Source organism: Mustelus asterias, chromosome 12, assembly GCF_964213995.1.
Source record: "Mustelus asterias chromosome 12, sMusAst1.hap1.1, whole genome shotgun sequence".
NCBI lineage: Eukaryota > Metazoa > Chordata > Chondrichthyes > Carcharhiniformes > Triakidae > Mustelus > Mustelus asterias.
Genome location: NC_135812.1, coordinates 56,126,737 through 56,270,915, shown reverse-complemented (window position 1 = coordinate 56,270,915; position 144,179 = coordinate 56,126,737). Strand labels below are relative to the sequence as shown.

The following is a 144,179-nucleotide window of genomic DNA, read 5'->3' as shown; positions in this document are numbered from 1 at the left end:
CTCAATCATGTTCCCCCTCTCAGCCTTCACTGCTCTAAAGAAAACAATCCAAGCCTATCCACTCTCTCCTTATAGCTCAAATGGTCCATCCTGGCAACATCCTGGTGAACCTCCTCTGTACCCCATCTAGTGCTATCACATCCTTCCTACAGTGAGGTGACCAGAACTGCACACAGTACTCCAGCTGTGGCCTAACCAATGCCCAGTACAACTTCAACATTACCTCCATGCTCTTATGCCATAACTGATAGAAGCAAGTGTCCCACATGCCTTCTTAACTAACCTATTCACCTGCTCTGCCGCCTTCAGGGATCTGTGAATAAGTATCCCAAGATTCATCTATTTTTTCAGTCGGGAAAAAGATGCAAAAGTCTGAGGTCACGTACCAACCGACTCAAGAACAGCTTCTTCCCTGCTGCTGTCAGACTTTTGAATGGACCTACCTCGCATTAAGTTGATCTTTCTCTACACCCTTGCTATGATTGTAACACTACATTCTGCATTTTCTCCTTTCCTTCTCTAGGTACGGTATGCTTTCTCTGTATACTGAAAAAGAAACAATACTTTTCACTGTATACTAATACATGTGACAATAATAAACTAAATCAAAACAAATTATCTTCCTGTAACCTACGACCTTCTTCTTCACTAGTAGCCACGCTACCAATCTTGGTATCATCTGCAAACTTGCTCATCATTCCCCCTACAATCTCATCTGTATCATTTATGTATATGTATATGCATACAGTTATGTATATATTATGTATATAACAAATAGTAAGGGTCCTTGTGGTATGCCACTAGATACCAGCCTTCTACCACCATCCTTTTTGTCCTATTACAAAGCAAGATTCAGATCCATCTTGCCAAGATTCCCTGAATTCCATGGGCTTCTTGATCAGTCTCCCATGTGGGACCTTGTCAAAGGCTGTGCTAAAATCCATATAAACTACATCAACTGCACTTCCCTCATCCACACACTCAATCTTTATGATTGATACAATTCTCCACTCAGAGAGGTCTGAATCTTTGGAGTTCTCTGCTGCAGGGGATTGTGGATCTTACTCAATGACTGAATACGAGACTGAGATCAATAGAATCTTGGGCATTAAGGGGATTAAATAGTTTGGCGATAGGGGGAAGATTGTGTCTCTGTATGTCAACATTTACTGGTCTCTCATCTATTTAAAAGATATTCTGTGCTTTTATTCTTTTCAAGAAAGACCTCGAGGTGATTGTCACTGGCCTTGTGTGAGCCACCTCAAGTAAGGGTCCATGCTTTGCCGAAGAACTGGAATCTTGAGGAACAACAGCTGCTTCCAGGAAAACGATCCTTCAGGAAGGGGACTTGTATTTGCTTTAAGCAAGTATGAAGAATGCATCATTTTAATTTCCACACAGTACATTCCGCCTGCCACCTTCTTACCCAGCACTTAGCTCGTCCATATCCTTTTGCAACCTTGTTGCATCCTCCTCTTAGCTCACCTAATTCATTAATATGGATTGTCAGTAACTGAGGCCCAAGTATATGTCAGGAACACAAACAGAAAATGCTGGAAAATCTCAGCAGGTCTGACAGCATCTGTGGAGGAAGAATAGACATATGCGCGATCTTCTTGGAGATCCTTGTTTACCCCAGTCCAACACCAGCATCTCCACATCAACAGCCGACAGAGAGATCTGCGGTGCAGCAACCAAAGAGGATCGACACAGACATAAAGAGTCGAATTGGACTCCTCCGGAAGGCCGCTGCCCTACCAAATAAACCTGTTGGACTTTAACCTGGTGTTGTGAGACTTCTTGCAGGGAGAATAGAGCCAATGTTTCGAGCCTGGATGACCCTTTGTCAGGGCTGTTTTATTTTAGATGGTGGCCATGGCACTGAGCATGGATCTTTATAATTTATGTCAGGCGTGACTCATTTGGTGCTGCTCAGTCTCTGAGTCACAATGCTCTCAATTCAGAACACTAGCTCCAGGATGTGAGCACCAAAATCCAGACTGACACTCCTTGGGAGTACTGAAGGAGTGCTGCTCTGCTGGAGATGCTACCTTTAGGATCAGAAGTTATCTGCCTCCTCTGGTAGATGTTTAGATCCCAAGACACCACTTAGAAAAAGAGCAGGGGAGTTCTGCCCAGTGTTGTGATGAAAATCTAACTCGCAATCAATATCACAAAAAGAGATTACCTTGTTATTATCATATTGCTGTTTGTGGGAGTTTGCTATGTTACTGTGTTCCCTATACTCCAAAAGTGATGGCACATCAGAATGTATTGCATTGGTAATGAATGGCACTATATAACTGTCCTTATGCTGGGAGTGTTTGATGGGGACAGTGTAGAAGGAGCTTTACTCTGTCTCTAACCCCGTGCTGTACCTGTCCTGGGAGTGTTTGATGGGGACAGTGTAGAGGGAGCTTTACTCTGTCTCTAACCCCGTGCTGTACCTGTCCTGATATGATGACATTAACAAGTTCCATCCCACCATCAGACTCACCATGGACTATCTCCGGAATCGGTTGCATTCTTGGACACACGCATCTCCATTAAGGACAGTCACCTCAGCACCTCACTGTACCGCAAGCCCACGGATAACCTCACGATGCTCCACTTCTCCAGCTTCCATCCTAAACATGTTAAAGAAGCCATCCCCTACGGACAAGCCCTCCGTATACACAGGATCTGCTCGGATGAGGAGGATTGCAACAAGACACCTCCAGACGCTGAAAGATGCCCTCATAAGAACAAGGGCGGCACGGTAGCACAGTGGTTAGCACTGCTGCTTCACAGCTCCAGGGACCTGGGTTCGAATCCCGGCTCGGGTCACTGTCTGTGTGGAGTTTGCACATTCTCCCTCCGGGTTCTCCGGTTTCCTCCCACAGTCCAAAGATGTGCGGGCTAGGTTGATTGGCCATTCTAAATTGCCCCTTAGTGTCCCGGGATGCATAGGTTAGAGGGGTTAGTGGGTAACTATGTAGGGATATGTGGATAGGGCCTGGGTGGGATTGTGGTTGGTGCAGACTCGATGGGCTGAATGGCCTCTTTCTGCACTGTAGGATTCTATGATATGGCGCTCGACTCATCGATCGACAGTTCCGACGCGCCACAGAAGACAAACACGGGACACGGTGGACAGAGTACCCTTCATCGTCCAGTACTTCCCCGGAGCGGAGAAGCTACGGCATCTCCTCCGGAGCCTTCAACATGTCATTGATGAAGGCAAACATCTCGCCAAGGCCATCCCCACTTCTTGCCTTCAAACAAGGGGCGGCACGGTAGCACAGTGGTTAGCACTGCTGCTTCACAGCTCCAGGGTCCCGGTTTGGAATCCCGGCTCGGGTCACTGTCTGTGTGGAGTTTGCACATTCTCCTCGTGTCTGCGTGGGTTTCCTCCGGGTGCTCCGGTTTCCTCCCACAGTCCAACGATGTGCGGGTTAGGTTGATTGGCCATGCTAAAATTGCCCTTGAGATGTGTAGTTAGAGGGCTTAGCGGGTAAATATGTGGGGGTAGGGCCTGGGTGGGATTGTGGTCGGTGCAGACTCGATGGGCCGAATGGCCTCCTTCTGCATTGTAGGGTTTCTATGATGGTTTCTATGATGATTTCTATGATGAACCGCACAACCTCAAACAGACCATTGTCCGCAGCAAACTACCCAGCCTTCAGGAGAACAGTGACCACGACACCACACAACCCTGTCACAGCAACCTCTGCAAGAAGTGCCGGATCATCGACACGGATGCCATCATCTCACGTGAAAACACCAGCCACCAGGTACACGGTACATACTCTTGCAACTCGGCCAACGTTGTCTACCTGATACGCTGCAGGAAAGGATGTCCCGAGGCATGGTACATTGGGGAAACCATGCAGACGCTGCGACAACGGATGAATGAACACCGCTCGACAATCACCAGGCAAGAGTGTTCTCTTCCTGTTGGGGAGCACTTCAGCGGTCACGGGCATTCGGCCTCTGATATTCGGGTAAGCGTTCTCCAAGGCGGCCTTCGCGACACACGACAGCGCAGAGTCGCTGAACAGAAACTGATAGCCAAGTTCCGCACACATGAGGACGGCCTCAACCGGGATATTGGGTTCATGTCACACTATCTGTAATCCCCACAGTTTGCCTGGACTTGCAGAATTTCACTGGCTGTCCTGTCTGGAGACAATACACATCTCTTTGACCTGTCTTAATGCTCTCTCAACTCACATTGTTTGTACCTTTAAGAGTTGATTAGCTGTAAGTATTCGCATTCCAACCATTATTCTGTAAATTGAGTTTGTGTCTTTTTATGCCCTATTTGTGAACAGAATTCCCACTCGCCTGAAGAAGGAGCTTAAGGCTCCGAAAGCTTGTGGCTTTTGCTACCAAATAAACCTGTTGGACTTTAACCTGGTGTTGTTAAACTTCTTACTGTGTTTGGTGGGGACAGTGTAGAGGGAGCTTTACTCTGTATCTAACCCCGTGCTGTACCTGTCCTGGAAGTGTTTGATGGGGACAGTGTAGAGGGAGCTTTACTCTGTATCTAACCCCGTGCTGTACCTGTCCTGGAAGTGTTTGATGGGGACAGTGTAGAGGGAGCTTTACTCTGTATCTAACCCCGTGCAGTACCTGTCCTGGGAGTGTTTGATGGGGACAGTGTAGAGGGAGCTTTACTCTGTCTAACCCTGTGTAGTTGGTGAAAGAATTTGTGAAGCGGGTATTTGTGTTGTTAATATAACTTTTCTCTGAATTATGTGAATTAGTTCTCTTCCCTGGCTTGTGCTGTGATACAGGGAAATATCAACTCAGAGATTGAGCACAATCCCCTTCCCCCAGTTAACATTCTGTCCCTTGACAGTACGTGACAGTGTAGCTCCTCATCCTTACTCTCCCCCTACTCCCATTGCCTGACTCTCTCCATCTCCTTCCGTCTCTCCTATTCTCATTCCTGTTACATCGGGAACGTTTAGCACAGGTTTCTCTGTGACCCGCCCACTCCCTTACTCACTCCTGTCTTATCCCTTACTTGAGACAATGATCTAAATTCCTTCTTAGAGGCTTTGCTGTCAATGTAGGTCAGTTGGCTGGACGGCTGGTTGGTGATGCAGAGCGACGCCAACAGTATGGATTCAATTCCCGTAACGACTGAGGTTGTTCATGAAGGTCCCACCTACTCAACCTTGCCCCTTGCCTCAGGTGTGGTGACCCTAAGATTAAATCATCACCAGTCAGCTCTCCCCCTCAAAGGAGAGAACAGTTTATGGTCATCTGGGATTGTGGTGACTCATTTGTAGCGGGAGTTCCACACTCTAACTGCTGTATTCCTGAAGATCGCATCGTCTCACTGCCCACCCAGCCATTTCTGATGTTTTAGTAACTAGGAAACAAACGTCTGCATAGAAAATGAGAAACATTATTGTCAACATTCTCCAGAAGATTAATTTCTCATTTCTGGAGACTCTGGGACAATCCTGGAGTCAATTAGAAACACTAACTCTGTTAGAAATGAATGTTAATCTATTCCAAAACATGTGACTGTACAGTCTCCTGAACCTGACCACCCGCCCTCCCCCAAAAAACATACAGCACAGGACAAGGCCAGTTGGCCCTTCGTGCATATGCTAGCCCTGTGAAAGCCATCTGATGAGTCAGTTTCTCCATAACCCTATTTATCTAATTTTTTTTGAAAATCACTCTTAAATCTGCTTCTTTTGAGACAGCACATTGCAGATCCCAACAATTCACACTGTAAAAACCTTCCCCTCATTCCCCCTCCTTGCTTCTTTAGTCAATGATCTTGAATCTGTTTCTGTTACTGACCCTTCTCCCAGCAGACACAGCTTCTCCTTATCTCCTTGATCAAAATGCTTCATCATTTTGAACCACTCTGTTAATTCCTCCTTCCACACTCCCTGCTCGAAGGAGAGACACATTCCTTCATATATATCAATGATCTGGATCTCGGTGTGCAGGGGACAGTTTGAAAGTTTGTGGATGACACAAAACTTGGCAGTATTGTAAACTGTGAAGAGGACAGAACTCCAAAAAGACAGACACATTGGTGGAATGGGCAGATTGGTGGCAGATGTAGTTCAATGCGGAGATGTGTGAGGTGATGCATTTTGGTAGGAAGAACACGGAGAGACAACATAAACTCAGGGGTAAAATTCTTAAGGGGTGCAGGAGCAGAGGGAACTGGGTGTATATGTGCACAGATCATTGAAGGTGGCAGAACAGGTGGATAGGCAGTTCACCATCGCCTTCTCAAGGGCAGTTAGGGATGGGCAATAGATGCCGGCCTAGCCTGCGGCATCCACATTCTGTAAATGAATTTTTTAACAATCCAAACTTCTCCAGTCTCTCCACATAACTGGAGACCCTCGTCACACTATAGGAAGGATGTAATTGCACTGGAGAGAGTGCAGGGGAGATTCACTAGGATGTTGCCTGGGCTGGAGTTCTGGCCCTTAAAACAGAGTGAGCTTATTTTCCTTCGAGCAGAGAATGCTGGGGTTGGGGGAACCTGATTGGGGTGTATAACATTATGAGGGGTATAGATAGGGTAGATAGGAAGGAACGTTTCCCCTTAGCAGAGGGCTCAATAACCAGGGGCATAGAATTAAGGTTAGGGGCAGGAGATTTATCAGAGATGTGAGGGAAAACGTTTTCATTCAGAGGGTGGTGGGAATCTGGAATTCACTGTCTGAAAGGGCGGTAGAGGCAGGAACCCTCACAACATTTAGGAAGTATTTAGATGAGCATGTGAAATGCCATAGCATACAAGGCTGTGGGCCAAGTACTGGGAATGGGATTAGAACAGATAGGTGTTTGATGGTGGGCGCGGACACTCTGTGGTCTGTCCGACCATTCGAGTAAATCTCTTCTGTACCCTCTTCAAAAGTGTAATGGATGACACAGTGGTTAACACTGCTGCCTCACAGTTCCAGGAACCCAGGTTCAATTCCGGCCTCGGGTCACTGTCTGTGTGGTGTCTGCATGTTCTCCCTTATCTGCATGGGTTTCCTCCGGGTGCTCAGGTCTCCTCTCACACTCCAAAGACGTGAGGGTTAGGTTGACTGGCCATATTAAATTGACCCCTAGTGTCAGGGGGTTAGCAGGGTAAATATGTGGGATTACAGGAATAGGGCCTGGATGGGATTGTTGTTGGTGCAGGCTCGATGGGCTGAATGGCCTCCTTCTGCACTGTAGAGACTCTATGATTCTACGAGAGGTTATTGGGATGTGGGATTATAAACAGTTACTAGGATGAACTCCACTGTATAGAAAAATATCAGGAACATGGTGAGAAACAATCATGAATAAAAGATCCTCTTGGATTTGCAGTTGGCTGATAGGGTTGCTGCTGGTTTACAGTCTCAGATTTTCCAGCATGTTCCGATTTTGTTTCAGATTCCAGCATCTGCAAATGAATGTTTAGCTTCAGATGAGCCTCCTCGTATTAACAAATGCTTCAATTCCTTTCTGTCTCATCAGCTTCCGTGTAAATTTCATTCACTTCAAGCACTCCTCTGGCCTGGGTAGTGAATTACTGATTTTCAGCACCTTCTGAAGCCCCTGTTTGGATTCATTTTCTTCCAGTTTTGTTTTGCATTCCCCTGCAATGTTATGTTTATCCTATCATGGATAAGGTTTCAACGTCGCAGGAGTGTACTGGCAGGCAGGAAGGTGGTTTGAAGTGTGTCTACTTCAACGCCAGGAGCATCTTGAATAAGGTGGGTGAACTTGCAGCATGGGTTGGTACCTGGGACTTCGATGTTGTGGCCATCTCGGAGACATGGATAGAGCAGGGACAGGAATGGTTGTTGCAGGTTCCGTGGTTTAGATGTTTCAGTAAGATCAAGGAAGGTGGTAAAAGAGGGGGAGGTGTGGCATTGTTAGTCAAGGACAGTATTACGGTGGCAGAAAGGACGTTTGATGAGGACTCATCTACTGAGGTTGTATGGGCTGAGGTTAGAAACAGGAAAGGAGAGGTCACCCTGTTGGGAGTTTTCTATAGGCCTCCGAAAAGTTCCAGAGATGTAGAGGAAAGGATTGCAAAGATGATTCTGGATAGGAGCGAAAGCAACAGGGTAGTTGTTATGGGGGACTTTAACTTTACAAATATTGACTGGAAAAGCTATAATTCGAGTACTTTAGAGGGGTCAGTTTTTGTCCAGTGCGTGCAGGAGGGTTTCCTGACACAGTATGTAGATAGGCCAACAAGAGGCGAGGGCACATTGGATTTGGTACTGGGTAATGAACCAGGCCAGGGGTTAGATTTGGAGGTAGGTGAGCACTTTGGTGATAGTGACCACAATTCGGTTACGTTTACTTTAGTGATGGAAAGGGATAGGTATATACCGAAGGGCAATAGTTATAGCTGGGGGAAAGGAAATTATGATGCGATTCGGTGAGATTTAGGATGCAAAGGTTGGGGAAGGAAACTGCAGGGGATGGGCACAATTGAAATGTGGAGCTTGTTCAAGGAACAGCTACTGCATGTCCTTGATAAGTATGTACCTGTCAGGCAGGGAGGAAGTGGTTGAGCGAGGGAACCGTGGTTTACTAGAAGTTGAATCTCTTGTGAAGAGGAAGAAGGAGATATATATAAAGGTGAGATGTGAAGGCTCAGTTAGGGCGCTTGAGAGTTACAAGTTAGCCAGGAAGGACCTGAAGAGAGAGCTAAGAAGAGCCAGGAGGGGACTTGAGAAGTCTTTGGCAGGTAGGATCAAGGAAAACCCTAAAGCTTTCTATAGGTATGTCAGGAATAAAAGAATGACTAGGGTAAGATTAGGGCCAGTCAAGGACAGTAGTGGGAAGCTGTGCGTGGAGTCTGAAGAGATAGGAGAAGCGCTAAATGAATATTTTTCGTCAGTATTCACGCAAGAAAAAGACAATGTTGTCGAGGAGAATACTGAGATACAGGCTATTAGACTAGACGGGATTGAGGTTCATAAGGAGGAAGTGTTAGCAATTCTGGAAAGTGTGAAAATAGATAAGTCCCCTGGGCCGGATGGGATTTATCCTAGGATTCTCTGGGAGGCTAGAGAGGAGATTGCAGAGCCTTTGGCTTTGATCTTTATGCCGTCATTGTCTACAGGAATAGTGCCAGAAGACTGGAGGATAGCAAATGTTGTCCCCTTGTTTAAGAAGGGGAATAGAGACAACCTTGGTAATTATAGACCGGTGAGCCTTACTTCTGTTGTGGGCAAAACTTTGGAAAGGATTATAAGAGATTGGATTTATAATCATCTAGAAAGGAACAATGTGATTAGGGATAGTCAGCACGGTTTTGTGAAGGGTAGGTTGTGCCTCACAAACCTTATTGAGTTCTTTGAGAAGGTGACCAAAGAGGTGGATGAGGGTAAAGCAGTTGATGTAGTGTATATGGATTTCAGTAAAACGTTTGATAAGGTTCCCCACGGTAAGCTATTGCAGAAAATACGGAGGCATGGGATTGAGGGTGATTTTGCGGTTTGGATCAGGAATTGGCTAGCTGTAAGAAGACAGAGGGTAGTGGTCGATGGGAAATGTTCATCCTGGAGTTCAGTTACTAGTGGTGTACCGCAAGGATCTGTTTTGGGGCCATTGCTGTTTGTCATTTTTATAAATGACCTGGATGAGGGCGTAGAAGGATGGGTTAGTAAATTTGCGGATGACACTAAAGTCGGTGGAGTTGTGGACAGTGCGGAAGGTTGTTGCAGGTTATAGAGGGACATAGATAAGCTGCAGAGCTGGGCTGAGAGGTGGCAAATGCAGTTCAATGCGGAAAAGTGTGAGGTGATTCACTTTGGAAGGAGTAACAGGATTAGAGTACTGGGCTAATGGTAAGATACTTGGTAGTGTGGATGAGCAGAGAGATCTCGGTGTCCATGTGCATAGATCCCTGAAAGTTGGTACCCAAGTTGATAGGGTTGTTCAGAAGGCGTACAGTGTGTTAGCTTTTATTGGTAGAGGGATTGAGTTTCGGAGCCAGGAAGTCATGTTGCAGTTGTACAAAACTCTGGTGCGGCCGCACTTGGAGTATTGCGTACAGTTCTGGTCGCCGCATTATAGGAAGGATGTGGAAGCATTGGAAAGGGTGCAGAGGAGATTTACCAGGATGTTGCCTGGTATGGTGGGAAGGTCTTATGAGGAAAGGCTGAGGGACTTGAGGTTGTTTTCGTTAGAGAGAAGAAGGTTAAGAGGTGACTTAATAAAGGCATACAAGATGATCAGAGGATTAGATAGGGTGGATAGTGAGAGTCTTTTTCCTCAGATGGTGATAGCTAGCATGACGGGACATAGCTTTAAATTGAGGGGTGAGAGACATAGGACAGATGTCAGAGGTAGGTTCTTTACTCAGAGAGTAGTAAGGGCGTGGAATGCCCTGCCTGCAGCAGTAGTGGACTAGTCAACATTAAGGACATTTAAATGGTCATTGGATAAACATATGGATGATATTGGAATAGTGTAGGTTAGATGGGCTTTAGATTGGTTTCACTGGTCGGCGCAACATCGAGGGCCGAAGGGCCTGTACTGCGCTGTAATGTTCTATCCCACACTTCCAGAATTGTGAAGCCTTGTATCACTCAGCACTCTATCTCTCTGATCTAAACACTGGATTTGGGAGCTGGGCTTGATACAGCTCCAGAAAGAACTGGGCTGCTGGAAGGCGAGAGACTGAAGGGGTTTGCTCAGGGGGTTGATTCTGGGGGTGGGGGTGGGGGGGGTGATCCGGGAGGGGGGGGGGGGTATGATCCTGGGGGGGTGGGGGGTGATCCTGGTGAGGGGGAAGGTGATCCTGGGGGATGGTCTGTGTGCATTGCTGGGGAAGGGGATGCAGTTGCTGAGAGGGCTGGATCCTGGGGGGGGGGTGTTGATTCATGGAGAGGGGTGTTGATTCATGGAGAGGGGTGATCCTGGGGGGAGGGGGGGTGATCCTGGAGGGGTATGTGTGCATTGCTGGGGGAGGGGGATCCTGGGTGGGGGGTGTGTGTGTATTGCTGGGGGCGGGGGTGATCCTGGGGGATGATCCTGGGGGGGGGGGGGGGGGAGAGGGGTGATCCTGGGGGGGGGGGGAGAGGGGGTCATCCTGGGTGGGGGGGCCTCTGTGCATTACTGGGGGAGTTGATCCTGGGGGATGATCCTGGAGTGGGGGGCGGGGGGGGGGCAGTGGGGAGAAGTGATCCTGTGGGGGGAGGGGGGGGGCGGCGATTGTGCATTGCTGCGGGAGGGGGTTGCTGGGAGGGCTGGATCCTTGGGGGGGTGGGAGGGTGTGTGTGTGTGCATTGCTGGGGGGAGAGGGGGGTGATCCGGGGGGGGGGGGGGGGGAGGTGGAGAGGGGTGATCCTGGGAGGGGGGGGGGGTGGGTGTATTGCTGGGAGGGGGGGTTGGGTGTATTGCTGGGCGGGGGTTGGGTGTATTGCTGGGGGGGGGGGGGGGTGGGTGTATTGCTGGGAGGGGGGGTGGGTGTATTGCTGGGGGGGGGTATTGCTGGGAGGGGGGAGGGGGTGTATTGCTGGGAGGGGGTGGTGGGTGTATTGCTGGAAGGGGGGGTGGGTGTATTGCTGGGAGGGGGGGTGGGTGTATTGCTGGGAGGGGGGAGGGGATGTATTGCTGGGAGGGGGTGGTGGGTGTATTGCTGGAAGGGGGGGTGGGTGTATTGCTGGGAGGGGGGGTGGGTGTATTGCTGGGAGGGGGGGTGGGTGTATTGCTGGGAGGGGGTGTATTGTTGGGAGGGGGTGGTGGGTGTATTGCTGGAAGGGGGGGTGGGTGTATTGCTGGGGGGGGTGGGTGTATTGCTGGGAGGGGGGGTGGGTGTATTGCTGGGAGGGAGGGGTGGGTGTATTGCTGGGGGGGGATGTATTGCTGGGGGGGTGGGTGTATTGCTGGGAGGGAGGGGTGGGTGTATTGCTGGGGGGGTGGGTGTATTGCTGGGAGGGAGGGTGGGTGTATTGCTGGGAGGAGGGGTGGGTGTATTGCTGGGAGGGGGGGTGGGTGTATTGCTGGAGGGGGGGTGGGTGTATTGCTGGGGGGGGTGGGTGTATTGCTGGGGGGGTGGGTGTATTGCTGGGGGGGGGTGGGTGTATTGCTGGGGGGGGTGGGTGTATTGCTGGGAGGGGGGGGGTATTGCTGGGGGGGTGGGTGTATTGCTGGGAGGGAGGGGTGGGTGTATTGCTGGGAGGGAGGGGTGGGTGCATTGGGTGCATTGCTGGGGGGGTGGGTGTATTGCTGGGAGGGAGGGGTGGGTGTATTGCTGGGAGGAGGGGTGGGTGTATTGCTGGGAGGGGGGGTGGGTGTATTGCTGGAGGGGGGGTGGGTGTATTGCTGGAGGGGGGGTGGGTGTATTTCTGGGGGGGGTGGGTGTATTGCTGGTGGGGGTGGGTGTATTGCTGGGGGGGGGTGGGTGTTTTGCTGGGGGGGTGGGTGTATTGCTGGGAGGGGGGGGGTATTGCTGGGGGGGGGTGTATTGCTGGGAGGGGGGGTGTATTGCTGGGGGGGTGGGTGTATTGCTGGGAGGGTGGGTGGGTGTATTGCTGGGAGGGTGGGTGGGTGTATTGCTGGGAGGGTGGGTGGGTGTATTGCTGGGAGGGGGGGTGTATTGCTGGGAGGGTGTGTATTGCTGGGGGGAGGGGTGGATTGCTGGGAAGGTGGGTGGATGTATTGCAGGGGGGGAGTGGGTGTATTGCTGGGGGGGGTGGGTGTATTGCTGGGAGGGGGGGTGAGTGTATTGCTGGGGGGTGTGGGCGTATTGCTGGGGGGGTGGGTGTATTGCTGGGGGGGGGGTGGGTGTATTGCTGGGAGGGGGGGTGTATTGCTGGGGGGGATGTATGGCTGGGGGGGGTGGGTGTACTGCTGCGAGGGGGTGGGTGTATTGCTGGGAGGGGGGAGGGGTGGGTGGGTGTATTGCTGGGGGGGTGGGTGTACTGCTGCGAGGGGGTGGGTGTATTGCTGGGAGGGGGGAGGGGTGGGTGGGTGTATTGCTGGGAGGGGGAGGGGTGGGTGGGTGTATTGCTGGGAGGGGGGGGGGTATTGTTGGGAGGGGAGTGGGGGTGGGTGTATTGCTGGGGGAGGGGGTCTGGGTGTATTGCTGGGGGGGGGGTGTGGGTGTATTGCTGGGAGGGGAGGGGGGTGGGTGTATTGCTGGGAGGGGAGGGGGGTGGGTGTATTGTTGGGAGTGGGGAGGAGGGGGGGTGGGTGTATTGCTGGGAGGGGGGAGAAGGGGGGTGGGTGTATTGATGGGAGGGGGGGTGGGTGTATTGCTGGGAGGGGGGGTGGGTGTATTGCTGGGAGGGGGGGTGGGTGTATTGCTGGGAGGGGGGTGGGTGTATTGCTGGGAGGGGGGGTGGGTGTATTGCTGGGAGGGGGGTGGGGGGGTGGGTGTATTGCTGGGAGGGGGGGTGGGTGTATTGCTGGGGGGGGTGGGTGTATTGCTGGGGGGGTGGGGTGGGTGTATTGCTGGGGGGGGGTGGGGTGGGTGTATTGCTGGGGGGGGGTGGGGTGGGTGTATTGCTGGGGGGGTGGGGTGGGTGTATTGCTGGGGGGGTGGGGTGGGTGTATTGCTGGGAGGGGGGGGTGGTGTTTGTATTGCGGGGAGGGGGGGTGTTTGTATTGCGGGGAGGGGGGGGTGTTTGTATTGCGGGGAGGGGGGGGTGTTTGTATTGCGGGGGGGGGGTGTTTGTATTGCGGGGAGGGGGGGGGGTGTTTGTATTGCGGGGAGGGGGCGGGTGTTGTATTGCGGGGAGGGGGAGGGGGGGGTGTTTGTATTGCGGGGGGGGGGTGTTTGTATTGCGGGGAGGGGGGGGGTGTTTGTATTGCGGGGAGGGGGGGGGGGGTGTTTGTATTGCGGGGAGGGGGGGTGTGTTTGTATTGCGGGGAGGGGGGGGGTGTTTGTATTGCGGGGAGGGGGGGGGTGTTTGTATTGCGGGGCGGGGGGGGGGTGTTTGTATTGCGGGGAGGGGGGGGGTGTTTGTATTGCCGGGAGGGGGGGGAAGGGTGTATTGCCGGGAGGGGGGGGGGGTTGGTGTATTGCCGGGAGGGGGGGGGGGGTGGGTGTATTGCCGGGAGGGGGGGGTGTGGGTGTATTGCCGGGAGGAGGGGGGGTGGGTGTATTGCCGGGAGGGGGGGGGGGGGGGTGGGTGTATTGCCGGGGGGGGGGGGGGGGGTGTTTGTATTGCCGGGAGGGGGGGGAAGGGTGTATTGCCGGGAGGGGGGGGGTGGGTGTATTGCCGGGAGGGGGGGGGGGGGGGGTGGGTGTATTGCCGGGAGGGGGGGGGTGGGTGTATTGCCGGGAGGGGGGGGTGGGTGTATTGCCGGGGGGGCGGGGGTTGTTTGTATTGCCGGGAGGGGGGGGTGGGTGTATTGCCGGGAGGGGGGGGAAGGGTGTATTGCCGGGAGGGGGGGGGGGGTGGGTGTATTGCCGGGAGGGGGGGGTGTTTGTATTGCCGGGAGGGGGGGGAAGGGTGTATTGCCGGGAGGGGGGGGGGGTGGGTGTATTGCCGGGAGGGGGTGGGGTGGGTGTATTGCCGGGGGGGGGGGGGGTGGGTGTATTGCCGGGAGGGGGGGGGGTGGGTGTATTGCCGGGGGGGGGGGTGTATTGCTGTGAGGGGGGGGGGTGGGTGTATTGCCGGGAGGGGGGGGTGGGTGTATTGCCGGGAGGGGGGGGGGTATTGCCGGGAGGGGGGGGGGTGGGTGTATTGCCGGGAGGGGGGGGGTGGGTGTATTGCCGGGAGGGGGGGGGGTGTATTGCCGGGAGGGGGGGGGGTGGGTGTATTGCCGGGAGGGGGGGGGGTGGGTGTATTTCCGGGAGGGGGGGGGGTGGGTGTATTGCCGGGAGGGGGGGGGGTGGGTGTATTGCCGGGAGGGGGGGGGGGTGGGTGTATTGCCGGGAGGGGGGGGGGGGGGGGGGTGGGTGTATTGCCGGGAGGGGGGGGGTGGATGTATTGCCGGGGGGGGGGGGGTGTATTGCCGGGAGGGGGGGAGGGTGGGTGTATTGCCGGGAGGGGGGGGGGGTATTGCCGGGAGGGGGGGGGGTGGGTGTATTGCCGGGAGGGGGGGGGGTGGGTGTATTGCCGGGAGGGGGGGGGGTGGGTGTATTGCCGGGAGGGGGGGGGGGGGTGGGTGTATTGCCGGGGGGGGGGGTATTGACGGGAGGGGGGGGGGTGGGTGTATTGCCGGGAGGGGGGGGGGGTGTATTGCCGGGAGGGGGGGGGGGGGGTGGGTGTATTGCCGGGAGGGGGGGGGTGGGTGTATTGCCGGGGGGGGGGGGTGGGTGTATTGCCGGGAGGGGGGGGGGGTGGGTGTATTGCCGGGAGGGGGGGGGTGGGTGTATTGCCGGGAGGGGGGGGGGTGGGTGTATTGCCGGGGGGGGGGGTGTATTGCTGTGAGGGGGGGGGTGGGTGTATTGCCGGGAGGGGGGGGGTGGGTGTATTGCCGGGAGGGGGGGGGGTATTGCCGGGAGGGGGGGGGTGGGTGTATTGCCGGGAGGGGGGGGGGTGGGTGTATTGCCGGGAGGGGGGGGGGCGTATTGCCGGGGGGGGGGGTGGGTGTATTGCCGGGAGGGGGGGGAGGTGGGTGTATTGCCGGGAGGGGGGGGGGTGGGTGTATTGCCGGGAGGGGGGGGGGGTGGGTGTATTGCCGGGAGGGGGGGGGGTGGGTGTATTGCTGGGAGGGGGGGGGGGTGGGTGTATTGCCGGGAGGGGGGGGGGGTGGGTGTATTGCCGGGAGGGGGGGGGTGGGTGTATTGCCGGGGGGGGGGGTGTATTGCCGGGAGGGGGGGGGGGTGGGTGTATTGCCGGGAGGGGGGGGGTGGGTGTATTGCCGGGAGGGGGGGGGGGTATTGCCGGGAGGGGGGGGGTGGGTGTATTGCCGGGAGGGGGGGGGGGGTGGGTGTATTGCCGGGAGGGGGGGGGGGTGGGTGTATTGCCGGGAGGGGGGGGAGGGTGGGTGTATTGCCGGGAGGGGGGGGGGGGTGGGTGTATTGCCGGGAGGGGGGGTTATTGACGGAAGGGGGGGGGGGGGTGGGTGTATTGCCGGGAGGGGGGGGGTGTATTGCCGGGAGGGGGGGGGGGTGGGTGTATTGCCGGGAGGGGGGGGGGGGTGGGTGTATTGCCGGGAGGGGGGGGGGGGCGTGGGTGTATTGCCGGGAGGGGGGGGGTGGGTGTATTGCCGGGAGGGGGGGGGGTGTATTGCCGGGAGGGGGGGGGGGTGGGTGTATTGCCGGGAGGGGGGGTGGTGGGTGTATTGCCGGGAGGGGGGGGCGGTGGGTGTATTGCCGGGAGGGGGGGGGGTGGGTGTATTGCCGGGAGGGGGGGGGGTGGGTGTATTGCCGGGAGGGGGGGTGTTTGTATTGCCGGGAGGGGGGGAAGGGTGTATTGCCGGGAGGGGCGGGGGTGGGTGTATTGCCGGGAGGGGGGGGTGTTTGTATTGCCGGGAGGGGGGGGGGTGGGTGTATTGCCGGGAGGGGGGGGAAGGGTGTGTTGCCGGGAGGGGGGGGGGTGGGTATATTGCCGGGAGGGGGGGGGGTGGGTGTATTGCCGGGAGGTGGGGGGGTGGGTGTATTGCCGGGGGGGGGGGGGGGTGTATTGCTGTGAGGGGGAGGGGTGGGTGTATTGCCGGGAGGGGGGGGTGTGGGTGTATTGCCGGGAGGGGGGGGGGGTGGGTGTATTGCCGGGAGGGGGGGGGGTGGGTGTATTGCCGGGAGGGGGGGTGGTGTATTGCCAGGGGGGGGTGGGTGTACTGCCGGGAGGGGGGGGGGGTGGGTGTATTGCCGGGAGGGGGGGGGGTATTGCCGGGAGGGGGGGGGGGTGGGTGTATTGCCGCGAGGGGGGGGGGTGGGTGTATTGCCGGGAGGGGGGGGGTGGGTGTATTGCCGGGAGGGGGGGGGGGGGTGGGTGTATTGCCGGGAGGGGGTGGGTGGGTGTATTGCCGGGGGGGGGGGGGGGTGTATTGCCGGGAGGGGGGGAGGGTGGGTGTATTGCCGGGAGGGGGTGTATTGCCGGGAGGGGGGGGGGTGTGTGTATTGCCGGGAGGGGGGGGGTGGGTGTATTGCTGGGAGGGGGGGAGGGTGGGTGTATTGCCGGGAGGGGGGGGGGTGGGTGTATTGCCGGGGGGGGGGGGTATTGACGGGAGGGGGGGGTGGGTGTATTCCCGGGAGGGGGGGGGGTGTATTGCCGGGAGGGGGGGGGGGTGGGTGTATTGCCGGGAGGGGGGGGGGGGGGTGGGTGTATTGCCGGGGGGGGGGGTGGGTGTATTGCCGGGAGGGGGGGGGGGTGGGTGTATTGCCGGGAGGGGGGGGTGGGTGTATTGCCGGGAGGGGGGGGGTGGGTGTATTGCCGGGGGGGGGGGGGTGTATTGCTGTGAGGGGGGGGGTGGGTGTATTGCCGGGAGGGGGGGGGGGGTGTATAGCCGGGAGGGGGGGGGGGTATTGCCGGGAGGGGGGTGGGTGGGTGTATTGCCGGGAGGGGGGGGGTCAGTGTATTGCCGGGAGGGGGGGGGGGGTGTATTGCCGGGGGGGGGGGGGGGTGGGTGTATTGCCGGGAGGGGGGGGGGGTGGGTGTATTGCCGGGGGGGGGGGGGGGTGGGTGTATTGCTTGGAGGGGGGGGGGTGGGTGTATTGCCGGGAGGGGGGGGGTGGGTGTATTGCCGGGAGGGGGGGGGTGGGTGTATTGCCGGGGGGGGGGGTGTATTGCTGTGAGGGGGGGGGGTGGGTGTATTGCCGGGAGGGGGGGGGGGTGTATTGCCGGGAGGGGGGGGGGTATTGCCGGGAGGGGGGTGGGTGGGTGTATTGCCGGGAGGGGGGGGGGTGGGTGTATTGCCGGGAGGGGGGGGGGGGTGTATTGCCGGGGGGGGGGGGGGGTGGGTGTATTGCCGGGAGGGGGGGGGGGTGGGAGTATTGCCGGGAGGGGGGGGGGTGGGTGTATTGCCGGGAGGGGGGGGGGGTGGGTGTATTGCTGGGAGGGGGGGGGGTGGGTGTATTGCCAGGAGGGGGGGGGGGGTGGGTGTATTGCCGGGAGGGGGGGGGTGGGTGTATTGCCGGGGGGGGGGGGTGTATTGCCGGGAGGGGGGGCGGTGGGTGTATTGCCGGGAGGGGGGGGGGTGGGTGTATTGCCGGGAGGGGGGGGGTGTATTGCCGGGAGGGGGGGGGTGGGTGTATTGCCGGGAGGGGGGGGGTGTGTGTATTGCCGGGAGGGGGGGGGGGTGGGTGTATTGCCGGGAGGGGGGGGAGGGGGGGTGTATTGCCGGGAGGGGGGGGGGGTGGGTTTATTGCCGGGAGGGGGGGGGTATTGACGGGAGGGGGGGGGGGGTGGGTGTATTGCCGGGAGGGGGGGGGTGTATTGCCGGGAGGGGGGGGGTGGGTGTATTGCCGGGAGGGGGGGGGGGGTGGGTGTATTGCCGGGAGGGGGGGGGGGGTGGATGTATTGCCGGGAGGGGGGGGGGGGGGTGGGTGTATTGCCGGGAGGGGGGGGGGGGGTGGTGTATTGCCGGGAGGGGGGGGGGTGTATTGTCGGGAGGGGGGGGGGGGGGTGGGTGTATTGCCGGGACGGGGGGGGGGGGGGTGGGTGTATTGCCGGGAGGGGGGGGTGTATTGCCGGGAGGGAGGGGGGGGGTGGGTGTATTGCCGGGAGGGGGGGGGGGGGTGGGTGTATTGCCTGGAGGGGGGGGGGTGGGTGTATTGCCGGGAGGGGGGAGTGTTGGGTGTTTTGCCGGGAGGGGGGGGGGGGGGGTGGGTGTATTGCCGGGAGCCGGGGGGGGGGGGGTGGGTGTATTGCCGGGAGGGGGGGGGGTGGGTGTATTGCCGGGAGGGGGGGGGGGGTGGGTGTATTGCCGGGAGGGGGGGGGGTGTATTGTCGGGAGGGGGGGGGGGGGTGGGTGTATTGCCGGGACGGGGGGGGGGGGGGGGGTGGGTGTATTGCCGGGAGGGGGGGGTGTATTGCCGGGAGGGAGGGGGGGGGTGGGTGTATTGCCGGGAGGGGGGGGGGGGTGGGTGTATTGCCTGGAGGGGGGGGGGGTGGGTGTATTGCCGGGAGGGGGGAGTGTTGGGTGTTTTGCCGGGAGGGGGGGGGGGGGGGTGGGTGTATTGCCGGGAGCCGGGGGGGGGGGGGTGGGTGTATTGCCGGGAGGGGGGGGGGTGGGTGTATTGCCGGGAGGGGGGGGGGGGTGGGTGTATTGCCGGGAGGGGGGGGGTGGATGTATTGCCGGGGGGGGGGGGGTGTATTGCCGGGAGGGGGGGAGGGTGGGTGTATTGCCGGGAGGGGGGGGGGTATTGCCGGGAGGGGGGGGGGTGGGTGTATTGCCGGGAGGGGGGGGGTGGGTGTATTGCCGGGAGGGGGGGGGTGGGTGTATTGCCGGGAGGGGGGGGGGGGTGGGTGTATTGCCGGGGGGGGGGGGGGGTATTGACGGGAGGGGGGGGGGTGGGTGTATTGCCGGGAGGGGGGGGGGTGTATTGCCGGGAGGGGGGGGGGGTGGGTGTATTGCCGGGAGGGGGGGGGGTGGGTGTATTGCCGGGGGGGGGGGGTGGGTGTATTGCCGGGAGGGGGGGGGGTGGGTGTATTGCCGGGAGGGGGGGGGGTGGGTGTATTGCCGGGAGGGGGGGGGGTGGGTGTATTGCCGGGAGGGGGGGGGTGGGTGTATTGCCGGGGGGGGGGGTGTATTGCTGTGAGGGGGGGGGTGGGTGTATTGCCGGGAGGGGGGGGGTGGGTGTATTGCCGGGAGGGGGGGGGTATTGCCGGGAGGGGGGGGGGTGGGTGTATTGCCGGGAGAGGGGGGGTGGGTGTATTGCCGGGAGGGGGGGGGGCGTATTGCCGGGGGGGGGGGTGGGTGTATTGCCGGGAGGGGGGGGGGGGGGTGGGTGTATTGCCGGGAGGGGGGGGGCGTGGGTGTATTGCCGGGAGGGGGGGGGTGGGTGTATTGCCGGGAGGGGGGGGGGTGGGTGTATTGCTGGGAGGGGGGGGGGGTGGGTGTATTGCCGGGAGGGGGGGGGGGTGGGTGTATTGCCGGGAGGGGGGGGGGTGGGTGTATTGCCGGGGGGGTGGGTGTATTGCCGGGAGGGGGGGGGGGGGTGTATCGCCGGGAGGGGGGGGGTGGGTGTATTGCCGGGAGGGGGGGGGTATTGCCGGGAGGGGGGGGTGGGTGTATTGCCGGGAGGGGGGGGGGGTGGGTGTATTGCCGGGAGGGGGGGGGGGGTGGGTGTATTGCCGGGAGGGGGGGGAGGGTGGGTGTATTGCCGGGAGGGGGGGGGGGGGTGGGTGTATTGCCGGGAGGGGGGGGTTATTGACGGAAGGGGGGGGGGGTGGGTGTATTGCCGGGAGGGGGGGGGGGTGTATTGCCGGGAGGGGGGGGGGGGTGGGTGTATTGCCGGGAGGGGGTGGGGGTGGGTGTATTGCCGGGAGGGGGGGGGGGGGGGGGTGGGTGTATTGCCGGGAGGGGGGGGGTGGGTGTATTGCCGGGAGGCGGGGGGGTGTATTGCCGGGAGGGGGGGGGGTGGGTGTATTGCCGGGAGGGGGGGTGGTGGGTGTATTGCCGGGAGGGGGGGGGGGTGGGTGTATTGCCGGGAGGGGGGGGGGTGGGTGTATTGCCGGGAGGGGGGGTGTTTGTATTGCCGGGAGGGGGGGAAGGGTGTATTGCCGGGAGGGGCGGGGGTGGGTGTATTGCCGGGAAGGGGGGGTGTTTGTATTGCCGGGAGGGGGGGGGGTGGGTGTATTGCCGGGAGGGGGGGGGAGGGTGTGTTGCCGGGAGGGGGGGGGTGGGTGTATTGCCGGGAGGGGGGGGGGTGGGTGTATTGCCGGGAGGTGGGGGGGTGGGTGTATTGCCGGGGGGGGGGGGGGTGTATTGCTGTGAGGGGGAGGGGTGGGTGTATTGCCGGGAGGGGGGGGTGTGGGTGTATTGCCGGGAGGGGGGGGGGTGGGTGTATTGCCGGGAGGGGGGGGGTGGGTGTATTGCCGGGAGGGGGGGTTGTGTATTGCCAGGGGGGGGTGGGTGTACTGCCGGGAGGGGGGGGGGTGGGTGTATTGCCGGGAGGGGGGGGGGGTATTGCCGGGAGGGGGGGGGGTGGGTGTATTGCCGCGAGGGGGGGGGGTGGGTGTATTGCCGGGAGGGGGGGGGGGTGGGTGTATTGCCGGGAGGGGGTGGGTGGGTGTATTGCCGGGGGGGGGGGGGTGTATTGCCGGGAGGGGGGGAGGGTGGGTGTATTGCCGGGAGGGGGTGGGTGTATTGCCGGGAGGGGGGGGGGTGGGTGTATTGCCGGGAGGGGGGGGGTGGGTGTATTGCCGGGAGGGGGGGAGGGTGGGTGTATTGCCGGGAGGGGGGGGGGTGGGTGTATTGCCGGGGGGGGGGGTATTGACGGGAGGGGGGGGTGGGTGTATTGCCGGGAGGGGGGGGGGTGTATTGCCGGGAGGGGGGGGGGTGGGTGTATTGCCGGGAGGGGGGGGGGGGGGGTGGGTGTATTGCCGGGGGGGGGGTGGGTGTATTGCCGGGAGGGGGGGGGGGTGGGTGTATTGCCGGGAGGGGGGGGGTGGGTGTATTGCCGGGAGGGGGGGGGGTGGGTGTATTGCCGGGGGGGGGGGGTGTATTGCTGTGAGGGGGGGGTGGTTGTATTGCCGGGAGGGGGGGGGGTGTATTGCCGGGAGGGGGGGGGGGGGTATTGCCGGGAGGGGGGTGGGTGGGTGTATTGCCGGGAGGGGGGGGGGTGGGTGTATTGCCGGAAGGGTGGGGGGGGTGTATTGCCGGGGGGGGGGGGGGGGTGGGTGTATTGCCGGGAGGGGGGGGGGTGGGTGTATTGCCGGGAGGGGGGGGGGTGGGTGTATTGCCGGGGGGTGGGTGTATTGCCGGGAGGGGGGGGGGGTGGGTGTATTGCTGGGAGGGGGGGGGTGGGTGTATTGCCGGGAGGGGGGGGGTGGGTGTATTGCCGGGAGGGGGGGGGTGGGTGTATTGCCGGGGGGGGGGGGTGTATTGCTGTGAGGGGGGGGGGTGGGTGTATTGCCGGGAGGGGGGGGGTGTATTGCCGGGAGGGGGGGGGGGGGGTATTGCCGGGAGGGGGGTGGGTGGGTGTATTGCCGGGAGGGGGGGGGTGGGTGTATTGCCGGGAGGGGGGGGGGGGTGTATTGCCGGGGGGGGGGGGGGTGGGTGTATTGCCGGGAGGGGGGGGGGGTGGGTGTATTGCCGGGAGGGGGGGGTGGGTGTATTGCCGGGGGGGGGGGGGGGTGGGTGTATTGCCGGGAGGGGGGGGGGGGGTGGGTGTATTGCTGGGAGGGGGGGGGGGTGGGTGTATTGCCAGGAGGGGGGGGGGTGGGTGTATTGCCGGGAGGGGGGGGGTGGGTGTATTGCCGGGGGGGGGTGTATTGCCGGGAGGGGGGGGGTGGGTGTATTGCCGGGAGGGGGGGGGGGGGTGGGTGTATTGCCGGGAGGGGGGGGGGGTATTGCCGGGGAGGGGGGGGGTGGGTGTATTGCGGGAGGGGGGGGGGTGTGTGTATTGCCGGGAGGGGGGGGGGTGGGTGTATTGCCGGGAGGGGGGGGAGGGTGGGTGTATTGCCGGGAGGGGGGGGGGGTGGGTTTATTGCCGGGAGGGGGGGGGTATTGACGGGAGGGGTGGGGGTGGGTGTATTGCCGGGAGGGGGTGGGTGTATTGCCGGGAGGGGGGGGGTGGGTGTATTGCCGGGAGGGGGGGGGGTGGGTGTATTGCCGGGAGGGGGGGGGGGTGGGTGTATTGCCGGGAGGGGGGGGGGGTGGATGTATTGCCGGGAGGGGGGGGGGTGGGTGTATTGCCGGGAGGGGGGGGGGGGTGGGCGTATTGCCGGGAGGGGGGGGGGTGTATTGCCGGGAGGGGGGGGGGGGGTGGGTGTATTGCCGGGAGGGGGGGGGGGGTGGGTGTATTGCCGGGAGGGGGGGGGGGGGGTGGGTGTATTGCCGGGACGGGGGGGGGGGGTGGGTGTATTGCCGGGAGGGGGGGGGTGTATTGCCGGGAGGGAGGGGGGGGTGGGTGTATTGCCGGGGAGGGGGGGGGGGGGGGGTGGGTGTATTGCCTGGAGGGGGGGGGGGGGTGGGTGTATTGCCGGGAGGGGGGGGGGTGGGTGTATTGCCGGGAGGGGGGGGGGGTGGTGTATTGCCGGGAGGGGGGGGGGGTGGGTGTATTGCCGGGAGGGGGGGGGGGGGGGTGGGTGTATTGCCGGGAGGGGGGGGGGGGGGTGGGTGTATTGCCGGGAGGGGGGGGGGGGGGTGGGTGTATTGCCGGGAGGGGGGGGGGGGGGGTGGGTGTATTGCCGGGAGGGGGGGGTGGGTGTATTGCCGGGAGGGGGGGGGGGTGGTGTATTGCCGGGAGGGGGGGGGGGGTGGTGTATTGCCGGGATGGGGGGGGGGTTGGTGTATTGCCGGGAGGGGGGGGGGGGGTGGGTGTATTGCCGGGAGGGGGGGGGGGGGGTGGGTGTATTGCCGGGAGGGGGGGGGGGGGGGTGGGTGTATTGCCGGGAGGGGGGGGGGGGGGGTGGGTGTATTGCCGGGAGGGGGGGGGGGGGGTGGGTGTATTGCCGGGAGGGGGGGGGGGGGGTGGGTGTATTGCCGGGAGGGGGGGGGGGGGGTGGGTGTATTGCCGGGAGGGGGGGGGGGGGGTGGGTGTATTGCCGGGAGGGGGGGGGGGGGGTGGGTGTATTGCCGGGAGGGGGGGGGGGGGGTGGGTGTATTGCCGGGAGGGGGGGGGGGGGGTGGGTGTATTGCCGGGAGGGGGGGGGGTGGGTGTATTGCCGGGAGAGGGTGTCTGTATTGCCGGGAGGGGGGGTAGGTGTATTGCCGGGAGGGGGTGTCTGTATTGCCGGGAGGGGGGTAGGTGTATTGCCGGGAGAGGGTATCTGTATTGCCGGGAGAGGGGGGTGGTTGTATTGCCGGGAGCGGGGGTTCCTGTCAGACACACGGAGAGTCAGTCCGGCAGCAGAGGGAGAGCGCGGGATGGTTCCACGCTCTGAGGAAATGACGAGGAGGAAGCGCTGCGGGGCTGGGGATTGTCGCTGGGAACCAGAGGCCGAGCCGCGGCTGCCAGCGATGCCCCTCCCGGTGCTCCGGAGCACCAGCAACTGCCCCAGGTAAGCGGCTCCACTCGGCCCTCACAGGGATAGGATAGCACCAGGCCCTGGCTCCGGCAATTCGACTGCCGGAGACATCACAGCCAACACCCTCTGTGCGGCCACTCACTCCCTGAATCCCACACTCCCTCTCCCTTATAAACTCACTCCCTCAAACTCATTCCCTCCCTCATAAACTCACTCCCTCATAAACTCACTCCCTCATAAACTCACTCAGAAACACTCACTCCCTCAATCCCACACTCCCTCTCCTTCACAAACACATAAACTCACTCCCTCAAACTCATTCCCTCCCTCATAAACTCACTCCCTCATAAACCCACTCAGAAACACACTCACTCCCTCAATCCCACACTCCCTCTCCTTCACAAACACATAAACTCACTCCCTCATAAACTCACTCAAACACACACACTATAAACTCACTCATAAACACACTCACTCAGTTATAAACACACTCACTTATAAACACACTCACTCAAACTCTCACTCATAAACTCACTCATTCACTCATAAACTCACTCATTCACTCATAAACGCGCTCACTCACAAACTCACTAACAAACTCACTCACAAACTCACTCATAAACTCACTCACTCATAAACACACTTAGTCATAAACTCACTCCCTCATAAACTCACTCCCTCATAAACTCACTCACTCATAAACTCACTCACTCATAAACACACTCACTCATAAACTCACTCACCCATAAACACACTCACTCATAAACACACTCACTCATAAACTCACTCACTCATAAACTCACTCATAAACAGACTCACTCCCTCATAAACTCACTCACTCATAAACTCACTCCCTCATAAACTCACTCCCTCATAAACTCACTCCCTCATAAACTCACTCCCTCATAAACACACACTCATAAACACACTCACTCATAAACTCACTCACTCATAAACACACTCACTCATAAACACACTCACTCATAAACTCACTCATAAACTCACTCACTCATAAACTCACTCACTCATAAACTCACTCACAAACTCACTCACTCATAAACTCACTCACTCATAAACAGACTCACTCCCTCATAAACTCACTCATAAACACACTTAGTCATAAACTCACTCCCTCATAAACTCACTCCCTCAAACTCACTCCCTCATAAACTCACTCCCTCATAAACTCACTCACTCATAAACACACTCACTCATAAACTCACTCACTCATAAACACACTCGCTCATAAACACACTCGCTCATAAACTCACTCGCTCATAAACTCACTCGCTCATAAACTCACTCGCTCAAAAACTCACTCGCTCAAAAACTCACTCGCTCATAAACCCACTCGCTCATAAACCCACTCGCTCATAAACCCACTCGCTCATAAACCCACTCGCTCATAAACAGACTCGCTCATAAACCCACTCGCTCATAAACCCACTCGCTCATAAACCCACTCGCTCATAAACCCACTCGCTCATAAACACACTCGCTCATAAACCCACTCGCTCCTAAACAGACTCGCTCATAAACACACTCGCTCATAAACACACTCGCTCATAAACCCACTCGCTCATAAACCCACTCGCTCATAAACAGACTCGCTCATAAACACACTCGCTCATAAACAGACCCGCTCATAAACCCACTCGCTCATAAACCCACTCGCTCATAAACACACTCGCTCATAAACACACTCACTCATAAACAGACTCACTCACTCATAAACTCACTCCCTCATAAACTCACTCACTCATAAACACACTCACTCATAAACAGACTCGCTCATAAACAGACTCGCTCATAAACAGACTCACTCATAAACACACTCGCTCATAAACAGACTCGCTCATAAACACACACACTCATAAACACACTCGCTCATAAACAGACTCGCTCATAAACAGACTCGCTCATAAACACACTCGCTCATAAACAGACTCGCCCATAAACCCACTCGCTCATAAACAGACCCGCTCATAAACCCACTCGCTCATAAACCCACTCGCTCATAAACAGACTCACTCATAAACTCACTCGCTCATAAACAGACTCGCTCATAAACACACTCGCTCATAAACAGACTCGCTCATAAACCCACTCGCTCATAAACAGACTCGCTCATAAACCCACTCGCACATAAACAGACCCGCTCATAAACCCACTCGCTCATAAACCCACTCGCTCATAAACAGACCCGCTCATAAACCCACTCGCTCATAAACAGACCCGCTCATAAACCCACTCGCTCATAAACAGACCCGCTCATAAACCCACTCGCTCATAAACCCACTCGCTCATAAACAGACCCGCTCATAAACCCACTCGCTCATAAACAGACCCGCTCATAAACCCACTCGCTCATAAACAGACCCGCTCATAAACCCACTCGCTCATAAACAGACCCGCTCATAAACCCACTCGCTCATAAACCCACTCGCTCATAAACAGACCCGCTCATAAACCCACTCGCTCATAAACCCACTCGCTCATAAACAGACCCGCTCATAAACCCACTCGCTCATAAACCCACTCGCTCATAAACAGACCCGCTCATAAACCCACTCGCTCATAAACAGACCCGCTCATAAACTCACTCGCTCATAAACACACTCGCTCATAAACACACTCGCTAATAAACAGACCCGCTCATAAACCCACTCGCTCATAAACACACTCGCTCATAAACACACTCGCTCATAAACAGACCCGCTCATAAACCCACTCGCTCATAAACACACTCGCTCATAAACACACTCGCTCATAAACCCACTCGCTCATAAACAGACCCGCTCATAAACTCACTCGCTCATAAACAGACCCGCTCATAAACACACTCGCTCATAAACCCACTCGCTCATAAACCCACTCGCTCATAAACAGACCCGCTCATAAACCCACTCGCTCATAAACCCACTCGCTCATAAACCCACTCGCTCATAAACCCACTCGCTCATAAACCCACTCGCTCATAAACAGACCCGCTCATAAACCCACTCGCTCATAAACAGACCCGCTCATAAACCCACTCGCTCATAAACCCACTCGCTCATAAACCCACTCGCTCATAAACACACTCACTCATAAACCCACTCGCTCATAAACCCACTCGCTCATAAACTCACTCACTCATAAACACACTCACTCATAAACAGACTCGCTCATAAACAGACTCGCTCATAAACAGACTCACTCATAAACACACTCGCTCATAAACAGACTCGCTCATAAACACACACACTCATAAACACACTCGCTCATAAACAGACTCGCTCATAAACAGACTCGCTCATAAACACACTCGCTCATAAACAGACTCGCCCATAAACCCACTCGCTCATAAACAGACCCGCTCATAAACCCACTCGCTCATAAACCCACTCGCTCATAAACAGACTCACTCATAAACTCACTCGCTCATAAACAGACTCGCTCATAAACACACTCGCTCATAAACAGACTCGCTCATAAACCCACTCGCTCATAAACAGACTCGCTCATAAACCCACTCGCACATAAACAGACCCGCTCATAAACCCACTCGCTCATAAACCCACTCGCTCATAAACAGACCCGCTCATAAACCCACTCGCTCATAAACAGACCCGCTCATAAACCCACTCGCTCATAAACAGACCCGCTCATAAACCCACTCGCTCATAAACCCACTCGCTCATAAACAGACCCGCTCATAAACCCACTCGCTCATAAACAGACCCGCTCATAAACCCACTCGCTCATAAACAGACCCGCTCATAAACCCACTCGCTCATAAACAGACCCGCTCATAAACCCACTCGCTCATAAACCCACTCGCTCATAAACAGACCCGCTCATAAACCCACTCGCTCATAAACCCACTCGCTCATAAACAGACCCGCTCATAAACCCACTCGCTCATAAACCCACTCGCTCATAAACAGACCCGCTCATAAACCCACTCGCTCATAAACAGACCCGCTCATAAACTCACTCGCTCATAAACACACTCGCTCATAAACACACTCGCTAATAAACAGACCCGCTCATAAACCCACTCGCTCATAAACACACTCGCTCATAAACACACTCGCTCATAAACAGACCCGCTCATAAACCCACTCGCTCATAAACACACTCGCTCATAAACACACTCGCTCATAAACCCACTCGCTCATAAACAGACCCGCTCATAAACTCACTCGCTCATAAACAGACCCGCTCATAAACACACTCGCTCATAAACCCACTCGCTCATAAACCCACTCGCTCATAAACAGACCCGCTCATAAACCCACTCGCTCATAAACCCACTCGCTCATAAACCCACTCGCTCATAAACCCACTCGCTCATAAACCCACTCGCTCATAAACAGACCCGCTCATAAACCCACTCGCTCATAAACAGACCCGCTCATAAACCCACTCGCTCATAAACCCACTCGCTCATAAACCCACTCGCTCATAAACACACTCACTCATAAACCCACTCGCTCATAAACCCACTCGCTCATAAACACACTCGCTCATAAACACACTCACTCATAAACCCACTCGCTCATAAACCCACTCACTCATAAACAGACTCACTCACTCATAAACTCACTCCCTCATAAACTCACTCACTCATAAACACACTCACTCATAAACAGACTCGCTCATAAACAGACTCGCTCATAAACACACTCACTCATAAACTCACTCGCTCATAAACCCACTCGCTCATAAACAGACTCGCTCATAAACAGACTCGCTCATAAACAGACTCGCTCATAAACCCACTCGCTCATAAACCCACTCGCTCATAAACACACTCGCTCATAAACAGACCCGCTCATAAACCCACTCGCTCATAAACCCACTCGCTCATAAACCCACTCGCTCATAAACACACTCGCTCATAAACACACTCACTCATAAACAGACTCACTCACTCATAAACTCACTCACTCATAAACACACTCACTCACTCATAAACTCACTCCCTCATAAACCCACTCGCTCATAAACACACTCGCTCATAAACACACTCACTCATAAACAGACTCACTCACTCATAAACTCACGCCCTCATAAACCCACTCGCTCATAAACACACTCGCTCATAAACACACTCACTCATAAACAGACTCACTCACTCATAAACTCACTCCCTCATAAACACACTCACTCATAAACAGACTCGCTCATAAACAGACTCGCTCATAAACAGACTCGCTCATAAACACACTCGCTCATAAACACACTCGCTCATAAACAGACCCGCTCATAAACCCACTCGCTCATAAACCCACTCGCTCATAAACACACTCGCTCATAAACACACTCGCTCATAAACAGACTCACTCACTCATAAACACACTCACTCATAAACACACTCACTCATAAACACACTCACTAATAAACCCACTCACTCATAAACCCACTCGCTCATAAACACACTCGCTCATAAACAGACTCACTCATAAACAGACTCACTCGTAAACACACTCACTCGTAAACACACTCACTCATAAACACACTCGCTCATAAACCCACTCGCTCATAAACACACTCACTCATAAACAGACTCACTCACTCATAAACACACTCGCTCATAAACCCACTCGCTCATAAACACACTCACTCATAAAGAGACTCACTCGTAAACATACTCACTCATAAACAGACTCACTCATAAACACACTCGCTCATAAACACACTCGCTCATAAACAGACTCACTCGTAAACACACTCACTCATAAACAGACTCACTCACTCATAAACACACTCGCTCATAAACACACTCGCTCATAAACACACTCGCTCATAAACAGACTCACTCGTAAACACACTCACTCATAAACAGACTCACTCATAAACACACTCGCTCATAAACCCACTCGCTCATAAACACACTCACTCATAAACTCACTCACTCATAAACTCACTCACTCATAAACAGACTCACTCACTCATAAACACACCCACTCATAAACAGACTCGCTCATAAACAGACTCGCTCATAAACAGACTCGCTCATAAACAGACTCACTCACTCATAAACCCACTCGCTCATAAACACACTCGCTCATAAACAGACTCACTCACTCATAAACACACTCACTCATAAACACACCCACTCATAAACACACTCGCTCATAAACAGACTCGCTCATAAACACACTCACTCATAAACACACTCGCTCATAAACCCAGTCGCTCATAAACACACTCACTCATAAACTCACTCACTCATAAACTCACTCACTCATAAACTCACTCACTCATAAACTCACTCACTCATAAACACACTCACGCATAAACACACTCACGCATAAACACACTCACGCATAAACACACTCACGCATAAACACACTCACGCATAAACACACTCACGCATAAACACACTCACGCATAAACACACTCACGCATAAACACACTCACTCACTCATAAACACACTCACTCACTCATAAACACACTCACTCACTCATAAACACACTCACTCACTCATAAACACACTCACTCACTCATAAACACACTCACTCACTCATAAACACACTCACTCACTCATAAACACACTCACTCACTCATAAACACACTCACTCACTCATAAACACACTCACTCACTCATAAACACACTCACTCACTCATAAACACACTCACTCACTCATAAACACACTCACTCATAAACACACTCACTCACTCATAAACACACTCACTCACTCATAAACACACTCACTCATAAACACTCACTCACTCATAAACACACTCACTCACTCATAAACACACTCACTCACTCATAAACACACTCACTCACTCATAAACACACTCACTCACTCATAAACACACTCACTCACTCAGAAGCACACTCACTCACTCAGAAGCACACTCACTCACTCAGAAGCACACTCACTCACTCAGAAGCACACTCACTCACTCAGAAGCACACTCACTCACTCAGAAGCACACTCACTCAGAAGCACACTCACTCAGAAGCACACTCACTCAGAAGCACACACTCACTCAGAAACGCACTCACTCAGAAACGCACTCACTGACTCGAACACTCACTCACTCAAACTCATTCACTGATAAACTCACTCAATAGTTTACTGAATATTAATGATAGAAGGTTGGTAGGAGGAGAGGTACTCAATACAATTAATGTTACCAGGGAGGCAGTGCTTGGTCGACTAACGGGACTGAAGGTGGACAAGTCCCCGGGCCCGGATGGAATGCATCCCAGGGTACTGAAAGAAATGTCAGAGGTAATAGCGGATGCGTTAGTGGTTATTTATCAAAATTCGTTGGATTCTGGGGTAGTGCCGGCAGATTGGAAAACGGCTAATGTTACGCCGCTGTTTAAAAAAGGAAATAGACAAAAGGCGGGTGGGTAACTACAGGCCGGTTAGCTTAACGTCTGCAGTTGGGAAAATGCTGGAATCCATCATTAAAGAAGAAATAGCAGGCCATCTGGATAAGAGTGGTTCGATTAAGCAGACGCAGCATGGATTCATGAGGGGAAAGTCGTGCTTGATGAACTTGTTGGATTTTTATGAAGATGTGACTAGTGCGGTTGACGGAGGGGAACCGGTGGATGCGGTGTTTTTCGATTTCCAAAAGGCGTTTAATAAGGTGCCTCACAAAAGCTGGCTGAAGAAGATTGGGTCTCACGGAGTTGGGGGTAGGGTGTTAGCGTGGATTGGGGATTGGCTATCCGACAGGAAGCAGAGAGTCGGAATAAATGGGTGCTTTTCTGGTTGGCAGATGGTAACTAGTGGCGTGCCGCAGGGATCGGTACTGGGGCCTTAACTATTTACCATTTATATAGACAATCTGGAGGAGGGGATTGAGTGTAGGGTCACAAAGTTTGCAGACGACACAAAGATAAGTGGAAAAGTGAATCGTGTGGAGGGCATAGAAGGTCTGCAGAGAGATTTGGACAGGCTGAGTGAGTGGGCGAGGGAGGATCTGGCAGATGGAGTATAACGTTGACAAATGCGAGGTTATTCACTTTGGAGGAAATAATAGCAAATTGGATTATTATCTAAATGGAAAAAAATTACAACATGCTACTGTGCAAAGGGACCTGGGGGTCCTTGTGCATGAGACGCAAAAACCCAGTCTGCAGGTGCAACAGGTGATCAAGGCGGCAAATGGGATGTTGGCCTATATCGCAAGGGGGATAGAATATAAAAGCAGAGATGTCTTGCTGCATGCAAGATCTGTATGGGGATCTGTACAGGGCATTGGTGAGGCCGCAGCTGGAATACTGTGTGCAGTATTGGTCCCCTTATTTGCGGAAGGATATATTGGCCTTGGAGGGAGTGCAGAGAAGGTTCACCAGGTTGATACCAGAGATGAGGGGTGTTGATTATGAGGAGAGACTGAGCAGATTGGGTTTGTACTCGTTGGAATTTAGAAGGCTGAGGGGGGAATCTTATAGAGACCTATAAGATAATGAAGGGTCTGGATAGGGTAGAGGTGGAGAGATTCTTTCCACTTAGAAAGGAAGCTAGAACTAGAGGGCACAGCCTCAAAATAAAGGGGGGTCAGTTTAGGACAGAGTTGAGGAGGAACTTCTTCTCTCAGAGGGTGGTGAATCTCTGGAATTCTCTGCCCACTGAAGTGGTGGAGGCTACCTCGTTGAATAAGTTTAAATCACGGATAGATGGATTCCTGATCGGTAAGGGAATTAGGGGTTATGGGGATCAGGCGGGTAAGTGGAACTGATCCACTTCAGTTCAGCCATGATCTTATTGAATGGCAGGGCAGGCTCGAGGGGCTAGATGTCCTACTCCTGCTCCTATTTCTTATGTTCTTAAACTCACTCATAAACTCACACACTCATAAACTCACTCACACTCACTCTCTCACTCACTCATAAACACTCTCACTCATAAACACTCACTCACTCATAAACACACACACACTCATTCTCACACTCACTGACTCTGTCACTGACTCTGTCACTCTCTCTGTCACTCTCTCTGTCACTCTCTCTGTCACTCTCTCTGTCACTCTCTCTGTCACTCTCTCTGTCACTCTCTCTGTCACTCTCTCTGTCACTCACTCTGTCACTCACAAACACACTCTGTCACTCACAAACACACTCACTCTGTCACTCACAAACACACTCACTCTGTCACTCACAAACACACTCACTCACAAACACACTCACTCACAAACACACTCATGAACACTCACTTTTACTCACTCTCTCGCTCACTCTCTCGCTCGCTCACGCTCACTCATTCATAAACACACACACACACTCACACACACTTACTTACTCTCACTCACACATACTCAAACACTACCCTCACTCGCAAAAACAGACTCAAATACGCTTGCACTCAAACATAAATGCAGTCATTCACAAACACATTCACTCTCTTCAATACAGTCACACACTCACTAAAACACAACCGCTCAAAAAGCCAGTCAAAAGACGCGCTGGTTAGGTGCATTGGCCATGCTAAATTAACCCTCCGTGAACCCGAACAGGTGCTGGAGTGTGGCGACTAGGGATTTTCACAGTAACTTCATTGCTGTGTTAATGTAAGCCTACTTGTGACACTAATAAATAAACTTTAAACTTTAAAAAAACACTGAGAATCAGAGTGGCACAGCGGTTAGCACTGCTGCCTCACAGCACCAGGGATCCGAGTTCGATTCCCAGCTTGGGTCAGTTTGCATATTCTTCCCGTGTCTGCGTGGGTTTCCTCCGGGTGCTCCGGTTTCCTCCCACACTCCAAAGATGTGCGGGTTAGGTGGATTGGCCATGCTAAATTGCCCCTACATGTCAGGGGGACAAGCTAGGGTAAATACATAGGGATAGGGCATGGGTGGGATTGTGGTCGGTGCAGACTTGATGGGCCAAATGGCCTCCTTCTGCTCTGTAGGATTCTATGATTCAAATACACTCACTCAATAGCATGATCACACATTCTCTCAAATACACTCCTACACCGGCAACTCGCTCACTCATTCACACACACTAACTCACACACCCCTGCACACTTACATACACACACATCTCCGCACACTAACTCTCATACAGGCACACACCACTGTACATATACTCACACACACACACACACCCCCGCACTAACACACACACACACCCCGCATACTTACACACACACACCCCGCACTAACACACACATACACACACCACTGCACTAACACACACGCACCCCTGCACACTAAGTCACACACACACTCCCCGGCACACTAACTCCCACACACAGAAGCGCACACTAACTCGCACACGGACACACACAAATCACTGCACACTAACTCACACACTAACGTACACACACATACCCCCGCACACTAACTCACACACACACACACCTTGGAACACTAACTCACACACATATACCCCCGCACACTAACACACACACACCCCTGTACGCTAAGTCATACAAACACACACACACCCCCGCACACCAACTCACGCACATATCCCCGCACACTAACTCACACACACACACACCCCACACACCAACTCGCACACACACCCCCGCACACCAACTCTCACACACACCCCTGCACACTAACTCACACACACACACCCCACACACCAACTCGCACACACACCCCCGCACACCAACTCTCACACACACCCCTGCACACTAACTCACACACACACATAACCCCTCGCACTAGCTCACACACTAACTCACAAACACATACCCCCGCACACTAACTCACACACACACCCCTGCACACTAACCCACACACACCCTGGAACACTAACTCACACACACACACTCACCCCCGCACACTAACACACACGCACATCCCCGCACACTAGCTTATACACACACCTGCACACTAACTCTCACACGCACACTAACTCACACACACACACCAGCACACCAACTCTCACACACACTCCGCAAAATAAAGCACACACACACACACCTCTGCACACTGAGCCCCACACACACAACCCCGCACAGGAACACACACACACGCACACTAACACACACACACACAAACACACACCCACACACTAACACACACACACACCTGCACACTAACTCACACACACACCCCTGACACTAACTCACACACACAGCCCCGCATAATAACTCACACACACTCCTGCACACTAACTCACACACGCACATCCACACACACAACCGAACATTCACACACACACACTCGCACATTAACACACACACCCACACTGCCACACTAAGTCTCACACCCCCACACACTAACTCACACACACACATGCATTCCCCTGCACACTAATTCACACACACACACACCCCCCGATCAGTAACTCTCTCACACACATCCCGGCACACTAATTCACACACACACACCCGCACACTAACTGCCACGCACACACACATCCCCGCACACTAACTCACACACACACACCCGCATATTAACACACCCCCACACACTAACTCATACACACACATACATTCCCCTGCACACTAATTCACACACACACACCCCTGCACTGTAACTCTCACACACACACATCCCCGCACACTAATTCACACACACACACCCGCACACTAACTGACACACACACGCACACACACATCCCCGCACACTAACTGACACACACACACCCGCACACTAACTGACACACACACGCCCCGCACACTAACTCAGACACACACGCACCCCCACACATTAACTCACACACACACACCCCCGCGCACTAACTCACACCGACACACACACACCCCAGCACACTAACACACACACACACACACAGAAACACACCCGGCATACTAACTCACGCACACACTCACATTCACACACACGCACCCGCACACTAACTCACACACACACACCCCGCACACTAACTCACACACACCCCGCACAAAACTCTCACACACACCCCAGCACAGTGACCCACACACCCCCCCACACACTAACTCTCACACACACACAAACCGCAGACTAACTCACACACACACAACCGAACATTAACTCACACACACACATACCCCCGCACACGAACTCACACACACACATGCCCCCGCACACTAACTCACACACACACACACCCCGCACACTAACTCACACACACCCCGCACAATAGCTCTCACACACACCCCAGCACAGTGACCCACACACCCCCCCCGCACACTAACTCTCTCACACACACAAACCGCAGACTAACTCACACACACACACAACCGAACATTAACTCACACACACACACCCCAGCACACTAACTCTCTCAAACACACACAAACCGCAGACTAACTCACACACACACACAACCGAACATTAACTCACACACACACACCCCAGCACACTAACTCTCACACACACTCCCCCGCACACTAACTCACACACACACTCCCCTGCACACTAACTCACACACACAGCCTTGCACATTAACTCACACACACACCCCTGTGCACTGATCCACAGATACACACACCCCCGCACACTCTCTCACACACACACACTCACCCGCACACTAACTCTCACACACACACCACCAAACATTACCTAAGACACACACTTGCACACTAACTGACACACAAACATACACACACACAACCGAACATTAACTCACACACACACCCCTGCACACTCACACACGCACAAACACATCCCCGTACTCTAACTCACACACACAGGCCCGCACAATAACTCACACACACACACACACATACATCCCCGCACACTAACTCACAGACACACTCCTGCACACTAACTCATACACACCCCCACACACTAACTCACATGCACAAACCCCCCCACACATTAACTCACGCACACACCCCTGCACACTAACTCTCACACACACCCCCCGCACAATAACTCTCTCACACACCCCAGCACAGTGACCCCCACACACACCCGCACACTAACTCTCACACACACACACAAACCACACACTAACACATACGCACACACCCACACACTAACACACACACACATACCCCCGTACACTAACTCACACACACACACCCGCACATTAACACACACACACATACCCCCCCACACACTAACTCACACACACACACATACATTCCCCTGCACACTAATTCACACACACACACCCTCACACAGTAACTCTGTCACACACATCCCCACACACTAATTCACACACACACCCGCACACTAACTCACACACACACACACATCCCCGCACACTAACCCACACACACACACCCGCACACTAACTGACACACACACACACCGCACACTAACTCAGACACACACACACCCCAGCACACTAACACGCACACATACCTGCAGACTAACACACACACACACACGCACACTAACTCCCTCGCACATTAACTCACACACACACACCCCAGCACAGTGACCCACACACACCCCCGCACACTAACTCTCACACACACACACAAACCACACACTAACACATACGCACACACCCACACACTAACACACACACACATACCCCCGTACACTAACTCACACACACACACCCGCACATTAACACACACACACATACCCCCCCACACACTAACTCACACACACACACATACATTCCCCTGCACACTAATTCACACACACACACACCCTCACACAATAACTCTGTCACACACATCCCCACACACTAATTCACACACACACACCCGCACACTAATTGACACACACACACATCCCCGCACACTAACCCACACACACACCCGCACACTAACTGACACACACACACACCGCACACTAACTCAGACACACACACACCCCAGCAGACTAACACGCACACACACCTGCAGACTAACACACACACACACGCACACTAACTCACACACACACTCCCTCGCACATTAACTCACACACACACACCCCGCACAATAACTCACACACACACCCCCGCACAGTGACCCACACACACCCCCGCACACTAACTCTCACACACACACACACCCCGCACACTAACTCTCACACACACACAACAACACACCCCTGCGCACCAACTCACACACGGACACACACATGCGTACACCCCCGTACACTAACACAGACAACCTCGCACACTAACTCACATACAAGCACACACACATCCCCGCACACTAACCCACACACTCTCTCACACCCCACACACTAACTCACACACATACCCTGCACACTAACTCTCACACAAACACACACATACGTACACCCCCGCACACTAACCCACACACATGCACCCACCCTGCACACTAACACACACACACACACACAACCTCACACACTAACTCACATACATGCACACAGGTTTGGACAGGCTGAGTGAGTGGGCGAGGATCTGGCAGGTGGAGTATAATGTTAACAAATGCGAGGTTATTCACTTTGGAAGAAATAATAGCAAATTGGATTATTATCTAAATGGAAAGAAATTACAACATTCTGCTGTGCAGAGGGACCTGGGGATCCTTGTGCATGAGACGCAAAAACCCAGTCTGCAGATGCAACAGGTGATCAAGAAGGCAAATGGGATGTTGGCCTATATCGCAAGAGGGATAGAATATAAAAGCAGAGATGTCTTGCTGCATCTGTACAGGGCATTGGTGAGGCCGCAGCTGGAATACTGTGTGCAGTATTGGTCCCCTTATTTGCGGAAGGATATATTGGCCTTGGAGGGAGTGCAGAGAAGGTTCACCAGGTTGATACCAGAGATGAGGGGTGATGATTATGAGGAGAGACTGAGGAGATTGAGTTTGTATTCGTTGGAATTTAGAAGGCTGAGGGGGGATCTTACAGAGACCTATAAGATAATGAAGGGGCTGGATAGGGTAGAGGTGGAGAGATTCTTTCCACTTAGAAAGGAAACTAGAACTCGAGGGCACAGCCTCAAAATAAAGGGGGGTCGGTTTAGGACAGAGTTGAGGAGGAACTTCTTCTCTCAGAGGGTGGTGAATCTCTGGAATTCTCTGCCCACTGAAGTGATGGAGGCTACCTCGTTGAATATGTTTAAATCACGGATAGATGGATTCCTGATCGGTAAGGGAATTAGGGGTTATAGGGATCAGGCGGGTAAGTGGAACTGATCCACTTCAGATCAGCCATGATCTTATTGAATGGTGGGGCAGGCTCGACGGGCTAGATGGCCTACTCCTGCTCCTATTTCTTATGTTCTTATGTTCACACACACACACACATACCCGCACACTAACGTACACACACACATCCGCACACTTACACACAGATCCCCGCACACTAACACACACACTCGCCCGCACACTAACTCTCACACACACACACGCAGTCCTGCACACTATCTCTCACACACACACACCACCGCACACTAACTTGCACACACACACATCCGCACACTAACTCACACGCACACACAAACATACCCCCACACACCAACTCACACACACACACCCCTGCCCATGAACACACACACACACATACGCCTGCACACACCCGCACCCTAACACACAGCCCCGCACACTAACACACACACACACTAACACACACACATACACCCCTGCACACTAACGCACACACATACACCCCCGCACACTAACTCACACATGCACACTCACACACTAACTCACGCGCACACCCCCACACACAAACTCACTCACACACACATCCGCACACTAACTCACACACACACCCCTGCACACTTACTCACACACAGATCCCCGCACACTAACACGCACACACACTCACCCGCACACTAACTCTCACACACACACACAGCCCCGCACACTAACTCACACACACCCCTGCACACTTACTCACACACAGATCCCCGCACACTAACGCGCGCACACACTCGCCCGCCCACTAACTCACACACACAGAGCCCTGCCCATTAACTCGCACACGCACACACCCGCACACTAACACACACACACACACTAACACACACACACACACATCCGCACACTAACTCTCTCACACACACACCCGCACACTAACTCTCTCACACACACACACACCCCCGCACACTAACTCTCTCACACACACACACACACGCACCACCGAACATTAACTCACACACACACCCCTGCACACTAACTCTCTCACACACACACACACAGCACCGAACATTAACTCACACACACACCCCTGCACACTAACTCACACACACACCAACTCACACACACACACAAACACACGCACACCCCCGCATATTAACACACACACACACACGCACATCCCCGCACTCTAACTCACACACACACCCCCGCACACTTACTCATACACAGATCCCCGCACGCTAACGCACACACACTTCACCGTACACTAACTCACACACACAACCGAACATTAACTCACATACAGACATCCGCACACTAACTCTCTCACACACACACACACCCGCACACTAACACACATACACCCCCGCACAATAACTCACACGCCCCTGCAGTCTGTGCCACACACACACACATCCCCGCACACAACTCTCACACACACACACACACATACGCACACACACACTTCCGCACACTAACTCACACACACACACACCCGCACATTAACTCACACACCCGCACACTAACTCACACACACACTCCCCCACACACTAACTCACACACACACATCGTTGCACTCTAACTCACGCACACACACAGCCCCACACATTAACTCACACACACACCCTTGCACACTGACCCACACACACACACACACACTCCCCCACACACTAACTCACACACACACACACATCGCTGCACTCTAACTCACGCACACACACAGCCCCACACATTAACTCACACACACACCCTTGCACACTGACCCACACACACACACGCGCACACCCCCGCACAGTAACACACACACACACACACTCGCACACTAACTCACACACATACACACACACAGACATCCACAACCCCCACACACTAACTCACATTCACACACACAAGAACACACACCCGCACACTAACACACACACACAACTTCACACTCTAACTCACACACAAGCACACACACTCATAGACAACCCTGCACACAAACTCTCACACATCCCCCGCACAGTAACTCACACACACTCACAGCCCCCCACACTGACACACACACACAGCCCTGCACATTAACTCGCACACGCACACACCTGCACACTAACACACACACACATCCGCACACTAAACTCTCTCACACACACACCCGCACACTAACTCTCTCTCACACACACACACACACCACCGAACATTAACTCACACACACACCCCTGCACACTGACCCACACACACACACACTACCGCGCACACTAACTCACACACACACACATCTCCGCACACTAATTCACACACACGCACAGCCCCGCACATTAACTCACACACACACCCTTGCACACTGACCCACACACACACACACTACCTCGCACACTAACTCACACACACACATCTCCGCACACTAATTCACACACGCGCACACCCCTGCACAGTAACACACACACACACTCGCACACTAACTCACACACACACACACATACACACACACAGACATCCACACCCCCCACACACTAACTCACATTCACACACACAAGAACACACACCCGCACACTAACACACACACACAACGTCACACTCTAACTCACACACAAGCACACACACTCATAGACAACGCTGCACACAAACTCACACACATGCACCTGCACAATAACACACACACAGTCTCCCCCGCACACTACCTCACACACACATACCCCCGCACAGTACCTCACACACACACCCGCACACACTAACTGTCACATACACACACCCGAACACTAATTCACACACTCTCTCATACCCCCGTACACTAACGCACACACACACACTCTCGCGCACCAACTCACACACACACCCCTGCACACTAACTCACACAGACAAATACTCCTGCACACACCTGTACACTAACACACACACCCGTACACTAACACACAAACACACCTCCGCACACTAACGCACACACACGCACCTCCGCACACTAACTCACACACACGCAAACACACACGCACACACGCACTCATACACTAACTCACACACACCCCCCGCATACTAACTCACACACACACCCGCACACTAACTCACACACACACCCGCACACTAACTCACACGCGCACACATACCCGCACACTAACTCTCTCTCACAAACACACCCCCCCGCACACGAACTCTCTCTCACACACTCACAGCCCTGCACACTAACTCACATGCACCAATACACACTGACCCAAACATCCACACGCCCCCGCACACTAACTCTCACACACAGCCCGCACACTAACTCACACACAGACACACACATGCATACACCCCCGCCCACTAATTCTCACGTGCACACATACCCGCACACTAACTCACAAACACACGCCCCCGCACTCTAACTCTCTCTCACACACTCACAGCCCTGCACACTAACTCACATGCACCGATACACACTGACCCAAACATACACACACCCCCGCACACTAACTCTCACACACACACACATCCCTGCACACTAACTGACACGCAAATACACACACACACAACCAAACATTAACTCACACACACACACCCCTGCACATTAACTCTCTCACGCACAAACAGACCTCCGCACTCTAACTCACACACGCAGGCCCGCACAATAACTCACACACACACACCCCTGCACACTAACCCACACACACAACTCTCACACACACACACCCCCCCGCACACTAACTCACACTCTCACTCCCCACACACTAACTCACACACACACACCCACACACACTAACTCTCACACACACACACACTAACTCACACACACACCCGCACACACTAACTCTCACACACGCACACACTAACTCAAACACACACCCCTGCACACACTAACTCTCTCTCACACACACACACCCTCGCACACTAACGCACGCACACACCCCCGCACACTAACTCACACTCTCACTCCCCACACACTAACTCACACACACACCCACACACACTAACTCTCACACACACACCCGCACACACTAACTCTCACACACACACCCGCACACACTAACTCACACACACCCCCCCCGCACACACTAACTCTCTCACACACACCCTCGCACACACCCCCGCACACTAACTCTCACACACAGCCCGCACACTAGCTCACACACAGACACACACATGCGTACACCCCCGCCTACTAACTCTCACGTGCACACATACCCGCACACTAACTCACAAACACACACCCCCGCACTCTAACTCTCTCTCACACACTCACAGCCCTGCACACTAACTCCCATGCACCGATACACACTGACCCAAACATACACACACCCCCGCACACTAACTCTCACACACACACACACATCCCTGCACATTAACTGACACGCAAATACACACACACACAACCAAACATTAACTCACACACACACACACCCCTGCACCTTAACTCTCACACGCACAAACAGACCTCCGCACTCTAACTCACACACGCAGGCCCGCACAATAACTCACACACACACACCCCTGCACACTAACCCACACACACAACTCACACACACACACACACACCCCCGCACACTAACTCTCACTCTCACTCCCCACACACTAACTCACACACACACCCACACACACTAACTCTCTCACACACACACACTAACTCTCACACACACACACACACCCCTGCACATTAACTCTCACACACACAAACAGACCTCCGCACTCTAACTCACACATGCAGGCCCGCACAATAACTCACACACACACACCCCTGCACACTAACCCACACACACAACTCTCACACACACACACACCCCCGCACACTAACTCACACTCTCACTCTCCACACACTAACTCTCACACACACCCACACACACTAACTCTCACACACACACACACATCCTCGCACACTAACGCACGCACACATGCCCGCATACTAACTTGCACTCTCACTCCCCACACACTAACTCACACACACACACATGCACACACTAACTCTCTCACACACACCCGCACACACTAACTCTCACACACACACCCGCACACACTAACTCACACACACACACCCCCGCACACACTAACTCTCTCTCACACACACACACCCTCTCACACTAACGCACGCACACACACCCGCACACTAACTCACACACACACACACACAAAAACACACACCCGCACACTAATGCACACACACACCCCTGCACACTAACTCACACACCCACACAGCCCTGCACACAAACTCACACACCCCCGCAAACTAACACATGCGCACACCCTAACTCACACACGCACACACCCACACACACAGCCGAACATTAACTCACTCACACACCTGCACACTAACTCAAACACACCCCCCCGCACAATAACTCACACACGCCCCTGCACACTGAGCCACACACACACATCCCCACACAACTCTCTCTCACACACACACATCCGCACACTAATTCTCACACACACACACCGCTGCACTCTAACTCACACACACACACACACACGTAGCCCCGCACACTAACTCGCATGCACACAGACACACTCCCGCACACTAACTCACACACACACCCCGCACATTAACACTCTCACACACACAGTAACACACCCCCGCGCACCAATTCTCACAGGAGGCTTATGTTCGGATGAGACGTGAGCACTCGGGTAGTGCACTAGAAAGCTTTAGATTGGCTAAGAGGGAGTTGAAGAGCGAGCTTAGAAGGGCTAAAAGGGGACATGAGAAGACTTTGGCGGATAGGGTTAAAGAGAATCCTAAGGCGTTCTATAGGTATGTCAAGAACAGAAGGTTGGTTAGGGCAAGTTTAGGGCCAGTTATAGATGGCAGAGGGAAGTTATGTGTGGAACCGGAGGAGATTGGTGAAGCATTGAACCAATATTTCTCTTCGGTGTTCACGCAAGGGGACATGAATATAGCTGAGGAGGACACTGGGTTGCAAGGGAGTAGAATAGACAGTATTACAGTTGATAAGGAGGATGTGCAGGATATTCTGGAGGGTCTGAAAATAGATAAATCCCCTGGTCCGGATGGGATTTATCCAAGGATTCTCTGGGAGGCAAGAGAAGTGATTGCAGAGCCTCTGGCTCTGATCTTCAGGTCGTCGTTGGCCTCTGGTATAGTACCAGAAGATTGGAGGTTAGCGAATGTTGTCCCATTGTTTAAGAAGGGGAACAGAGACTTCCCCGGGAATTATAGACCGGTGAGTCTCACTTCTGTTGTCGGCAAGATGTTGGAAAAAATTATAAGGGATAGGATTTATAGTTATTTGGAGAGTAATGAATTGATAGGTGATAGTCAGCATGGTTTTGTGGCAGGTAGGTCATGCCTTACTAACCTTATTGAGTTTTTTGAGAAAGTGACCAAGGAGGTGGATGGGGGCAAGGCAGTGGACGTGGTATATATGGATTTTAGTAAGGCGTTTGATAAGGTTCACCATGGTAGGCTTCTGCAGAAAATGCAGATGTATGGGATTGGGGGTGATCTAGGAAATTGGATCAGGAATTGGCTAGCGGATAGGAAACAGAGGGTGGTGGTTGATAGTAAATATTCATCATGGAGTGCGGTTACAAGTGGTGTACCTCAGGGATCTGTTTTGGGGCCACTGCTGTTTGTAATATTTATTAATGATCTGGATGAGGGTATAGTTGGGTGGATTAGCAAATTTGCTGATGACACCAAAGTCGGTGGTGTGGTAGACAGTGAGGAAGGGTGTCGTAGTTTGCAGGAAGACTTAGACAGGTTGCAAAGTTGGGCCGAGAGGTGGCGGATGGAGTTTAATGCGGAGAAGTGTGAGGTAATTCACTTTGGTAGGAATAACAGATGTGTTGAGTATAGGGCTAACGGGAGGACTTTGAATAGTGTGGAGGAGCAGAGGGATCTAGGTGTATGTGTGCATAGATCCCTGAAAGTTGGGAATCAAGTAGATAAGGTTGTTAAGAAGGCATATGGTGTCTTGGCGTTTATTGGTAGGGGGATTGAATTTAGGAGTCGTAGCGTTATGTTGCAACTGTACACAACTCTGGTGCGGCCGCACTTGGAGTACTGTGTGCAGTTCTGGTCCCCACATTACAGGAAGGATGTGGAGGCTTTGGAGAGGGTGCAGAGGAGGTTTACCAGGATGTTGCCTGGTATGGAGGGGAGATCCTATGAGGAGAGGCTGAGGGATTTGGGATTGTTTTCGCTGGAAAGGCGGCGGCTAAGAGGGGATCTTATTGAAACATATAAGATGATTAGAGGTTTAGATAGGGTGGATAGTGATAGCCTTTTTCCTCTGATGGAGAAATCCAGCACGAGGGGGCATGGCTTTAAATTGAGGGGGGGTAGTTATAGAACCGATGTCAGGGGTAGGTTCTTTACCCAGAGGGTGGTGAGGGATTGGAATGCCCTGCCAGCATCAGTAGTAAATGCGCCTAGTTTGGGGGCGTTTAAGAGATCCGTAGATAGGTTCATGGACGAAAAGAAATTGGTTTAGGTTGGAGGGTCACAGTTTTTTTTTAACTGGTCGGTGCAACATCGTGGGCCGAAGGGCCTGTTCTGCGCTGTAATGTTCTATGTTCTATGTTCTATGTTCACACATAGCCCGCACACTAACTCACACACAGACACACACGTGTACACCCCCGCACACTAAATCTCACACACGCACACAGCCCGCACACTAACGCACACACACAACCTCGCACACTAACTCACGCACACACCCCCGCACACTAACTCACACTCTCACTCCCCACACACTAACTCACACACACACACACGCACTAACTCACGTGCACACCCCCGTGCACTAACTTACACACACATCCCCGCACACTTACTCACACACAGATCCCCGCACACTAAGGCACACACATACTCGCCTGCACACTAACTCTCACACACACAGACAGCCCCGCGCACTATCTCACACACACAGCGCTGCACACTATCTCTCACACACACACCCACACACTATCTCACACACACAGCCCCGCACACTATCTCTCACACACACCCCGCACACTAACTCTCACACACACCCCGCACTCTAACTCACACACACACATAGCCCCGCACACTAACTCACATGCACACCCCTGCACACTAACTCACACACACACCCCGCACTTTAACTCTCACACACACAGTAACACAACCCCGCGCACCAACTCTCACACATAGCCCACACACTAACTCACACACATATGCGTACACCCCCGCACACTAACTCTCACACATGCACACAGCCCGCACACTAACGCACACACACAACCTCGCACACTAACTCACATACATGCACACACACACTCACACATCCCCCGCACACTAACACTCACACATCCCCGCACACCATCTCACACACACCCCCCCACCCACTAACACACCCCCGCGCACTAACTTACACACACATCCCTGCACACTTACTCACACACATCCCCGCACACCAACTCACACACACCCCCCCACCCACTAACACACACACACCCGCACATTAACTCACACACACACCCACGCACTAACTCACGTGCACACCCCCGCGCACTAACTTACACACACATCCCTGCACACTTACTCACACACAGATCCCCGCACACTAACGCACACACATACTCGCCCGCGCACTAACTCTCACACACACAGCCCCGCACACTATCTCACACACACAGACACAGCGCTGCACACTAACTGACACGCAAACACACATACACACAACCAAACATTAACACACACACACACACACCCCTGCACATTAACTCTCACACGCACAAACACACCTCCGCACTCTAACTCACACACGCAGGCCCGCACAATAACTCACACACACATCCCTGCACACGAACCCACACACACACACACCTGCACACTAACTCTCACACACACACACACCCACTAACTCTCACACACACACACACCCCCCCGCACACTAACTCACAAACACACCCCTGCACATTAACTCACACACACACCCGCACACACTAACTCTCTCACACACTCGCACACTAACTCACGCACACCCCCCCGCACACTAACTCATGCACACCCCCCCGCACCCTAACTCACATGCACTCTCGCACCCTTGCACACTAACTCACGCACACACCCCCTGCGCACTAACACACACACACACACACACACACACAAAAACACACACCCGCACACTAATGCGCACACACACCCTCGTGCACCAACACACACACACACACCCCTGCACACTAACTCTCACACCCACACAGCCCTGCACACAAACTCACAGCCCCCCCGCACACTAACACATGCGCACACCCCCGCAACCTACCTCACACACACACCCACACACACAGCCGAACATTAACTCACTCACACACCGGCATACTAACTCACACACACCCCCCCCGCACAATAACTCTCACACGCCCCTGCACACTGAGCCATACACACACATCCGCACACAACTCTCTCTCACACACACACATCAGCACACTAACTCACACACACACCCCCGCACATTAACTCACACACACACCCGCACAGACTAACTCTCTCACACACACACATTCACCCTCGCATACTAACTCACGCACACACCCCCGCACACTAACTCACGCACACACCCCCGCACACTAACTCACACGCACTCTCACACCCTTACACACTAACTCTCACACACACCCCCTGCGCACTAACTCTCACACACATCACACAAAAAGATATACCCGCACACTAATGCGCGCGCACACACCCTCACGCACCAACACACACACACACCCCTGCACACAAACTCACACACCCCCGCACACTAACACATGCGCACATCCCCGCACCCTAACTCACACACACACACCTACACACAGAGCCGAACATTAACTCACTCACACACCGGCATACTAACTCTCTCTCACACACACACCTGCATGCTAACTCACACACACCCCCCCGCACAATAACTCACACACGCCCCTGCACACTGAGCCACACACACACATCCGCACACAACTCTCTCTCACACACATACATCCGCACACTAACTCACACACACACACACACACACACCGCTGCACTCTAACTCACACACACACATAGCCCCGCACACTAACTCACATGCACACACACACACTCCCGCACACTAACTCACACACACACCCCGCACATTAACACTCACACACACAGTAACACATCCCCGTGCACTAATTCTCACACATAGCCCGCACACTAACTCACACACAGACACACACATGCGTACACCCCCACACACTAACTCTCAGACACGCACACAGCCCGCACACTAACGCACACACACAACCTTGCACACTAACTCACATACATGCACACACACTCTCTCACACATCCCCCGCACACTAACACACACACACCCCCGCACACCAACTCACATACACACCCCCACACACGAGCTCTCACACCCCACCCCCCCCGCACACTAACTCAGGCACGCTCACACATCCCCGCACACCAACTCACACACACACCCCCACCCACTAACACCCCCACCCCCCACCCACTAACACACACACACCTGCACACACCCGCACACTAACACACACACACCCGCACATTAACTCACACACACACCCACACACTAACTCACGTGCCCACGCACTAACTTACACACACATCCCCGCACACTTACTCACACACAGATCCCCGCACACTAACGCACACACATACTCGCCCGCACACTAACTCTCACACACACACAACCCTGCACACTATCTCACACACACAGCGCTGCACACTATCTCACATACACACCCCGCACACTAACTCTCACACACACCCCGCACACTATCTCACACACACAGCCCCGCACACTATCTCACACACACCCGCACACTATCTCACACACACACACCCGCACACTATCTCACACACACACACCCGCACACTATCTCTCACACACAGCCCCGCACACTAACTCTCACACACAGCCCTTCACACTATCTCACACACACACACCCGCACACTATTTCACACACACACACCCGCACACTATCTCTCAAACACAGCCCCGCACACCAACTCACACACACCCCGCGCACAAACTCGCACACACACACCGCTGCACTCTAACTCACACACACACATAGACCCGCACGCTAGCTCACATGCACACACACATACTCCCACACATCTACTCACATGCACACACACACACACACTCCCGCACACTAACTCGCACACACACCCCTGCACACTAACTGACACACACACCCCGCACATTAACTCTCACACACATAGTAACACACCCCCGCGCACCAATTCTCACACATAGCCCGCACACTAACTCACACACAGACACACACACTCTCACACATCCCCCGCACACTAACACTCACACATCCCCGCACACCAACTCACACACCCACCTCCACCCACTAACGCACCCCCACCCACTAACACACACACACCCGCACATGAACTCACACACACACACACCCACGCACTAATTCACGTGCACACCCCCGCGCACTAATTTACACACAGATCCCCGCACACTAACTTTTTCACACACAGCCCCGCACACTATCTCACTCACACACACACACACTAACTCGCACACACGCACACCCGCACACTAACTCTCACACACACACCCGCACACTAACTCACACACGCACTCCCCCCCCGCACAATAACTCTCACGCACGCCCCCTGTACACTGAGCCACACACACACGCACAACCCCCCGCATACTAACTCACACACACACCCGCACACTAACTCTCACGTGCACACATAACCGCACACTAACTCACAAACACACACCCCCGCACTCTAACTCTCTCTCACACACTCGCAGCCCTGCACGCTAACTCACACGCACCAATACACACTGACCCAAACATACACCCCCCCGCACACTAACTCTCTCACACACACACACACACCCGCACACACGAACTCTCACACACACACCCGCACACACGAACTCTCACACACACACCCGCACACACTAACTCTCACACACACACACACCCGCACACACTCGCACACCCCCCCCCGCACGCACTAACTCTCTCACACACACACACACCCTCGCACACTAATGCACGCACACACCCCCGCACACTAACTCACACTCTCACTCCCCACACACTAACTCTCACACACACACACACACCCGCACACACTAACTCACACACACACACACACACACTAACTCTCACACACACCACGCACACGCTAACTCTCTCACACACACACACACCCTCGCACACTAACGCACGCACACACCCACGCACACTAACTCACACTCTCACTCCCCACACACTAACTCTCACACACACACACCCGCACACACTAACTCTCACACACACACACACCCGCACACACTAACTCTCACACACACACCCGCACACACTAACTCTCACACACCCCCCCCCGCACACACTAACTCACTCACACACACACACACACACACACCCCCGCACACTAACTCACACACACCCCCCCACACACACTAACTCTCTCACACACACACACACCCTCGCACACTAACGCACGCACACACACCTGCACACTAACTCACACACTCACTCCCCACACACTAACTCACACACACACCCGCACACACTAACTCTCACACACACACACACACCCGCACACACTAACACTCACACACACACCCGCACACACTAACTCACACACACACCCTGCACATTAACACTCACACACACAGTAACACCCCCGCGCACCAATTCTCACACATAGCCCGCACACTAACTCACACACAGACACACAGATGCGTACACCCCCGCACACTAACACTCAGACACGCACACAGCCCGCACACTAACGCACACACACAACCTCACACACTAACTCACATACATGCACACACACTCTCACACATCCCCCGCACACTAACACACACACACCCCCACACACTAGCTCTCACACACACACCCCCCCCGCACACTAACTCAGGCACGCTCACACATCCCCGCACACCAACTCACACACACACCCCCACCCACTAACACACACACACCTGCACACACCCGCACACTAACACACACACACCCGCACATTAACACACACACACACCCACGCACTAACTCACGTGCACACCCCCGCGCACTAACTTACACACACATCCCCGCACACTTACACACAGATCCCCGCACGCTAACGCACACACATACTCGCCCGCACACTAACTCTCACACACAGCCCCGCACACTATCTCACACACACAGCGCTGCACACTATCTCTCACACACACACCCGCACACTATCTCACACACACAACCCCGCACACTATCTCACACACACACACTCCGCACACTAACTCTCACACACACCCGGCACTCTAACTCACAGACACACATAGCCCCGCACACTAACTCACATGCACACCCCTGCACACTAACTCACACACACACCCCCGCACATTAACTCTCACACACACAAACACACCTCCGCACTCTAACTCACACACGCAGGCCCGCACAATAACTCACACACACACCCCTGCACACTAACCCACACACACAAAACTCACACACACACACACCCCTGCACACTAACTCACACTCACACTCCCCACTCCCCACTCACTAACTCACACACTCACACCTGCACACTAACTCTCACACACACACACACCCCCGCACACTAACTCACACACACACCCCTGCACATTAACTCACACACACACACCCGCACACACTAACTCTCTCACACACACACACACCCTCGCACACTAAATCACGCACACCCCCCCGCACACTAACTCACGCACACACCCCCGCACCCTAACTCACACGCACTCTCGCACCCTTGCACACTAACTCACACACACACCCCCTGCGCACTAACTCTCACACACACACAAAAACGCACACCCGCACACTAATGCGCACACACACCCTCGCCCACCAACACACACACACACACCCCTGCACACTAACTCACTCTCCCACACAGCCCTGCACACTAACTCACACCCCCCCGCACACTAACACATGCGCACACCCCCGCACCCTAACTCACACACACACACACACACACACACACAGCCGAACATTAACTCACTCACACACCGGCATACTAACTCACACACATACACACACACACCTGCATACTAACTCACACACCCTCCCCCGCACAATAACTCACACACGCCCCTGCACACTGAGCCACACACACACATCCGCACACAACTCTCTCTCACACACACACACGTCCACACACTAACTCACACACACACACACACCGCTGCACTCTAACTCACACACACATAGCCCCGCAGACTAACTCACATGCACACAGACACACTCCCGCACACTCTCACACACACCCCTGCACACTAACTCACACACACCCCGCACATTAACACTCACACACACAATAACACACCCCCGTGCACCAATTCTCACACACAGCCCGCACACTAACTCACACACAGACACACACATGCGTACACCCCCGCCCCACTAACTCTCACTCACGCACACAGCTCGCACACTAATGCACACACACAACCTCGCACACTAACTCACATACATGCACACACACTCTCGCACATCCCCCGCACACTAACACACACACACCCCCGTGCGCCAACTCACACACACACCCCCACATACTAGCTCACACACACATCCCCCCCGGCACACTAACTCAGGCGCGCTCACACATCCCCGCACACCAACGCACACACACATCCCCACACATTAACACACACGCACCCACACCCTAAGTCACACACTAACTCACACACACACACACACACACACACACACACACACACACACACACACACACACACACACACACACATTCCCCTGCACACTAATTCACACACACACACACACCCTCCGCACAGTCACTCTCACACACATCCCCGCACACTAATTCATACACACACTCCCGCATGCTAACTCACGCACCCGCACGCTAACTCACGCACCCGCATGTTAACTCACGCACCCGCACGCTAACTCACGCACCCGCACGCTAACTCACGCACCCGCACGCTAACTCACGCACCCGCACGCTAACTCACGCACCCGCACGCTAACTCACGCACCCGCACGCTAACTCACGCACCCGCACGCTAACTCACGCACCCGCACGCTAACTCACGCACCCGCACGCTAACTCACGCACCCGCACGCTAACTCACGCACCCGCACGCTAACTCACGCACCCGCACGCTAACTCACGCACCCGCACGCTAACTCACGCACCCGCACGCTAACTCACGCACCCGCACGCTAACTCACGCACCCGCACGCTAACTCACGCACCCGCACGCTAACTCACGCACCCGCACGCTAACCCACGCACCCGCACGCTAACCCACGCACCCGCACGCTAACCCACGCACCCGCACGCTAACCCACGCACCCGCACGCTAACCCACGCACCCGCACGCTAACCCACGCACCCGCACGCTAACCCACGCACCCGCACGCTAACTCACGCACCCGCACGCTAACTCACGCACCCGCACACTCCCCCGCACACTATCTCACACACACACTCCCCCGCACACTATCTCACACATACACTCCCCCGCACACTATCTCACACACACACTCCCCCGCACACTATCTCTCACACACAGCCCCGCACACTAACTCACGCACACACAATGCTGCACTCTAACTCACGCACACACACAGCCCAGCACCCTAACTCACACACACAACACACACACCCGCACACTAACTCTCGCACACACACCCGCACACTAACTAACACACACCCGCACACCCCCACACACTTACTCACACACAGACCCCCGCCCACTAACACACACACACCCGCAGACTAACACACACACACATCTGCACACTAACTCACACACACTTTCCTGCACACTTACTCACACACAGATCCCCGCACACTAATGCACACACACACTCGCCCGCACACTAACTCACACACACACACACACACACAGCACCCCACACTGACACACATACACCCGCACACTAACTCACACACACACTCCCCCGCACACTAACACACACACACATAGCCCCGCACACCAACTCACATACACACCCCTGCACACTGACCCACACACATACACACCTCCGCACTGTAACTCACACACACACACTCACCCCCCCGCACACTAACTCGCACACACATGCACACACACCCCCCCGCGCACTAACTCACACACACCCGCACACTAACTCTCTCACACACACACACAATAACACACCTCCGCGCACCAACTCACACACAGACACACGCATACGGACACCTCCGCACACTAACACACACACAACCTCGCACACTAACTCTCACACAAGCACGCACCCCACACACTAACACACACACACCACCCCGCACACTAACTTACACACAAGCACGCACCCCGCACACTAACTCACTCACACACCCCCGCACACTAACTCACACACACACACACCTGCACAATAACGCACACACACACACACACACACACAGTCTCCCCCTCACAGTAACTCTCACACTCCCACAAACTAACTCTCACAAACACACACACACCCCCGCACACTACCTCACACACACACACCCCCGCACAGTAGCTCCCACACACCCACGCACACTAACTCATGCACACACCTCCACACACTGACTCGCACACACCTCCGCACACTGACTCTCTCACACACCCCACACACTAACTCTCGCACACACACACCTGCACACTAATTCACACACACTCTCATACCCCCGTACACTAACGCACACACACACACCCTCACGCACCAACACACACACACACCCCTGCACACTAACTCACTCACACACACACCCCTGCACACTAGCTCACGCAGTCAAATACCCTCGCACACGAACTCATGTACACGCACACAAACTCACACACCCTCACACACTAACACACACACACATAGCCCCGCACACACACACTCACCCGCACGCTAACTCACACTCGCCCCTGCACACTGAGCAGCACGCATACAACTCCCGCGCACACCCCACACTCTAACTCACACACATACACCTGCCCACTAACTCACGCACACACACATACACACACACACACCCATACACTAACTCACACCACACACCCCTGCACAATAACTCTCACACGCCCCTGCACACTGAGCCACACACACATCCGTACGTAACTCTCTCTCTCACACAGACACACATCCGCACACTAACTCATACACACACCGCTGCACTCTAACTCACACACACACATACACACACCCCCGCACACTAACTCTCACACACACCCCTGCACCCCACTGACCTACACACAGACACACACAACCCCGCACACTAACTCTCACACACACACACACTCCCGCACAGTAACTCACATACATACACTGCTGTACTCTAACTCACACACACCCCTGCACACACACACCCGCATACTAACTCACACGCACACACACTCACCCGCACGCTAACTCACACTCGCCCCTGCACACTGAGCAGCACACATACAACTCTCTCTCTCTCACATACATACACACACACACACACGCATCCGCACACTGACTCACGCACCCCCGCACTCTAACTCTCACACACACACATGCACACCCGCACGCTAACTCACACACATCCCCACATGCTAGCTCACACACACACCCCTGCACACTGACCCACACATACATCCCCGCACGCTAACTCTCATGCGGCGCGCGCGCACACACACACACAAACACACCACCGAACATTAACTCGCACACAGACACCCCTCCGCCCACTAACTAACACACACACACACCCGCACACTAACTCACAGACACACCACCGCACACTCACTCACAGACACACCCCCGCACATTAACTCTCACACACACGCACCCGCACACTATCTCACAGACACACCCCCGCACACTAACTCATACACACACTCCTGAACACTAAGTCTCACAAACACACACCCCCCACACACTAACTCTCCCACACACCCCCGCTCACTAACACGCAGACACACCCGCACACTAACACACACACACAAATATACCCCCGCACACTAACTCACACGCACACCCTGGCACATTAACTGACACACACACACACACAAACCCCCGGACACTAACTCACACACACGCACACACACTCACACACCAACTCTCGTGCACACCCCTGCACACTAACCCACCCGCACACACACACCGCCCCCCCCCAACACTAACTCTCGTACACACATACACCCCCGCACACTAACTCAGGCACGCTCACACACCCCCGCACATTAACTCATACACACACACCCGTGCACTAACTCACACACATACACACACAAACACACCCCTGCACACCAACTCGCAATCACACCCCCGCCCACTAACACACACACACACCCGCACACTATCTCACAGACACACCCCTGAACACAAAGTCACACAAACACACATCCCCCACACATTAACTCTCACACACACCCCCGCTCACCCACACCACACACAAATATACCCCCGCACACTCACTCACTCACGCACACACCCCCGCACATGAACTCACACGCACACCCCGGCGCATTAACTCACACACACACACACAAACCCCCGGACACTAACTCTCACACACACATACAGCCCCGCACACTAACTCAGGCACGCTCACACACCCCCGCACGCTAACTCATGCACACACACCCGTGCACTAATTCGCACACATACACACACAAACACACTCCTGCACACCAACTCACACCCACACCCCCGCCCACTAACACACACACACACCCCGCACACTAACACACACACACCCGCATGCTAACTCACACACACACCCCCGCACACTAACTCACACACATGCACACACACACACTAACTCACACGCACACCCCCGCACACTACCTCGCACACACACCCGCACACTAACTCTCACACAGATCCCCGCACACTAACGCACACACACACTCCCCCGCACACTAACACACACACACAGTCCCACACACTAAATCACGCACACACACAGCTCCGCACACTAACCTGCACACACACACCCGCACACCAACTCACACACACACCAACTCACACACACACCCCCGCACACTACCTCTCACGCACGCACGCACCTCTGCACACCAACTCACACACATGCACACACACTCACACACTAACTCTCTTGCGCATCCCCGCACACTAACTCACACACACACCCCTGCACACTCACACACACACCCCTACACACTAACTCACACACACACCCCCGCACACTAACTCTCACGCACACATACAGCCCCGCACACTAACTCAGGCACGCTCACACACCCCCGCACACTAACTCACACACTTACACACACACAAACACCCCCGCACACCAACTCACATCCACACCCTCGCCCACTAACACACACACACACACACACCTGCACACCCCCGCACACTAACTCACACACATGACTCTTGCACACACCCCCGCACACTAACTCACACGCACAACCCTGCACACTTACTCACACACAGATCCCCGCACACTAATGCACACACACACTCCCCCGCACACTAACTCACACACACACACAGCCCCGCACACTATCTCATGCACACACACAGCTCCGCACACTAACCTGCGCACACACACCCGCACACCAACTCACACACACTCCCCAGCATACTATCTCTCTCACACACACAACCCCCCGCACACCAACTCACACGCACACCAACTCACACACACACCCCCGCACACTTACACACAAATCCCTGCACACTAACTCTCACACCGACACACACACACAGCCCCGCACACTATCTCACACACACACATACAGCCCCGCACACTATCTCACACACACATACAGCCCTGCACACTAGCTCACACACACACCCCCGCTCACTAACACACAGACACCCCCCCGCACACAGACACACCCCCGCACACTAACTCTCACACACGCACATGCGCACACACACACACGCACACACTCCCACACACACACACTCCCACACACTAACTCACACACACCCCTGAACATTAACTCACATACACTAACACTCAGGCTAATCCACACTTATATTTTAAGACAAGTTCTCGCAAACACTTTGCACACACATGCACACTGACATTTGCAGTTCATCTCACATTCTCCTTCTGCACTTTCTCAAACTCACTTATCCTTTCACTTTAATTCTCCACAGATTATTGTGTTCCATCCTCACACATGTGAACTTTCCAGTGGGGAATCAGTGAGCAGTGACAAGACCAGAGTGCGGTGGATATTCTTTAACCCCACTGCCCCCTCCTCTGGGGGCACCAGACTGCTACAGAATACCCTTTCATAAAAAATTGTAGGAGTTGTTACTGTCAGTAATTGATCCTGGAAAAATCTTACAGGTGCCCAGCAGCTCTCGGCAGAGGGTAGATTCCAAATCGAAACTTTTTCCCCTTTAAAAGGTGAGTTTTTTTCGGCTGTTTTTCTAGGGCTTTTCTCACGATGAATACGTCAGCCAAACCTCAGTGGTAGCATCGCCCCCTCAGGGTCAGAGGTTATGGGTTTGGATCCCACCCAAGAGACTTGAGCTCACGTTGCAGACTAATACTCCAGTGCAGTACTGAGGGTAAGCTGCTCTGTCGACAGTGTTGGCCTGAGAGTCTGAATGATGGAAATGCAAGTTTATTCTAATATTTGTCTGAGAGTAAGAACATAAGAAATAAGAACATAAGAAATAGGAGCAGGAGTAGGCCATCTAGCCCCTCGAGCCTGCCCCGCCATTCAATAAGATCATGGCTGATCTGACGTGGATCAGTACCACTTACCCGCCTGATCCCCATAACCCTTAATTCCCTTACCGATCAGGAATCCATCCATCCGCGCTTTAAACATATTCAGCGAGGTAGCCTCCACCACCTCAGTGGGCAGAGAATTCCAGAGATTCACCACCCTCTGGGAGAAGAAGTTCCTCCTCAACTCTGTCTTAAACCGACCCCCCTTTATTTTGAGACTGTGTCCTCTAGTTTTATCTTCCTTACTAAGTGGAAAGAATCTCTCCGCCTCCACCCTATCCAGCCCCCGCATTATCTTATAAGTCTCCATAAGATCCCCCCTCATCCTTCTAAACTCCAACGAGTACAAACCCAATCTCCTCAGCCTCTCCTCATAATCCAAACCCCTCATCTCCGGTATCAACCTGGTGAACCTTCTCTGCACTCCCTCCAATGCCAATATATCCTTCCTCATATAAGGGGACCAATACTGCACACAGTATTCCAGCTGCGGCCTCACCAATGCCCTGTACAGGTGCATCAAGACATCCCTGCTTTTATATTCTATCCCCTTCGCAATATAGGCCAACATCCCATTTGCCTTCTTGATCACCTGTTGTACCTGCAGACTGGGCTTTTGCGTCTCATGCACAAGGACCCCCAGGTCCCTTTGCACGGTAGCATGTTTTAATTTGTTTCCATTGAGATAATAATCCCATTTGTTATTATTTCCTCCAAAGTGTATAACCTCACATTTCTCAACGTTATACTCCATTTGCCATATCCTCGCCCACTCACTCAGCCTGTCCAAATCTCTCTGCAGATCTTCTCCGTCCTCCACACGATTCACTTTTCCACTTATCTTTGTGTCGTCTGCAAACTTCGTTACCCTACGCTCCGTCCCCTCCTCCAGATCATCTATATAAATGGTAAACAGTTGCGGCCTGAGTACCGATCCCTGCGGCACGCCACTAGTTACCTTTCTCCAACCGGAAAAACACCCATTTATTCCGACTCTTTGCTTCCTGTCGGATAGCCAGTCCCCAATCCACTTTAACACACTACCCCCAACTCCGTGTGCCCTAATCTTCTTCAGCAGCCTTTTATGGGGCACCTTATCAAACGCCTTTTGGAAACCCAAAAACACCGCATCCACCGGTTCTCCTCCATCAACCGCCCTAGTCACATCTTCATAAAAATCCAACATGTTCGTCAAGCACGACTTTCCCCTCATGAATCCATGCTGCGTCTGATTGATCGAACCATTTCTATCCAGATGCCCTGCTATCTCCTCTTTAATAATGGATTCCAGCATTTTCCCTACTACAGACGTTAAGCTGACCGGCCTATAGTTCCCCGCCTTTTGTCTCCTTCCTTTTTTAAACAGCGGCGTAACATTAGCCGTTTTCCAATCAACCGGCACTACCCCAGAATGCAACGAGTTTTGATAAATAATCACTAACGCATCCACTATTACCTCTGACATTTCTTTCAATACCCTGGGATGCATTCCATCCGGACCCGGGGACTTGTCCAACTAATTGTCCAACAGAGTAGTTGGACAATTAATCCAAGATTTCAGACTCTCATTGATTATCAAACAACAGAGTTTACTGCCTCACCGGTGGCACTGTCTGGGCTGTTGCATTAAAATCCAGGGGCTCCAAGAACGATTCTGAGTTTTACCCCCTCTTCTGTTACCTGGTTTCTTGCTCTCTCTCTCCTGAAGTCATTTATATGTGTTACTCTGTTGATATATGGACTCCCTCACTGAGGACGGACACTTTTGTGAATGAGTGTGGGCAATCTAGGTTAGTTAATCAACTAAAGGGGCATCATTGCCAGACTGTATTCTGCCTGCACCCAGTGTGCTGACACACTTAATTTGCCGCAGGGTCACCGAGCAGTCAGCAGCAACAGTGTGACAGCAGATTGTGATCAGGAATGAGGATTTTTCCAGCTGCCTTTCTGTGACGGAGAGAGAACGTGGCGAGCAATGCCTCGGTTCAGAAGCTGCACAGACGAGGAATCCAAAGTGGGACATGTCTTCTCAGTGACTCACAAGATAACTGTCAGTGGGGGCAGCCAGAGTGGAATTAGCTGATCAATGCCAACATGACCATCGAGGTGTTACAGCATTGAGAAGGCAAAGATTAACCAGGATTCCTCTTTCCCCCATTTAAAAACATTCTTCAGTGGATTGTGGGGGCCGTTGGGAAGACCAATTGCCTCTCTCATGGGGCGAGGTGGTGGTGAGTCACCATCTTGAACCACTGCAGTCCATGTCATGCAGGTTTAAAAAAAATTATTATTTCATGGGATGTATGCGCCGCCGGTAAGGCCAACATTTATTACCCATCCCTAACTGCCCTTCAACTGAGTGGTCTGAGAGCTTTAATTTAAACACCTTCCGGGCATTCTAGTTTAATAAGACAAACAAGGACAGTAATTCAATTATTTATTTATTTAACACTTCCAGTGCCAACTCAAACATAAACATTTGCAACTCATTAACTCTATTACTGAACTTTAACACAAACTGAACATCAACTCTCAACTGAACTTTAACTCTTAAACTGAACATCAACTTTAACTGAACATCAACTTTAACTAAACATCAACTTTAACTATTTGACTGAAAATAGATACGACCGAGTTTAGGAAAACCTTGGTCAAGAAATATCCTTGATGTAGAATCTATCTTCTCCTCTGAAGCATCCTTCAGGGCACACTTCTTCTTGCAATGGTTGGTTTCTTCGAGTTATCACTGGCAAACAAAGGCTTCCATGTCTTTTTTTCCACAATTCCCCACTCGTTTCTGGAAGATTCTCTGTCATCCAGCCAATGAATTGATCAGAAACCTCAATTGCATCATTCGATTAGGCCAATCAGCTACAGGCAGAATAGTGGCATTGGTCACTTCAGGCCTCATCATACCTCAGCCCCTTAAGTGCATATTGATTACGTTCCAATGCCCAGATAAGGAACACTGGCTCCAAGAGTCTGTATAGAGTTTCTCTCTGCCAAGGACAAGATGTTAAAATCTGACGCCTTCTGCCCTTTGACAAATTCCAGGCCATTGGCCACAAGAAATCCCAGCATAGTGAAAAAAACAGCTTCAACCAAACAAGTCAGTTTTGCTTGATTGAAGATCTTTCAGCATATTAAAACTCCATTCAGCCTCATAGGCCATTCCAGAGGGCAGTTAAACACCAACCACATTGCTGTGGCTCTGGAGTCACACATGTAGGCCAGACCAGGTAAGGATGGCGATTTCCTTCCCAAAAGGACATTAGTGAACTAGATGAGATTTTACAACAATCATTTAGGGTGGTACAGCGGGTTCAATTCCCAGCTTGGGTCACTGTCTGTGTGGAGTCTTCCCATGTCTGCATGGGTTTTCAACAGGTGCTCCAGTTTCCTCCCACGGTCCAAAGATGTGCAGCAATTCACCAAAGATCCTTAGACAGCACCTTCCAAACCCACGACCACTTCCATCTAAAAGGACAAGGGCAGCAGATAAATGGGAACACCACCATCTGCAAGTTCCCCTCCAAGCCACTCACCATCCTGACTTGGAAACATATCGCCATTGCTTCGCAGTCAGTCGGTCAAAATCCTGGAATTTCCTAACGGCATTGTGGGTCAACCCACAGAACATGGACTGCAGCGATTCAAGAAGGCAGCTCACCACCACCTTCGAGGGCAACTAGGGTTAGGCAATAAATGCTGGCCAGCCAGCAATGCCCATGTCCCATGAATGAGTAATAAAAAAAAGTTAGGTGGATTGGCCATGATAAATTGCCCGTTAATGTCCCAAGATGTGTAGGTTAGGGGGATTAGCTGGATAAATGTGTGGGGTTATGGGGGATAGGGCAAGGGGTGGGGCTGGGTAGGATGTTCTGTTGGAGGGTTGGTGCAGACTGAATGGGCTGAATGGTATAGTTTTATGGTCACCATTACAGAGCCTAGCTTTCAATTTGATTAATTTATGTTCCACCTTGCTGGGATTTGAAACCATGTCCCCAGAACGTTAGCCTGTGCCTCAGGGTTACTAGTCCAGTCACATTAGCACTACGCCAATGTCTCCGTGGTAAACCCACAGTGCCGTTAGGGAGGGAGTTGCAGCATTTTGACCAGCGACAGTGAAGGAATGGCGATATATTTCCAAGTCCGGATGGTGACTGACTTGGAGGGGAACTTGTAGGTGGTGATGATGTTCCCAGCTACCTGCTGCCCTTGTACTTCTAGATGGTAGAGGCCACGGTTTTGAAGCTGCTGTCTAAGGAACCTTGGTGAGTTGTTGCAATGCACTGCACTGTACACACTGCAGCCACTGTCCACTGGTGGTGGAGGGAGCACATTGTGAAGGTGCTAGATGTGTCAATCAAGTGGGCTGCTTTGTCCTAGATGGTGTTGAGCTTCTTGTGTGTTGGTGGAGCTGCACTTATCCAGGCAAGTGGGGTGTATTCCATCACACTCCCGACTTGTGCCTTGTATTTGGTGGACAGGCTTTGGGGAGTCAGGAGGGTGAGTTACTCACCGCAGGATTCCTAGCCTCTGACTTGTTCTGGTAGCCACAGTATTCGTATGGCTAGTCCAGTTCAGTTTCTGGTGAATGGTAACCCCAGGATGGTGATAGTGGGGGATTTGGCAATGGTAATGCCATTGAATGTCAAGGGTGATGGTTAGATCCTCTACTGTTGAAGATGGTCATTGCCTGGCACTTGCGTGATGTGAATGTTATTTGCTACTTGTCAGCCCAAGCCTGGATATTGTCCAGGTCTTGCTGCAGTTGAACTGCTTCAGTATCTGAGAAGTTGTGAATGGTGCTAAACATTGTGCAATCATCAGCGAACATCCCCGCTTCTGACCTTGTGATGGAGGGAAGGTCATTGATGAAGCAGCTGAAGTTGTTTGGGCCTAGGACACTATCTTGGGAGCTTCCTTCAGTGATGTCCATCTTCCTTTGTGCCAGATATGCCCTAACCAGTGGAGAGATTTCCCCCAATTCCCATTGACTCCAATTTTGCTGGCACGTTTTTGATGCCACATTCGGTCAAATGTGGGCTTGATATCAAGGGCTGTCATTCTCACCTCACCTCTGGAGTTCAGTTTTTTTGTCCCTGTTTGAGCCAAGGTTGTAACTAGGTCAAGAGTTGAGTGACCCTGGCAAAACCCAAACAGAACATCAGTGAACAGGTTATTGTGAGTAAGTGCTGCTTGGTAGTGCTGCTGACAACACTATCCAACATTTTACTAATTGAAGCTGGACTGATGGGGGAGTAACTGACCTGCTTTTTGTGGACAAGAGGTACCTGGGCAATTTTCCAGTTGTTAGGTCTCTGTCAATGCTGTAGCTGTATTGGAAGAGCTTGGCTAGAGGAGTGGCGAGTTCTGGAGTTTGTATCTTTAGTAGTCCTGCTGAACGTTGTTAAAGCCCGTTGCCTTTGCTGTCTCCCGTCTGTGCAGGCCTGGCTGAGAATGGGAGCTGGCTAAAGCTCCTTTCACAGCCCAGAACATCCAAATGAAATGTAGACAGCCAATCCTTACACAGCAAACTCACATAAATAGCAATGCAACTATGAGCAGATTATATGTCCTTTTATCATGTTGATTGAGGGTAAGTATTGGTTAGAACACCATGGAAAACTCCCCTGCTTTTCTCCAAATAGTGCCATGGATCTTTAAGCTCCACCGAGAGGGGGAGACGGGCCTGGGTTTACTGTTTCATACAGATGTTAGCACCTCTGACAGTGTAGCACTCCCTCAGTACTGCATTGGTGCTTGGGGATTGTGCTGAAGCCTTTGGACAGGCCTTGGGACACATGGCCTTCTGACTCCAATTTACTACTAATTGACCCACAGCTAACGCCAGGCTGAGAATGGGGTCAGACCCTCGATTGCCTCTCGAGGTTACATTTCTTTTATTCATTCATGGGATGTGGGTTTCGCTGGCTGGCCAGCATTTAGCACACATCCCTAATTGCCCTTGAGAATGTGGTGGTGAGCTGCTACAGTCCATGTGGTGCAGGTACACCCACAGTACTGTTAGGGCAGGAGTTTCAATTTTGGACCCAGTGACATTGAAGGGACGGTGGTATTTTTCCAAGTCAGGATGGTGAGTGCAGTGGTTCAAGAAGGCAGCTCACTACCACCACCTTGAGGGTAATTAGGGATGGGTAATAAATGCTGGCCAGCCAGTTAAGACCACGTTCTGTGAATGAATAAACCCTGAGAGGCAAGTGAGAATGATTCCATCACTCACTAAATTGACAACTTGCTGAGGCATTTGGGAAGTTGTCAGAATGTGTGGGCCCCACACCCCCTGGACAAGTCAGAGAGGAGCGGAAAAATGGAGACGTGACACTTTTTAGTATTTTCCTGACTGGCTGCTAATCTACACGCCTGTGACTGATTGGTGTTCAGGTCCATTGAACAGGAACTGATGAATAAAAGCCTCCGGATTCAGCAGACAAAGACAGTGATCCTCGTGATTCCCACTCATTGCTGCCAGCCCGGTGCTGACTTGGCACATTGTGGCAGAGCCATTGTGCGGGTTGTGGGTGGGATTTCAGACTGGGGACTGGTGCTGGGAGCTCCCTGGTCCAGTGCAGATCAGTGAGGAACCGGACCGTCAGAGAGGGAGGGAAATCCGGGAGACCGATTTTCCACACACGCAGTACGGTAACCCTGGGCTGGGCAAGGTTTGGGCTTCCCGTGAGAGGGATTGCTGTGCTGTTGGGACAGGATTGAAGGGGAGGGGTCAGGATGTAGAAAAGGACGGGACAAAGGGGGTAAAAGAGCCCATGAAGCTCTTGGATTGACGACGAATGTGCTTGGTGATGATAAATCTGCCATCCCTGTCCAATCTGGCTGATGTGTGCTTCCAGGGCCAGATCAGTGTGGCAGCCCTCTGACCAATAGCGTTACACAAAGACGGCCCATCACCACAGCCTGCTGAAGAGTGGGGGGCGGTGGGGGGGAGGAAGCTGGCCGAGTCAACCATGATGGTTGTCAGTTGGTGGCACAGTGGTTAGCACTACTGCTTCACAGCATCAGGGACCCGGATTTGATTCCTGGCTTGGGTCACTGTCTCTGTGGAGTTTGCACATTCTCCCCGTGTCTGTGTTTCCTCCGGGTGCTCCGGTTTCCTCCCACACTCCAAAAGACGTGCTGGTTAGGTGCATCGACCATGCTAAATTCTCCCTCAGTGTAACTGAACAGGTGCCGGAGTGTGGCGACTAAGGGATTTTAACAGTAACTTCATTGCAGTGTTAATGTAAGCCTACTTGTGACACTAATAAATAAACTAAAACTTATCTCCAAATTCCAAAAACAAATACACGAAGTAGAAAGACCAGGAGGAAGTTTCAAATTCGAAATATAAGCAGACTGCAGGATCTGAGAGAGAGCTGACCTTTCACCCCCTGACCTGACCATACTCAGTGACATATTCTGCCTCTCACCGGAAACTCTGCCTGGACTCTGCTCCTTATCGGCACTCAGCAAGCTGCAGTTTATTTGTTGCCTTTAGACTGTGTAATGGTGCTGCAATGGTTAACTGTGCAGCAGGGATGCTGCTGGACCTTTGGCCTGTGCTTTGCTCTGACCCCCCCCCCCGCCTCCACCCGTGTCCCTGTATCCGTCATCATCTCTCGCTTCTTCTCCCTGTATCATCTCCCTTCCAGAGTGGAGCAGTTTCCAGGTCTGACTCTGCTGTTAATTTTGATACCTCCTGATTGTCCTGCTGCTTTGTGGGAATGGTCAGAATATGGATGTTCTTTTCTCTGATGGAGAGACTGCCCATTTCAGCGTGGCATTATCAGTTGTGATGGGGGAAGGCCGAACTCCAGCCTGGTCACATTCTGTTTCATTTCCACATTCTCCCTTGTCCCCTCCCTGCCGCAGGATTTGGATAAGATTTGTATGAGACTTGTTTATGATGCTAGATAGATCCCAGTGATGAGGGGTTTGACTTATGAAGAGAGATTGGGCAGTTTAGGCCGATACCCCCTGAAGTTTAGAAGAATGAAAGGAGATCTAATTGAGGTTTAAAGATGATAAGGGGGATTCACAAAGTAGATGTAGAGAGGATGTTTCCTCTTGTGGGGAAATCTAGAACAAGAGGTCAAAGTTTTAGGATAAAGGGTGGCAGATTTAAAACAGAGATGAGAAGAAATTACTTCTCTCAAAGAGTTGTGAGTCTGTGGAATTCACCGCCCAAAATGAAACTTTGAGTAAATTTAAGGAAGCGGTGGGGTGGACTGATTTTTAATTAGTAATGGGTTGAAGGGTTATGGAGAGCGGGCAGGAAAGTGGAATTGAGGCTAAGATGAGATCAGCCATGATTGTATTAAATGGCGAAACAGACTCGAGGGGCTGAACGGCCTAATCCTGCTCCTAGTTCTTATGATGTCTCTATTGGGCTCCCTTGTTTAGGGTGACACAGGAGAGTGGAGGCGTCACTCAGCGATTAGCAGGCTGTAGGTATCAATGGAATCACAAACCCAGTGAAGCAGTTTACAGCAAGGGTGGGAGCACAGGAACCTCACATGTATCTATACTCTCTATCTAACTCTGTGCTGTACTTGTCCTGGGAATGGTTGATGGGGACAATGTAGAGAGCTTTACTCTGTATCTAAGCCTGTGCTGTATCTGTCCTGGGAGTGTTTAATGGGGACAGTGTAGAGGGACCTTTACTCTGTATCTAACCCTGTGCTGTACCTGTCCTGGGAGTGTTTGATGGGGACAGTGTAGAGAGAGCTTTACTCTGTATCTAACCCCGTGCTGTGCCTGTCCTGGGAGTGATTGATGGGGACAGTGTAGAGGGAGTTTTACTCTGTATCTAACCCCATGCTGTACCTGTCCTGGGAGTGTTTGATGGTAGGAGTTTTAACAACACCAGGTTAAAGTCCTGGTGTTGTTAAAACCTGGTGTTGTTAAAACTCTTACTGTGTTTACCCCAGTCCAAAGCCGGCATCTCCACATCAGCGTTTGATGGGACAGTGGGTTATTAAATTGGAATGTGTCCTCTATCCAACACTAATGTCCATTTATTGAGCATGAGATACCATTGCCCTAGGAGCAGGAATGATTGTTTCTCAGTTTGTCCAGTTGGCCCCTGTTGGACTGTCTGCCTCTCTCCACCTGTCTGTTTGTCACTGACTGACATCCCCTCGCTCTCTCTAGTCTATCTCTGAAGTGTTTGTGTGAATGACCAAAGAACCAACCATGGAAAGTTCAGCCAAGGATGATTACAAGATCCAGTCCTTTGATGCAGATACCCAGCAGCTGCTGAAAACAGCCCTGAAAGGTCAGTGTGTGAAGTTCTGAGAGTCATGGAAAATTCTGGCATTTAGTTTCTCTCTCCTCCCAGACCAAGTGTGTGCGGGGTCTCAGCTGCCCTCACGAACCTCACACTGTTGGCCACATGGTGAGCAGAAACCTATCCAATGGGATGTCGATGGACTGTTGGAGGAGGTATTGCAAGCTGAACCCACAGCCACATAAACATTTTCCTGCAGAGATTCCCAATGGAGCCCCACCTCTCCTGGCCAGTGTTTGTTCCTCCCTAACCCAGGGGACCCACTGGTCAGGTGTGTGGTCACGAGCAGGGTACGGGGAAAAGGTAGGGGGATGGCACCTTGTCATGGTGCTCGTGTGGAGAGCCGGTGCACACACGATGGGCCAAATGGCCTCCTCCTGCACGATAACCATTCTGAGATTGTACATATTAGTTAACATGGGATCTTCATGCTCCCTGGAGCTCAGTTCCATAGAGGGTGATGTCTCCTGCACTGTGCAGGGTGACTGGCTATGGGCATGTGGTAAATATTGACTGGGAATTTCGGCAAAAAGAACAGTCTTGAGGTGCCACACCCAAGGGTTAAGGTCAGACACGATGCAGCTTTATTTAGGAGATGTTGCTCATGTGCGGTCCAAGATGGAAGAGTCCCAAAATCTCATGATCCCCTCTGCTTATGTCACTACAGGTCACATGACGTTATGCCACTGCTGGCCAACTCAGACCGTCTCTTGTGTACAGGGGACTGGGGTTAGGGTCCTGGAGACTGTTTGGAAGGTTAACATGGTGCCTCACAGCGCCAGGAACCCGGGTTCGATTCCAGCCTTGGATCACTGCGTGGAGTCTGCACATCCTCCCCACACAAACCCACGTTTCTGCGTGGGTTTCCTCCGGATGCTCCGGTTTCCTCCCACAGTCCAAAGGTGTGCAGGTTAGGTGAATTGGCCATGGTAAATGTGTGGGGTTATGGGGATAGGGCCTGGATAAGATACTCTGTCAGAGAGTCGGTACAGACTTTGATTTGATTTGATTTATTATTGTCACACACAGTGAAAAGTATTGTTTCTTGTGCGCGATACAGACAAAGCATACCATTCATTGAGAAGGAAAGGAGAGAGTGCAGAATGTAGTGTTACAGTCATAGCTAGGGTACAGAGAAAGATCAACTTAGTGTGAGGTAGGTCCATTTGAAAGTCTGGTTGATGGGCCGAATGGCCTCCTTCTGCACTATCGGGGTTCTATAATTAGCGGGGTAAATGCACGGGGTTACGGGAATAGGGCGGGGGGAGTGGGCCTGGATAAGGTGGTCTTTCTCAGAGTCAGTGCAGACCTGATGGGCTAAATGGCCTCCTGCACTGTAGGGATTCTATGATTAGCAGGGTAAATGTATGGGGTTATAGGGATAGGGTAAAGGGCTGAGGCAGGGAAAGATGCTTTTTCACAGGGCTGATGCAGACTCAATGGGCCAAATGACCTCCTTCTGCACGGTAGGGATTCTATGCTATTCAGTGGGTCTGTCAGTCTGTTTATCAGTAAGTGTGGTCCAACGGCTGAGAACCACTGGGCTCCCCACCTCCACCAGATTCCCCTGATTCAGTTCCTGTGCTGGGACTGTGGGGACTCAAGGACGCAGAACACTGACACTGACCACTGGCCAGCATCCTGCACTGAAGGGCATTTTCCTCGCCAACTAATCAAACCTCCCCCATTCCTGATGGAATGGAGAGCTGCCAGTGAGAGACTATCATTGCTCTGGACGGGTGCAGCTCCAACATCACTTGAGAAGTTCAACACCATCCAGGACAAAACAGCCCACAGATTAGCACCCCATCCACAAACATTCACTCCCTCCACCACCCATAATCAGTGGCAGCAGTGTGTACTATCTACAAGATGCACTGCAGGAACTCACCATCTATCTGGACAAGGGCAGCAGATACCTGGAAACACCATCACCTGCAGGTTCCCTTCCAAGCCACTCACCATCCTGACTTGGAAATATATCGCTGTTCCTTCATTGTCACTGGGTGAAAATCCTGGAATCCTCTCCCTAACAGCACTGTGGGTGTACCTACACCACATGAATTGCAGTGTTTCAAGAAGTGGAGATGCCGGTGTTGGACTGGGGTGGGCACAGTAAGTAGCCTCACAACACCAGGTTAAAGTCCAACAGGTTTATTTGGTGGCACAAGCTTTCGGAGCGTTGCCCCTTCATCACTCACCTGATACTCATCTGATCACTCATACTGATCACTCATCATCGCTACCAAATAAACCTGCTGGACTTTAACCTGGTGTTGTGAGACTTCTTGCAATGTTTCAAGAAGGCAGCTCACCACCACCTTCTTGAGGGCAATTAGGGATGGGCAATAAATGCTGGCCAGCCAGCGACGCCCATGTCCCAATAGTGAATAAAAAGAAACTATGCTAGTCAGTGTACTCTGCTGAGGGGGAATGGGTGGGGAAGAGATCAGGAACCTGACAAAAGCAGAGAGGGAAAAGTTTTCTCCAGTCAGTTATTACAATCAGCAATGAAATGATGGAGACATATCAGGGCTGAAGGGTTAAATGATCAAATCCTTTGCATAGATAAGGCATGCCTTTCTTTGAGTTTCAAATGTAATGGTTGATCTAATTGAGCTTGCCACCTGACGCCAGCCCCTGCTCACAAGGAAATTGCAGCAGTGGCACAAAGAGGCCCAAATCGCCAATGATTGGCCACTTAAGGGCCTCGATTGGTCCACGGGCTGACAGACCACCCATAAAATTAATGTGTGGGCAGTGTCCATGGTATTACCGCATCCACCCACCCACCTATCAAGCCAGAGGGCAGATAAAATTCAGCTCCATGTCTCTAGATTCAGTAGGAATTTCCAAAGGGAATGGGATATCGAGGCAGAATTTGCAGGGATGTGGAAAAAGATCATTGTGCCGTGAGAATAATCAGATAGCTTCTTATCAGCTGGCACAACGGTCCCGTTCTGTGACGTATGACGTTAAAGTTGGTCTGCGGTAAATATGGGATAATAGCCTGTTCTGCACGCTGAGACTCCGACTGGGACAAGCCAGGCTCGGAGAGCTGTTGTGTATCCCGCATTGTCGGAGTGTTTCTATAAGGGAGGAGCAGTTCAGACTGAGGGTTAAATGTTTCTGTGATTCTTGTTTCACAGAACCTGCCTCAGTCGACCTGGAGAAAGTGGCGTCTGTGATAATCGAGCAGTCCATGAAGGATCTGGTGTTCAGTAAAGAAGCTGGCCGCATTTGCTATACAATAGTACAGGTACAGTGGGGAACTGTGGTAGATACACCCCTTCCCCACACATGGACCTCAGAAAGTCCAAAATCCCAGTAGTCTCAGGTGCCACTGGAAGGAGTGTAGATAGTTTGAGTCATGTTGAGATCAAAAAGGAGGAGGTTTTGGGGTTCTTGAGAAACATTAAGGTAGACAAGTCTCCAGGACCTGATGGGATATACGCCAGAATACTGAGAGAGGCAAGAGAGGAAATTGCTGGGGCCTTGAGAGAAATCTTTGTATCCTCACTGGCTACAGGGGAGGTCATGATGTGGAGATGCCGACGTTGGACTGGGGTAAACACAGTAAGAAGTTTAACAACACCAGGTTAAAGTCCAACAGGTTTATTTGGTAGCAAAAGCCACACAAGCTTGCGGAGCCCCAAGCCCCTTCCTCAGGTGAGTGGGAATTCAGGGGAGGTCCCAGATGATTGGAGAATAGCCAATGTTGTTCCTTTGGTTAAGAAGGGTAGCAAGAATAATCCAGGTAATTACAGGCTGGTGAGCCTTACGTCAGTGGTAGGGAAATTATTGGAGAGGATTCTTCGAGAGCGGATTTATTCCCACTTGGAAATAAGTGGACGTATTAGTGAGAGGCAACATGGTTTTGTGAAGGGGAGGTCGTGTCTCACGAACTTGATCGAGTTTTTCGAGGAAGTGACGAAGATGATTGATGAGGGTAGGGCAGTGGATGTTGTCTACATGGACTTCAGTGAGGCCTTTGACAAAGTCCCTCATGGCAGACTGGTGCAGAAGGTGAAGTCACGTGGGATCAGAGGTGAGCTGGCAAGGTGGCTACAAAACTGGCTTGGTCAAAGAAGACAGAGGGTAGCAGTGGAAGGGTGCATTTCTGAATGGAGGGCTGTGACAAGTGTTCCTCAGGGATCAGTGCTGGGACCTTTGCTGTTTGTAATATATAAATGATTTGGAGGAAAATGTAACTGGATTGATTAGTAAGTTTGCGGACGACACAAAGGTTGGTGGATTTGTGGATAGTGATAAGGACCATCAGAGGATACAGCAGGATATAGATCAGTTGGAGACTTGGGCGGAGAGATGGCAGATGGAGTTTAATCCGGACAAATGTGAGGTAATGCATTTTGGAAGGTCTAATACAGATAGGAAATATACAGTAAATGGCAGAACCCTTGGGAGTATTGATAGGCAAAGGGATCTGGGTGTACAGGTACACAGGTCACTGAAAGTGGCAATGTAGGTGGAGAAGGTAGTCAAGAAGGCATATGGCATGCTTGCCTTTATCGGCCGGGGTATTGAGTTTAAAAATTGGCAAGTCATGTTGCTGCTTTATTAGAACCTTAGTTAGGCCGCACTTGGAATAGTGTTCAATTCTGGTCGCCACACTACCAGAATGATGTGGAGGCTTTGGAGAGGGTACAGAAAAGATTTACCAGGATGTTGCCTGGTATGGAGGGCATTAGCTATGAGGAGAGGTTGGAGAAACTTGATTTGTTCTCACTGGAGCGACGGAGGTTGAGGGGAAACCTGATAGAAGTCTACAAGATTACGAGAGGCATGGACAGAGTGGATAGTCAGAAGCTTTTTCCCAGGGTGGAAGAGTCAATTACTAGGGGGCATAGGTTTAAGGTGCGAGGGGCAAGTTTTAAAAGAGATGTTTGAGGCAGATGTTTTACACAGAGTAGTGGGTGCCTGGAACTCGTTGCCGGGGGAAGTAGTGGAAGCGGATACGGTAGTGACTTTTAAGGGGCGTCTTGACAGGTACATGAATGAGATGGGAATAGAGGGATATGGTTCCCGGAAGCGTAGGGGGTTTTAGTTAAGTCAGGCAGCATGATCGGTGCAGGCTTGGAGGGCCGAAGGGCCTGTTCCTGTGCTGTAATTTTCTTTGTTCTTTGTTCTTTGAGTGCCCATGTTGGCATTTAGCCTTCCACAAATAGTTCTAATCACTTCCATCCGCCTTGTTCAGATCCATCATTCTCCTCCAAGAGAATGATGGATCTCCGAAAAGTTCCAGAGATGTAGAGGAAAAGATTGCAAAGATGATTCTGGATAGGAGCAAAAGTAACAGGGTAGTTGTTATGGGGGACTTTAACTTTACAAATATTGACTGGAAAAGCTATAGTTCGAGTACTTTAGAGGGGTCAGTTTTTGTCCAATGTGTGCAGGAAGGCTTCCTGACACAGTATTTAGATAGACCAACAAGAGGTGAGGCCACATTGGATTTGGTACTGGGTAATGAACCAGGCCAGGTGTTAGATTTGGAGGTAAGTGAGCACTTTGGTGATAGTGACCACAATTCGATTACATTTACCTTAGCAATGGAAAGGGATAGGTATATACCAAAGGGCAAGAGTTATAGCTGGGGGAAAGGAAATTATGATGCGATTAGGCGAGATTTAGGTGGCATAGGTTGGGGAAGGAAACTACAGAGGATGGGCACAATTGTAATGTGGAACTTGTTCAAGGAACAGCTACTACGCGTCCTTGATAAATATGTACCTGTCAAGCGAGGAGGAAGCAGTCGTGTGAGGGAACCGTGGTTTACTAAGGAGGTTGAATCTCTTGTGAAGAGGAAGAAGGAGACTTATGTTAAGATGAGACCTGAAGGCTCAGTTAGGGCACTTGAGAGTTACAAGTTAGCCAGGAAGGACCTAAAGAAAGAGTTAAGAAGAGCCAGGAGGGGACATGAGAAGTCTTTGGCAGTTAGGATCAAGGAAAACCCTAAAGCTTTCTATAGGTATGTCAGGAGTAAAAGAATGACTAGGGTAAGATTAGGGTCAGTCAAGGACAGTAGTGGGAAGTTGTGCGTGGAGTTTGAAGAGATAGGAGAGGCACTAAATGAATATTTTTCGTCAGTATTCACACAGGAGAGGGACAGTGTTGTCGAGGGGAGTACTGAGATGCAGGCTGTTGGGCTGGACGGGATTGATGTTCATAAGGAGGAGGTGTTAGCAATTCTGGAAAGGGTAAAAATAGATAAGTCCCCAGGGCCGGATGGGATTTATCCTAGGATTCTCTGGGAGGCTGGAGAGGAGATTGCAGAGCTTTTGGCTTTGATCTTTGTGTCGTCATTGTCTACAGGAACAGTGTCAGAAGACTGGGGGATAGCAAATGTTGTCCCCTTGTTCAAGAAGGGGAGTAGGGACAACCCTGGTAATTAGAGATCGGTGAGCCTTACTTCTGTTGTGGGCAAAGTTTTGGGAAGGATTATAAGAGATAGGATTTATAATCACCTAGAAAGGAATAATTTGATTAGGGATACTCAGCACGGTTTTGTGAAGGGTAGGTCGTGCCTCACAAACCTTATTGAGTTCTTTGAGAAGGTGACCAAAGAGGTGGATGAGGGTAAAGTGGTTGATGTAGTGTATATGGATTTCAGCAAAGCGTTTGATAAGGTTCCCCATGGTAAGCTTTTGCAGAAAATACGGACACATGGGATTGAGGGTGATTTAGTGATTTGGATCAGGAATTGGCGAGCTGAAGGAAAACAGAGGGTGGTGGTTGATGGGAAACATTCATCCTGGAGTTCAGTTACTAGTGTTGTACTGCAAGGATCTGTTTTGGGGCCACTGCTGTTTGTCATTGTTATAAATGACCTGGATGAGGGCGTAGAAGGTTGGATTAGTAAATTTGCGGATGACACTAAAGTCGGTGGAGTTGTAGACAGTGCGGAGGGAAGTGGCAGGTTACAGAGGAAGAAGTTTAACAACACCAGGTTAAAGTCCAACAGGTTTATTTGGTAGCAAAAGCCACTGCTACCAAATAAACCTGTTGGACTTTAACCTGGTGTTGTTAAACCTCTTACTGTGTTTACCCCAGTCCAACGCCGGCATCTCCACATCAGGTTTCAGAGGGACATAGATAAGCTGCAGAGCTGGGCTGAGAGGTGGCAAATGGAGTTTAATGTGGAAAAGTGTGAGGTGATTCACTTTGGAAGGAGCAACAGGATTACATAGTACTGGGCTAATGGTAAGATTCTTGGTAGTATGGATGAACAGAGGGATGTGGGTGTCCATGTGCACAGATCCCTGAAAGTTGGCACCCAGGTTGATAGGGTTGTTAAGAAGGCGTACGGTGTGTTAGCTTTTATTGGTAGAGGGTTTGAGTTTCGGAGCCAGGAGGTCATGCTGCAACTGTACAAAACTCTGGTGTGGCCGTACTTGGAGTATTGCGTACAGTTCTGGTCGCCGCATTATAGGAAAGATGTGGAAGCATTGGAAAGGGTGCAGAGGAGATTTACTAGGGTGTTGCCTGGTATGGTGGGAAGATCGCCTGAGGAAAGGCTGAGGGACTTGAGGTTGTTTTCGTTAGAGAGAAGAAGGTTAAGAGGTGACTTAATAGAGGCATACAAGAAGATCAGAGGATTAGTTAGGGTGGATAGTGAGAGCCTTTTTCCTCGGATGGTGATGGCTAACACAAGGGGACATAGCTTTAAATTGAGGGGTGAGAGATATAGAACAGATGTTAGAGGTAGGTTCTTTACTCAGAGAGTAGTAAGGGTGTGGAATGCCCTGCCTGCAGCAGTAGTGGACTCGTCAATATTAAGAGCATTCAAATGGTTATTGGATAAACATATGGATGATATTGGAATAGTGTAGGTTAGATGGGCTTTAGATTGGTTTCACAGGTTGGCGCAACATCGAGGGCCGAAGGGTCTGTACTGCGCTGTAATGTTCTATGTTCCAATAAGATGTTTAACCAAAACCTTGGATGCCTTTCAAATTGGTGTCAAAATCCCCCAGCCACTGTTTTGAAGAGGAGCAGGGGAATTTGTTCCAGTGTCCTGGCCGATATTTGTCCCTTAGTCAACAAGACAAAAACTGGAAACCTGCTCATTATCACCCTGCTGCTGTGGGATCTTGCTCTGCACATTGGCTGCCATGTTTCCTACATTACAACAGTGACCGTACTTCCGATAGTTCCAAATATTTTGGAGTGACCTGAGCAGATGACTTATGCTGCATAAATATAAATCTTTCTCATGCACTCTCATTGGGTTAAGCTCGCTGCCTCAGTATAGACGAGACCCCAGGGTCAGGCTTGGTGCCTCAGTATGGGCCGGATCCCAGAGTCAGGCTCGTTGCCTCAGTACGGGCCGGGATCCAGGGTCAGGCTTGGTGCCTCATTACAGACTGTTTCTTCTTATCTCCAGGCGGAGAACAAGCAGAGTGGGAACAGCAACTTCAGACGTAACATCCTGGTCCGATTGCAGCAGGAATTCCTGGTGAAGGAGCAGGTTCGAGAGCGTTCAGTGAATGATTGGGTCTGTCTGGTCACCTTCATCTGCAACATCTTTGATTACCTGAAGGTGAGTCTCACATTCCAGAATCTCGGTGCCTGGGCCATGCCTGGAAGCAACTAACACTCAGTTATAACACTCACAGTTACATCCCCCACCCCGTTCACTATAAAACACTCCTGTCTAGCTCACTGTCTGGGCCTGTGACTGACAGAGTGACATTTTCAGCTGTTGGTTGGTGCTGTGATGACCTACACTGGCTGAGACGGAGAAGGTTGTACTGATTTTAATATTCTGATCGGAATGTGCTGGTAACCACGGTTACACCGGGGCCAGATCAGACCCCGATCCGTGCAGCTTTCAGACTGACAGAATGGCAGCTCTCCAGGTTTGGATGAGAGTGGGGAGAGTAGCCAAGACCTGATCTGGAATTTATTGTTTAACCGAGTCACGCTGATCACACTGCTGCAAAGCATCATGATGTGGAGATGACGGCGTTGGACTGGGGTAAACACAGTAAGACGTTTAACAACACCAGGTTAAAGTCCAACAGGTTTATTTGGTAGCAAAAGCCACACAGGCTTTCGGAGCCTTAAGCCCCTTCTTCAGGTGAGTGGGAATTCTGTTCACAAACAGGGCTTATAAAGACACAAACTCAATTTACAGAATAATGGTTGGAGTGCGAATACTTACAGCTAATCAAGTCTTTAAGATACAGACAATGTGAGTGGAGAGAGCATCAAGACAGGCTAAAGAGATGTGTACTGTCTCCAGACAAGACAGCCAGTGAGACTCTGCAGGTCCAGGCAAGCTGTGGGGATTACAGATAGTGTGACATGAACCCAATATCCCGGTTGAGGCCGTTCTCATGTGTGCGGAACTTGGCTATCAGTTTCTGCTCAGTGACTCTGCGCCGTCGTGTGTCGTGAAGGCTGCCTTGGAGAACGCTTACCCGAATATCAGAGGCCGAATGCCCGTGACCGCTGAAGAGCTCCCCAACAGGAAGAGAACAGTCTTGCCTGGTGATTGTCGAGTGGTGTTCATTCATCCGTTGTCGCAGCGTCTGCATGGTTTCCCCAATGTACCATGCCTCGGGACATCCTGTCCTGCAGCGTATCAGGTAGACAACGTTGGCCGAGTTGCAAGAGTATGTACCGTGTACCTGGTAGATGGTGTTCTCACGTGAGATGATGGCATCTGTGTCGATGATCCGGCACGTCTTGCAGAGGTTGCTGTGACAGGGTTGTGTGGTGTCGTGGTCACTGTTCTCCTGAAGGCTGGGTAGTTTGCAGCGGACAATGGTCTGTGAGGTTGTGCGATTGTTTGAAGGCAAGAAGTGGGGGTGTGGGGATGGACTTGGCGAGATGTTTGTCTTCTTCAATGACATGTTGAAGGCTCCGGAGGAGATGCCGTAGCTTCTCCCCTCCAGGGAAGTACTGGACGACGAAGGGTACTCTGTCCACCGTGTCCTGTGTTTGTCTTCTGAGGAGGTTGGTGCGGTTTTTCACTGTGGCGTGTTGGAACTGTCGATCGATGAGTTGAGCGCCATATCCTGTTCTTATGAGGGCATCTTTCAGCGTCTGGAGGTGTCTGTTGCGATCCTCATCCGAGCAGATCCTGTGTATACGGAGGGCTTGTCCGTAGGGGATGGCTTCTTTAACGTGTTCAGGGTGGAAGCTGGAGAAGTGGAGCATCGTGAGGTTATCCGTGGGCTTGCGGAAAAGTGAGGTGCTGAGGTGACCGTCCTTAGTGGAGATGCGTGTGTCCAAGAATGCAACCGATTCCGGAGAGTAGTCCATGGTGAGTCTGCTGGTGGGATGCAACGTGTTGATGTCATCATATAGTTGTTTCAGTGATTGTTCACCATGAGTCCAAAGGAAGAAAATGTCATCGATGTATCTAGTGTATAGCATCGGTTGAAGGCCCTGTGCGGTCAAGAAGTCTTGTTCGAACCTGTGCATGAAGATGTTGGCATATTGAGGTGCGAATTTGGTCCCCATGGCTGTTCCGTGTGTCTGGATGAAGAACTGGTTGTTGAAGGTGAAGACATTGTGGTCCAGGATGAAGCGGATGAGTTGTCAAATTGCTCATGGTGAGCAATCACTGAAACAACTATATGATGACATCAACAAGTTGCATCCCACCATCAGACTCACCATAGACTACTCCCCGGAATCAGTTGCATTCTTGGACACACGCATCTCCATTAAGGACGGTCACCTCAGCACCTCACTATACCGCAAGCCCACGGATAGCCTCACGATGCTCCACTTCTCCAGCTTCCACCCGAAACACGTTAAAGAAGCCATCCCCTACAGACAAGCCCTCCGAATACACAGGATCTGCTCAGATGAGGAGGATCGCAACAGACACCCCCAGACGCTGAAAGATGCCCTCATAAGAACAGGATATGGCGCTCAACTCACTGATCGACAGGTCCGACGCGCCACAGCGAAAAACCGCACCGACCTCCTCAGAAGACAAACACGGGACACGGTGGACAGAGTACCCTTCGTCGTCCAGTACTTCCCCGGAGCGGAGAAGCTACGGCATCTCCTCCGGAGCCTTCAACATGTCATTGATGAAGACAAACATCTCGCCAAGGCCATCCCCACACCCCCACTTCTTGCCTTCAAACAGACCATTGTCCGCTGCAAACTACCCAGCCTTCCGGAGAACAGTGACCATGACACCACACAACCCTGCCACAGCAACCTCTGCAAGACGTGCCGGATCATCGACACAGATGCCATCATCTCATGTGAGAACACCATCCACCAGGTACACGGTACATACTCTTGCAACTCGGCCAACGCATGGTACATTGGGGAAACCATGCGGACGCTGCGACAACGGATGAATGAACACCGCTCGACAATCACCAGGCAAGACTGTTCTCTTCCTGTTGGGGAGCACTTCAGCGGTCACGGGCATTCGGCCTCTGATATTCGGGTAAGCGTTCTCCAAGGCAGCCTTCACGACACACGACGGCGCAGAGTCACTGAGCAGAAACTGATAGCCAAGTTCCGCACACATGAGAACGGCCTCAACCGGGATATTGGGTTCATGTCACACTATCTGTAATCCCCACAGCTTGCCTGGACCTGCAGAGTCTCACTGGCTGTCTTGTCTGGAGACAGTACACATCTCTTTAGCCTGTCTTGATGCTCTCTCCACTCACATTGTCTGTATCTTAAAGACTTGATTAGCTGTAAGTATTCGCACTCCAACCATTATTCTGTAAATTGAGTTTGTGTCTTTATATGCCCTGATTGTGAACAGAATTCCCACTCACCTGAAGAAGGGGCTTAAGGCTCCGAAAGCTTGTGTGGCTTTTGCTACCAAATACACCTGTTGGACTTTAACCTGGTGTTGTTAAACTTCTTGCTCAGCATAATGGCCAGAGCCGTTATATAAATGCAGCAGGTTACTGAGTGTAAGAACGTTGATGTGCTCCCCATCTTCCTGGAGAGGTTAAGATAAATCCCGACCGTAGTGGCTCAGCAACCTCGGGAAGACCACATACTGGCACATCATTGGGAAAGGGCAGTGGAAAACGTGTTGAGTTCCCCGTCCATCCCTAATCAGGTCATCGAGATGCTGCCCAGGTCAGGTGGCATTGACCACATTGAACCCTAGGCAGCCCAGAGTGGGTTATTGGTGTTCAGTTTGGGAATGGAGCTTTTATGAAGGGTGTACCAGGCCTCTGACTCCTGTTTTCTATTTCAGGTCAATAACATGCCCATGATGGCGCTGGTTAACCCTGTCTATGACTGTTTGATGCGTCTCACCCAATCTGATTCCCTACAGAATGAAGAGGAGGTGAGGAAGGAATCGAGTTCAGATACACTGGATGACCCTGCATCCCTGATTCCCTGTCTCTGTCTGATGATCTGGGTCTTGTTTCCTTCTCTCAATGCTCTGTGCATCTATTTTGACTTTCGTCTTCCTGTTTTTATGTCTGTTCTCTTTATCTCCTGTCTGGTCACACATCCTTTCATTTCTCTCCTCTCGGACTTGCTGCTCTCTCACATCTCTATTGCAGACTTTAGAATCATAGAATCCCTCCTGTGCAGAAGGAGGCTATTCGGCCCATCGAGTCTGCACTGACAACAATCCACCCTGGCCCTATCCCCATAACCTCACATATTTACCCCACTAGTCCCCCTGATGCTAAGGGGCAATTTAGCATGGCCAATCCACCGAACCCCACTTTGGTTCTACTCAGCCGGTCTGTTGTCTTGTTTCCATGCCATTGACTCTCTGTTAGATCCGCTTCCCTCCGCTCCTCTCGATAGTGTCTCCTTGAGGCACCTCTGTGCCACCTCCTCATGAGCAACAACACCAACTTCCCCATCCCCCCATCATCTGTCTATTTGCCCAGTGTGGACACCATTCTCCCGTCTTAACCTGCCTTTCCATTGCTGAGCCTGTGGACTCTGCCAGTTGATCAACTCTTACCAACCTCCAAAAACATTACGATGTATAATGTACTGTCCGAGAGTGTGGTGGAGACAGATTCACACAGCGAGTGGTGGGGATCTGGAATGCACTGTCTGAGAGTGTTGTGGAGACAAATTCACACAGTGAGTGGTTAGGATCAGGAATTCAGTGAGTGGTTCGGATCTGGAATGCACTGTCTGAGAGTGTGGTGGAGACAGATTCACACAGCAAGTGGTTACAGTCTGGAATACACAGAGTGTGGTGAAGACAGATTCACACAGCGAGTGGTTAGGATCTGGAATGCACTGTCTGAGAATGTGATGGCAGCAGGTTCAATCAAAGCTTCCAAAAGGGAATCAGTTATTGGAAAAGAATGAATGTTCAGGGTTTCGGGGAGAAGGTGGGAGAATGGAACTGGGTGAGTTGCTCACTCAGAGAGCTGGGTGAATGGATGAAGTTTGGAAGATTCTGGTTCGTGCCTCTGCGATGATGGGGCGGCACGGTAGCGCAGTGGTTAGCACTGCTGCTTCACAGCTCCAGGGTCCCGGGTTCGATTCCCGGCTCGGGTCATTGTCTGTGTGGAGTTTGCACATTCTCCTCGTGTCTGCGTGGGTTTCCTCCGGGTGCTCCGGTTTCCTCCCACAGTCCAAAGATGTGCGGGTTAGGTTGATTGGCCAGGTTAAAAAAAAATTGCCCCTTAGAGTCCTGAGGTGCGTAGGTTAGAGGGATTAGTGGGTAAATATGTGGGGGTAGGGCCTGGGTGGGATTGTGGTCGGTGCAGACTCGATGGGCCGAATGGCCTCCTTCTGTACTGTAGGGTTTCTATGATGTTCTCACCTTTGTCCCTGGGGCTTTGTCTTGTTTATCATTATTATTTCTTCATTACTATTGGTTTGGTTATGTCAGTTTTGTGGAGACCCTATCCCCAATTTAATATTCGGTTCCTTGGGATTTCCGGCATGCTGACCTCCACAGGAAATGCTGACACACAAAGTAAATGTCCAGCCTGTGGCAGCATCTTCATTGACAATATCACTGTTCACCGTTTTCAACATTGCTTCTGACTGACTTTTTTCCCAATATAATTCCAAAAATTGTGTTGATTTTGATATCGCTTTAACTTCCCTTTTTGTAACTGTTACTTTCTGCTTGGGCACCCTTTACTGTTCTTTGTTTATTCCCATTCACCAAGACCTGTGTTACTTCTTGCATTTTAGTTTGCTTTTTCTCTCAGTTTGATGATGCCTCTCACTTCTTCAAGCAACTAGAACAAAAAACAAAGACCAGTACAGCACAGGAACAGGCCCTTCTGTCCTCCAAGCCTGCACCATCACGTTTACCAATCTAGACCAACCGCTATATCCCTGTATTCCCCATTTGTTCATATGCCTATCAAGATAAGTCTTAAATGTGGCTGACGTATCTGCCTCAATCTGTATATATAGCAGAGAAGGAGGTGCTGGAAGTCTTAAAGCTTCCAAGATAGATAAATCCTCGGGACCTGATGAAGTGTATCCCCAGACATTATGAGAGGCTAGGGAGGAAATTGCGGGTCCCCTAAGCAGAGATATTTGAATCATCAATAGTCACAGGTGAGGTGCCTGAAGATTGGAGAGTGGCAAATGTTGTGCCTTTGTTTAAAAAGGACTGCAGGGAAAAGCCTGGGAATTACAGGCCAGTGAGCCTCACATCTGTGGTGGGTAAGTTGTTGGAAGGTATTTTGAGAGACAGGATCTACAGGCATTTAGAGACGCAAGGACTGATTAGGAACAGTCAGCATGCTTTTGAGGGTGGAAAATAATGTCTTACAAATTTGATTGAGTTTTTTGAAGGGGTAACCAAGAAGGTAGATGAGGGCAGTGCAGTTGATGTTGCCTACATGGACTTTAGCAAGGCACCAAGGTACCGCATGGTAGGTTGTTGCATAAGGTGAAATCTCATGGGACCCAGGTGAGGTAGCTAAATAGATACAAAATTGGCTTGATGATAGAAACTAGAGGGTGGTTATAGAGGGTTGTTTTTCAAACTGGAGGTCTGTGACCAGTGGTGTGCCTCAGGGATCAGTGCTGGGTCCACTGTTATTTGTCATTTATATTAATGATTTGGATGAGAATGTAGGAGGCATGATTAGTAAGTTTGCAGATGACACCAAGATTGATGGCATAGTGGACAGTGAAGAAGGTTATCTCAGATTGCAATGGGATCTTGATCAATTGGGCCAGTGGGCTGACGAATGGCAGATGGAGTTTAATTTAGATAAATGCGAGGTGATGCATTTTGGTAGATTGAACCAGGGCAGGACTTACTCACTTAATGGTAGGGCGTTGGGGAGAGTTACAGAACAATGAGATCTAGGGGTGCAGGTTCAGAGTTCCTTGAAAGTGGAGTCACAGGTGGACAGAGTGGTGAAGAAGGCATTCAGCATGCTTGGTTTCATTGGTCAGAACATTGAATGTAGGAGTTGGGACGTCTTGTTGAAGTTGTACAAGATATTGGTCAGGCCACACTTGGAATACTGTGTACAGTTCTGGTCACCCTATTATAGAAAGGATATTATTAAACTAGAAAGAGTGCAGAAAAGATTTACTAGGATGCCACCGAGACTTGATGGTTTGAGTTATAAGGAGAGGCTGGAGCTGAGTGGTGATCTTGTAGAGGTCTATAAAATAATGAGGGGCATAGATCAGCTAGATAGTCGATATCTTTTCCCAAAGGTAGGGGAGTCTGAAACAAGAGGGCATAGGTTTTAAGGTGAGTGGGGGAGAGATACGAAAGGGTCCAGAGGGGCAATTATTTCACACGGAGGGTGGTGAGTGTCTAGAACAAGCTGCCAGAGGTAGAAATAGAGGCAGGTACAATTTTGTCTTTTATAAAGCATTTAGATAGTTACATGGGTAAGATGGGTATAGAGGGATATGGGCCAAATGCGGGCAATTGGGACTAGCTTAAGGGTTTCAAAAAAAAGGGTGGCACGGACAAGTTGGGCCGAAGGGCCTGTTTCCACGCTGTAAACCTTTATGACTCTAACCATCTCACTTGGCAGTGCATTCCAGGCCACCAGCACCCTCTGTGTAAAAAACTTCCCCACACATCTCCACTGAACCTCCCCCCCCTCCCCCCCCCCCCATCTTGAGCTTGTGCCACCTTGTAATTATCATTTCTGCCCTAGGAAAAAAGCTTCCAATTGTTCACCTTATCTATACCTCTCATAATTTTACAAACTTCCATCCAGTCACCCCTCAGCCTCCATCTTTCCAGAATTGGACCCAATATTCCAAATATGGCCTAACCAACGTTTTATACAACTGTAACATAATTTTCCACCTTTTCTACTCGATGCCCCAGCCAATGAAGGCAAGCATGCCATATACTTTCTTCACTACCTTTTCCACCTGTGCTGCCACTTTTAAGGATCTGTGGACCTGCACTCCCAGATCTCTCTGTGTGTCAATGCTCCTGATTCTGCCATTTATTTTATAGCTCCCATCTGAATTGGATTTACCAAAATGCCTCACCTCGCATTTGTCCAGCTTAAATTCCATCTGCCATTTCTCCGCCCAATTTTCCAGCCTATCTATATCCTGCTGTATTCTCTGACAATCTTCTTCACTATCCGCAACTCCGCCAATCTTAGTATCATCCACAAACTTGCTAATCAGACCAGCTACGTTTTCTTCCAAGTCATTTATATATATTACAAACAGCAGAGGTCCGAGCACTGATCCCTACGGAACACCACTCGTTATAGACCTCCATTCAGAAAAACACCCTTCCACCACTACCCTCTGTCTTCTGTGGCCAAGCCAGTTCTGAATCCATCCAGCTAGTTGATCCCATGAGATTTAATCTTTTGTACCAGCCTGCCATGAGGGACCTTTCCAAATGCCTTACTAAAGTCCATGTAGACAACATCCACAGCCCCTCCCTTGTTAATAATTTTAGTCACCTCCTCAAAAAATGCAATTGTGGCTGTTATCTTTGGCAAGTACAGCACTTGCCTCTGAGGGGTATAAACTGGTTTTGTATCAGATTCTTTTTGGTGTCACTCAGTGATCCTGTGTCTCATTATGTGAACTCAGCCATACCTAAATCAAGAATCTTGTCGCTATTCTTTCTCCCAATTCTTTAGAGTTTAACCAGTTAAACTGTCTTTCTGCCATTGTGTTTGTGTGTTAAACTCAATCATATTATGATCACTATGAGACGATTGTTCATGCACCGTTTAGGCTGTTAATTTGATGTGGCGCATTGCTATATCTGATGTAACATGCTAGCTCCTTGCTTCCACGACATGTTACTGTAGCAAACTACTCTGGACAAACTCCAGAAATGTATTACCTTTCTGACATGCACTAATCTGCTGACCCCAATTTAGACACAAGTTAAAATCACCCATTTAAATCATTCTGGCTCTGTTCCACAGGGATATAATCTACACTTTGTCAGGTGTCCAAACACAACTCCCAAAACTGTCTTAAATCCTTTTCTATTTTCTCATTCAGCCCAGGAAGTCTCCACCATCTGCTTACCTTTCATTCCATCCTTTCTTTAATCATTCAAATGATTTTACTCTTAACCAGCACGGTTACTACTCCCTCTCTGCTATTTTCTCAATGTTTCCTGTCGACTTTTGAACCTGATTGATTTGATTCCCAGTCCTGATGGTCTTGCATCCATGTCTCAGTCATGTCTAGTTCACCATAGCTTCCAAGTTGAATTGTGTCTACAATTCATTCAGTCTGTTTGCTATATTCCATTAATTTATCTAACTTAAACACACAACGTAAACCTCTCCCCCTGCTCATTTTTAAATTTCTTTTTCCTGGTTTAATTACTTTGCACCTTTTGATTTTCCCTTTACCTGAATTTACAATTCCACAAATTACAATTTCTACTTCTACCTTTTCACTTTTAAAAACTATTAGGTGTACCACTGTTTTAAGTTAAACTCTCTCTCACCATCCCCCCCCCGTTCCCTCTCTCTATCTGTAGATGGGCTGATTGCCGTCTCTGTCTGTTCCCCACTCTAGGTGGACTGTCTGGTGTTGCAGTTGCATCGTATTGGGGAGCAGTTACAGAAGATGAACACTCAGAGGATGGATGATCTCTTCTGCCAGTTACGAGATGGCTTCTTGCTGCAGCACCAGCCGTCCTCTCTGTCCCGCTTGTTGCTCTTGGAGATTATTGAGTTCCGTGCCGGGGGATGGAAGATGTCCGAGAGTGCTCAGAAATATTACTACAGTGAGGTGGCAGACTGAGGCAGGCGTGGAAATGGGGAGAGAAGCACTGAGCTGAGCCTTTTCTGCAAGTGATATTTCAGCAAAGTGAAAGCTTGCGTTGATTTTTAAGGTGACTGATGTATGGGGGACTCGCCAGCTGAGGGCGCTGATGGTCCATATTCCCAGTCATTGAAGCTCAAACTCTTTTTGATAGTCTTTTGATAATGTTGGAAGCGATTACTGGGTTTGGAATCAGTGCTTGGTACCAGCTCACACCCAAAGATAAATCTTTACGCTCAAGGTTTGTTTTTAATGTATCTATTTCCCGAAAGCTGATGGCATTCCCTACATGGCAGCTTCATCACAGGCAGTAACAAATGGGTCAGAACCAGAAAACCCCTACAGTGCAGAAAGAGGCCATTCAGCCCATTGATTCTGCACCAACTCTCCTCCACCCTATCCCCATAACCCCGCACATTTCCCATGGCCAATCCACCTAACCCACACACCTTTGGACTGTGGGAGGATACCGGAGCATCCGGAGGAAATCCATGCAGACACGGGGAGAATGTGCAAACTCCACACAGACAGTGACCTGAAGTCAGAATTGAAGCTGGATCCCTGGTGCTGTGAGGCAGCGGTGCTCGGCAGTGTTTGTTCATTAGGACCAGTGAGGTGCGAACACGAACAATGCTCACTGCAGTGTGTCAGTGGACGGCTCAAGCAGTGACAATACAGGGCAATGTTGTCCAGTCTCTGAATAGAGGGGGAGGGGGGAGAGGGGGAGGGGAGGGGGGGATGGTTAGGGTTAGGGTGGGACAGGGGGTGGGTGCAGAGGGTGGGGAGATGGGGGGGAGGGGAGGACATGGGGTGGGAACAGGGGGTGCAGTGACAACGTTTGGAATATTGAGCTGTCAAAGAATTCTTCATTTTCTCCCCATCCCACCCCCTCCCCCCACCCACCCACACCCTCCCCCCACCCACCCACACCTCCCCCCCACCCACCCACAGCTCCCCCCCCCCACCCACCCACACCTTCCCCACCCACCCACCCACACCTTCCCCACCCACCCACCCACACCTTCCCCACCCACCCACCCACACCTTCCCCACCCACACCTTCCCCACCCACACCTTCCCCACCCACCCACCCACACCTCCCCCCCCACCCACCCGCACCTCCCCCCACCCACTCGCACCTCCCCACACCCACCTGCACTTCCCCCCCACCCACACCTTCCCCCTCCACCCACCCACACCTCTCCCCACCCTCCCACACCTCGCCCCACCCTCCCACACCTCTCCCCACCCACCCACACCTCTCCCCACCCACCCACACCTCTCCCCACCCACCCACACCTCTCCCCACCCACCCACACCTCCGCCCACCCACCCACACTTCCCCCCACCCACTCGCACCTCACCGCACCTCCCCCACCCACCCACACCTCCCCCCACCCACCCACACCTCCCCCCACCCACCCACACCTCCCCCCACCCACCCACACCTCCCCCCACCCACCCACACCTCCCCCCACCCACCCACTCCTCCCCCCACCCTCCCACTCCTCCCCCCACCCTCCCACTACCCTCCCACTCCTCCCCCCACCCTCCCACTCCTCCCCCCACCCTCCCACTCCTCCCCCCACCCTCCCACTCCTCCCCCCACCCTCCCACTCCTCCCCCACCCTCCCACTCCTCCCCCCACCCTCCCACCCCTCCCCCCACCCTCCCACTCCTCCCCCCACCCTCCCACTCCTCCCCCCACCCTCCCACTCCTCCCCCCACCCTCCCACTCCTCCCCCCACCCTCCCACTCCTCCCCCCACCCTCCCACTCCTCCCCCCACCCTCCCACTCCTCCCCCCACCCTCCCACTCCTCCCCCCACCCTCCCACTCCTCCCCCCACCCCTCCCCCCACCCTCCCACCCCTCCCCCCACCCTCCCACCCCTCCCCCACCCTCCCACCCCTCCCCCCACCCTCCCACCCCTCCCCCCACCCTCCCACCCCTCCCCCCACCCTCCCACTCCTCCCCCCACCCTCCCACTCCACCCTCCCACTCCTCCCCCCACCCTCCCACTCCTCCCCCCACCCTCCCACTCCTCCCCCCACCCTCCCACTCCTCCCCCCTACACCTTCCCACTCCCCTTCCCCCCAGCCCAGCCCCCTTCACCCCCCCAGCCCTCTCCCTCCCCCCCCAGCCCACCCTCTTTTCCCCCCCCCAGCCCACCCCCTTCCCCCCCCCCCCCCCAGCCCACCCTCTCCCCCGCCAAACCCCCTCCCCTATTCTCTCCCTCCCTTCCTGCCCCCACATTGCCACGTCACCCCGTACCTGTTTCTGGTCTGATTGCTGAGTGAAACCCCAGAGACCAACACTGCCGGGGATGGGAATGTAGGCACTGCCCAGAGTGGGGGGGGGGTGTTGCCACGTTATTCAGAGTGATTGGTGTTACCGCTCAGGCTGATGTAATGCTGTCGCTGTTTTAACATTCGTTACTGCTGATCAGTTTGAGAAGTTTAGTCGCAATAAAGCAGCTGGTTTGATTTAGAGAACTGGGCCATCCTTTATTATCCCAACACGGATTCAGAGCTGCTCCGAGCAACTGCGGAGCTTCCTTAAAGTCTTAGTCACAAGTAAGTGACATGAACACTTCAATGAAGTTACTGTGAAATTCCCCTAGTCGCCACACTCTGGCGCTTGTTTGGGTCAATGCACCTAACCAGCATGTCTTTTGGACTGTGGAAGGAGACCGGAGCACCCGGAGGAAGCCCATGCAGACACGGGGAGAACGTACAAACTCCACACATGATTCAGTGACCCAAGCTGGGAATCGAAACCTGATCCCTGGCGCTGTGAGGCAGCAGTGCTAACCACTGTGCCACCATGCCGCCCATAAAACAATTGACAGCGAGACAGCCGGGTTTCCCATTCCAATGCTTCATGGCTGATCTGGATCCACAGTTCATCCACTCACCTTTGCCCTTTAACCTAACAAACTCTGTCAACCTCCATTGTGACATTTTCAGTTGACTTTTTTGGGGAGAGTGTTCTAGATTTCTACAACCTGTGTGAAGAAATGCTTCCTGACCTCATTCCTGGTTTTGAGGCCACACATCCTCGTTCTCCCACTGGGGAAAGGGTCTCTGCCCATTCAGTCATCGCAAACACCTCAAATAGATTAGCACTCAGGCTTCCTGGATACTGCTGGTTCTACAGGAGGCTCTAATTATTCTCAGACACACTTTCCCTGCACTAAGCAGCAGTGATTGTGAGCCAAGATGGTGACTTTCTGTGAGCATTCTGCTCATTCACTGCCTCTCCTCCTCCCCACCCTCTCACATTGCCTCTGTCTCTCTGCAGATAGTTCACACTCTCACTGCCGCTGTCCCAGAGGCACTGATTCTCAGTTATCCCACCTCTACTTCTGGTCTAACCTCTTGGCGTCTTGCCCAAAGCTCTAGATCATTCTGCCAGCTCCCACAGAGTGACAGCACGCTACTCAGCATGGCGTTAGGAGCAGGGTAAGGATGACCCAATCTCTCTCTACATTCCCAGGTGGACAGTACTATGGACTGCTCCTCACAGTTGGTATTGTTGAAATCACCTACCCCCCCCCTCCCCCCCCACTACCAGGTCTCTCTATCTCAGGATCTCACTGGGACCTGGCCACTGATTCTCCTGGGCTGCCTTACCCGGTGCCGCTGAAATGTATCAGACAGAAACAGCAAGTCACAACGTGGCAAACACAAGATTTTATTCAGTAAAAATCAGCAAGATGTCGGCAAGCAGGAGGAAGAGAAAGTGCCAGAACAGAAAAGTAAATACACTCGCTGCATGGATCGGGGGGCGGGGGGGTGTCAGGCAGATTTCATACACACACAACACCCAGGGGACACTGGCCCTGGCATGGGGTGACACAGTGCTACCCACACACGCGTCTGAGCTAATACTGCCTGCCTCACAGGGTAGCAGTGATCCTGCGAGGTAAGTCGAGCTGTGTGTGTAGAAGGTTCCATAGCCCCGGGGAGGTCTATAATACACACCTTGGCTAGCCTGAGTCTCTCACTCTCTCCATATCCACTCTGACAAGCACCTTCCTGACCCGGAGGCTGATTAGGAATTTCTGACAAGCCAAGGAATAACGAACGATTTAGATCCGAGAAAATAACCAGCCTCAGGTTAAAATTAACGAGTTTCCGAGGGAGGGGCTGGAAGGAGAGACTCATCACTGTTTTCACCTTAAAAAACTTTCTCTCTGGATTTCCCACAGTTGCAGCTTTTTCAGCACAATGTGAATGAAGAATTAATTACTGTGCAAATTCACTCACTTTTAAAATCCCACACTTCCCACGCGGACAAATTCAGCTTTAGATATGTTAGCTCTGGGTTCAATGTTTGGAAATCACACGTCCCCCTGTTCCTTTTCAAAATACTGCCATGGGATGTGGTATATCCCAGAGCGGGGACACTCTGTCTCCCCTCCCACTCACTGTGCCTCTCACTCACTGTCCCTCCTCCCACTCACTGTCCCTGATCTCACTGTCCTCATTCACTGTGCTTCCTCTCACTCACTGTCCCTCCCACTCAGTCACTCCCACTCTCCCGCCACCCACTCAGTCCCACCCACTCACTGTCCCTCCCACTCACTGTCCCTCCCTCCCACTCTGTCCCTCCCACTCCCTGTCCCTCCCACTCTCTGTCCCTCCCACTCCCTGTCCCTCCCTCTCACTGCCACTCCCGCTCACTGTCACTCCCTCTCACTGTCACTCCCGCTCACTGTCCCTCCCTCCCTCTCACTGTCCCTCCCTCTCACTGTCCCTTCCGCTCACTGTCCCTCCCGCTCCCTGTCCCTCCCGCTCCCTGTCCCTCCCGCTCCCTGTCCCTCCCGCTCCCTGTCACTCCCGCTCACTGTCACTCCCGCTCCCTGTCACTCCCGCTCCCTGTCCCTCCCGCTCCCTGTCACTCCCGCTCCCTGTCACTCCCGCTCACTGTCACTCCCGCTCACTGTCACTCCCGCTCACTGTCACTCAGTAAGTTAGAACCAGCCAAAGTCTACAACTCCTGGGACATCTTCAGAAAGTCAGTGGAACGTGGGAGGGGAGCCTTTGCGTGGCTCCTGCGGTTGGCCTGGTGTCTGACAGAAGGTCTGGACCTTTGTGCTCTGTGTATCAGCACGGCCAAGTCTCTCCGAACATCAACATTTGCTAGTTAAAAAATATTCGCCTATTCTCAATGAATATCTCCACATTTTATTCTCCATCTGTGACTTTGTTGCCCATTCACTCAGTATGTTTATACTCTGTGTCCTCCTCACAGCTTACCCAGCTTTGACTTGTCAGCAAACTCAGACACATTACTCTCTAACCCTTGATCAGAGATTTGTAAATAGCTGAGGCCCCAGCACTGATCCTTTTCCACTGGTTACAGCCGTTTATCCACCAGTTACATTCTCAAAAAACTCCAAGCAATTTATAAAACAGGGTGCAGGGTTGGAGGCTGAGAAAGAAGTGTTGGAATGGTCCATGTTGGAGGTAACAAATTGTTGAAATTCCCAGTCTACCTCTTCCCCACAAGCCCAACAACCTCAGCGTTCCCTTACGGATTGCCTGCTTCCACATCCCAAGCTTGGTGCCACCTAGATGCGGCTTTCTGATTTATGTCCTTAAATTAAATCCTACAACACAGATAGAGGCCATTCAGCCTATCCATGTCTGCACTGGCTCTTTGAATCTACCCAATAACTCTCTGCTTGTTGCCTGTAGCCCTGCAAGTTTTTACTCATCAAATATTTATTCAATTCACTTTTTAACGTAACTACTGAATCTGCTTTTGCTGCCTTTTCAGACAATGTAACTGCACAAAAGGAATCTTAACTCTCCTCTATTCTTATCTGTGTATCTGTTTGCTGACCCTTCAGTCAGTGGATGTAGGATTCTGCAGTAATACTGTGGCACGAGATGTCATGAAACACTGTTACAGACTCCCTGATGTCAGCTGCAAGCTGGGTACAACTTCAGTAAAATGAGAAAAAGCGAGGATGTGAAGCAAATCCAAACAGTGCTCCATGTGGATTGGCTCTCCTGGGACACTGTGATGGAGACACAAAGAACGGGCTGGTGCTGCTATGGCAAGGGGCACCTCCACTTTGGCACGAATACGTCAAATTCTGTTACATCACTTTCTGTTGTACGGTTCATTTTTTTCAAAAGAAACATGAGTGAAGAAACTTCCAGTAAAGCAAATATCTCAGAGCAGTAATCTTGATACCCAGCACTAAGCAAACACCCCTTTATATACAATTCATTTCAGGATTAAAAAGCTACATGTCATGAGCTGTGTATAAAATGTCTACCTGACTCCCACCTCCCATAACTAAATTGCTGCAACTTTATTAACAATCCTGCTTAAAAGCATCGTGGCAGAGATCAGAGGAAGATGGCTGACCTGTAGTACACCAAACTCACTGTCAACTGAACACCTGGCTGTGGATGTTGAGGGGATGGGTTAATTGTACTGTAGTCTGCATACGTCAAGGCGTACCTCATTTCAGTGGGGAGGGGATATTGATGGAGCTGCTCTGTATCTACTTTAGGTCAGTCAGAAACCCATTAGCCAGTTCTGGCTATGCATATGTGAGAAAGATGTCCACACATACTGTGTACAAACCTGATGAAAACCTGGACTTTCGCTGCTGGGTTACATAGAGCACAAGGAGGCCATTCAGCCCCTCCAAACTGATATGAGTGGTCTATATTTTAACTCCATCGACCAATGTAATCCCTTGCCTAACAAAAATCTGTCTCAGTTTTGAAATTTCCAGTTGATGCCCCAGCCGCTACAGCTTTTTTTGGGAGAGTTGCAGATTTCCACTGCCCTTTGTGTGAGAAGTGCCCCCCCAACACCCCCCCCCCCCCCACCCCCCTCCGACACCGAATGGCCAGCTCTAATTGTAAATTTATGCCCCTTATTCTGGAATTACCCCCATCAGAGAAAATAGTTTCTCTCTACTGATCACACTACATTGTTTCATCACCTTACATACCTCAAGAACTACTAATTCTTCTCCATTCAGGAGAAGTTTAGTCTATTCAACTTGCCCCCATCATTTAACCCTTGGAGACTCAGCGTCTATACTTGCACTGTCTCCAGAACTGAATGGATGGCTTTCTTCCTGAATACCAATGGCCACACAACTCTCCACCTGGGCAGCCCACTTTTATGTTGGGTAATTCAATTGTAGATAGTTTTGGAGGAAATCCATCGACTGACAAATGGACTGGAGGGGCTGGAGTTGGAGTTGGGGTCATGTGGGAGCTGGCAGCAGCATGGCGACGGAACAAAGAACAGTACAGCACAGAAACAGGCCCTTTGGCCCAGAAAGCCCACACCAATACATGATGCCTTTCTAAACTAAAGGTCTTTTGCCTCTACGTGGTCCATATCCCTATTTTCCCTGTCTATTCATATATCTGTCAAGCTGCCTCTTAAATGTTGCTATTGTATCTGGTTCTCTCACCTCCTGTGGCAGTGCATTCCAGGCACTCACAACCCTCTGTGTACAAAACTTGCCTCTCATATCTCCTTTAAATCTTGCCCCTTTTACCATAAACTTATGTCCTCTAGTAATTGTCATTTCTACCCTGGGAAATCTCTATCCTCAGCCCAGGCAGTTCCAGGCTGTACCTTCTGGCGAAAGCCTGCAAGGTCAGTTAGAGGGCACGAATGCATATTAGACCACAAGGTTCCCATTGGACAATGACTGCATCCTGAGCATCCATTTGTTCCATGGAACAGCTTTTCTGGGAATGTGAAGGCAGTTATCCAGGGTCTTCAGATCACCAGAGTGCAGTGTCCATTCGGCCCCGAGTGATGGGTTAAGGAGCAGCTTCAAATAGGAGAGAGAAGTGGGGAAATTCAATGAGAAGATTCCAGAGCTTAGGGCACCACTGCCAATGGTGGAATGGGCAAGGGATCAGAATGTAGGAATCAGGAACCTCTAAAGACTGCAGGGCTGACAGTGAAAGGCAAGGATACGTTAGTAAATTAGGAGCCAACGTAGGTCAGTCAGTAAGCAGAGCAACCTGTGTCTCATTGATCCCATTACACTGGGACCCCTCAAAATCACAGGCAATGATCAGACATCCCACTAACATCACTGATCAGAGAGAAGCACATTTCAAAGTGGCAGAATCTTATTTTATGTTGCAGATGTTGCATCCCGTGGTACACACACGGGACGGAACAGGTTCAGAAAGAGCATGAAACAAGCATGGCTATGAGATTGAGAACGGAATGGTTTAAGACAATTGTGGAGGAGTCACACAGACTCGAAACATTAACTCCATTTCTATCTCCACATTCAGCAAGACCTGCTGAGCTTATCCAGAATTTCCTGCTTTTATTTCAGATTTCTAGTACCCTCAGTATTTTTCTTCTATTGTTATGGTCTGGGATACATACTGGGTATGGGGCAGGTATGGCCTCGGGTTGACATGTGTGTGATTTGTACAGAGTGCATACAAGTATACCGAAGGTAAGGCTTGGATATTGGATGGGGATAGATACGGACTGGTGCAAGTATGGGAAACTGGGAATGGGATAGATACAGGATGAGTAGGGATACGGATATGAGATCGATATGGAGTGGGTATGGGTATGAGATCGATATGGGGTGGATACGGATATGAGATCAATATGGAGTGGGTATGGGTATGAGATCGATATGGGGTGGATACGGATATGAGATCAATATGGGGTGGGGACGGGTATGAGATTGATATGGGGTGGGGGACGGGTATGAGATCGATATGGGGTGGGTATGGGTATGAGAACAATATGGGCTGGGTGCGGGTATGGGGTGGATATGGGGTGGGGGTGGGTGTGGGGTGGATATGGGGTGGGTATGGTTTTGGGGTGGATATGGAGTGGGTGTGGGTATGGTGTGGATATGGGGTGGGGATGGGTATGGGGTGGGTGCGGGTATGGGGTGGGTGTGGGTATGGGGTGGGTGCGGGTATGGGGTGGGTATGGGGTGGGTGAGGTTATGGGGGTGGGTGTGGGTATGGGGTGGGTGCGGGCATGGGGTGGATATGGGGTGGGTGCGGGTATGGGGTGGATATCGGGTGGGTGCGGGTATGGGGTGGGTGTGGGTATGGGGTGGGTGTGGGTATGGGGTGGGTGCGGGTATGGGGTGGGTGCGGGTATGGGGTGGGTGTGGGTATGGGGTGGATATCGGGTGGGTGCGGGTATGGGGTGGGTGTGGGTATGGGGTGGGTGCGGGTATGGGGTGGGTGCGGGTATGGGGTGGGTGCGGGTATGGGGTGGGTGTGGGTATGGGGTGGGTGCGGGTATGGGGTGGGGACACTGCACACCAAGCTGAGCGTGAATGCCAATTTACAAAAAAGTGCATGTTTCACCACCCATTCAGAGCCAATCAGTGAAGCTGATTGCTGCTTCGCACCCTGAGTCCTCCAATCAGATCAGTTCCTCATTCAAACCCACAACAGCTGGACTTCTCCCGCTGAGATTCAATGTAGTCATGGATTTGGAATTTGGGTTCGTTGGGTTGATTGACGGATCTGTGTTTCAGCTCCCTGCAATGAGAGGACATTTGTTACCCAGTGTGTCCATGGCCCATTTCATACATCAACCATCCCCCCCCTTACACACACTCACACCCGCTTCACACACTCACACCCCCTTCACACACTCACACCCCCCCTTACACACACTCACACCCGCTTCACACACTCACACCCCCTTCACACACTCACACCCCCCCTTACACACACTCACACCCCCCTTACACACACTCACACCCCCTTCTCACACACACACACATACTCACACATACACACACCCCCTTCACACACACACACACTCCCCCTTACACACAGTCACACCCCCTTCACACACTCACACACACACACTCACACCCCCCTTTACACACACCCCCTTCACACACTCTCACTCACACACACTCACACCCCCCCTTACACACTCACACCCTCTTCACACACACTCATACCCCCCATTACACACACTCACACCCCCTCCACATACTCTCTCACACACACTCACTCTCACTCACACACACACACTCACACCCCCTCCACACACTCTCTCACACACACTCACTCTCACTCACACACACACACTCACACCCCCTTCACACACTCACTCACACACACAGTCACACCCCCACTTACACACACTCACACCCCTTCATACACTCTCACTCACACACACACACAGTCACACCCCCGCTTACACACACTCACACCCCTTCACACACTCTCACTCACACACACCCCCTACACACACTTACACCCCACCCCACACACACACACACACTCACACCCCCTTCACACACTCTCACTCACACACACACACACTCACTCACACACATCCCCTACACACACTCACACCCCGCCACGCACACACGCATGCTCTCACTCACACACACACACACACTCTCACTCACACACAAACTCCCTCCATTAAGTTACCCCTGTTTCTGGGATACAGTTTCCATTTACAAAACCCTTCCCAACCCATTTGTCAATTGTGAGTCGAGATAGTTTGAACACAGCAAATCCCCTGATGGAGAGGAGCCTGAACAAAGCCAAATCTTCCTCATGCCTGCAAACCATTTCGCAATGCCCACTGGATAGTAAGGATTAGGAATGGAGTGGCAGCTTGAATATAAATAAATAGAATATTCTTTCTCACAGCCTGTAAAGGATAAAGTTAAAGATGGTGTAGAGGTTGTGGGACTGGACTAAGAAATATCGATGTCTTCAATTTAAAACATAGATTCCCTGCAGTGCAGAAGGAGACTATTTGGCCCATCAAGTCTACGCCAACAGAGCATCTTAATCATGCACACCTCTTCCCTATCCCCGTAACCCCATGCATTTAACCCACTAATCCCCCTAATCTACACATTTTGAGATACTAAGGGGCAATTTAGCATGGCCAATCCACCTAATCTACATATCTTTGGACTGCGGGAGGAAACTGGAGCATCCGGACGAAACCCACGCAGACATGGGGAAAATGTGCAAACTCCACACAGATAGTCTTCCCAAGGCCAGAATCAAACTCAGACTCCAGGCACTGTGAGGCAGCTGTGCTAACCACTGTGCCACCGCTGAATCTTGGTGCCTCCCAGTGAATTCAATCCAGCTGGTAATATGCGGGTTAACACCTAAAAAAGTGACCACAAAAATCTGCTGGATTATCTTAATAACTGGATTGGCCATCGTTTAGAGAGGGAGACCCATTGCCCCTCACCCCCGCACGCTCTGAACGCTGTCGCGGTTTGATGATAAAAGTTGTCTTGACAGTGTGTTCCACAATCCAAACTCAAATCAAATCCAAACATACTTAGCCACAGCCAGGAATGCCAGCTCTACATTGATGCCAGTTTTGGCACTGGTCTCTATGAAAGGAACTCCATATTCCTGTGGGTCAGACACATATTATTAGAGAGGAGTCAGACACAGAGAGCTCACCAACATCTTACACATTCCTTTGTGTGTTTTCAGCACTTGAAGTGCCATAGCAAGTGATGGAATATGGAATTGGAATAGGTAGATGCTTGATGGCTGGCACAGACACAGTGGGCCGAAGGGCCTCTTGCTGTGATGTTCTTTGCAGATGTCACAGTGTATCACACATTTGTGTCGATATTCCCTGTTTCTGAAAGGACAGGATATGTGACAATAGAGGGCTAATTTTACAACTGCACCAAGCCGGACCAGCAAGGTGGCTACACCATGGCACACATCAAGAAACTAGGAGTTGCATGTGAGGCTCCTGATGGGAGGCCGCAGAGGTGGGTTTGAAATGTGAACCCGGGGATCATTGTACCCAATAACTAAAGGAAACTTGCATTTACATGGCGCCTTTCACAACCTCAAGCCATCGCCCGGCTCTTCACAGCCAGTGAATGTCTTTCTAAGGGTAGTCACTGTTGTGATGTAACATATATAGCAGCCAATTTCTACACAGCAGGATCCCACAAACAAGAATATGATACTGACCAATTATTATCTTCTTGTTGCTGCTTCAGTTATAGATATTGACAATGACATTGAGGAGAGCTCCCTCACTTTGTCTTGCTCAGGGCCATGTGATCCTTTACATGCCAGGAGAACAGGGGGTGGGGGGGGTGGGGGGGCTCAGTTTAACATTGTTTCTGAGAGAGTGTATTTTTGACAGGGTCACATTCCTGCACTGGAGCATCAGCCTTGAGTTTGTTGCTCAAGTGCGGGACTTTAATGCACAGTTTCTGACTGAGCTGTAAGAGCGATACTCATGGTTGATACTGGTGAACATAACATTGTCCAAATCAGTCAGCTCACCCTGGCCAGTTTCTCGCCTTCTTCTCTCTTGATGGCTCTCTCACTGGTGATGTCAGCCTGCAACAACAAAACAGACCAATTAACATCCCTGACAGGACGGAAATGTAGCACACGTCTCACAACTCAAGATGGACAAGCTCAGGAACTCTGTGAGAGTCATCTGAGTGACAGGTCATACCAATCAGAGCACACACAGATACACTGAAGAAGATCAAGAGTCAAAAACACGTTGGGAACTGGAGATAAAAGGATACATACACAGAAAAAGAGATTTACATATATCGAATTGATAAGGTAAACCTGCCCGCTCCAATGGGACTCTCATTATTCCCAGTGGAGAGACGGTCATTGAAAAGGTTATTTAATGAGAACATGTGTTGGAGGACTGGAGAGTGAGATACAGACAGTCTGAATGAGAGAGTGGTACAGACATTCAGAATGAGAGAGTGAGGTACAGACATTCTGAATGAGAGACAGGGTACAGACATTCTGAATGAGAGTGAGATACAGACATTTTGAATGAGAGAGTGAGGTACAGACATTCTGAATGAGAGAGTGAGGTACAGACATTCTGAATGAGAGACAGGGTACAGACATTCTGAATGAGAGTGAGATACAGACATTTTGAATGAAAGAGTGAGGTACAGACATTCTGAATGAGAGAGTGAGGTACAGACATTCTGAATGAGAGAGTGAGGTACAGACATTCTGAATGAGAGAGTGAGGTACAGACATTCTGAATGAGAGAGTGAGGTACATACATTCTGAATGAGAGAGTGAGATACAGACATTATCTGTATCAGAATACATAGGGGACTTTAACTTTCCAACTATTGATTGGAACCTTTGTAGGTCAAATAGTTCGGATGGGGCAGTTTTTGTGCAGTGTGTGCAGGAGGGTTTCCTGACACAATATGTGGATAGGCTGACAAGAGGTGAGGCCACATTGGATTTGGTACTGGGAAATGAACCGGGCCAAGTGTTAGATTTGGTTGTGGGAGAGCACTTTGGAGATAGTGACCACAATTCGGTGTCTTTTGTTATTGCAATGGAGAGGGATAGGGCCGTACGGCAGGGCAAGGTTTACAATTGGGGGAGAGGTAATTATGATGCGATTAGGCAAGAATTAGGGGGCATAAGTTGGGAACAGAAACTGTCAGGGAAAGGAACTAATGAAAAGTGGAACTTTTTCAAGGAACAAATACTGGGTGTCCTTGATAGGTATGTCCCTGTCAGGCAGGGAGGAAATGGCCGAGTGAGGGAAGCATGGTTCACGAAAGAGGTGGAATGTCTTGTGAAAAGGAAGAGGGAAGCTTATGTAGGGATGAGGAAACAAGGTTCAGATGGCTCGATTGAGGGTCACAAGTTAGCAAGGAATGAGCTGAAAAAGGGGCTTAGGAGAGCTAGGAGGGGACATGAGAAGTCCTTGGTGGGTCGGATCAAGGAAAACCCCAAGGCTTTTTACTCTTATGTGAGGAATAAAAGAATGACCAGGGTGAGGTTAGGGCCGGTCATGGGCAGTAGTGGGAACTTGTGTATGGAGTCAGTAGAGATAGGCGAGGTGATGAATGAATACTTTTCTTCAGTGTTCACCAAGGAGAGGGGCCATGTTTTTGAGGAAGAGAAGGTGTTACAGGCTAATAGGCTGGAGGAAATAGATGTTCGGAGGGAGGATGTCCTGGCAGTTTTGAATAAACTGAAGGTCGATAAGTCCCCTGGGCCTGATGAAATGTATCCTAGGATTCTTTGGGAGGCAAGGGATGAGATTGCAGAGCCTTTGGCTTTGATCTTTGGGTCGTCGCTATCCACAGGGATAGTGCCAGAGGACTGGAGAATGGCGAATGTTGTTCCTCTGTTTAAGAAAGGGAATAGAAATGACCCTGGTAATTATAGACCGGTTAGTCTTACTTCGGTGGTTGGTAAATTGATGGAAAAGGTCCTTAGGGATGGGATTTACGACCATTTAGAAAGATGCGGATTAATCCGGGATAGTCAGCACGGATTCGTGAAGGGCAAGTCGTGCCTCACAAATTTGATAGAATTTTTTGAGGAGGTAACTAAGTGTGTTGATGAAGGTAGGGCAGTTGATGTCATATACATGGATTTTAGTAAGGCGTTTGATAAGGTCCCCCATGGTCGGCTTATGATGAAAGTGAGGAGGTGTGGGATAGAGGGAAAGTTGGCCGATTGGATAGGTAACTGGCTGTCTGATCGAAGACAGAGGGTGGTGGTGGATGGAAAATTTTCGGATTGGAGGCAGGTTGCTAGCGGAGTGCCACAGGGATCAGTGCTTGGTCCTCTGCTCTTTGTGATTTTTATTAATGACTTAGAGGAGGGGGCTGAAGGGTGGATCAGTAAATTTGCTGATGACACCAAGATTGGTGGAGTAGTGGATGAGGTGGAGGGGTGTTGTAGGCTGCAAAGAGACATAGATAGGATGCAAAGCTGGGCTGAAAAATGGCAAATGGAGTTTAACCCTGATAAATGTGAGGTGATTCATTTTGGTAGGACTAATTTAAATGTGGATTACAGGGTCAAAGGTAGGGTTCTGAAGACTGTGGAGGAACAGAGAGATCTTGGGGTCCATATCCACAGATCTCTAAAGGTTGCCACTCAAGTGGATAGAGCTGTGAAGAAGGCCTATAGTGTGTTAGCTTTTATTGTAAGAAGTCTCACAACACCAGGTTAAAGTCCAACAGGTTTATTTGGTAGCAAATACCATAAGCTTTCAGAGCGCTGCCCCTTCATCAGATGGAGTGGAAATCTGTTCTCCAACAGTGCACAGAGACACAGAAATCAAGTTACAGAATACTAATTAGAATGCAAATCTCTACAGCCAGGTCTTAAAGGTACAGATAATGTGGGTGGAGGGAACATTAAACACAGGTTAAAGAGATGTGTATTGTCTCCAGACAGAACAGCTAGTGAGATTCTGCAAGATCAGGGGGAAAGCTGTGGGGGTTACTGATTATGTGACATAAATCCAACATCTCCACATCTTAGCTTTTATTAACAGGGGGTTGGAGTTTAAGAGCCATGGGGTTATGCTGCAACTGTACAGGACCTTGGTGAGACCACATTTGGAATATTGTGTGCAGTTCTGGTCACCTCACTATAAGAAGGATGTGGAAGCGCTGGAAAGAGTGCAGAGGAGATTTACCAGGATGCTGCCTGGTTTGGAGGGTAGGTCTTATGAGGAAAGGTTGAGGGAGCTAGGGCTGTTCTCTCTGGAGCGGAGGAGGCTGAGGGGAGACTTAATAGAGGTTTATAAAATGATGAAGGGGATAGATAGAGTGAACGTTCAAAGACTATTTCCTCGGGTGGATGGAGCTATTACAAGGGGGCATAACTATAGGGTTCGTGGTGGGAGACATAGGAAGGATATCAGAGGTAGGTTCTTTACGCAGAGAGTGGTTGGGGTGTGGAATGGACTGCCTGCAGTGATAGTGGAGTCAGACACTTTAGGAACATTTAAGCGGTTATTGGATAGGCACATGGAGCACACCAGGATGATAGGGAGTGGGATAGCTTGATCTTGGTTTCAGATAAAGCTCGGCACAACATCGTGGGCCGAAGGGCCTGTTCTGTGCTGTACTGTTCTATGTTCTATGTTCTATACAGACATTCTGAATGAGTGAGGTACAGACATTCTGAATGAGAGAGTGAGGTACAGGCATTCTGAATGAGAGAATGAGGTACAGACATTCTGAATGCGAGAGTGAGGTACAGACATTCTGAATGAGAGAGTGAGGTACAGACATTCTGAATGAGAGAGTGAGGTACAGACATTCTGAATGAGAGAATGAGGTACAGACATTCTGAGTGAGAGAGTGAGGTAGAGACATTCTGAGTGAGAGAGTGAGGTACAGACATTCTGAATGAGAGAGTGAGGTACAGACATTCTGAATGAGAGAGTGAGGTACAGACATTCTGAATGAGAGAGTGAGATACAGACATTCTGAATGAGAGTGAGGTACAGACATTCTGAATGAGAGAGTGAGATACAGACATTCTGAATGAGAGAGTGAGGGACAGGCATTCTGAATGAGAGAGTGAGATACAGACATTCTGAATGAGAGAGTGAGGGACAGGCATTCTGAATGAGAGAGTGAGATACAGACATTCTGAATGAGAGAGTCAGGGCTTTGGACAAATTGAGGGAATTTCAATGGACAGATTAGTTGAAAGTCGTGAATAAACACATTCAAGTTTGGGAAGCCTGAGATGAGCAGATGTGAAATCACTGTTGGAATCCAGTTACATTGTGGTAAAGTCTTCACAGGATTTGGGTGCAAACCCCATATGATTACTCCCAGTGCCACGTGCCAGCAAGCACAGAAGTAGGAGAATAGTGCAGATGAATGCACTATTAAGAGATGGTGCAGGAGGGAGGGTTTTAGATTCCTGGATCACTGGGACCATTTCTGGGGAAGGTGGGACCTGTACAAGTGGGACTGTCTACATCTGGACCAGAGTGGGACTAACATATTTGCGGGACATTTTGCTAGTGCTGTTGGGAGGAGTTTAAACTAATTTGACAGGGGGAGGTGACACAGACTATTAGCAGAATAGGGTCACAGCATTATACAGTAAAACAATCAAAACAGTGGGAGTGCAGCTGTATTAAGTTTCAAGGGAGTAAAGCAAGGCTGAATGGCCTCTACTTTAATGCCAGGAGTATTGCAGGTAAAATGGATGAGTTAAGGGTGAGGATTTGTGATACAACAACCATCACGGAGACATGGTTGAAGAAGGGGCAGGGTTGGCAACTCAACACTCTATAGAATCTTCAGGCGAGACACAGGAGGGGGTAAAAGAGGAGGAGGCATTGTTTAGTTAGTTAAGGAGTCAGTCACTGCAGTAAGGAGAGATGATATCTTAGAGGGGGCTTCAAATGGAGTTTTGTGGGTTGAGTTTAGGAATAAAAAGAGGACAGCCACATTGCTAGGTGTTTATTATAGACCCCCAGATAGTCAGCGGGAAATTGAGGAGCAAATATGTGCACAATTCACAGAGGTGTGTAAAAATAATAATGATAGAATCTTAGAATCCCTACAGCACAGAAAGAGGCCATTCGGCCCATCGAGTCTGCACCGACCACAATCCCACCCAGGCCCTACCCCCATATCCCTACATATTTACCCACTAATCCCTCTAACCTACGCATCCCAGGACACTAAGGGCAATTTTTTTAGCTTGGCCAATCAACCAGTCTGCAGGTGCAACAGGTGATCAAGAAGGCAAATGGGATGTTGGCCTATATCGCAAGGGGGATAGAATATAAAAGCAGAGATGTCTTGCTGCATCTGTACAGGGCACTGGTGAGGCCGCAGCTGGAATACTGTGTGCAGTATTGGTCCCCTTATTTGCGGAAGGATATATTGGCCTTGGAGGGAGTGCAGAAAAGGTTCACCAGGTTGATACCAGAGATGAGGGGTGTTGATTTTGAGGAGAGACTGAGCAGATTGGGTTTGTACTCGTTGGAATTTAGAAGGCTGAGGGGGGATCTTATAGAGACCTACAAGATAATGAAGGGGCTGGATAGGGTAGAGGTGGAGAGATTCGTTCCACTTAGAAAGGAAACTAGAACTAGAGGGCACAGCCTCAAAATAAAGGGGGGTCAGTTTAGGACAGAGTTGAGGAGGAACTTCTTCTCTCAGAGGGTGGTGAATCTCTGGAATTCTCTGCCCACTGAAGTGGTGGAGGCTACCTCGTTGAATATGTTTAAATCACAGATAGATGGATTCCTGATCGGTAAGGGAATTAGGAGTTATAGGGATCAGGCGGGTAAGTGGAACTGATCCACTTCAGATCAGCTAGATGGCCTACTCCTGCTCCTATTTCTTATGTTCTTATGTTCTTAACCTAACCCGCACATCTTTGGACTGTGGGAGGAAACCGGAGCACCCGGAGGAAACCCACGCAGACACAAGTAGAATGTGCAAACTTCACACAGACAGTGACCCAAGCCGGGAATCGAACCCAGGTCCCTGGAGCTGTGAAGCAGCAGTGCTAACCACTGTGCTACCGTGCCATCGGTACTTATAGTAGGTGATTTCAAATTTCCCCACATTAACTGAGGTGGACATGGTGTTAAGGGCTTGGATGGAGTGGATTTCTTGAAATATGTACAGAAGAATATGGCAGGACAGATGGTTGAGGTAGTGGGGGGAGCATTTTAGTGATAGCAATCACAACATGGTACAACTTAAGTTTCTAATGGACAAAGAAATAGACGAGTTGTACAAAAAAGTTTTCAATTGGGGAGAGCGGATTATAGTAAAATAAGGCAGGATCTGGCCAACGTAAGCTGGGAAGAGCTACTTGTGGGGAAATCTACAGGAGAGCAGTGAGGGGGTGGGGGCATTCAAAAAGGAAATGGGGACGGTACAGGCCCAACATGTTCCCTCTAGGGTGATAGGAAGGAGTAACAAGCCCGGAGAACCATGGATGACCAGAGATATTCAGGATACGGTGAGAAGGCTTTTAGCAGGTACAAGAGGAACAAATCTGTGGAGGCATTAGCGGAGTACAGAAAGTGCAAATTGGAGCTTAAGTAGGCAATTAGGAGAGCAAAGAGGGGATATGAGTAAGTTCTGGCTGGTAAAAGTAGGGAAAATCGCAAGATATTCCATCGGTATATCAATGGGAAGAGGATAACCAGGGAAAGAGTAGGGCCCATTAGAGACCGAGGGGGCAATCTATGGGTAGAGCCAGAGGACATTGGTAGAATGTTGAATGAATACTTTGCTTCCGTCTTCATCCAAAAGAATGAGGACGATGGTATGGAATTCAGGGAGAGAGACTGCGAGGTTCTAGAGCAAATTGACATAGGGAGTGACAAGGTGTTGGAGATGCTGGCAGGCTTAAAAGTGGATAAATCTCCAGGTCCGGATGAATTGTGTCCCAGGCTGCTGTGGGAGGCAAGGGAGGAGATTGCAGGGGCTCTGACCCAAGTTTTTAATTTCCCTCTGGCCACGGGGGAGGTGCCAAAGGACTGGAGAACAGTTAATGTGGTTCCGCTATTTAAGGAGGTTGTAGGGATAAACCAGGGAACAAAAGACCAGTGACTTTCACGTCAGTGGTACAGAAACTATTGGTGAAAATTCTGAAGGAATCTATCTCCACTTGGAGAGGCAAAGATTGAAGATTGGCTGGATGTTTAACAGTGAGATTGAATATGCATTGTGCTACGGGGAGATATAGACAGAATGATCAAATGGACAGATAAGTGGCAGATGGAATTTAACCCTGAAAAGTGTGAGGTGATACATTTTGGAAGAAGTAATTTGCCAAGGAAGATTCATTGAGGGCATGACACTGGGACCTTCTAGAGGAACAAAGGGACCTTGGCGTGTTTGTCCACAGACCTCTGAAGACAGAAAGTGGGGTGGTGAAAAAGGGATACTTGCCTTTAACAATCTATAGATTACAAAAGCAGGGAACATTGGTGAGGCCACAACTAGAGTACTGTGTGCGGTTCTGGTCGCCACATTAGTTTTTTGATTTGATTTATTATTTTCATATGTATTGGGGTACAGTGAAAAATATTGTTTCTTACGTGCTATATAGTCAAAACATACCATTCATAGAGTACCTAGGGGAGAAGGAAAGGAGAAGGTGCAGAATGTAGTGTTACAGTCATAGCTAGGGTGTGAAGAAAGATCAGCTGAGGTGTTTCACATGTATCGATGTAGACTCGATGGGCCGAAGGGTCTCTTCTTGCTGTATGATTCAATGATCTAAGTGTCTGTTTGCACTGGCAGTAAATAAGCAAGTAGCGCTTGCCAATGAGCTTACACTCGATAACATCCCTTTCTTGCTCCAGTCAACCAGTTCCTCACAGTCCACATCTACCTGCTCTCAGTCTTCCTGGTTGAAGTTGTTCAGCTCCCAATGTGCTCACCACACTCCCTCATCCAAACCACCACTGGTGTTGGAGCAATGCTGAGTACCTCAGACTATTTGGCAGTCTTACAGATATTTCTCTATTTCCAATGTAAATCCTGAAATATCAGTCAGCAACTCTCGTTGGTTTGCCTTCCTTCAGCTGGGTGGCACTGTGGCTAATTGCAGCACTCATATTATTCACTGCTTCTAATGGACCAATTGTGTATCATTGTTTTTAATTAAACCTTTGTTTATCTTTCTTTTGTAAATGATGAAACCAAGCTGAGATTTTGGTGATGTGACATCTTGTTAAATTTCTGTCATAGAACATCCAATGAAATTTAGAAATAGTACCCACCTTGTTACCGAGCAACATGATGACGACATCCTGTTGTGCATATTCATGTACCTCTGTTAACCAGGCCTGGCAGAGAACAGAGCAGATAAAATATTAATGAGAGCTCCTCTTTAAAAACAGAAATGATTCTAAGGAAATGGAAATTCAAAAGAGGCACAGGTCTCAAACGGCCAATAAGAGGCTCAGATAGAATGGTTACCTGACACTCTAATCTCCCACCCACCAATTGCAATCATCCTCACAACTGCAAACTGGAGTACTGACAGCAAAAACAGGACAGAGTGAAGCTCCCTCTATACTGTCCCCATCAAACACTCCCAGACAGATACAGCATGCGGTTAGATACAGAGTAAAGCTCCCTCTACACTGTCCCCATCAAACACTCCCAGGGCAGGTGCAGCATGGGGTTAGATACAGAGTAAAGCTCCCTCTACACTGTCCCCGTCAAACACTCCCAGGACAGGTGCAGCATGGGGTTAGATACAGAGTAAAGCTCCCTCTACACTGTCCCCATCAAACACTCCCAGGGCAGGTCTGGCATGTATCTTGAATACCTGTGTCTATGGGCTAACAATGTTTCCTGAAACAGCCACAGAGGTGTGATTTCGCCAGGATTAGTGTTGGATTACTCTGAGGATACTGCAGCAACTAGCTGAACTGCCTCCCCTCCTCCGGATGACCTGTCTCTCATTGTATCCATGCGCCCCAGTCATTTTCTGATGCTCCACCTCCAGCCAACCCTCTTGGCCATTAGTCATGCATCAACCCAAGTGGGTTACACTTGAAGAGCTGGGGTGATGAAATGTTCCATACTGCCTTGTCACCTTCATTCCCATGCTGAGTTTTAAAAGAATATAACTGGCTACAGGAATGGTGCAGGAGGGAAGGATTCAGATACCTGGATAATTGGGGCTCATTCTTGGGTAGGTGGGACCTCGAAAAATGGGATGGTCCTCACCTGGACCAGAGGGCTACCAATATCCTGGGGGGTGAAATTTGCTAATGCTCTTCAGGAGGGTTTAAACTAATTCAGCATGGGGATGGGAACCTGAATTGTAGCTCCAGTGTACAGGAGGGTGAGAGTAGTGAGGTCATGGATAAGGTTTCAAGGTCGCAGGAGTGTACTGGCAGGCAGGAAGGTGGGTTGAAGTGTGTCTACTTCAACGCCAGGAGCATCCGGAATAAGGTGGGTGAACTTGCAGCATGGGTTGGTACCTGGGACTTCGATGCTGTGGCCATTTCGGAGACATGGATAGAGCAGGGATAGAGCAGGGATAGAGCAATGGTTGTTGCAGGTTCCGGGGTTTAGATGTTTCAGTAAGAGCAGGGAAGGTGGTAAAAGAGGGGGAGGTGTGGCATTGTTAGTCAAGGACAGTATTACGGTGGCAGAAAGGACGTTTGATGAGGACTCATCTACTGAGGTAGTATGGGCTGAGGTTAGAAACAGGAAAGGAGAGGTCACCCTCTTGGGAGTTTTCTATAGGCCTCCGAAAAGTTCCAGAGATGTAGAGGAAAGGATTGCAAAGATGATTCTGGATAGGAGCGAAAGTAACAGGGTAGTTGTGATGGGGGACTTTAACTTTACGAATATTGACTGGAAAAGCTATAGTTCGAGTACTTTAGAGGGGTCAGTTTTTGTCCAATGTGTGCAGGAGGGTTTCCTGACACAGTATGTAGATAGGCCAACAAGAGGCGAGGCCACATTGGATTTGGTACTGGGTAATGAATCAGGCCAGGTGTTAGATTTGGAGGTAGGTGAGCACTTTGGTGATAGTGACCACAATTCGGTTACGTTTACTTTAGTGATGGAAAGGAATAGGTATATACCGCAGGGCAAGTGTTGTAGCTGGGGGAAAGGAAATTATAATGCGATTAGGTGAGATTTAGGATGCATAGGATGGGGAAGAAGTCTGCAGGGGATGGGCACAATTGAAATGTGGAGCTTGTTCAAGGAACAACTACTGCGTGTCCTTGAGAAGTATGTACCTGTCAGACAGGGAGGAAGTGGTCGAGCGAGGGAACCGTGGTTTACTAAAGAAGTTGAATCTCTTGTGAAGAGGAAGAAGGAGACTTATGTAAAGAGGAGACATGAAGGCTCAGTTAGGGCGCTTGAGAGTTACAAGTTAGCCAGGAAGGACCTGAAGAGAGAGCTAAGAAGAGCCAGGAGGGGACATGAGAAGTCTTTGGCAGTTAGGATCAAGAAAAACTTTCTATAGGTATGTCAGGAATAAAAGAATGACTAGGGTAAGATTAGGGCCAGTCAAGGACAGTAGTGGGAAGTTGTGCGTGGAGTCCGAAGAGATAGGAGAGGCGCTAAATGAATATTTTTCGTCAGTATTCACGCAAGAAAAAGACAATGTTGTCGAAGAGAATACTGAGATACAGGCTATTAGACTAGACGGGATTGAGGTTCATAAGGAGGAGGTGTTAGCAATTCTGGAAAGTGTGAAAATAGATAAGTCCCCTGGGCCGGATGCGATTTATCCTAGGATTCTCTGGGAAGCTAGGGAGGAGATTGCAGAGCCTTTGGCTTTGATCTTTATGTCGTCATCGTCTACAGGAATAGTGCCAGAAGACTGGAGGAGAGCAAATGTTGTCCCCTTGTTCAAGAAGGGGAGTAGAGACAAACCTGGTAATTATAGACCAGTGAGCCTTACTTCTGTTGTGGGCAAAGTTTTGGAAAGGATTATAAGAGATAGGATTTATAATCATCTGGGAAGGAACAATTTGAATTGGGATAGTCAATACGGTTTTATGAAGGGTAGATCGTGCCTCACAAACCTTATTAAGTTCTTTGAGAAGGTGATGAGGGTAAAGCAGTTGATGTGGTGTATATGGATTTCAGTAAAGCGTTTGATAAGGTTCTCCACAGTAGGCTATTGCAGAAAATACGGAGGCATGGGATTGAGGGTGATTTTGCGGTTTGGATCAGAAATTGGCTAGCTGTAAGAAGACAGAGGGCGGTGGTTGATGGGAAATGTTCATCCTGGAGTTCAGTTACTAGTGGTGTACCGCAAGGATCTGTTTTGGGGCCACTGCTGTTTGTCATTGTTATAAATGACCTGGATGAGGGTGTAGAAGGATGGGTTAGTAAATTTGCAGATGACACTAAAGTCGGTGGAGTTGTGGACAGTGCGGAGGGAAGTGGCACGTTACAGAGGGACATAGATAAGCTGCAGAGCTGGGCTGAGAGGTGGCAAATGGAGTTTAATGTGGAAAAGTGTGAGGTGATTCACTTTGGAAGGAGTAACAAGAATACAGAGTACTGGGCTAATGGTAAGATACTTGGTAGTGTGGATGAGCAGAGAGATCTCGGTGTCCATGTACATAGATCCCTGAAAGTTGGCACCCAGGTTGATAGGGTTGTTAAGAAGGCGTACAGTGTGTTAGCTTTTATTGGTAGGGGGATTGAGTTTCGGAGCCAGGAAGTCATGTTGCAGCTGAACAAAACTCTGGTGCGGCCGCACTTGGAGTATTGCGTACAGTTCTGGTCGCCGCATTATAGGAAGGATGTGGAAGCATTGGAAAGGGTGCAGAGGAGATTTACCAGGATGCTGCCTGGTATGGTGGGAAGGTCTTATGAGGAAAGGCTGAGTGACTTGAGGCTGTTTTCGTTAGAGAGAAGAAGGTTAAGAGGTGACTTACTAGAGGCATACAAGATGATCAGAGGATTAGATAGGGTGGACAGTGTGAGCTTTTTTCCTCGGATGGTGATGGCTAGCACGAGGGGACATAGCTTTAAATTGAGGGGTGATAGATATAGGACAGATGTTAGAGGTAGGTTCTTTACTCAGAGAGTAGTAAGGGCGTGGAGTGCCCTGCCTGCAACAGTAGTGGACTCGTCAACATTAAGGGCATTTAAATGGTCATTGGATAAACATATGGATGATATTGGAATAGTGTAGGTTAGATGGGCTTTAGATTGGTTTCACAGGTCGGTGCAACATTGAGGGCCAAAGGGCCTGTACTGCGCTGTAATGTTCTATCTTCTATGAGTGTAGGTCGAATGGATGAGTGTCAGGAATATGCTATCCGGGCACTACCACTTCAGGAAGAATAAAGTGGCCTTGTGGAATTTGTTGCAAAGATTCACTAAATGAAGCAAATGCTAAAATTCTGAGGACAAGATAAATAAATAACTCAAGTGTAGAAGATTATACGGTGATCTAATTGTTTCTGGATATGGGTAAATGAAGGGCCTGATTTTACCATTGTCATTCTAAGTGCTGAATCTGGGCGTAATGCAGATCCGACTGAGAAATCTGCTTTCAGGCGCCCCCCATACGCAGTCAGCCATCTCCAGTCCCATTCGCGCTGTGGGCGGGGCTCAGCGCGGCCGAAACGATCGGAGCTCTGAACTGCACATGCGCAGTTACAAAACAATTTGAAAAAGCGCGCCGTGTCAGATCGCTCCCGGGCCGCAGAAAGCAGAGAAAGCGGCTCGGGAGCGAAAATCAGGAGTGATGGCCCCCACAGACATCACTGACCCCCTTATCTACCACCCCCCCCACTACGCACACACATCACTGTCCCCCTTATCCATCCCCCCCACTATCCACACACATCACTGTCCCCCTTATCCATCCCCCCCACTACCCACACACATCACTGTCCCCCTTATCCATCCCCCCCACTATCCACACACATCACTGTCCCCCTTATCCACCCCCCCCACTACGCACACACATCACTGTCCCCCTTATCCATCCCCCCCACTATCCACACACATCACTGTCCCCCTTATCCATCCCCCCCACTACCCACACACATCACTGTCCCCCTTATCCATCCCCCCCACTATCCACACACATCACTGTCCCCCTTATCCATCCCCCCACTACCCACACACATCACTGTCCCCCTTATCCATCCCCCCCACTACCCACACACATCACTGTCCCCCTTATCCACCCCCCCACTACCCACACACATCACTGTCTCCCTTATCCACCCCCCCACTACCCACACACATCACTGTCCCCCTTATCCACCCCCCCACTACCCACACACATCACTGTCCCCCTTATCCATCCCCCCACTTCCCACACACATCACTGTCCCCCTTATCCATCCCCCCCACTACCCACACACATCACTGTCCCCCTTATCCACCCCCCCACTACCCACACACATCACTGTCCCCCTTATCCACCCCCCCACTACCCACACACATCACCGTCCCCCTTATCCACCCCCCCACTACCCACACACATCACTGTCCCCCTTATCCACCCCCCCACTACCCACACACATCACTGTCCCCCTTATCCATCCCCCCACTACCCACACACATCACTGTCCCCCTTATCCATCGCCCCACTACCCACACACATCACTGTCCCCCTTATCCACCCCCCCACTACCCACACACATCACTGTCCCCCTTATCCACCCCCCCACTACCCACACACATCACTGTCCCCCTTATCCACCACCCTCCCGCTACCCACACACATCACTGTCCCCCTTACCATTCCCCCCCCCACTACCCACACACATCACTGTCCCCCTTATCCAACCCCCACTACCCACACACATCACTGTCCCCCTTATCCAACTCCCCACTACCCACACACATCACTGTCCCCCTTATCCACCCCCCACTACCCACACACATCACTGTCCCCCTTATCCACCACCCCCCACTACCCACACACATCACTGTCCTCCTTATCCACCCCCCACTACCCACACACATCACTGTCCCCCTTACCATTCCCCCCCCACTACCCACACACATCACTGTCCCCCTTACCATTCCCCCCCCCCACTACCCACACACATCACTGTCCCCCTTATCCACCCCCCACTACCCACACACATCACTGTCCCCCTTATCCAACCCCCACTACCCACACACATCACTGTCCCCCTTATCCAACTCCCCACTACCCACACACATCACTGTCCCCCTTATCCACCCCCCACTACCCACACACATCACTGTCCCCCTTACCATTCCCCCCCCACTACCCACACACATCACTGTCCCCCTTATCCACCCCCCACTACCCACACACATCACTGTCCCCCTTATCCAACTCCCCACTACCCACACACATCATTGTCCCCCTTATCCATCCCCCCCACTACCCACACACATCACTGTCCGCCTTATCCATCCCCCCACTACCCACACACATCACTGTCCCCCTTATCCATCGCCCCACTACCCACACACATCACTGTCCCCCTTATCCATCCCCCCCACTACCCACACACATCACTGTCCCCCTTATCCACCCCCCCACTACCCACACACATCACTGTCCCCCTTATCCACCCCCCCACTACCCACACACATCACTGTCCCCCTTATCCAACTACCCACACACATCACTGTCCTCCTTATCCACCCCACACTACCCACACACATCACTGTCCCCCTTATCCATGCCCCCCGCTACCCAGACCGATCGCCACCCCTGCCCCCCTCCCCTCCCCACCGATCGCCCGCATAGTGGCAACGGACCCCCCTGCCCCCACCAGAGATCCATCTGCCCCCCCGCCAGAGATCCATCTGCCCCCCCACCAGAGATCCATCTGCCCCCCACCAGAGATCCATCTGCCCCCCTCCACCTCCATAGATCCATCGGCCCCCCCACCAGAGAACCATCTGCCCCCCCCACCAGAGAACCATCTGCCTCCCCCACCAGAGATCCATCTGCCCCCCCCCCCCACCAGTGAGCGATTGGGCCTCCCCCTCTCCCCGAGATACATCTTACCCACCAGACAACGATCTGGCCTCACTCCCCCCGCCACCCCCCCCCCACAGAGAATGGTCTGGCCTCACTCCCCCCCCCCCCCTCCAGAGGAACATCTGACCTGCCTCCTCCGTCCTCCCCACCAGACAACGATCAGCCCTCCCCCCCACCACCAGACAACGATCAGCCCTCCCCCCCACCACCAGACAACGATCAGCCCTCCCCCCCACCACCAGACAACGGTCGGCCCTCTCACCCACCCCCCACACCAGAGAATGATCTGACCCGCCTCCTCCTCCTCCCCCCCACCACTGATCTGAGTCAGAGAGCTGTTGGAAACACTGAATGTGCTCTTCAGAAGCTGGAGCGTCCGTTTCAGACGTTTATTGAGCAGGTCCATTACGGCGCGGTTCCAGATCGGCAAAAGCGGTGGTAAAGGGGGAAATGTTGATAAAGTTGGGCGGGCAGTTCATTAATTCATATAGAAGAAAGTCAGAGGTGAACAGGGTAACATATAGAAACCCTACAGTGCAGAAGGAGGCCATTCGGCCCATCGAGTCTGCACCGACCACAATCCCACCCAGGCCCTAACCCCACATATTTTACCCGCTAATCCCTCTAACCTACGCATCCCAGGACTCTAAGGGACAATTTTTAACCTGGCCAATCAACCTAACCCGCACATCTTTGGACTGTGGGAGGAAACCGGAGCACCCGGAGGAAACCCACGCAGACACGAGGAGAATGTGCAAACTCCACACAGACAGTGACCCGAGCCGGGAATCGAACCCGGGACCCTGGAGCTGTGAAGCAGCAGTGCTAACCACTGTGCTACCGTGCAAATGCATTTAAATTACCGTTGCGCCCGTTTTGGACGTGAAACGGATCGCCGCCATTCCTGGGTTTCGGTAAAGTGGCAATCTGCGCGGACGCGAGTGTGGATCGCGTTAATGGCCTCACACCCGACTTTACCACGTTTTCGCGCCAATGGTAAAATAGGGCCCAAAATGTCACCACAGTCCCAGAGGAGAAAGAGGTGACTGGTGGTGATTTTAACCTGAGGATCACCACACCTCAGGCGAGCGACAAGATAACCTGAGCCAGTACGGGAATGGAACCCACGCTATTGGCGTCGCTCTGCATCACGAACCGTCCACCCAGCCAACAGAGCTAACCAATCCCCCAGATAGAGAGAAACCTTTTCCTCTAGTTGGGGCAGTCCAGCAGTAGGTGGGGGGATAACCTTAAAATTTAGGGGTGGGTTGCCTCACACCTTTAAATAGTACCTGGATGAGCACTTGGCACATCATAACATTCAAGGCTATGCGCCAAGTGCTGGCAGAAGGGCTTGGGTAGGTAGGTTGTGTGTTTCTCACATGTTGTTGCCGACTTGATGGGCTGAAGGGCCTCTTCTGCACTGTGTGATTCTGTGATAGATTTTTGTTTGTCAAGGGTATTGAGGATTATTGAACCAATGCAAGTAAAGAGAGTTAAGGTACAGATCAACCATGATCTAATTGAATGAAGTAACAGGCTTGAGGGGTTGAATGGCCTCTTCCTGTTTGTGTGGGATCCAGAGCCTTTGGGAGCCAGTGGGAAACATAAAATCTGGAAACTGCTGTCAATCACAAATAGGAGAGTCAGGGGTTAAATTTAGCATTGCTTCTAAGCAATCTGACTCACCATCATCCTCTGGTTAGAAACAGATAAAGAGAATCTCATGTGATATTTTGAGAGTTGACTGCTTCAAGCAAAATTACATTTAGTAATGAGGTGGGAGTACAGCAATAGGAGATCTGTAGCTCTCCAACCTCAACCTGCTGCTCTATTCTCATTGATTTTCCTCAGTCAGTCTTCATTTAGACAACCTCTATCTGTCTGTTTGACATCACCAGTACGTCAATGTACGTCATCCTTTATAATGAAGCACTCCAAATCAACCTTGACATTTACACTATCAGCCTCAACAAGGCTACAGTTACACATTACAGATGGTAGCAGCATTCTAAACCCTGCCTCTTGTGATAAACAAATATTCCTCTTCAGCTTGCAGTTTTCCATCCTGCACTTTCCCTCCCATTTCCCCGACTGCATTGAATCAAGGCTGGCCGCATACCTCGACTCTACATCTTTCTGTACCTTGGTCTGAAAGTGATTATTCGACACGGCAGAGAGATCTCCCCACTCTGCAATGAACCTCTTGGCAAGTGAAGCTTGGACTACCTACTAGGAAAACTGGCAGGGGAACAGATAGCAACTTTTACAGATGCACCACAGAAAGCATTCTTTCTGGTTGTATCACAGCTTGGTATGGCTCCTGCTCTGCCCAAGACCGCAAGGAACTAGAAAAGGTCGTGAATGTCACCCAATCCATCACGCAAACCAGCCTCCCATCCACTGACTCTGTCTACACTCCCCGCTGCCTCGGCAAAGCACGGGGCGGCACGGTAGCACAGTGGTTAGCACTGCTGCTTCACAGCTCCAGGGTCCCGGGTTCGATTCCCGGCTCGGGTCACTGTCTGTGTGGAGTTTGCACATTCTCCTCGTGTCTGCGTGGGTTTCCTCCGGGTGCTCCGGTTTCCTCCCACAGTCCAAAGATGTGTGGCTAAGGTTGATTGGCCAGGTTGAAAAAATTGTCCCTGAGATGCGTAGGTTAGCGGGATTAACGGGTAAATATGTGGGGGTAGGGTCTGGGTAGGATTGTGGTTGGTGCAGACTCGATGGGCCGAATGGCCTCCTTCTGCACTGTAGGGTTTCTATGATTTCTATGAAAGCAGCCAGCATAATTAAGGACCCCATGCACCCCGGACATTCTCTCTTCCATCTTCTTCCTTCGGGAAAAAGATACAAAAGTCTGAGGTCACGTACCAACCGACTCAACAACAGCTTCTTCCCTGCTGCCGTCAGAATTTTGAATGGACTTACCTTGCATTAAGTTGATCTTTTTCTACACCCTAGCTATGACTGTAACACTACATTCTGCACTCTCTCGTTTCCTTCTCTGTGAACGGTATGCTTTGTCTATATAGCGCGCAAGAAACAATACTTTTCACTGTATGTTAATACATGTGACAATAATAAATCAAATCAAATCAAATCAAAAATTCACAATAGATACAAGTGAGTGGGTTGTGGACATTGTAAGATAACGCACCATCAGTAATAGCAGGGGAGGAGTGAGAGATTCCGCATCCTGAGTAAGAGCAGAATTTTGTGGTTTTACAGATCAGGAATGATTGACATGCTGGGTCTCACTTCTTCTGAAAAAGGGAGGCTGAGGGCTGACCTAACAGAGACTCTCACCTGAGTATTTGGGAATTTGGATCAAAGTGGGAACAGTCTCATTCTGCGCTGTAACATTTCTATGATTCTGTCATCTCCCCACATTCCTCCATCTTGCCGACGATCCACAAGCAATGAGGAAATCTCAGCTTGTTGTCCACACACATACTCCTGGCTTACTCCAGCTGACCCCACTTGTTGGGGGTCCATGACCCACTCAGGGGGTTTTCGAGGTTCTGCCAATTCAGAACCAAATCTTTCCAACAATCTCATTCTGTGAGCAGTGGTGAGAAGAGTAAAGGAAGAGTGAATCTGATCACTAAGATTATCAATGTATTTATCAATAAGACAGGTCTCAAAATCGATGATGTATTCTTTTCCCATGAGGAGAATTGAATTCACTGAGCTGCTGTCATGTTACTGCTCTCGTGTCCCGGATCTAGTGGTGACAGCAGTGGGATAACTGTGTGGTGCGCACTTTCCTGCTGCCATCTTCCAATCCAGTCAGGGTGGGGTTTGACATCCATCTTGTGGAGTTGATGGGTTTGGACATCAATGTAAGAGTGTTGGTGCATTTTCCTTTGATTTCACCCTTCACTGCTAGTCTGCAGCAACAGTTTACAGAGCCAAGCACGCCCTGGACACTGCCCACTGACACCTCATGGTCTCGGGCCCAAGTCCTGGGGACTACCTTGGGGCAGCACGGTGGCACAGTGGTTAGCACTGCTGCTTCACAATGCCAGGGACCTGGGTTCAATTCCCAGCTTGGGTCACTGTCTGTGTGGCGTTTGCACATTCTCGCCATGTCTGCGTGGGTTTCCTCCGGGTGCTCTGGTTTCCTCCCACACTCCAAAGATATGCAGGTAATGTGGATTGGTTATGCTAAGTTGCTACTACTAAGGTCAGGGGGACTAGCTAGGGTAAATGCATGGGGTTATGGGGATAGGGCTTGTGGGATTGCGGTTGGTGCAGACTTGATGGGCCGAATGGCCTCCTTCTGCACTGTAGGATTCTATGATTCTATGATATGGAAGAGAAACAGGCCATTCGGCCCAGCCTGTCCATCCTAATATATCTGCTCCACTCAAACCTTCTCCTACTTTCCCTTATCTAAATCTACCATCGTAAGCCTGTATTCCCTCCTCTCTCAGATCTATTCCTTAAAATTATCAACGCTATTCACTTCAACTATTCTCTATGGCAGTGAGTTCCACATTCTCACAACTCTCTGGATAAAGAGGATTTGATGTGGAGATGCCGGGTTTGGACTGGGGTAAACACAGTAAGAAGTTTAACAACACCAGGTTAAAGTCCAACAGGTTTATTTGGTAGCAAAAGCCACACAAGCTTTCGGAGCTCTAAGCCCCTTCTTCAGGTGAGTGGGAATTCTGTTCACAAACAGAGCTTATAAAGACACAGACTCAGGTTCGAACAAGACTTCTTCACCGCACGGGACCTTCAACCGATGCTATACACTAGATACATCGATGACATTTTCTTCCTTTGGACTCATGGTGAACAATCACTGAAACAACTATATGATGACATCAACAAGTTCCATCCCACCATCAGACTCACCATGGACTACTCTCCGGAATCGGTTGCATTCTTGGACACACGCATCTCCATTAAGGACGGTCACCTCAGCACCTCACTGTACCGCAAGCCCACGGATAACCTCACGATGCTCCACTTCTCCAGCTTTCACCCTAAACACGTTAAAGAAGCCATCCCCTATGGACAAGCCCTCCGTATACATAGGATCTGCTCGGATGAGGAGGATCGCAACAGACACCTCCAGACGCTGAAAGATGCCCTCATAAGAACAGGATATGGCGCTAGACTCATTGATCAACAGTTCCAACGCGCCACAGCGAAAAACCGCACCGACCTCCTCAGAAGACAAACACGGGACACAGTGGACAGAGTGCCCTTCGTTGTCCAGTACTTCCCCGGAGCGGAGAAGCTACGGCATCTCCTCCGGAGCCTTCAACATGTCATTGATGAAGACGAACATCTCGCCAAGGCCATCCCCACACCCCCACTTCTTGCCTTCAAACAACCGCACAACCTCAAACAGACCATTGTCCGCAGCAAACTACCCAGCCTTCAGGAGAACAGTGACCATGACACCACACAACCCTGCCACAGCAACCTCTGCAAGACGTGCCGGATCATCGACACAGATGCCATCATCTCACGTGAGAACACCATCCACCAGGTACACGGTACATACTCTTGCAACTCGGCCAACGTTGTCTACCTGATACGCTGCAAGAAAGGATGTCCCGAGGCATGGTACATTGGGGAAACTATGCAGACGCTGCGACAACGGATGAATGAACACCGCTCGACAATCACCAGGCAAGACTGTTCTCTTCCTGTTGGGGAGCACTTCAGCGGTCACGGGCATTAGGCCTCTGATATTCGGGTAAGCGTTCTCCAAGGCGGCCTTCGCGACACACGACGGCGCAGAGTCGCTGAGCAGAAACTGATAGCCAAGTTCCGCACACACGAGGATGGCCTCAACCGGGATATTGGGTTCATGTCACACTATTTGTAACTCCCACAGTTGCGTGGACCTACAGAGTTTCACTGGCTGTCTTGTCTGGAGACAATACACATCTTTTTAGCCTGTCTTGATGCTCTCTCCACTCCCATTGTTTTGTTTCTTAAAGACTTGATTAGTTGTAAGTATTCGCATTCCAACCATTATTCATGTAAATTGAGTTTGTGTCTTTATAAGCTCTGTTTGTGAACAGAATTCCCACTCACCTGAAGAAGGGGCTTAGAGCTCCGAAAGCTTGTGTGGCTTTTGCTACCAAATAAACCTGTTGGACTTTAACCTGGTGTTGTTAAACTTCTTAAAGAGGATTTGTCAGAATTCCCTATTGGATTTCTTGGCGATTATTTTATATTGATGGCCACTGGTTATGCTCTTTTCCACAAGAGGAAACATTCTCTCAGTGTCCACAGCTTTGGGCTGTGGGAGGAAACTGGAGCACCCAGTGGAAACCCCTGCAGACACGGGGAGAACGTGCAAACTCTACACAGTCACCTGAGGACGGAATTGAACCGGGTCCCTGGCGCTGTGAGGCAGCACTGCTAACCACTGTGCTGCCGTGCCATCCCAAAAACAATGGTGCCCAATGTGAGGGAGTTATCTCATTACTCATCTCAACAATATCATGTCTATCCGTTCCATCTTCCTGGTAAATAACGGAACCTGAATTAACCTTTCAAAATTGTAAACTCCTCTGCATATTAGCCCTCAGATAATAGATCCAAGCTGCCAATCCGGATAAGGAAACCCAGGCATTTCTGGAATCATCCTCGTAAACCTTCTCTGACCCTCTCCAGTGTCTCTGTACCCGTTTATCAAGTGGTGCTCAGAACCGCTCAGAGTATCTATATATTAACAGCACTCACAGTGTGATCGAATCAGAGTACTCTATATACTCAGCACTCTCAGTGTGATCTAACCAGAGTACTCTATATACTCAGCACTCTCAGTGTGATCTAATCAGCGTACTCTATATACTCAGCACTCTCAGTGTGATCTAACCAGAGTACTCTATATACTCAGCACTCTCAGTGTGATCTAACCAGCATACTCTATATACTCAGCACTCTCAGTGTGATCTAATCAGAGTACTCTATATACTCAGCACTCTCAGTGTGATCTAACCAGAGTACTCCATATACTCAGCACTCTCAGTGTGATCTAACCAGCGTACTCTATATACTCAGCACTCTCAGTGTGATCTAACCAGAGTACTCTATATATTAACAGCACTCTCAGTGTGATCTAATCAGAGTACTCGATATACTCAGCACTCTCAGTGTGATCTAATCAGAGTACTCTATATACTCAGCACTCTCAGTGTGATCTAACCAGAGTACTCTATATACTCAGCACTCTCAGTGTGATCGAATCAGAGTACTCTATATACTCAGCACTCTCAGTGTGATCTAATCAGCGTACTCTATATACTCAGCACTCTCAGTGTGATCTAACCAGAGTACTCTATATACTCAGCACTCTCAGTGTGATCTAACCAGCGTACTCTATATACTCAGCACTCTCAGTGTGATCTAACCAGAGTACTCTATATATTAACAGCACTCACAGTGTGATCGAATCAGAGTACTCTATATACTCAGCACTCTCAGTGTGATCTAATCAGCGTACTCTATATACTCAGCACTCTCAGTGTGATCTAACCAGAGTACTCTATATACTCAGCACTCTCAGTGTGATCTAACCAGAGTACTCTATATACTCAGCACTCTCAGTGTGATCTAACCAGAGTACTCTATATACTCAGCACTCTCAGTGTGATCTAACCAGAGTACTCTATATACTCAGCACTCACAGTGTGATCGAATCAGAGTACTCTATATACTCAGCACTCTCAGTGTGATCTAACCAGAGTACTCTGTATACTCAGCACTCTCAGTGTGATCTAATCAGAGTACTCTGTATACTCAGCACTCTCAGTGTGATCTAATCAGAGTACTCTATATACTCAGCACTCTCAGTGTGATCGAATCAGAGTACTCTATATACTCAGCACTCTCAGTGTGATCTAACCAGAGTACTCTATATACTCAGCACTCTCAGTGTGATCTAACCAGAGTACTCTTTATACTCAGCACTCTCAGTGTGATCTAATCAGAGTACTCCATATACTCAGCACTCTCAGTGTGATCTAACCAGAGTACTCTATATACTCAGCACTCTCAGTGTGATCTAATCAGAGTACTCCATATACTCAGCACTCTCAGTGTGATCTAATCAGAGTACTCTATATACTCAGCACTCTCAGTGTGATCTAATCAGAGTACTCCATATACTCAGCACTCTCAGTGTGATCTAATCAGAGTACTCTATATACTCAGCACTCTCAGTGTGATCTAACCAGAGTACTCTGTATACTCAGCACTCTCAGTGTGATCTAATCAGAGTACTCTGTATACTCAGCACTCTCAGTGTGATCTAATCAGAGTACTCTATATACTCAGCACTCTCAGTGTGATCGAATCAGAGTACTCTATATACTCAGCACTCTCAGGGAGATAAACCACAAGTTATTGTACATGTGGGGACACACGACATAGGGAGGATAGGGGAAGGGGATATTAGGCAGGGATTTATGGAATTGGGGTGGAAACTAAAGGCCAAGACTGACAGAGTGGTTATCTCTGGACTCTTGCCTGTACCACGGGATAGTTTAGAGAGGAATAGGGAGAGGGAAGGTTTGAATTCATGGCTGAGGGGATGGTGCAGGAGGGAGGGGTTCAGGTACTTAAGCAATTGGGGCTCGTACTGGGGAAGGTGTGACCTCTATGAGAAGGATGGTCTACACCTTAATCAGAAGGGGACCAATATCCTGGGGGGTAAATTTGCTAAGGCCATGCAGGGAGGTTTAAACTGATTCGGGGGGGGGGAGGGATCCTGAGTAGTGGGGCTGAAAGTGAGGGATGCATGGATGGGGACTGCAATGCACGGCATTGCAGAGGTGGGGTGGAGCAGGGTTTGAAATGTGTATACTTCAATGCCAGGAGTATTCGCAATAAAGTGGGTGAACTTGCAGCGTGGATCAGTACCTGGGACTTCGATGTTGTGGCTATTTCAGAGACATGGATAGAGCAGGGGCAGGAATGGATGCTGCAGGTCCCGGGGTTCAAATGTTTTAGTCGAAGTAGGGAAGGAGGTAGAAGAGGGGGAGGGGTAGCATTATTGGTCAGAGATTGTATCACAGTGTCAGAGAGGAGGTTTGATGAGGACTTATCTGTTGAGGTAGTATGGGCGGAGATTAGAAATAGGAGAGGAGAGGTCACCCTGTTGGGAGTCTTTTATAGACCTCCTAAAAGTTCTAGAGAGGTTGAGGAAAGGATTGCGGAGTCAATCCTGCTTAGGAGTGAAAGTAATAGGGCAATTGTTATGGGGGATTTTAACTTGACTAATATTGACTGGAATTGTTATAGCTCTAGCTCGTTAGAGGGGTCAGTTTTTGTTCAAAGCGTGCAGGAAGGTTTTTTGACTCAGTATGTAGACAGGCCAACTAGAGGTGAGGCTATATTGGATCTGGTGCTGGGAAATGAGCCAGACCAGGTGCTAGACTTGGAAGTTGGTGTGCATTTTGGTGATAGTGACCACAATTCGGTTACGTTCACCTTAGTGATGGAAAGGGATAGGCATGAACCTCGGGCCAGTGGTTTTAGCTGGGGGAAGGGTAATTATGAGGCTATTAGGAGAGAATTAGGAAACATAGGTTGGACTAGGAGATTACAGGGACTGGGAACGTCCGACATGTGGAGTTTTTTCAAGGAGCAGCTACTGCGAGTCTGTGATAGGTATGTCCCTGTCAGGCAAGGAGGAATTGGTAGGGCTAGGGAACCGTGGTGCACCAAAAAAGTTTCTTTGTTGGTTAAAAAGAAAAAGGATGCTTATGTTCGGATGAGACGTGAGCACTCGGGTAGTGCACTAGAAAGCTTTAGATTGGCTAAGAGGGAGTTGAAGAGCGAGCTTAGAAGGGCTAAAAGGGGACATGAGAAGACTTTGGCGGATAGGGTTAAAGAGAATCCTAAGGCGTTCTATAGGTATGTCAAGAACAGAAGGTTGGTTAGGGCAAGTTTAGGGCCAGTTATAGATGGCAGAGGGAAGTTATGTGTGGAACCGGAGGAGATTGGTGAAGCATTGAACCAATATTTCTCTTCGGTGTTCACGCAAGGGGACATGAATATAGCTGAGGAGGACACTGGGTTGCAAGGGAGTAGAATAGACAGTATTACAGTTGATAAGGAGGATGTGCAGGATATTCTGGAGGGTCTGAAAATAGATAAATCCCCTGGTCCGGATGGGATTTATCCAAGGATTCTCTGGGAGGCAAGAGAAGTGATTGCAGAGCCTCTGGCTCTGATCTTCAGGTCGTCGTTGGCCTCTGGTATAGTACCAGAAGATTGGAGGTTAGCGAATGTTGTCCCATTGTTTAAGAAGGGGAACAGAGACTTCCCCGGGAATTATAGACCGGTGAGTCTCACTTCTGTTGTCGGCAAGATGTTGGAAAAAATTATAAGGGATAGGATTTATAGTTATTTGGAGAGTAATGAATTGATAGGTGATAGTCAGCATGGTTTTGTGGCAGGTAGGTCGTGCCTTACTAACCTTATTGAGTTTTTTGAGAAAGTGACCAAGGAGGTGGATGGGGGCAAGGCAGTGGACGTGGTATATATGGATTTTAGTAAGGCGTTTGATAAGGTTCACCATGGTAGGCTTCTGCAGAAAATGCAGATGTATGGGATTGGGGGTGATCTAGGAAATTGGATCAGGAATTGGCTAGCGGATAGGAAACAGAGGGTGGTGGTTGATAGTAAATATTCATCATGGAGTGCGGTTACAAGTGGTGTACCTCAGGGATCTGTTTTGGGGCCATTGCTGTTTGTAATATTTATTAATGATCTGGATGAGGGTATAGTTGGGTGGATTAGCAAATTTGCTGATGACACCAAAGTCGGTGGTGTGGTAGACAGTGAGGAAGGGTGTCGTAGTTTGCAGGAAGACTTAGACAGGTTGCAAAGTTGGGCCGAGAGGTGGCGGATGGAGTTTAATGCGGAGAAGTGTGAGGTAATTCACTTTGGTAGGAATAACAGATGTGTTGAGTATAGGGCTAACGGGAGGACTTTGAATAGTGTGGAGGAGCAGAGGGATCTAGGTGTATGTGTGCATAGATCCCTGAAAGTTGGGAATCAAGAAGATAAGGTTGTTAAGAAGGCATATGGTGTCTTGGCGTTTATTGGTAGGGGGATTGAATTTAGGAGTCGTAGCGTTATGTTGCAACTGTACACAACTCTGGTGCGGCCGCACTTGGAGTACTGTGTGCAGTTCTGGTCCCCACATTACAGGAAGGATGTGGAGGCTTTGGAGAGGGTGCAGAGGAGGTTTACCAGGATGTTGCCTGGTATGGAGGGGAGATCCTATGAGGAGAGGCTGAGGGATTTGGGATTGTTTTCGCTGGAAAGGCGGCGGCTAAGAGGGGATCTTATTGAAACATATAAGATGATTAGAGGTTTAGATAGGGTGGATAGTGATAGCCTTTTTCCTCTGATGGAGAAATCCAGCACGAGGGGGCATGGCTTTAAATTGAGGGGGGGTAGTTATAGAACCGATGTCAGGGGTAGGTTCTTTACCCAGAGGGTGGTGAGGGATTGGAATGCCCTGCCAGCATCAGTAGTAAATGCGCCTAGTTTGGGGGCGTTTAAGAGATCCGTAGATAGGTTCATGGACGAAAAGAAATTGGTTTAGGTTGGAGGGTCACAGTTTTTTTTTTTTTAACTGGTCGGTGCAACATCGTGGGCCGAAGGGCCTGTTCTGCGCTGTAATGTTCTATGTTCTATGTTCTATTTTTTCTATGTTCTCTCAGTGTGATCTAACCAGAGTACTCTATATACTCAGCACTCTCAGTGTGATCTAACCAGAGTACTCTATATACTCAGCACTCTCAGTGTGATCTCATCAGAGTACTCCATATACTCAGCACTCTCAGTGTGATCTAACCAGAGTACTCTATATACTCAGCACTCTCAGTGTGATCTAATCAGAGTACTCCATATACTCAGCACTCTCAGTGTGATCTAATCAGAGTACTCTATATACTCAGCACTCTCAGTGTGATCTAACCAGAGTACTCTATATACCCAGCACTCTCAGTGTGATCTAATCAGAGTACTCCATATACTCAGCACTCTCAGTGTGATCTAATCAGAGTACTCTATATACTCTGCACTCTCAGTGTGATCTAACCAGAGTACTCTATATACTCAGCACTCTCAGTGTGATCTAATCAGCGTACTCTATATACTCAGCACTCTCAGTGTGATCTAACCAGGGTACTCTATATACTCAGCACTCTCAGTGTGATCTAACCAGAGTACTCTATATACTCAGCACTCTCAGTGTGATCTAACCAGAGTACTCTGTATACTCAGCACTCTCAGTGTGATCTAATCAGAGTACTCTATATACTCAGCACTCTCAGTGTGATCTAACCAGAGTACTCTCTATACTCAGCACTCTCAGTGTGATCTAATCAGAGTACTCTATATACTCAGCACTCTCAGTGTGATCTAACCAGAGTACTCTATATACTCAGCACTCTCAGTGTGATCTAATCAGAGTACTCTATATACTCAGCACTCTCAGTGTGATCTAATCAGAGTACTCAATATACTCAGCACTCTCAGTGTGATCTAATCAGAGTACTCTGTATACTCAGCACTCTCAGTGTGATCTAACCAGAGTACTCTATATACTCAGCACTCTCAGTGTGATCTAACCAGAGTACTCTATATACTCAGCACTCTCAGTGTGATCTAATCAGCGTACTCTATATACTCAGCACTCTCAGTGTGATCTAATCAGCATACTCTATATACTCAGCACTCTCAGTGTGATCTAACCAGAGTACTCTATATACTCAGCACTCTCAGTGTGATCTAATCAGCGTACTCTATATACTCAGCACTCTCAGTGTGATCTAACCAGAGTACTCTATATACTCAGCACTCTCAGTGTGATCTAACCAGAGTACTCTATATACTCAGCACTCTCAGTGTGATCTAAACAGAGTACTCTATATACTCAGCACTCTCAGTGTGATCTAACCAGAGTACTCTATATACTCAGCACTCTCAGTGTGATCTAATCAGAGTACTCTATATACTCAGCACTCTCAGTGTGATCTAATCAGAGTACTCGATATACTCAGCACTCTCAGTGTGATCTAATCAGAGTACTCTGTATACTCAGCACTCTCAGTGTGATCTAACCAGAGTACTCTATATACTCAGCACTCTCAGTGTGATCTAACCAGAGTACTCTATATACTCAGCACTCTCAGTGTGATCTAATCAGAGTACTCGATATACTCAGCACTCTCAGTGTGATCTAATCAGAGTACTCGATATACTCAGCACTCTCAGTGTGATCTAATCAGAGTACTCTATATACTCAGCACTCTCAGTGTGATCGAATCAGAGTACTCTATATACTCAGCACTCTCAGTGTGCTCTAACCAGAGTACTCTATATACTCAGCACTCTCAGTGTGATCTAATCAGAGTACTCTATATACTCAGCACTCTCAGTGTGATCTAATCAGAGTACTCTATATACTCAGCACTCTCAGTGTGATCTAATCAGAGTACTCGATATACTCAGCACTCTCAGTGTGATCTAATCAGAGTACTCTGTATACTCAGCACTCTCAGTGTGATCTAATCAGAGTACTCTATATACTCAGGACTCTCAGTGTGATCTAATCAGAGTACTCTGTATACTCAGCACTCTCAGTGTGATCTAACCAGAGTACTCTATATACTCAGCACTCTCAGTGTGATCTAATCAGAGTACTTGATATACTCAGCACTCTCAGTGTGATCTAATCAGAGTACTCGATATACTCAGCACTCTCAGTGTGATCTAATCAGAGTACTCTGTATACTCAGCACTCTCAGTGTGATCTAACCAAGATGGTTACAGGTTGAGTATAACTTGCATACTTTCCAACTCCACCCACACTGGGCTTATATTTTACCACTTTGCTAACCTGTGATTGATGTATATGTGGACCGAGATCCCTTTGTTGCTCTAAATAAATAATATGTGACTTCCCTATTCCTCCAGCATATTCATACATACATTTCTCTGCGCTGAACTTCACCTACCAATGATTTGGTCAGTCTGCAGATTTATTCATCTTCTCCTGTTATTTTCTGCAGCCCTCCTCGGTATTGACTACCCTCCAGTTTGCTGTCATCTGTGAAATTAGAAACTGTGCTTTTGGTTCCTAAGTCCAAGTTATTCATGTAGAGTGTGAGCAGCAACAACCTGTGGAACACCACTTTCCACATTCTGTCTCTCTGACTAAACACCCTTTCCTTCCAGAATCTGCTCTCTATCTCGAAACCAGATGGCAATCCATTCTGCGACTCATCCTGGCTCTACTTATTTTGACCTTATTCGCCAATCTATTATGTGACACATTATCATTTGAAAATCCAGATTAATTACATCTACTATTTTACCATTGTCGACTCTCCCCGTTATGCCCACAAAAAATAATCAATGAGATTGATCAAGCGAGATTTTCCTTTCTAAAACCCATGCTCACTATTCATTACTGTACTAATAATATCTTGATATTCTTCTGTCCTCTCCTTTCGGAAGGATAGTAAAATTTTTCCCTACATTTGATGTTAAATTGACTGGTCTATAATTTACTGGACATCTTCTGCCCTGTTCAGAAGTGTAGGAATTACATTAGCTATCTGCCAGTTCTCTGGCAATACACCCTTTTCTAACAAATTAACATATATATAGTCATGTCCGTTTACTGTTCCTGAGATTTTTGTGGATCAAGAATTTATCCAATTTGAGTTTGCTTAATTTATTCAAAACATCCCCTTCTTAATTTCAAATCACAGACTCCCTACAGTGCACAAGAAGCCATTTGACCCATCAATGCCCAGCATTGACTCCTTGACAGACTATCTTACCCAGCCCTTTCCCCGTAACCCCCACACATTTCCCATAATTGATCCACCTAACCTACATATCTTGGGACATTCAGCAGCAATTTAGCATGGCCGATCCACCTATCTCTCACACTGCATAAAATCCCGGGTTACATGCTGGCATCTGAACTGGGGCCTCAGCTTAACATCTCATGCCAAAGATGGTGCCTCTGGCAGTGCAGCACTGCGCTGGAGTGTCAGCCTGGATTGCGTGCTCAGATTTATGGAGTGATCAATGATAACCTTCTGGCTGAGAGGTGAGTGAGCTAACATTGTGTTGGAAGAGGCAGCAATACCCTGAGCCTTGAACATTGGCAGAATCAAGTGAGGATGGGAAATTGTTTCTTGTTATATTTAACTCAAGGCCAGCCCACCATCTGAATTGCCCAAATGTATTTTCCCGAGAGGCAGGAGATTTGAGGTGTCTTACCCGAATGTTGTCAAAGGATGACTTGTTGGTGATGTCATAGAGCAGCAGCAATGCTGTGAGGAGACAGAGAGGTCAGAGTTCAGAGTTCACACCAAACATTTTGCAGCAAGTAACAGTCCAAACAATCTGGCCACCCTCCCCCAGGACCACCTTGTAGCAGCAAAATGAGAGACATTTCAAAGTGGGCTGAGGGGGACTGGGTGGGATGCTGATGACACTGCTGATCGGAGAGGGGTGGGGAGGGGGGGTGGAGCTGAAGAGTTGACTGGGATGGCGAGGAGTATTGCTGACACTATTCACTGGGTGTGCTAGTTCTGTTAACACACAATCACAAAAGCCCCGACTCACCTCCCCTAATAGACTCATTCACATGCCCCAATTCCTCCCACCACTCACCAAGAAAACCCTCTCAACGCCCACCCTCACCCTCGGGCCCTCACTTCACCCCAAGTGCCCACCAGACAACCCCAATCTCCCCCTAAGGTCTGCTAGAGACCACCCCCCCCCCACCCCACCCCCGCCTGCACCATGACCTGCCAGACCTCACCCTACACCCCCAGGCCTCTGGAGCCCACAAAGCAGCAATATGAGCCTGAGACTCTGAATGCTGCTGCCAGTCCACACGCAGTTCACAGTGGCTGCAATTTTGTGATCTTTCTTAAACTGGGTTAAATACCCAAAAAAACCTATCCTCTTTTTAAGAAAACCTATCTGACTGTGTCTTCTATTGTCATAGCACGGAAACAATTAAACACTCACAGAATTGGAAACTCTATCCATTTATTTAAAAAACAAATTGTTGTGGTCAAATATGGAGGGGGAAAGATTGGAGCTATTTGACTCCTCCTGACCGGATCACAATAGGTGTTTGAGGGCTGTTTCCGTGATTGAGTTCATGGACAAATGAGAAATCTGAAGCAGAAAAGCAGATAGATCCCGAGAAGTATATTTAAAATTTCTATCCAGTGTGATGGCCAGGTGGGCGGGAAGGGAGGGTCAAATGTCTCCCCTGTTTACCTCCTCCTTGTTCGACAGTAACAGGGCTTCAGTTAAAAACATACTTGTCGATTCAGTGAGCATTTAACTGTTCACATGCTGCGATCAGACAGATCACAAAGTAAGGGTTTATTGTACTTAACCTGGTCTAAGATTAAGGATAGAAATGTTAAAAATAATAAAATAAAGTCTGATCTTTCTATTCTTCCAAACAAAATGGGCAATTTCACATTTTCCCACATGATATTCCATTTATCAGATCTTTCTCCGTACACTTATCCTATCTGTATACCATTGTAGCCTCCTTGTGTCCTCTTGACAACTTACTTTCCTACCTTCTTTGTATCATCAGCAAATTTAGCAACCACACCTTCAAACCTTCAAATCATTGATATAAATTGTAAAACATTGAGGCTGCAGCATTGATCCCTGTGCCACACCACTAGTTACAGTGATGTGGCACAGGGCACGAGTTCAAAAGCTTCAGAAGGATATAGATAGGCTGGAAATTTGGGCAAAGACATGGCAGATGGAGTTCAATCCTGATAAATGCGAAGTGATGCATTTTGGTAGAAATAATGTAGGGAGGAGCTATACGATAAATGGCAGAACCATAAAGGGTGTAGATACGCAGAGGGACCTGGGTGTGCAAGTCCACAGATCCTTGAAGGTGACGTCACAGGTGGAGAAGGTGGTGAAGAAGGCATATGGCATGCTTGCCTTTATAGGACGGGGCATAGAGTATAAAAGTTGGGGTATAGAACGTTGGTTTGGCTGCATTTGGAATACTGCGTCCAGTTCTGGTCGCCACACTACCAGAAGGACGTGGAGGCTTTGGAGAGAGTACAGAGGAGGTTTACCAGGATGTTGCCTGGTATGGAGGGGCTTAGTTATGAGGAGAGATTGGGTAAACTGGGGTTGTTCTCCATGGAAAGACGGAGGATGAGGGGAGACTTAATCGAGGTGTATAAAATTATGAAAGGCATAGATAGGGTGAATGGTGGGAAGCTTTTCCCCAGGTCGGTGGTGACGTTCACGAGGGGTCATAGGTTCAAGGTGAAGGGGGGGAGGTTTAACACAGATATCAGAAGGACATATTTTACACAGAGGGTGGTGGGGGCCTGGAATGCGCTGCCAGGCAAGGTGGTGGAGGCAGACACACTGGGAACGTTTAAGACTTATCTAGACAGCCATATGAACGGAGTGGGAATGGAGGGATACAAAAGAATGGTCTAGTTTGGACCAGGGAGCGGCACGGGCTTGGAGGGGCGAAGGGCCTGTTCCTGTGCTGTATTGTTCTTTGTTACATCCTGCCAACCAAATAAAGACCCATTTATGCTCACTCTCTGCTTCCTGTTAGTTATGATGTGGAGATGCCGGTGTTGGACAGGGGTAAGCATAGTAAGAAGTCTCACAACACCAGGTTAAAGTCCTAACCCTAAAGTCCAACCAAATAAACCTGTTGGACTTTAACCTGCTAGTTAGCCAATCTTCTATCCATGCCAACATGTTATCTCCTACACCTACAAGAAGCAAATTTGCGAGTTTCCCAACCGGAAACCATGGATGAAGAGGTGTATCCACTGCTTGCTGAAGTCCAGGTCTGAGGCGTTCAAGTCAGGCGACACTGACCTATACAAGTAAGCCAGATACGATCTAAGGAGATCCATCAAAGATGCCAAAAGACAGTACTGGACGAGGTTAGAGTCCCAGGCTAGTCACACAGACCCCCGCCGACTATGGCAAGGTCTGCAAGACATAACAGGCTACAAGATGAAGGCATGGAAAACCGCCAGCTCCAACGCACCCCTTCCTGATGAGCTCAATGCATTCTACGCCCGTTTTGAGCAAGAGGTCAGCGAGAGCACGTCCTCCACCCTGGAAGCCCTGGATGAACCTGTATCTGAGGTCACTATTGCAGATGTCAGAGCAGCTTTGTCGAAGGTCAACCCACAGAAAGCGACTGGCCCGGATGGGGTACCGGATGAGCACTCAGATCCTGCACGGATCAGCTGGCGGGGGTATCCGCAGACATCTTCAACCTCTCTTTACAACAATCTGAGGTCCCTATCTGATTCAAGAAGATGATCATCATTCCAGCACCAAAGAAAAGCCAAGCAACGTGCCTTAATGACTATCATGCGGTGGCTCTGACATCCATCATTACGAAGTGCTTCGAAAGGCTAATCATGGCACAAATCAATTCCAGCCTCCCAGACTACCTGCATCCACTACAGTTTGCCTATCACCACAACAGGTCCACAGTAGACGCCATTTCCCTGGTCCTGCACTCAACCCTGGAGTACCGAGATAACAAAGTCAGACTCCTATTTATTGACTACAACTCAGCTTTCAACACCATTATTCTGACAAAACTCCTCTTCAAACACTGCGGCCTGGGTCTTGGCTCCTCCCTCTGCAACTGTATCCTGAACTTCGTACCCCCCAGACCACAATCAGTAAGGATAGGCAACAGCACCTCCTCCACGATCATCTTCAACACTGGCTGTGTTCTCAGCCCCCTACTATACTCCTTATTCACCTATGTGTGACCAAATTTCCTTCCAACTCGATTTTCAAGTTTGCTGATGACACCACCGTAGTGGGTTGTATCTCACACAATGACGAGACAGAGTACAGGAATGAGATAGAGAATCTGGCGAACTGGTGCAACGACAATAATCTCTCCCTCAATGTCAACAAAACGAAGGAGATTGTCATCGACTTCTGGAAGCGTAAAGGAGAACATGCCCCTGTCTACATCAACAGGGATGAAGTAGAAATGGTTGGAAGGTTCAAGTTTTTAGGTGTCCAGATCACCAACAACCTGTCCGGGTCCCCCTATGCCGACACTATAGTTAAGAAAGCCCACCAACTCCTCTACTTTCTCAGTAGACTAAGGAAATTTGGCATGTCAGCTATGACTCTCACCAACGTTTACAGATGCACCATAGAAAGCATTCTTTCTGGTTGTATCACAGCTTGGTATGGCTCCTGCTCTGCCCAAGACCGCAAGAAACTACAAATGGTCGCGAATGTAGCCCCAATCCATCACGCAAGCCAGCCTCCCATCCATTGACTCTGTCTACATTTTTTGCCTCCTCGGCAAAGTAGCCAGCATAATTAAGGACCCCATGCACCCTGGGCATACTGTCTTCCACCTTCTTCTGTCGGTAAAAAGATACAAAAGTCTGAGGTCACGTACTAACCGACTCAAGAACAGCTTCTTCCCTGCTGTCATCAGACTTCTAAATGGACCTACTTTGCATTAAGTTGATCTTTCTCTACAACCTAACTATGACTGTTACACTACATTCTGCACTCTCTCATAGTGGTTGCCTCACTATAGGAAGGATGTGGAAAAAATTGAAAGGGTGCAGAGGAGATTTACAAGGATGTTGCCTGGATTGAGTGGCATGCCTTATGAGGATAGGCTGAGGGGGCTCGGTCTTTTCTCCTTGGAGAGACGAAGGATGAGAGGAGACCTAATAGAGGTGTATAAGATGTTGAGAGGCATAGATCGGGTGGACTCTCAGAGGCTTTTTCCCAGGGTGGAAATGTCTGCTACGAGAGGACACAGGTTTAAGGTGCTGGGGGGTAGGTACAGGGGAGATGTTAGGGGTAAGTTTTTGACACAGAGGGTGGTGGGCGAGTGGAATTGGCTGCCGTCAGTGGTGGTGGAGGCGAACTCAATAGAGTCTTTTAAGAGACTCCTGGATGAGTACATGGAGCTTAATAGGATGGAGGGTTATAGGTGGTCTAGAAGGTAGGGATATGTTCGGCACAACTTGTGGGCCAAAGGGCCTGTTTGTGCTGTAGTTTTTCTATGTTTCTATTTCCTTCTCTATGAACAGTATGCTTTATCTGTATAGTGCGCAAGAAACAATACTTTTCGCTGTGTGTTAATACATGTGACAATAATAAATCAAATCAAAATCAAATCAAATTGAAGGGTGCTGATAGCGGCTATTAAGCGATCAGAATGTGTTAATGGCAGAACAAAGGCACAGTAAGAAGTCTCACAACACCAGGTTAAAGTCCAACAGGTTCATTTGGAATCACAAGCTTTCGGAGCGCTGCTCCTTCATCAGGTGAAGGAACAGCGCTCCGAAAACTCATGATTCCAGATAAACCTGTTGGACTTTGACCAAAAGAGAAAATGCTGGAAAATATCAGCAGGCCTTTGACCCTTTGTCAAAGGGTCATCTGGACTCGAAACATCAACTCTTTTCTCTCCTTACAGATGCTGCCAGACCTGCTGAGATCTTCCAGCGTTTTCTCTTTTGGTTTTAGATTCCTGCATCTGCAGTAATTTGCTTTTATCCGCTGTTGGACTTTAACCTGGTGTTGTGAGACTGCTCCTGTGCCCACCCCAGTCCAACGCCGGCATCTCCACATCAGAACAAAGGTAAGCAGAGTGACAAAGGACAACCTGTGACATGTAAGAGATGGTCCCAGTGGGGTGGGAGTGGGGAGGAAGAAAGAGTTGGAAAGCAAGATTGAAAAAAGTGGAAAAATGAAACGATGGAAGAAATTAAAATGTAAATAATTTTAAAATGTTGGAATAATAAAGATGAATAAATAAAGTAAATGAAATAAAATAAATGGAAATGGGGTGGAGGTAGAGAGAATTTTACATTTTATTATTATTTTTTAAATTTTCATTTTTTTCCATCGTTTCCTTTGTCCACTTTTTAAAACCTTACTTTCCATTTTTCCCCCACCACGAACTCCTGCATTTTTCCAGCATTTTCTGTTTTTGCTGTGTGCCATGTCTCTACGGTTGATTTCTAAGGTCACACCCTGCGAGTGAGAGTGTTTACTGAGAGTGTTTCTTTAACTCAAGAATGCAATCACTTGATAATCGCTGCCTTTGATGGAACATTACTCTGAGTGCAATTGCATTTTTTATTGGTTTCATAGCATGAGTCCAGAATACGATGACATTTTGGCATTTTCCACAGTACTGGGGTCTCTCAGACAACATTGGTTAGACACCACATCAGAAACATCTGGAACCATCCGGCTGGGGAAAACATTTACTTTATCTGTTTAAGGAGCGGGAACACAGAGCGGTGACAGTTTAAAAAGCAGGAACACAGCAGCAACAGTTTAAAAAGCAGGAACACAGCAGCAACAGTTTAAAAAGCAGGAACACAGAGCGGTGACAGTTTAAAAAGCAGGAACACAGCAGCAACAGTTTAAAAAGCAAGAACACAGAGCGGCGACAGTTTAAAAAGCAGGAACACAGCGACGACAGTTTAAAAAGCAGGAACACAGAGCGGCGACAGTTTAAAGAGCAGGAACACAGAGCGGCGACAGTTTAAAAAGCAGGAACACAGCGGCGACAGTTTAAAAAGCAGGAACACAGAGCGGCGACAGTTTAAAAAGCAGGAACACAGCAGCAACAGTTTAAAAAGCAGGAACACAGAGCGGCGACAGTTTAAAAAGCAGGAACACAGCAGCAACAGTTTAAAAAGCAGGAACACAGAGCGGCGACAGTTTAAAAAGCAGGAACACAGCAGCAACAGTTTAAAAAGCAGGAACACAGAGCGGCGACAGTTTAAAAAGCAGGAACACAGCAGCAACAGTTTAAAAAGCAGGAACACAGCAGCAACAGTTTAAAAAGCAGGAACACAGAGCGGTGACAGTTTAAAAAGCAGGAACACAGCAGCAACAGTTTAAAAAGCAGGAACACAGAGCGGCGACAGTTTAAAAAGCAGGAACACAGAGCGGTGACAGTTTAAAAAGCAGGAACACAGAGCGGTGACAGTTTAAAAAGCAGGAACACAGAGCGGTGACAGTTTAAAAAGCAGGAACACAGAGCGGCGACAGTTTAAAAAGCAGGAACACAGCGGCGACAGTTTAAAAAGCAGGAACACAGAGCGGTGACAGTTTAAAAAGCAGGAACACAGCAGCAACAGTTTAAAAAGCAGGAACACAGAGCGGCGACAGTTTAAAAAGCAGGAACACAGCAGCAACAGTTTAAAAAGCAGGAACACAGAGCGGCGACAGTTTAAAAAGCAGGAACACAGCAGCAACAGTTTAAAAAGCAGGAACACAGAGCGGTGACAGTTTAAAAAGCAGGAACACAGAGCGGCGACAGTTTAAAAAGCAGGAACACAGCAGCAACAGTTTAAAAAGCAGGAACACAGAGCGGTGACAGTTTAAAAAGCAGGAACACAGCAGCAACAGTTTAAAAAGCAGGAACACAGAGCGGCGACAGTTTAAAAAGCAGGAACACAGCAGCAACAGTTTAAAAAGCAGGAACACAGAGCGGCGACAGTTTAAAAAGCAGGAACACAGCAGCAACAGTTTAAAAAGCAGGAACACAGAGCGGTGACAGTTTAAAAAGCAGGAACACAGAGCGGTGACAGTTTAAAAAGCAGGAACACAGAGTGGTGACAGTTTAAAAAGCAGGAACACAGAGCGGCGACAGTTTAAAAAGCAGGAACACAGAGCGGTGACAGTTTAAAAAGCAGGAACACAGAACGGTGACAGTTTAAAAAGCAAGAACACAGAGCGGCGACAGTTTAAAAAGCAAGAACACAGAGCGGCGACAGTTTAAAGAGCAGGAACACAGAGCGGTGACAGTTTAAAAAGCAAGAACACAGAGCGGTGACAGTTTAAAAAGCAGGAACACAGAGCGGTGACAGTTTAAAAAGCAGGAACACAGAGCGGCGACAGTTTAAAGAGCAGGAACACAGAGCGGTGACAGTTTAAAAAGCAGGAACACAGCGGTGACAGTTTAAAAAGCAGGAACACAGAGCGGCGACAGTTTAAAAAGCAGGAACACAGAGCGGTGACAGTTTAAAGAGCAGGAACACAGAGCGGTGACAGTTTAAAAAGCAGGAACACAGAGCGGTGACAGTTTAAAAGAGCAGGAACACAGAGCGGTGACAGTTTAAAGAGCAGGAACACAGAGCGGTGACAGTTTAAAAAGCAGGAACACAGAGCGGTGACAGTTTAAAAAGCAGGAACACAGAGCGGTGACAGTTTAAAGAGCAGGAACACAGAGCGGTGACAGTTTAAAAAGCAAGAACACAGAGCGGTGACAGTTTAAAAATCAGGAACACAGAGGCGACAGTTTAAAGAGCAGGAACACAGAGCGGTGACAGTTTAAAAAGCAAGAACACAGAGCGGTGACAGTTTAAAAATCAGGAACACAGAGCGGTGACAGTTTAAAAAGCAGGAACACAGAGCGGTGACAGTTTAAAAAGCAGGAACACAGAACGTGGACAGTTTAGAACATAACATAGAACATAGAACAGTACAGCACAGAACAGGCCCTTCGACCCACGATGTTGTGCCGACCTTCATCTGAAACCAAGATCAAGCTATCCCACTCCCTACCATCCTGGTGTGCTCCATGTGCCTATCCAATAACCGCTTAAATGTTCCTAAAGTGTCTGACTCCACTATCACTGCAGGCAGTCCATTCCACACCCCAACCACTCTCTGCGTGAAGAACCTACCTCTGATATCCTTCCTATATCTCCCACCATGAACCCTATAGTTATGCCCCCTTGTAATAGCTCCATCCACCCGAGGAAATAGTCTTTGAACGTTCACTCGATCTATCCCCTTCATCATTTTATAAACCTCTATTAAGTCTCCCCTCAATCTCCTCCGCTCCAGAGAGAACAGCCCTAGCTCCCTCAACCTTTCCTCATAAGACCGACCCTCCAAACCAGGCAGCATCCTGGTAAATCTCCTCTGCACTCTTTCCAGCGCTTCCACATCCTTCTTATAGTGAGGTGACCAGAACTGCACGCAATATTCCAAATGCGGTCTCACCAAGGTCCTGTACAGTTGCAGCATAACCCCACGGCTCTTAAACTCCAACCCCCTGTTAATAAAAGCTAACACACTATATGCCTTCTTCACAGCTCTATCCACTTGAGTGGCAACCTTTAGAGATCTGTGGATATGGACCCCAAGATCTCTCTGTTCCTCCACAGTCTTCAGAACCCTACCTTTGACCCTGTAATCCACATTTAAATTTGTCCTACCAAAATGAATCACCTCACATTTATCAGGGTTAAACTCCATTTGCCATTTTTCAGCCCAGCTTTGCATCCTATCTATGTCTCTTTGCAGCCTACAACAGCCCTCCACCTCATCCACTACTCCACCAATCTTGGTGTCATCAGCAAATTTACTGATCCACCCTTCAGCCCCCTCCTCTAAGTCATTAATAAAAATCACAAAGAGCAGAGGACCAAGCACCGATCCCTGCGGCACTCCGCTAGCAACCTGCCTCCAGTCCGAAAATTTTCCATCCACCACCACCCTCTGTCTTCGATCAGATAGCCAGTTACCTATCCAATCGGCCAACTTTCCCTCTATCCCACACCTCCTTACTTTCATCATAAGCCGACCATGGGGGACCTTATCAAACGCCTTACTAAAATCCATGTATATGACATCAACCGCCCTACCTTCATCAACACACCTAGTTACCTCCTCAAAAAATTCTATCAAATTTGTGAGGCACGATTTGCCCTTCACAAATCCGTGCTGACTATCCCGGATTAATCCGCATCTTTCTAAATGGTCGTAAATCCCATCCCTAAGGACCTTTTCCATCAATTTACCAACCACCGAAGTCAGACTAACCGGTCTATAATTACCAGGGTCATTTCTATTCCCTTTCTTAAACAGAGGAACAACATTTGCCACTCTCCAGTCCTCTGGCACCATCCCCGTGGACAGCGAGGACCCAAAGATCAAAGCCAAAGGCTCTGCAATCTCATCCCTCACCTCCCAAAGAATCCTAGGATACATTTCATCAGGCCCAGGGGACTTATCGACCTTCAGTTTATTCAAAACTGCCAATACATCCTCCCTCCGAACATCTATTTCCTCCAGCCTATTAGCCTGTAACACCTTCTCTTCCTGAAAAACATGGCCCCTCTCCTTGGTGAACACTGAAGAAAAGTATTCATTCATCACCTCGCCTATCTCTACTGATTCCATACACAAGTTCCCACCACTGTCCTTGACCGGCCCTAACCTCACCCTGGTCATTCTTTTATTCCTCACATAAGAGTAAAAAGCCTTGGGGTTTTCCTTGATCCGACCCGCCAAGGACTTCTCATGTCCCCTCCTAGCTCTCCTCAGCCCCTTTTTCAGCTCATTCCTTGCTAACTTGTAACCTTCAATCGAGCCATCTGAACCTTGTTTCCTCATCCCTACATAAGCTTCCCTCTTCCTTTTCACAAGACATTCCACCTCTTTTGTGAACCACGGTTCCCTCACTCGGCCATTTCTTCCCTGCCTGACAGGGACATACCTATCAAGGACACCCAGTATTTGTTCCTTGAAAAAGTTCCACTTTTCATCAGTGCCTTTCCCTGACAGTTTCTGTTCCCATCTTATGCCCCCTAATTCTTGCCTAATCGCATCATAATTACCTCTCCCCCAATTGTAAGCCTTGCCCTGCCGTCCGGCCCTATCCCTCTCCATTGCAATAACAAAAGACACCGAATTGTGGTCACTATCTCCAAAGTTCTCTCTCACAACCAAATCTAACACTTGGCCCGGTTCATTTCCCAGTACCAAATCCAATGTGGCCTCACCCCTTGTTGGCCTATCCACATATTGTGTCAGGAAACCCTCCTGCACACACTGCACAAAAAGTGCCCCATCCAAACTATTCGACCTACAAAGGTTCCAATCAATATTTGGAAAGTTAAAGTCCCCCATGACAACTACCCTGTGACCCCCACACGTATCCATAATCTGCTTAGTTTAAAAAGCAGGAACATAGAGCGGCAACAGTTTAAAAAGCAGGAACACAGAACGTGGACAGTTTAAAAAGCAGGAACACAGAGCGGTGACAGTTTAAAAAGCAGGAACACAGGGAGTTTGTTTGTGCATTATATTTATTTATTTATTTTTCAGTTAAATTTGTGTAAAAAATCGGAGGTTTTTTTCCAAAACAGGAAGCAGGCCCAGCAGCAGCCTGGGAAGGTTTTGGAGGGTTTAAAAGTAGGCCGCACCTTTGAGCGGGCAGCATCGTTAGCGGGCAGCAGAGTGAGCAGGGGGCAGAGTGAGAGCTGAAGGGCTTTGGCTCAAAACGGGCTTCGGCGAGAACAGGCAGAGGCGAGAGTAGGTTTTTCTTTTTCAGAAAGTTTATTACTGTTTTGCCCCAGAGTAAAAAAAAATGCCAGGCAAGATGTTGGAATGCTCCTCTTGCAGGATGTGGGAGATCAGGGAGACCTCCGGTATCCCTGACGACAGCACCTGCAAAAGATGTATTCAGCTGCAGCTGCTAGCAAAGCGTGTTAGGGAACTGGAGAAGGAGCTTGATGACCTCCATCTAATTCGGGAGAATGAGAAGTATATAGACAGTAGCTTTAGGGAGATAGTTACACCGAAGCAGCAGAGCACAGGAAATTGGGTTACTGTAAGGAGAGGAAATGGCAGTGTGAAAGGACAGGCAGAGCAGGGTTCCCCTGTGGCCATACCCCTCCACAACAGGTATACTGAATTGGATACTGTTGTGGGAGATGCTTTACCTGGGACAAGCTGCGACAGCCGGAACTCTGATACTGAGTCTGGTTCTACAGCGCAAAAAGGTGAGATGAAAAAGAGGAGAGCAGTAGTGATAGGGGACTCAATGGTCAGAGGTACGGACAGGAGGTTATGTGGTCGGGACAGAGACTCCTGCATGGTTTGTTGCGTCCCAGGTGCCAAGGTCAGCAATGTCTCTGATCGCGTGCACAGCATTCTAAAGTGGGAAGGTGATCAGCCAAATGTCGTGGTACACATCAGTACCAATGACGTAGGAAGGAAGAGTAAGGAGGTCCTAAGGAGTGAGTACAAAGAGCTTGGAAGGAAGTTAAAAAGCAGGACCCCGAGGGTAGTAATCTCAGGATTGCTACCTGAGCCACATGCCAGTGACGGCAGGAGTAGGATGCTTGGATGGATGAACACGTGGCTGAGGAACAGGTGCAGGGGGCAGGGTTTCCAATTCTTGGATCATTGGGACCTCTTCTGGGGCAGGTGGGACCTGTACAAGAGAGACGGGTTACACCTAAACTACAAGGACCAATATACTTGCAGGGAGATTTGCTAGTGTTATTGGGGAGCGTTTAAACTAGATTTGCAGGGGGATGGGAACCAGAGTGCCAGAGCAGATAGTGGAGCAGGGGTAAAAAGACAGGTTAGTTCAAGCAAAATCACAAATGGAAGGGTTGAGTGTGGTGGAAATAATCTTTTGAGGTGTGTCTATTTCAATGCCAGGAGTATTGTGGGGAAGGCAGACGAGCCGAGGGCGTGGATTGACACATGGAAATATGACATTATAGCCATTAGTGAAACTTGGCTACAGGAGGGGCAGGACTGGCAGCTCAATGTTCCAGGGTTCCAATGTTTCAGGCGGGATAGAGGCAGAGGGATAAAAGGAGGGGGGGTGGCATTGTTGGTCAGGGAAAATGTTACAGCGGTACTCAGGCAGGATAGATTAGGGAGCTTGTCTACAGAGGCCCTATGGGTGGAGCTAAGAAACAGGAAAGGTATGACCACATTAATGGGGTTGTATTATAGACCAACCAATAGTCAGCGAGAATTGGAGGAGCAAATCAGCGGAGAGATAGCTGACAACTGCAAGAAACACAAAGTTGTGATAGTAGGGGATTTTAATTTTCCACATATAGATTGGGACTCGCATACTGTTAAAGGTTTAGACGGGGCAGAGTTTGTAAAATGTGTTCAGGAGAATTTTCTACATCAGTATATAGAGGTGCCAACTAGAGAGGGTGCGATATTGGATCTCCTATTGGGAAATGAGTTAGGGCAGGTGATGGATGTGAGTGTGAGGGAACACTTTGGATCCAGTGATCATAATGCCATTAGTTTCAACCTGATCATGGATAAGGATAGATCTGGTCCTCGGGTTGAAGTTCTGAACTGGAAAAAGGCCAAATTTGATGAAATGAGAAGGGACCTGGGAAGTGTGGATTGGCACAGGCTGTTCTCTGGTAAGGATGTAAATGGAAAGTGGGAGGCCTTCAAAGGAGAAATTTTGAGAGTGCAGACTTTGTATGTTCCTGTCAGGATTAAAGGCAAAGTAAATAGGAATAAGGAACCTTGGTTCTCAAGGGAGATTGTAACACTGATTAAGAGGAAGAGAGAGTTGTATGAAATGTACAGGCAGCAAGGAACACATCAGATGCTCGAGGAGTATAAAAAGTGCAAGAAGCTACTTAAGAGGGAAATCAGGAGGGCTAAAAGAAGACATGAGGTTGCTTTGGCAGACAGAGTTAAGGAAAATCCAAAGAACTTCTATAGGTATGTTAGGAGCAAAAGGATAGTGAGGGATAAAATTGGTCCGCTTGAAGACCAGAGTGGCAGACTGTGTATGGAACCAAAAGAGATGGGGGAGATACTAAATGGTTTTTTTGCATCCGTATTTACTGAGGAAACGGGCATGGAGTCTACGGAAATAGAGCAAACAGGTAGGGAGGTCATGGAACCTTTACAGATTAAAGGGGAGGAGGTGCTCACTGTCTTGAGGCAAATCAGAGTGGATAAATCCCCAGGACCAGACAGGGTATTCCCACGGACCTTGCGAGAAGCTAGTGTTGAACTTGCAGGGGCCCTGGCAGACATATTAAAAATGTCAGTATTCACGGGGGAGGTGCCGGATGATTGGAGGGTGGCTCATGTTGTTCCGTTGTTTAAAAAAGGTTCCAAAAGAAATCCGGGAAATTATAGGCCAGTAAGTTTGACGTTGGTGGTGGGCAAGCTATTGGAAGGTGTGATAAGGGATAGGATCTACAAATATTTGGATAGACAGGGACTTATTAGGGAGAGTCAACATGGCTTTGTGCGTGGTAAGTCATGTTTGTCCAATCTATTAGAGTTTTTCAAGGAGGTTACCAGGAAAGTGGATGAAGGGAAGGCGGTGGATGTTGTCTACCTGGATTTCAGGAAGGCCTTTGACAAGGTCCCTCATGGGAGGTTAGTTAGGAAGGTTCAGTCACTAGGTATACATGGGGAGGTAGTAAATTGGATTAGACACTGGCTCAATGGAAGAAGCCAGAGAGTGGTTGTGGAGGATTGCTTCTCTGAGTGGAGGCCTGTGACTAGTGGTGTGCCGCAGGGATCGGTGTTGGGTCCATTGTTGTTTGTCATCTATATCAATGATCTGGATGATAATGTGGTAAATTGGATCAGCAAGTTTGCTGATGATACAAAGATTGGAGGTGTAGTGGACAGTGAGGAAGGTTTTGAAAGCTTGCAGAGGGATTTGGACCAACTAGAAAAATGGGCTGAAAAATGGCAAATGGAATTTAACGCAGACAAGTGTGAGATATTGCACATTGGAAGGACAAACCAAAGTAGAACGTACAGCGTAAATGGTAGGACTCTGAAGAGTGCAGTTGAACAGAGGGATCTGGGAATACAGGTACAGAATTCCCTAAAAGTGACGTCACAGGTGGATAGGGTCGTAAAGAGTGCCTTTGGTACATTGGCCTTTATGAATCGGAGTATCGAGTATAAAAATTGGAGTGTTATGGTAAGGTTATATAAGGCATTGGTGTGGCCGAATTTGGAGTATTGTGTACAGTTTTGGTCACCTAGTTACAGGAAGGATGTAAATAAGGTTGAAAGAGTGCAGAGAAGGTTC

General features: G+C 50.5%; 2 protein-coding genes across 7 annotated transcripts in view; one reads left to right on the top strand and one right to left on the bottom strand.

The window, feature by feature from the left end:
- Positions 1-23,833: 23,833 nt before the first annotated feature.
- On the top strand, positions 23,834-87,235 carry mif4gdb (MIF4G domain containing b). 4 transcript variants are annotated; one of them, XM_078225257.1, is made up of 7 exons: positions 23,834-24,035; positions 58,893-59,148; positions 68,650-68,773; positions 71,935-72,044; positions 77,187-77,342; positions 81,003-81,095; positions 86,747-87,235. In XM_078225257.1, the coding sequence occupies exons 3-7, from the start codon at positions 68,674-68,676 to the stop codon at positions 86,972-86,974; spliced, it is 687 nt and encodes a 228-aa protein (XP_078081383.1). In that variant the 5' UTR covers positions 23,834-24,035; positions 58,893-59,148; positions 68,650-68,673; the 3' UTR covers positions 86,975-87,235. The 4 variants fall into 4 exon arrangements, with proteins under 4 accessions (XP_078081383.1, XP_078081386.1, XP_078081384.1 ...); XM_078225258.1 differs by having other exon boundaries at positions 23,844-24,035; positions 59,089-59,148; XM_078225260.1 differs by lacking the exon at positions 81,003-81,095.
- Positions 87,236-95,928: 8,693 nt separating this feature from the next.
- Positions 95,929-144,179, bottom strand: part of LOC144501473 (ras-related protein Rab-37) — a 359,260-nt gene continuing 311,009 nt past the window's right edge. For all 3 annotated transcript variants that reach the window (XM_078225254.1, XM_078225255.1, XM_078225256.1), the window contains 5 exons: positions 129,545-129,597; positions 107,553-107,618; positions 99,305-99,361; positions 98,325-98,401; positions 95,929-96,529 (listed from right to left, as the gene is read on the bottom strand). In XM_078225254.1, coding sequence (XP_078081380.1) covers positions 96,424-96,529; positions 98,325-98,401; positions 99,305-99,361; positions 107,553-107,618; positions 129,545-129,597 — 359 coding nt within the window. In that variant the 3' untranslated portion in view covers positions 95,929-96,423. The remainder of the gene's footprint in view (positions 96,530-98,324; positions 98,402-99,304; positions 99,362-107,552; positions 107,619-129,544; positions 129,598-144,179) is intronic.

Excerpts from the sequence above, each read along its gene's own strand:
- mif4gdb (XM_078225257.1), top strand. The coding sequence starts at position 68,674 with ATGACCAAAGAACCAACCATGGAAAGTTCAGCCAAGGATGATTACAAG. Across the intron at positions 72,045-77,186 it reads TTTGCTATACAATAGTACAG|GCGGAGAACAAGCAGAGTGG; the intron begins GTACAGTGGGGA and ends TCTTATCTCCAG. Across the intron at positions 77,343-81,002 it reads ACATCTTTGATTACCTGAAG|GTCAATAACATGCCCATGAT; the intron begins GTGAGTCTCACA and ends TTTCTATTTCAG.